The sequence below is a fragment of the Ranitomeya variabilis genome, chromosome 1, assembly GCF_051348905.1.
Source record: "Ranitomeya variabilis isolate aRanVar5 chromosome 1, aRanVar5.hap1, whole genome shotgun sequence".
Classification (NCBI taxonomy): Eukaryota; Metazoa; Chordata; class Amphibia; order Anura; family Dendrobatidae; genus Ranitomeya; species Ranitomeya variabilis.
In genome coordinates, this window is record NC_135232.1 from 70328968 (window position 1) to 70473146 (window position 144179).

The 144179-nt window shown below is 44.3% G+C and overlaps 3 protein-coding genes across 3 annotated transcripts; 1 reads left to right on the forward strand and 2 right to left on the reverse strand.

Annotated features, from left to right (window-relative positions):
- Positions 1-26092: 26092 nt before the first annotated feature.
- Positions 26093-102648, forward strand: CDC20B (cell division cycle 20B). The gene is given in 13 exon segments (XM_077285098.1): positions 26093-26258; positions 26342-26398; positions 46955-47174; positions 66008-66138; positions 73604-73700; positions 88912-89016; positions 95940-96136; positions 99351-99445; positions 99953-100119; positions 100122-100171; positions 100860-101000; positions 101333-101456; positions 102538-102648. Coding segments are annotated over 13 exon segments (1593 nt in total). The 5' UTR covers positions 26093-26153; the 3' UTR covers positions 102642-102648.
- On the reverse strand, positions 35182-41445 carry GPX8 (glutathione peroxidase 8 (putative)). The gene is made up of 3 exons (XM_077285084.1): positions 41184-41445; positions 40637-40898; positions 35182-35658 (listed from the first exon to the last, which is right to left on the reverse strand). Exons 1-3 carry the CDS (start codon positions 41388-41390, stop codon positions 35495-35497), a joined length of 633 nt encoding a protein of 210 aa, XP_077141199.1. The 5' UTR covers positions 41391-41445; the 3' UTR covers positions 35182-35494.
- Positions 102649-104612: 1964 nt separating the features above from the next.
- Positions 104613-125223, reverse strand: LOC143805599 (granzyme A-like). Its single transcript, XM_077285108.1, has 5 exons — positions 125083-125223; positions 119583-119736; positions 108836-108980; positions 107108-107368; positions 104613-106353 (listed from the first exon to the last, which is right to left on the reverse strand). Exons 1-5 carry the CDS (start codon positions 125150-125152, stop codon positions 106195-106197), a joined length of 789 nt encoding a protein of 262 aa, XP_077141223.1. The 5' UTR covers positions 125153-125223; the 3' UTR covers positions 104613-106194.
- Between the last annotated feature and the right edge of the window lie 18956 nt (positions 125224-144179).

Consider the following 144179-nt stretch of genomic DNA (forward strand, 5'->3'; position numbering starts at 1 on the left):
GTATGCATGGCTCTGTTCCCCTCCCAGTCCCATCAGTCCCATCTTGTATGCATGGCTCTGTTCCCCCAAAGTCCCATCTTGTATGTATGGCTCTGCTGTTATGGTTACCCCAATGACCATGGGAAAAAAATACAAAACGGACTAGCTCTCGGGTGATGGAAACTAAGGTCGACCGTGACCTGAACCTGACCCAACACTTACAGTAGCCGGGGGATGTACCTACGATGCCCTAGACACCACGCGCCAGCCGGAGATCTAACTACCCCTATAAGAGGAATATACAGGCCTGCCTTACCTCCAGTGAGGAACCCCAAAAGATGATAGTAGACCCCCACAGATATTGACGGTGAGTTCAGAGGAAATGACATACGTAGGATGAACAGCAGATTTAGCACAGTGAGGTCCGCTTACTAGATAGCAGAAGGACAGGAAAGAGTTACTTCACGGTCGACCTAAAAATCACTATTCAAAAACACCATCCAGAAATTACTTTAAACTCCAGTGACAACTCATGCCACTGGAGTAGTAATTTTCTGTCCACAAGAGCTTCCAGCACTGAAGAGTCACATTGCAGATAGCTGGACAAAAATAGCAAAACAAGAAACAAAATTCAACTTAGCTGAACTGGAACTTGAGGCAGGTGAATGCAACAGAATGCTACTAGCACATTGTTGGCCGGCATGTGACTAACAGCCAAGCAGCCTTAAATAGGAAACTCCCCTAGAGGGTGGCGACAGGTAATCAGAGATGGAGAAAGGCACATAAGAGACACTACCATAACAGACCACCGGGGGAGCCCACAAACCGAATTCACAACAGTACCCCCCCCTTAAGGAGGGGGCACCGAACCCTCACCAGAACCACCAGGGCGACCTGGATGAGCACTATGAAATGCACGAACCAAATCGGGAGCATGAACATCGGATGCTGTCACCCAAGAATTATCCTCCTGGCCATAACCTTTCCACTTAACCAGATACTGAAGTTTCCGTCTGGAAACACGGGAGTCCAAGATCTTTTCCACCACATACTCCAATTCACCCTCAACCAACACAGGAGCAGGTGGATCAGCAGAAGGAACAACCGGTACCTCATACCTCCGCAATAATGACCGATGGAAAACATTATGGATATTAAAAGATGCTGGGAGGTCCAAACGAAAGGACACAGGATTAAGAACCTCCAGAATCCTATAAGGGCCGATAAACCGAGGCTTAAACTTAGGAGACGAGACCTTCATAGGAACAAATCGAGAAGACAGCCACACCAGGTCCCCAACACAAAGACGAGGACCAATACGCCGATGACGATTAGTGAACTGTTGAGTCTTCTCCTGGGACAACTTCAGATTGTCCACAACCTGTCCCCAAATCCGATGCATCCTATCAACCACAGCATCCACTCCAGGACAATCCGAAGACTCCAATTGACTGGACGAAAACCGAGGGTGAAACCCTGAATTACAAAAAAATGGAGAAACCAAAGTGGCAGAACTAGCCCGATTGTTAAGGGCAAACTCTGCCAATGGCAAAAAGTCAAGCCAATCATCCTGATCAGCGGACACAAAACACCTCAAGTAAGTCTCCAAGGTCTGATTAGTACGCTCAGTCTGGCCATTAGTCTGAGGATGGAATGCAGACGAAAAAGACAAATCGATACCCATCCTGGCACAGAACGTCCGCCAAAATCTAGACACAAACTGAGTACCCCTGTCAGACACTATATTCTCAGGAATACCATGCAAACGCACCACATTCTGAAAAAATAGAGGAACCAACTCAGAGGAGGAGGGCAATTTGGGTAAAGGTACCAAATGAACCATCTTGGAAAAACGGTCACAAATCACCCAGATGACAGACATCCTACGAGAAACCGGAAGGTCAGAAATAAAGTCCATAGAGATGTGCGTCCAAGGCCTCTTAGGAATAGGCAAGGGCAACAACAACCCACTGGCCCTAGAACAGCAGGGCTTGGCCCGAGCACAAACATCACAAGACTGCACAAACATGCGCACATCTCGAGACAAAGAAGGCCACCAGAAGGACCTAGACACCAAATCCCTGGTGCCAAAAATTCCAGGATGACCTGTCAACGCGGAAGAATGAACCTCCGAGATAACTCTACTGGTCCAATCATCAGGGACAAACAGTCTACCAGGCGGACAGCGATCAGGCCTATCCACCTGAAACTCCTGCAAAGAACGCCGCAGGTCTGGGGAGACAGCTGACAATATCACCCCATCCTTCAGGATGCCGGTAGGTTCGGAATCACCAGGCGAGTCAGGCTCAAAACTCCTAGAGAGGGCATCCGCCTTCACATTCTTGGACCCAGGCAGATATGACACCACAAAGTTAAATCGGGAGAAAAACAACGACCAGTGCGCCTGTCTAGGATTCAGACGCCTGGCCGACTCAAGATAAATTAGATTCTTGTGGTCAGTGAGGACCACCACCTGGTGTCTAGCACCCTCAAGCCAATGACGCCACTCCTCAAACGCCCACTTCATGGCCAGAAGTTCCCGATTTCCCACATCATAATTTCGCTCAGCGGGCGAAAACTTTCGGGAGAAAAACGCACATGGTCTCATTACTGAGCAGTCAGGATCTTTCTGCGACAAAACTGCACCTGCTCCGATCTCCGAAGCATCCACCTCAACCTGGAACGGAAGTAACACATCAGGTTGGCGCAACACAGGAGCGGAAGAAAAGCGGCGCTTAAGCTCTTGAAAGGCCTCCACAGCCGCAGAGGACCAATTAGCAACATCAGCACCCTTTTTGGTCAAATCAGTCAAAGGTTTAGCAATGGCAGAAAAACCCGCTATAAATCGGCGATAGAAATTAGCAAAACCCAAGAACTTTTGCAGACTCTTCAAAGAAGTAGGTTGCATCCAATCACAAATAGCCTGGACCTTGACAGGGTCCATCTCCATAGATGAAGGGGAAAAAATATATCCCAAAAAGGAAATTCTCTGAACTCCAAAACTACACTTTGAGCCCTTTACAAAAAGAGAATTAGCTCGCAAAACCTGAAAAACTCTCCTGACCTGTTGAACGTGAGATTCCCAGTCCTCCGAAAAAACAAGAATATCATCCAAATACACAATCATAAACTTATCCAGATATTCACGGAAAATATCGTGCATAAAGGACTGAAAAACGGAAGGGGCATTTGCGAGACCGAAAGGCATTACCAAATACTCAAAATGGCCTTCAGGCGTATTAAATGCGGTCTTCCACTCATCCCCCTGCTTAATCCGCACCAAATTATACGCACCACGTAGATCGATCTTAGTGAACCACTTAGCCCCCTTTATACGAGCAAACAGATCAGTCAGTAAAGGTAACGGGTACTGGTATTTAACTGTAATCTTATTCAAAAGTCGATAGTCGATACAAGGTCTCAATGAACCATCCTTTTTACCCACAAAGAAAAACCCTGCCCCTAGTGGAGACAACGAGGGGCGAATATGACCCTTTTCCAAGGATTCTCTGATATACTCCCGCATAGCAGTATGTTCAGGTACAGACAAATTAAACAAGCGACCCTTAGGAAACTTACTACCGGGGATCAATTCAATAGCGCAGTCACACTCTCTGTGGGGAGGGAGAGAATCAACTTTAGGCTCTTGAAAGACATCATAAAAATCTGACAGAAATGCTGGGATCTCAGAGGGAGTAGATGAAGAAATAGGAACCAAAGGTGCATCCCCATGAATACCCCGACATCCCCAGCTCAACACAGACATAGATTTCCAGTCTAAGACGGGATTATGAATCTGTAACCATGGTAATCCAAGCACTAAGACATCATGTAGGTTATATAATACAAGGAAACGAATAATCTCCTGATGGTCTGGGGTAAGACGCATAGTCACTTGTGTCCAATATTGTGGTTTATTGCTAGCCAAAGGTGTAGAATCAATACCCTTCAGGGGAATAGAAACTTCCAACGGCTCCAAATCAAACCCACAACGCTTGGCAAAGGACCAATCCATGAGACTCAGAGCGGCGCCAGAATCCACATAAGCATTCACAGTCACAGATGATAAGGTACAAATCAATGTCACGGACAAAAGAAATTTTGACTGCAAGGTACCTGTAGAAAAAGATTTATCAACCTTTTTATCAACCTTATTTATACGTTTAGAGCATGCTGATATAACATGAGCTGGATCTCCACAGTAGAAGCACAATCCATTTTTGCGCCTGTAATTTTGACGTTCGCCTCTAGACAAAACACGATCGCATTGCATATGCTCTAATGCCTTTTCAGAGGTCACCGCCAAATGGTGCACAGGTCTTTGCTCAGAAGACACCGCCATATGGTGCACAGGTTTTTGCTCAGAAGATACCGCCATATGGTGCACAGATTTTTCCTCAGAAGACCCCGCCATATGGTGCACAGATTTGCGCTCCCGCAAACGCCGATCAATCTGGATAGCCAATTTCATGGCATCATTCAGACCTGTAGGCACAGGGAACCCCACCATGACATCCTTCACGGCATCAGAGAGACCTTCTCTGAAATTAGCTGCTAAAGCGCACTCATTCCATCTAGTAAGCACCGACCATTTACGGAATTTCTGGCAGTATATCTCAGCTTCATCTTGCCCTTGGGAAAGAGCTATCAAGGCTTTCTCAGCCAAAATCTCCAAATTAGGTTCTTCATAAAGCAACCCCAAAGCCTGAAAAAACGCATCTACATTTAACAACGCAGGATCCCCTGGCGATAATGCAAATGCCCAACTTTGTGGGTCGCCGCGCAGTAGAGAGATAACAATTTTAACTTGTTGAGTCTGATCACCAGCAGAGTGAGATCTCAGAGACAAAAACAATTTGCAATTTTCTCTGAAACTCAAAAACCGGGATCTGTCTCCGGTAAAGTATTCAGGCAGAGGAATCTTAGGTTCAGACATTGGAGCACGTATAACAAAATCTTGTAGGTTCTGTACTTTTGGTTTCTCCATTTTTTTGTAATTCAGGGTTTCACCCTCGGTTTTCGTCCGGTCAATTGGAGTCTTCGGATTGTCCTGGAGTGGATGCTGTGGTTGATAGGATGCATCGGATTTGGGGACAGGTTGTGGACAATCTGAAGTTGTCCCAGGAGAAGACTCAACAGTTCACTAATCGTCATCGGCGTATTGGTCCTCGTCTTTGTGTTGGGGACCTGGTGTGGCTGTCTTCTCGATTTGTTCCTATGAAGGTCTCGTCTCCTAAGTTTAAGCCTCGGTTTATCGGCCCTTATAGGATTCTGGAGGTTCTTAATCCTGTGTCCTTTCGTTTGGACCTCCCAGCATCTTTTAATATCCATAATGTTTTCCATCGGTCATTATTGCGGAGGTATGAGGTACCGGTTGTTCCTTCTGCTGATCCACCTGCTCCTGTGTTGGTTGAGGGTGAATTGGAGTATGTGGTGGAAAAGATCTTGGACTCCCGTGTTTCCAGACGGAAACTTCAGTATCTGGTTAAGTGGAAAGGTTATGGCCAGGAGGATAATTCTTGGGTGACAGCATCCGATGTTCATGCTCCCGATTTGGTTCGTGCATTTCATAGTGCTCATCCAGGTCGCCCTGGTGGTTCTGGTGAGGGTTCGGTGCCCCCTCCTTAAGGGGGGGGTACTGTTGTGAATTCGGTTTGTGGGCTCCCCCGGTGGTCTGTTATGGTAGTGTCTCTTATGTGCCTTCCTCCATCTCTGATTACCTGTCGCCACCCTCTAGGGGAGTTTTGAGCCTGACTCGCCTGGTGATTCCGAACCTACCGGCATCCTGAAGGATGGGGTGATATTGTCAGCTGTCTCCCCAGACCTGCGGCGTTCTTTGCAGGAGTTTCAGGTGGATAGGCCTGATCGCTGTCCGCCTGGTAGACTGTTTGTCCCTGATGATTGGACCAGTAGAGTTATCTCGGAGGTTCATTCTTCCGCGTTGACAGGTCATCCTGGAATTTTTGGCACCAGGGATTTGGTGTCTAGGTCCTTCTGGTGGCCTTCTTTGTCTCGAGATGTGCGCATGTTTGTGCAGTCTTGTGATGTTTGTGCTCGGGCCAAGCCCTGCTGTTCTAGGGCCAGTGGGTTGTTGTTGCCCTTGCCTATTCCTAAGAGGCCTTGGACGCACATCTCTATGGAATAGGTCCGGCCAAACTGTTATGGTTACCCCAATGACCATGGGAAAAAAATACAAAACGGACTAGCTCTCGGGTGATGGAAACTAAGGTCGACCGTGACCTGAACCTGACCCAACACTTACAGTAGCCGGGGGATGTACCTACGATGCCCTAGACACCACGCGCCAGCCGGAGATCTAACTACCCCTATAAGAGGAATATACAGGCCTGCCTTACCTCCAGTGAGGAACCCCAAAAGATGATAGTAGACCCCCACAGATATTGACGGTGAGTTCAGAGGAAATGACATACGTAGGATGAACAGCAGATTTAGCACAGTGAGGTCCGCTTACTAGATAGCAGAAGGACAGGAAAGAGTTACTTCACGGTCGACCTAAAAATCACTATTCAAAAACACCATCCAGAAATTACTTTAAACTCCAGTGACAACTCATGCCACTGGAGTAGTAATTTTCTGTCCACAAGAGCTTCCAGCACTGAAGAGTCACATTGCAGATAGCTGGACAAAAATAGCAAAACAAGAAACAAAATTCAACTTAGCTGAACTGGAACTTGAGGCAGGTGAATGCAACAGAATGCTACTAGCACATTGTTGGCCGGCATGTGACTAACAGCCAAGCAGCCTTAAATAGGAAACTCCCCTAGAGGGTGGCGACAGGTAATCAGAGATGGAGGAAGGCACATAAGAGACACTACCATAACAGACCACCGGGGGAGCCCACAAACCGAATTCACAACACTCTGCCCCCCCAGTCCCATCTTGTATGCATGGCTCTGTTCCCCCCCCAGTCCCATCTTGTATGCATGGCTCTGTTCCCCCCAGTCCCATCCTGTATGCATGGCTGTTCCCCCCAATCCCATCTTGTATGCATGGCTCTGTTCCCCCCAGTCCCATCCTGTATGCATGGCTCTGTTCCCCCCAGTCCCATCTTGTATGCATGGCTCTGTTCCCCCCCAGTCCCATCCTGTATGCATGGCTCTGTTCCCCTCCCAGTCCCATCAGTCCCATTTTGTATGCATGGCTCTGTTCCCCCCAGTCCCATCCTGTATGCATGGTTCTGTTCCCCCCAGTCCCATCTTGTATGCATGGCAATGTTCTCCCCCCAGTCCCATCTTGTATGCATGGCTCTGTTCTCCCCCCAGTCCCATCTTGTATGCATGGCTCTGTTTTTCCCCCCAGTCCCATCTTGTATGCATGGCTCAGTTCTCCCCCCCAATCCCATCTTGTATGCATGGCTGATGGCTCTGTTCCCCCCAGCCCCATCCTGTATGCATGGCTCTGTTCCCCTACTCAGTCCCATCTTGTATACATGCCTGATGGCTCTGTTCCCCCCCCCCCTCAAGTCCCATCTTGTATGCATGGCTCTCATGAAGTGAGAAGAAACACAGTAGTAAAATTACAAGAAATACTTTACTGAATAACAAAGATAAAAAATATAGTTAAAAAGACAGGGCAGAGTAAAGCCCCTAAACAAATGGGGAGCAGTAGCAGCAACAAGTAATAAAGTGCACAGTAAAGTAGAATGTAATTTAAAGAGTCCCTATAAAAACAAAAGAAACAAAAAAACAATTAGGCTCACATATAACCTTTTAATCCAAGGAGATGGCAGAAAAAAGGACGGGGAAGGGGAAGGGGGGGGGGGGGAGGATGGTGGAACATGGTTCAGCTTACAAATATTGCCATATAGTGCTGAATACACAAATGCAAGTAAAAGCTGCCTATAAATCAATGGATAGAACAGGAGCCTAAATAGTTAAAGGCAATGAAATGCTGATAATTTGGAGCTATATCTGCTATAGGGGCTAGTTGCTAAATGTCACATACACCAGTGCTCCCGTTGTCCACCATTCCACCTAGCTCCACCACTCAACGTGCACCACGCCGTACTGAGCGGGCAACAGCTGGGATCCCTTCCACTCGTTATGAACAAGATCAGTTTATTTGGCAGCGAATTGTTTGAGAAATGAAGGAGTGTGAACATCTGATGAAAGAACTCTCACCTGTGGAATGACGAGCTAAAAGAGGGGGGGGGGTGTAAGGAGGCAGACCGGGCTGCACTGTACTGTACTGTACTGAGCTGGATCCGGAACTGTCCCATGTAGCCGGGGGGAAGACATAGGGGACCAGACAGGTCCCATGACCCGGGAAGCTGGGGCGTGGTTAGAAGGGAAGCAGAGCTGAAAGCGTGCGAAGCAGCAGTTAGTTTCCCGCTGGCGGAGAGAGTGCAGGAGGGAGAGCAGCGTGCTCTGCACCCCAAGCATCCGCGCCGTGACATATGGTGACCGACCCCCTCTGTACACTCAGGCAGAATGGTGAGATTGGAGAGAACTGTGCGCACGGCTGAAAGTGAGACCAGGCTCACGCAAGGGAACGAGAGACAGCAGCAAGACATTGTGCTGTGATCCCTGCTGCCAGCCAGAGTGCAGCCAACCACGCTTGACACCAGGACTTCGGCAGCTCTCTTTGCTTTAGCTGCAAGGCTTATGGACTAGGGGTTCAGTGGGTAAAACCAGTGACCGCCCACTGCTGTAGACCGAAATAAAGGAATGTCCACTGTATCCGGGATAGTTGGGACTAGAGATGAAAGGAGCAATTCATGTGTCATCATCCTGCCCCAAGTGCCATCATCTGGCCCTAGATGTCATCATCCTGCCTCATGTCCCTTCATCCTGCCCCAGGTGCCATCATCCTGCCCCAGGTGTCTTCCATCCTGCCCCATGTGTCATCATCCTGCCTCATGTGCCATCCTCATGCCCTAGGTGCCATCATCCTGCCCCAGGTATCATTATTCTGCCACAGGTGCCATCATTCTGTCCAAGGTGTCTCCCATCCTGCCCCAGGTGTCATCATCCTGCCCCATATGATGTCCAATCCTGCCCCAAGTGTCTCGCAGCCTGCCCCATATGTCATCATTCTGCCCCAGGTATCATCATCCTGTCCCATGTGTCATCATCCTGCCCCAGGTGTCATCATCCTTCCCCAGGTGCCATCATCCTGTCCCAGGAATCTCCTATCCTGCCCTATGTGCCATCCCTAAGTTTTCAAGAAACGACAGGAAGAAAGCGCAAATAGGATCTTATCCCACAGATTTGATAAAATAATCTCCAAGAAAACTGCTCATCTGATACATGCTCAAAATGTTGGCTGCTGCAGATCCACGGGATGCCATATGATACAATGTACATGAGGTGTGTGGATATCTCCTGTGCTGCCGCAACAATACAATTTCCAAGCTTGATGAGGTAGTAATGGTGGACCATGTTTCTCCCAGCCTGCCCCACGTGTCATCATCCTGCCCCAGGTACCATCATCCTGCCCCAGGTGTCTCCCATCCTGCCCCAAGCATCTCCCATTCTGCCCAAGGTGTCATCAATGTGCCCCATATGATCTCCCATCCTGCCCTAGGTGTGTCCCAGCCTGCCCCATTTGTCATCATCCTGCCCCAGGTGTCTCCCAGCCTGCCCCATTTGTCATCATCCTGCCCCAGGTGTCTCCCAGCCTGCCCCATTTGTCATCATCCTGCCCCAGGTGCCATCATCCAGCCCCAGATGTCATCATCCTGCCCCTGGTGCCATCATCCTGCCCCAGGTGTCATCATCCTATCCCAGGGGTCTCCCATCCTATGCCATATTGCTGATTTCAGTACAAGAAAGTGAAAAAAATAGATATGCCCCATGTGTCTCCCATTCTGCTTCAGGTGTCTCCTCTCCTGCCTCATGTGCCATCACCCTGCCCCAGGTGGCATCATCCTGCCCCAGGTGTCTCCCATCCTGCTCTATGTGTCTCTCATCCTGCCCAAGGTGTCTCCTCTCCTGCCCTAGGTGCCATCCTCCTGCCCCATATGATCTAATCATCCTGTCCCATGTGTCATCATCCTGTCCCATGTGTCATCATCCTGCCCCAAGTGCCATCATCCTATCCCAGGAGTCTCCATTGCTGCCTCAGGTGTCTCCCACCCTGCCCTATGTGCCTCCCAGCCTGCTCCATGTGTCATCATCCTGCTTCCAGGTGTCATCATCCTGCCCCAGGTGCCATCATTCTGCCCCAGGTGCCATCATCCTGCCCCAGGTGCTCTTATACTGCCCCATGAGTCATCATCCTGCCCCAGGTGCCATCATCCTGCTACAGATGCTACCATCCACCCCTGGTGTCTTCATCCTGCCCCAGGTGCTATCATCCCGGCACAGGTGTCATCATCCTGCCCCAAGTGCCATCATCCTGCCCCAGGTGCCATCATTCTGCCCCAGGTGTAATCATCGTACCCCAGGTGTCATCATCCTGCCCCAGGTGCCATCATCCTGCCACAAATGTCATCATCCTACCTCAGGTGCTATCATCCTGCCCCAGGTGTCTACCATCCTGCTCGAGGTGTCTTCCATCCTGCCCCAGGTGTCTTCCATCCTACCCCAGGTACCATCATTCTTCCTCAGATGTCTCCCAGCCTGCCCCATGTGCCACCATCCTGCCCCAGGTGTCATCCTACCCCAGGTGCTATCCTCCTGCCCCAACTGCCATCATCCTACTCCAGGTGTCATCATTCTGCCCCAGGTTCCATTATCCTGCCCCTGGTGTCATCATCCTGCCTCAGGTGTCATCATCTTGCCCCATTTCAGTGTCATAACAGTGACGTCTTACGCCAGCGATGTGCACTCTGACGTCAGCTGCCAACCTCTGATAGGATGGCGGTTGTTAACTGTTGCAGTGCAGGAAGCTAGTGGCTTCCGGTCTAGAGAGGCCAGGAAACAAGCACCAAACGACTACAATATTGTCGATCGCGATCATTTAACGGCCTGAACTCAGCGCATCTAAATGCAACTGAAATGTTAGAGTATGACGGTGTAATACGTGAGCATTCAGAGCCTCATTTTACATTTTTTCCTAGGATCCCACTTTGTTTAAAACCGGCATGGCCACAATGCGTGATCTAGTCTGCCCCAAAAGAGCTAAACTTCTCCTCCTGATACCAATTGTTGATCCACTGGACTAAACATTCAGAAAAGGCCTTTACACACAGATATAAATATTTATGTTATTTTCTTCTAAAAAAGCATCTAAATCTTTTTTTTTTAAACCATCAACAGTTCCCACAGTGACCAGCTTGTGTTGTAGACTATTCCACAGGTTAATAGTTCTATGGTAAAGAGGGATTGACTTCTCTGAAGATTCAACCTTGCTTTTTCGAGAGGGAGGGGTTGTGGGTTTTAAATAAAACAGGTTTTCGCTGCCCCTTTTGTATGGGTCATTTATGCACTAGTACAAGTTAATAATGTCCTGCCTTAGATGTCTCTCCTCAAGACTAAATAGATTTGATTCTTATAATCTTTCCTCATAAGCAAAATCCTCTATGCCCTAAATCAGTTTGGTAGCTCTTCCTTGTACCTTTTCTAACTTCAGGGCATCCTTTTTATGAACTGGTGCACAGAACTGAACTGTATTTTTCAGATGGATCCCACAAGTTAATTCTTCTTTTAATACATGACAATATTCTGCTAGCCGTGGAAGCTACTGATTAACATTGCAAACTGCAATTTAGTCTGTGATCTACCAGTACACCCAGATCCTTCTCTACAAGTGACTCTCCTAGTTTTACTCCCACTAGAATGTATGGCGCTCGCCTTTTATTAGTGCCCAGGTGCATACCTTTGACTTCTCCACTTTAACCTCATCTTCCCACGTGGATTCTCAAACATTGAGTTTGTCCAAGTCAGTTTGTAAATTATATATTTGGTGTCATGCTGACTGACAGCCGTCTCTGCTGCCTAATTGGGAGAAGTCAGCTGTCAATCAGCATAACACCAGTAGTCCCGCCCTGTCAACAGGAAGAGAAATTGCTGCTCTGTTGACAGGGAGTAGCTGAATCTCTAGCAGGAGCGGTCAATGTCCGGCGCCGGGTACAACAGACAGGTAGTTGCCTCTGTTAGCAACTACATGCCTTTTTTTAACATCCCATATACCGTTTGAGGCCGGGATCACACATACGCGAGATACGGCCGAGTCTTGCATGTGAAAACCCAGCTCTGGTGCCGGCACTCCGGAGCGTGCAGCTCCATGTATTGCTGTGCGGCTGCACGCTCCGCTCCGGAGTGCCGGCACCAGAGCTGGGTTTTCACCTGCGAGACTCGGCCGTATCTCGCGTATGTGTGATCCCGGCCTAAGCGTCTGTGTGGGACAGTGTCAAATGCATTTACAAACCCTACAAAGACTACAATCACCTGAAGCCTGTTTTCACCTTCCTGACCAGGCCAATTTTTGCAATTCTGACCACTGTCAATTTATGAAGTCATAACTCTGGAACGCTTCAATAGATCTCACTGATTCTGAGAGTGTTTTCTCATGACATATTGTACTTCATGATAGTGGTAAAATTTCTTTGAAATGACTTGTGTTTATTTGTGAAAAAATGGAAATTTGGCAAAATTTTTGTAAATGTTGCAATTTTCAAACGTTTAATTTTTATGCCCTTAAATCAGAGTCATATTGCACAAAATAATTAATAAGTAACATTTCCCACATGTCTAATTTACATCAGCACAATTTTTGAAACATAGTTTTTTTTTTGTCAGGAAGTTATAAGGGTTAAAATTTGTCCAGCGATTTCTCATTTTTACAACAAAATTTGCAAAAGCATTTTTTTAGGGACCACCTAACATTTGAGGGGCCTATATGACAAACAATAGCCAAAAGTGACACCATTCTAAAAACTGCACCCCTCAAGGTGCTCAAAACCACATTTATAAAGTTTATTAACCCTTCAGGTGCTTCACAGGAATTTTTGGAATTTGGAAAAAATAAACATTTACTCTTCTTTCGTAAAAATGTTCCTTTACACCTCAATTGTTTTTTTTACTTTTGCAAGAGTAACAGGAGAAAATGGACCATACAATTTTCTGTGCAATTTCTCCTGAACATGCCGATACCCCATATGTGGAAAAATCTACTGTTTGAGGGCTGTCCCACACGTCCAGATAATTCCGGTACCGGAATAAATCGGTACCGGAGTTATCCGTGTCCGTGTGCCTGGGAACTCACGGAGGCCATACCTGCGGCACACGTGTGCCGCCCGTATGGCGAGTGGGTACCACACGGAGCGTGTGGTACCCACTCTGCATGGTGCTGAAGCTGCGATTCATATCATCCCTGCAGCAACGTTTGCTGCAGGGAAAATATGAAGAATAGTGTTTAAAATAAAGATCCATGTGTCCGCCGCCCCCCCACCCCCTGTGCGCCCCCCCCGCTGGTCAGAAAATACTCACCCGGATCCCCCGTCGGCAGTCGCTCCTTCCTGGTCTGGCCGCGGCTTACTGTATGCGGTCACGTGGGGCCGCTCATTTACACTCATGAATAGGCGGCTCCGCCCCTATTGGAGGTGGAGCCACATATTCATGAGTGTAATCGGCCGCATACAGTAGAGAAGCCGCGGCCAGACCAGGAAGGAGCGACTGCCGACGGGGGATCCGGGTGAGTATTTGCTGACCAGCGGGGGGGGCGCACAGGGGGTGGGAGGGCGGCGGACACATGGATCTTTATTTTAAACACTATCATTCATATTTTCTCTATAGCAAACGCTGCTACAGGGAAGATATGAATCGCGGCTTCAGCACCATGTGGGGGGGACAGCGCTTACTGTAGCGCTGTCTCCGGCACGCCACACGGACCCCAGACGGAGAATGTCCGTGTGAGGTGCGTGTTTTACGCGGACCCATTGACTCTATTGGGTCCGTGTAAAACGTGCGCTCCCACGAAGGGCTGACCCACACGTCCAGATAATTCCGGTACCAGAATAAATCGGTACCGGAGTTATCCGTGTCCGTGTGCCTGGGAACTCACGGAGGCCATACCTGCGGCACACGTGTGCCGCCCGTATGGCGAGTGGGTACCACACGGAGCGTGTGGTACCCACTCTGCATGGTGCTGAAGCTGCGATTCATATCATCCCTGCAGCAACATTTGCTGCAGGGAAAATATGAAGAATAGTGTTTAAAATAAAGATCCATGTGTCCGCCGCCCCCCCACCCCCTGTGCGCCCCCCCCGCTGGTCAGAAAATACTCACCCGGATCCCCCGTCGGCAGTCGCTCCTTCCTGGTCTGGCCGCGGCTTACTGTATGCGGTCACGTGGGGCCGCTCATTTACACTCATGAATAGGCGGCTCCGCCCCTATTGGAGGTGGAGCCACATATTCATGAGTGTAATCGGCCGCATACAGTAGGAGGCGCGGCCAGACCAGGAAGGAGCGACAGCCGACGGGGGACCCGGATAAGTATTTTCTGACCAGCGGGGGGGGCGCACAGGGGGTGGGGGGGCGGCGGACACATGGATCTTTATTTTAAACACTATCATTCATATTTTCTCTGTAGCAAACGGTGCTACAGGGAAGATATGAATGGCGGCTTCAGCACCATGTGGGGGGGACAGCGCTTACTGTAGCGCTGTCTCCGGCACGCCACACGGACCCCAGACGGAGAATGTCCGTGTGAGGTGCGTGTTTTACACGGACCCATTGACTCTATTGGGTCCGTGTAATCCGTGCGCTCCCACGAACACTGACATGTCTCCGTGTTTGGCACACGGAGACACGGTCCGCACACGGTCCGCACAAAATCAATGACATCTGAACAGATGCATTGATTTTTATGGGTCTACGTGTGTCAGTGTCTCCGGTACGGGAGGAAACTGTCACCTCACGTACCGGAGCCACTGACGTGTGAAACCGGCCGAACACTGACATGTCTCCGTGTTTGGCACACGGAGACACGGTCCGCACACGGTCCGCACAAAATCAATGACATCTGAACAGATGCATTGATTTTTATGGGTCTACGTGTGTCAGTGTCTCCGGTACGGGAGGAAACTGTCACCTCACGTACCGGAGCCACTGACGTGTGAAACCGGCCTGAGTACAGGCAGGGCTCGTAAGGGAAGGAACGCCATTTCACCAAATACTGATTTCTCATTTGTTCATTCACTTTTCATTTTGTTGATAAAAAAATAAAGTATTAATATATATATATATATATATATATATATATATATATATATATATTTCTAAAAGCATTTTTAATTTGTAGCATTTTTACATACCTGCCAAAAGTTTTTGCTCATATAATGTGTGTATATAAATATGTATAATATATGGCATGTATGAGGCAAAAATAAATCAAATGTTATTTTTTTTCATCTGTTATTTATTAACCTTTTTATGCAAAAGGAAGAATTGCATTTCATTCCTCTTGGATTTTTCTCCCTTTATCAGTACATTGCAATTGACAAACTGAATGGTGCAATTCAAAACTGTGCAGCCAAAAATACCCAGCCTTTATATGGCTATGTTGAAAGAAAAATTAAACAGTTATGGCTTTTCGATGAAGGCAAAAAAAAAACAAATGAAAGGGCAAAATTGAACAATCGCCATGGAGTGAAGGAGTTAAAAGTTGCAAAACATGAATATTACCAAAATTTGGTATTGTAGTTTTGGTAAGCAAAATAAAATCACGCCATTTATTATTTTTTTAAAGTGAACATCATAAAACACAGTCTGAAAACAATTTCTAGATATTGTGGGCGCTATTGACCATGTTAGCTAAGGGGTTAAACCACTGCAAAGTTGTCTCTAAACCAAGTGGTTGTAGGCGGGTGTCAGCTGCATGACACAGCTGGAAACTAATGTGTATGGAAAAGATCCGGCTTCTTTCAGTATTCTGCACACTCTCACCCGATATACTGTTTAAGAGGTTAAAAAAAACAACACTTTCCATAAATTATGAATTGAGATTGTTATCAGCATTGAGACCTATACATCACTGCTTACAGCATTGTACTGTTCTGTCTGTTGTGGAAATACAACTGCTGCCCTCTTGTGGATATATGTAAGCTTAAAAATACATCCAGATTAATCAGTTGATAGAAAAACTGTGATAGATAGATAGATGTCCGTCTATATATCTAATATTTATCTATTTATCAAGTTATATTAACTAGTTATCTATCTATCTAACTATATTATCTATCAATATATTATCTATATCTGTCTATTATCTATCTATTCACTTCTCCATCTTTCTATCAATCCATCCATCCATCTATCTATTTACGGCCGGTTTCACACGTCAGTGGCTCCGGTACGTGCGGTGACAGTTTCCTCCCGTACCGGAGCCACTGACACACGTAGACACATTAAAATCAATGCATCTGTGCAGATGTCATTGATTTTTTGCGGACCGTGTCTCCGTGTGCCAAACACGGAGACATGTCAGTGTTCGTGGGAGCGCACGTATACACGGACCCATTAAAGTCAATGGGTCTGTGTAAAACACGTACCACACATGGACGTTTTCCGTGTGCCGTGCAGGAGACAGCGCTCCAGTAAGCGCTGTCCCCCCCACATGGTGCTGAAGCCGCGATTCATATCTTCTGTGCAGCAGCGTTTGCTGTAAAGAAGATATGAATAATCCATTTTTTTAGTGGTATTTTGTGTTTAAAATAAAGCTCCATGTCCCCACCCCCCTGTGCGCCCCCCCGCTGTTCTGAAAATACTCACCCTCCCATAGGGGTGGAGCCGCATATTCATTACTGTAAATGAGCGGCCCCACATGACCGCATACAGGAGAAGCTGCGGCCAGGACAGGACACTGCGAGGGAGCCCCAGGGGGCGGGGACATGGAGCTTTATTTTAAACACGAAATACCACTAAAAAAATGGATTATTCATATCTTCTTTACAGCAAACGCTGCTGCACAGAAGATATGAATCGCGGCTTCAGCACGATGCAGGGGACAGCGCTAAACTTTAGCGCTGTCTCTCCTACACGGTCCGTGTGGTACCCAGGCGGCACACGGCTGCCGCACGTGTGCCACACAGATGGCCTACGTGAGCTCACGGACCCACGGACACGGATAACTCCGGTACCGATTTTTTTCGGTACCGGAATTATATGGACGAGTGAGACTGGCCTAAGAAAGAATGGAACAGCACACTTTCCAAATAAGCGGGTGCACAGGCCTCCCATCAAACAATCCGTATACTTGCCAAATATCTAGAGACAAAAAAATGGGAAGCAGCACTGCAAGAATTAAATAAAGTATAAAGAGGACTTTATCAGGTCCATATGGTGTGGCAAGGTTTAGGCTCTCAAGAGCCTTTATCAAGCCGGCTACACATTGCTGCTCTGCTTTTTTCTTGTTCAGTGAGGCATGACATTTGGTCTGGACAAGAGGTCTTAAAAGGACCAAATTGGTTACGTTGGACAAATTAGAGCCAATGTTGTACATACGATGGTGGGTCACACTGCAATACTACATGACTTCTGTCGTTTCATAGCATAGCACTACTCGATAGCAAGACTAGTGTCAAATTCCCATATTATAGAAAAGGCGAAGTTTGCTTTTACCATAACTCCCCACAGGGCCGGACTGGCCATCTGGCAAATGCCAGATGGGCCTGTCTGGTCGTGGGCTGCCTTGTTTGCTGTGTTGTTAACAGAATCGGTGTTGTCAAGACATCCATACCGTTAAGAGTTGTGACGGAGCACAAAGTCGCTGACTCCGTCACTTAACCCAGCAGCAACGGGTATCTTTAGAAATATTGGTCTTGTAGTAAATCTTGCTTTCCTCCATCCAGGGTAATATTAGTAGTATATCCCCATCTGGTTCTTGGGGACGGGGACAACATGGGCCTGCGTGATTTCAAATGCCAGGGCTGAATTTCATCCCCAGTCCGTACCTGACTCCCCATCACTTATATAGGAGTTATGGAGACAGCGTAATACTGACGTTCTCTGCTGTTTCTTTTTTCCCACCTTCAGGGAATGGACAGATTATTCCCATGTGAGCCATATAGTGGGTGGAAGCCATGGGGGACAAAAGGGATTCCCCCAATAATCGAACCCCTCCAATGTCGCTCTTAATGATTGACAGTGACATCTAAGGGGTTAAACAGCAGCGATCTGAGCTAGCACCGATTGCTGCTGTCCCTTGGCTTCTGACGTGGGCGCAGCTCTTGGGCTTGCAGCTTCCCTGCGCTGTAATAGCACTATAAGGAGTAGGAAAGGGTTAAGAAGGGTTATAATATTTTGGCATGTTTTTGGAGTGTGTGCAGAAAGCAGAGTTCCTTAAGATCACACCTGGGCAAACATGGGGAGGACACACAAGATTTCACATGTCGCCCTTAGTGTTGAAGGACATCTATGACAGAAAATCAGCTCTACTGATCTGAATGCGGCCATTTTGCCAGAAAGGATGTGGATTTTGTGCAAATGAGGATTTATCCTTTGGGTAAGTACAATCATAGTGGAAAAATCCTCTGCTGTGGATGTGGTCATGTGCCACAGATTATATCACAGGTGGATTTGCCGCCACTTCCACCCTGGAAGGTGAAAATGTTTTGCAGTTCTGCAAGGAAATATATGAGACACCCCCCATTATATCCTTACATTTGCTGATTGGCACACACGGTTTATCCCTTTTACTTGGGTTTTACAGCAATTCTGCAACAAAAATCTAACCCGCCAGATGCAGATTTACCAGCGGAGGAAGCGGAAACTAACTGCCTTCTATAAAAGGGGCTGCAAAAACATGGCGGCAGACGCCCTGACTCACGACACATAGTACTGCACCGTCTTCTCTTAAAACTGATTTATTAACAGAGGCAAGTGCCATTGTCAAGTTATAAAAAAAATATATCTGCTGAAATAATAATCGGCCATTTTAGGACTGATATTTTCCACAGTATATTATTATTTTCAATTGGCCCTCAGGTATTCTAAATGACATAACTTTATTAAACTCTTCCAGCTGCACAATTTCTGTCACGACAGAAAGATTCCTGTCAGTCTTCACATCATTTTAAATAAGACGATATATCACGACTCCTGCCTCATGTCTGACAGGAGGAAATGCGCGCAGAACAAACACAACAACACAAGACGAGACGGCCGCACCACGTGACCCCGCCGCACAGCAGGTTAGACTCCGCCCCCTCCCCTCCTCACAGCCCTCGCGCGCGCTTCTTTGCCGCCACCGCAACCAAACACTACCCGGCAGTTGGCGCCTGACAGTTCAACGGCCCACGTGACTGCAGAGTAGTCATGGTGACCAGACGGGGAAGTTGGCGCTGACTTCGTGTCCATGGTAACTAAGAAGATTGGATGCAAAAGTGGAAGAAGTACCACAGTGCGCACAAGTTGCCTAGCAACAATACATGCGGTTATGTCCTGACATTAATATATGTGTGTTTTAGTCTTTACACCTTTATGCACAAATGAGTCTCTTATTTCTGCTTTTTTTTAATTTTTAACACTTTGCAATATGTCCCCAGAAGCTGGATGATGTTTTTTTCAGTGCTTTTATAAGAAAAAAAAAAATTCTTCATTTTCTCTATTGCTTTTATTTTGTGACGTCCGGATCCACAAAAAAACTTTTTTAACACCGTTTGTCGTGTTTTTTAGATTTTGCTGCCGCAGATTTCACTGTTTGCTTCTTTAAAAGGATTCAACAAAAATAATGATGTTGCCATTTTCTGAGACCTGTAACTTTTCGATTATTTTTTTTCTCGGTGGCGCTGTGAGGACGCTTGGGTTTTTTTTCTTGTCATTTTTTTCCCTGTATTAACATTCTGGGTGACGTGTGACGTTCTGATCGTCTTTCATCACTTTTTCTTTAGGGAGTTGAAGAACAATTCTACTTGTTACATTTCTGTTTCTTTTACACGGCTTACATTTTATGTTTTCATGGTACGGGCATTTAAAGGGGTTGTCCAGGCTTGGGCTATGTGACTGCAGACTTGTGAATCCTCGCACCGCGCACTATGCAGATGCTCCAGGAGCGGTCATGTGACTGCAGGCATGTGATTAGCATACGCCCGGTCACATTCCAACTAGACATGGCCAGCCTCACTCCATGTATGTGCATTGAGCGAGGCTGCGCAGATCTAGTCGGCATGTGACCGCATGTATACAAATCATAGACTTGCAGTCACACGCCCGCTTCTCTGGCACCAGGGAGAATCTGCGAGGATTCACAAGTCTGCAGTCACATAGCCCAAGCCTGGACAACCCCTTTAAGGACTCAATGCCCTCTATGTTTTTTTTTTTACTTGGGAACAGTGGGGTGATTTAAAATTTGATAATTTTTAAAACATTTTTCAATTCATTTTCTCTGTGTATTTTTTGTTGGTACCATACATTTTGATACATTCTATGCTTTGATCACATTTTTTAGACGTTGCGAAAAAACAGCAATTCTGGTGTTTCAATTTATATGTATTTTTTTAGAACACTTATCATATGTGTTAAGTAATTTGATGTTTTCATTCACCAGACGTGACAATACTAAATATGACTTTTTTTTTTCTTTTTCATTTTTGCTCTCCTAGAGGACCCATCATATAAAAAATGTTATTAACCTGCAGATATAGAGTTAATCTGCAGGTTAATAGGGTTCTGAACCTGCCCGACATCCGCACTGCCAGGAGGAAATTAACTTTATTCCTCCCTATAGCGTTCGGATTTCAGTCTCTGCTCTGTGTATAGAGAGCGGCAGCTGTAACCACGCTCCTGGTACTGACTGACAGCCGGCTTTAATGCTGGGATGGCTGTCAGTCAGTGCTGGGGACGCCGTCACAGCAATATCTGCAGGTTACAGTTTTACAATATCTGCAGGTTACATGATATATTCCCCTTAAACGTGCAATTGTATGATGGCTTGTACTATATACTGCAACTGTGTCTGTGATTGACACTGAAACATAAGTGAATTAACAGCCATGATCGGAACTAGCTCTAGTCGCTGCTGTTGTAGGCAGATTCCGGCTGCACCCTGACTGTGGCGCACGACCACTTCAGGGTGCGTGTAGGGGTTAATGGATTGATATTATAGTCATATTTACCATACAAAAAATCCAACACACCCAGCAAAAAAATATTTTTTTCATTTTCAATACATTATATAGTAAATTGAATGGTACTACTATGTAACACAACTCGTAGCGCCAAAAAACATGACCTCGTACAGCTAAGTATGGCTGTAAAACCTAGTATGGTTTGTAAATACAAAATATGCCTGAAGGCCAAGGGGATAAAGGAAACACCCAATACATAACAGATCCCAATTGACTTACAACGTGTCTACATGTTTTCGCGTACAGTAGACTTCACTGTTCTGCCCACTGAAGACTGGAGAAACCTGACAGAATGGCTCTATGACTCCTGTGTGAACAGAACCCAACCACAGGAAATCTGCAGCTACTTTGCAGAAACATCAACGTGTAAGGCTACTTTCACACTAGTGTTAACTGCATTCCGTCACAATGCGTCGTTTTGCCGAAAAAACGCATCCTGCAAAAGTGTTTGCAGGATGCGTTTTTTCGCCATTGATTAACATTAAGCGACGCATTGTGACGGATTGCCACACGTCGCACCCGTCGTGCGACGGATGCGTCGTGCAGTGGCGGACCGTCGGGAGCAAAAAACGCTACATGTAACGTTTTTTGCTCACGACGGTCCGCTTTTTCCGACCGCGCATGCGCGGCCGGAACTCCGCCCCCACCTCCCTGCGCTTCCCCGCACCTCACAATGGGGCAGCGGATGCGCTGGAAAAATGCATCCGCTGCCCCCGTTGTGCGGCGGAGACAACGCTAGCGTCGGGAACGTCGGCCCAACGCACAGCGACGGACCGAGCCCGACGCTAGTGTGAAAGAAGCCTTACTTACATGATTTCCTGCAGATTGCATTCTTTGCATTAAATTGAAATCACTATTTACATGAATTGTAACATACTTAGTGCAGATATTTTGTGGATTGGAGAAATTGCGGCATGTGGCCTTTATATCATACTGGGGCTGTATACATGTTTGTAGCCCTATTTACATTTCAGCTTTCAGTGTTGTATGTTCCGCTCCCACTTCACATAAACCCTCTTTTATAAAATATTAGTTTTGGACCTTCCTTTGGACTCTTTCATGTCATATACTGTGCAAATTGCCTCTTCTGAGAAAAAGAGGACTTAACTCTATAGCGCCACCTGTTGGCAGTACCGATCCTACAAGTCACAATCAACCCTCTAACGAGTCGTGCAATATGACTTAGGATAAAAGCCAAATCAGTATCTCAATTCGCAGACACAGTGTTTCGGGCTGTTGGCCCTCGTCAGTGCGAAGCATGAGAACTGATTTGGCTAGGTGAGAGGCTCTGGACTGGGGTCTAAGGGGTAACGTTTTCTCCTTATTGAGATACTGATTTGGCTTTTATCCTAAGCCATATTGCACGACTCGTTAGAGGGTTGATTGTGACTTGTAGGTTCGCTACTTCCAACAGGTGGCGCTATAGAGTTAAGTCCTCTTTTTCTCAGAAGCGGCAATTTGCAGATTTAATTTCCCAGAGGAGCATTGTACGGCAAATAAGCCTCCTTACCTTGACAAGCCAGAGATGGTATGTCACTCTCCATAAGGAGAAACGATACCCCTTAGACCCCATGTCATATACTGGAATTTATATTATATGGGTTTATAGATATTTTACAGCCAGCCCCCTCCTGTAACTGCAGCGATTGGAGCTGGCGCCAATCATTATAGTGTTACACCTTAGATACTGCAGTCCTTTGTGACCACAGAATGTCAATGGTTAGATACAGGGGGTGAGCCCCCTCTGTTACCCCCTCACTAATCATTCCCAGGAGACCGACCTCACGGTGCCAATGGGTAGTCAGGGCATTCAAGGCTTCATAGGAGATTGCAACATTTACAATAAGGCTACAGTCACACTTGCACAAAAAAGAAAAAAAAGAGGGATGGCACTACCTTCTACGTAAAGACCTCCAGCCTCTGTGCACATCTAGTGCTTCCATGCAGGAAAGTAGTCCAAATTCCACCTCAAGCTGCCGGGTGCTCCTCCGGAAAACCACATGAAGATAAACTAGTTGCATAAGAAAAGAAAGAGGGCACTCAACGATCTGTAGCTTGACTTGACTTTATTAAATGTCCATTAAAACCAAAGTACAGACCCGTGGAAGTGCAGTGAGAGCGCGAAACGGCCGCCATCTTCATACTGCTCACATGAGCTCCTTGTTTACTCTCCCAGCCATGACGTTTTAATGGACATTTAATAAAGTCAAGTCAAGCTACAGATTGGTGAGTGCCCTCCTTCTTTTCTTATGCAACGAGCCTACAGTCACACTTGCTTTAGGACATTCTGTTTTGGGGAACAGACAAGTTGAATTAATGTCAAGAATGGATCTCTTACGTTACTGATCCCAAAAAAGCAGAGAGGCCCCATGGATAATTGTGGGGTCTGTGTGGTCCCACTATGTGTCCATTCTTATGTTCCCCATGCTGCATAACGAATCCCAGACAGACCCCACAATAACCAACGAAGCCCCTCTGCTTCCGTTTGTACCAATTATGCAGTGGATCCAATTTGGACATGAATTCTTCAAAATGTAACAGATAATCGGGATGTCCTGACCAAAGTCTTATGAAAAATGTCTAGAATAGGTTTATAAAAAGTAAAAAAAAAAATATATATTTATCTGTAACTATATATACAGCTCTGGCAAAAATTAAGAGACTACTGCAAAATGTTCAGTTTGTCTGATTTTTCTCTTTATAGGTATATTTTTGAGTAAAATGTAAATTGTTTCTTTTATTCTATAACCTTCTGACAACATGTTTCTGAATTTCCAGGCAATAAATCTTGTATTTTTTTTTCTGAACAGGAGAAAAGGTAAAAAAAAACTTGAACAACCAGTGCTTTAAGACCTCAAATAATGCAAAGAAAACAAAATGTCTCTGAATTTCCAAGCAATACATTTTGTATTTAGTGGTCAAAATGAAAAAAACAAAACAAGACAAAACAGTGCTTTCAGACCTCAAATAGTGGAAGGCTATGTTCACACTTTGCGTTTTTTGCTGCGGATCCGCTGCGGATTTGATGCTGCGGATCCGCAGCAGTTTTCCATGCAGGGTACAGTACAATGTTACCCTATGGAAAACAAAATCCGCTGTTCCCACTTTGCAGAAAATCCCTTTAAAAACCGTGCGGAATTGCTGTGGAAAAAAAGAAGGAGCATGTCACTTCTTTCTGCGGATTCCGCAGCGGTTTTCAACATGCACCAATAGGAAAGTGCTGTTGAAAACCCACAGAGGAATCCGCAGAAGAAACCGCAGGAAAATCCGCAGCGAAAACCGCAGCGGTTTTTCAATGCGGTTTTTCCAAATCCGCTGCGGAAAAATCCGCAGCAAAATCTGCAAAGTGTGAACATGCCCTAAAGAAAACAAGTTCATAATCATTTAGAAACAACAATACTGATGCTTTAACTCAGGAAGAGTTCAGAAATCAATATTTTGTGGAATAACCATGATTTTTAATCATAGCTTTCATGCGTCTTGGCATGCTTTCCACCAGTCTTTCACGCTGCTCCTGGCGCAAACATTTAAGCAGTTCTTTGTTTGATGGCTTGTGACTATCCATCATGCTCTTGATTACATTCCAGAGGTTTTCAATGGGGTTCAGGTCTGGAGATTGGGCTGCCCATGACAAGGTTTTGATGTGGTGGTCTCTTAATGTTTGCCAGAGCTGTATATATAAAGGTCATCTTGTTTTTCATAAAAAATGGGGATGAAATGCTACTAAAAAGTCATATACACTCTGACATGGTGCCAGTAACACTGCTTTCACACTGCCTGTTCGTTGGGCCCATTGAGGCTTACGTCCAAGCCCCCTGCAAAACGGGATTTTGGCGTATGCGCCGATGGGGGCATAGACTATAATGGTGCCGACAGAGTGAACATGGGGTCTACAGTGCATCATCTTCGGATGGACACTCGGATGTAGTAGACTGTGTCTGGGTGTCCGCCTCCAGTAGACATATACACTGGAAAATGATAAACGGCAGAGCGCACGCTCGCTTTGTCGGCACCATTATAGTCGTCACAGCCTACATTCGAATCCTGTTTTGCAGGGGGGGAGTTGGACATAAGCGCCAACAGGACCAATGAAAAAGTGCCGAGATCCAGTGTAAAAGCGCCGTAAGATGTACAGCTTGCCCTGCATAGAAGACGAGCCCTAACAACCATCCATGGACAGAAAAAGAAAAAGACTTATAAAAGGCGGGAATGAAAAACGAAAGCAAAAAACCAAACAATAATTGGTCTAATCCTGAAAGGGTTAATGCCATGTTTGTTTTTTTTCAACGCGCAGCGTAAAGACAAAACGGAAAATACAACGTATAAATGGCTTCCCGCGTTTTCTTATCCCGTATTTAGGCGCGATTTATGGTCACGTGAACGACGTCGGTCAGAACTACGACTCGTCCGGCGCAAAGGAGACGTCACGTGTGAAGGGAAAGGTGGAAACGTCAGGGGTCTTGGAAGAATTGTAGGAAAAAGGCGAAAAGGCAAAAATGAACATTGCCCAGGACTTAACGGGGTTAATAATAATAATAATGATAGTAATAATAATAATGCTAATAAATAATAATGTAAAACCTATTGCTTGTCTTCTAGACATATGATAACATTACCGTGAGAGTCAGATATAAATTATGATATCATATAATAATAATATGCACAATAAATAATATAAAAATAGTAATAGCTCTAGTACACAGATACAGCACCGGGCACAGCACTACATGGAATCAGCAGTCGCCTATATCCTTTATTATGTGGCCGATCTCATGGACCCGCGGTAATCCAGTCGCCCCCGGCATGTTTGGGTAACTATGGCACCTGAGCCCGCTCCTTTCGCCGCCTGTCGGTGCCGGTCGGTTATCAGCCGCAGACTGGCGCTCTAGTAGCCGCGGCCGTGACACAGAGCAGCGCCGGCGGCAGCGCTGACAGTAGGGAATCCCTTGCAGTGACGTCATGCAGCTCCACCAATCACATGAATGAAGCTGCGGTTCACACCTCCTCCTAGAACGTTCAGACTAGAGGGATTCCCTCCCGTGACGTCACGTTTCCTCTCCAGGCTCCAAACTCTTCCGCCAATCAGAGAGCAGCACAGGTGATTCCCGCTCCATCCGCCGCCCGGGCTCTGCCTTATAGCAGAATGGTCCCCAGGGGAGCGGCACAGGCTGCAGACACCGAGGAGAAGGATGGAGTGGAAGCTGGAGAGACTGTCATCCCCCAGAATAAGGACGGACGAGCAGGTGATGTGGGTAAGGGTCCTGGAGCCTTGTTATAAGGGGGTCTGCGGGTTGGGGATGAGATACATTCAGGTTGTTTGTGTTTTCTTAGGAAAGTATCATGAAGACTCTTGGGAAAAGCTTCAGAAGGGGCAAGAAAAGAAACCAGGTGAGTGCAGAGGAGGTAAGATAAGGGGGTGTCACACAGTGCCCCATCATTACACAGGGGCGCCCGTCATTTAGTGCTTTTCTTTATATTTAATATATTCATGTTTAATGTATTTGTCTATATTTGCCCCTTATTCACATGGAATAAATAGCGCTATAAAAATGTATAATAATAATAATATTTTTTTTTTTACTGTTCCCATTTCACACCAACTAATGGTGGAATCTTTTACTCCAGGTTATTATTTTTTTCTATTATATGTGTGTATGAAAATTATATATTTTCTTCCTTTTTTTTACATTATTTTATGCATATATACATATATGTTACATATGTTCCATATAGTTTTTTTCCTTTATTGTTCCTTTTTTTTCCACTGTAACTCGGGCGACCATTGCAGCCTCAGTTACAGGGGAAACAGACCCTAAAGTGACACAATAAAAACAAACATTCCGGTTCATCGCGTCCATACATCAATCTGATATACTCTCTGTTCACATCTACATTTGTAATTTTTATTGTCAGTAGAATAACAAAATTGCCATTTCTGGGGAACCTGTCATATGATGAGCAGCAGCCGCACTACACAGACCCTATTGACTATAATATGGCTTTTTTTGTTGCATTGTTCATCAATATACTGCAAAAAATAATGTCCTTCAACAAGTAAATCTGCTGAAATCTGCAATGGAGGAGCCACCAATACAGAAGTGAACTCAGTCTTAGTTGTTTCTTGACCGTACTGTGAATGCAGCTCTGAAGTATCAGCGCAGGATGGGTAATGTGATGGGTGTACAAACTTCTTGAACTTTTAGATGTAAATGATATCTATATATTGGCTGTAAAATAGGCGATCTAGCCATCATGCAACTGACTTTGGCGTTCCCAGAAAAGACAGATAAGGGGCTTAGCCGAAACCTCACCTATAAGGACTAATGGCATATTACTATGCCATGTCAGACCTTTTTTTTTAAAGTGACAGTGTTCCTTTTATTCAATGTATTACTTAATCTGTACAAGCTGTGCTGTGGCTGGGGCTAATGTAGCATGGCATCCATAGTATCTGGGCACAATATTACATTTTAGGTTTGCAGATCATCAGTTCATTTGCTGCCAAGGCCTCATTCATCGTGGCGCTCTAGAATCAATCAGCAGCGCGCCAGCCATCAGCCCATATGATCCGTCCTCCCTTGATGCGTCTGTTTGGATGGGATTATACCCAGACTCCTCCAGTGCTCTGTGCAGTTAGGCGGATGAGACGGCCAGTGAGGCAGTGCATTGCTAGCTGGCTGTTGTGATCTGACCACACAGCTGCTAGATGCCCTCCACACTGTGGTGTCTGACAATCGCCTTTGCAAGGCCAAGTTCGCCATCTTGTGGAATATTTTGTAACTACATGAATACTCTTTTCCCATCCTTGGAGACTATTATGTCACTGATGGAATCAATATCAGTGGGTCCAATCACTATACCTGTTTCGGGTAGGCAGTGTATTTTTAGCTGGCTGCTTGTCATATTATTCTGCAGCCGCTAATGCTCTGCCACCAGCAACAGGGAAAATACGTCTCTTCCATTGCTTAGTGCGTTGGGTGTGTACATTGCGTGTGGATGGAAGGCAGTGTAATGTTAGCTGGTCTGATGCTACATACACCGGTTAACTTGCATCTGCCCCCTTTCTGCATGCCTGCTCGCCTAGAGGACATTAGGGCCGACAATTATCAAATGTGTCCTAATATTGCACCAAATCTTTAGTGCTCTCAGCTCAGCTCTGCCACTAAGTAATAATGAAATGTCACAACTTTATGATAAATTTGGCACAAATTATGTTTCTGCAACTTTTTAAGCATAGCACTCTCTAATGGCAATGTGGAAAATGTCGCATGTTAAAGGGGTTGTCCGCTTCTGAATCTGTATGTTTGCCCTAGTAAAATAATAAGATCTCTACTTACCTCCGGTGTCGGCGCCGCTTCAGCTGTGTCTGCATTGTCTCTCCCAGGGATCACGTGACATTATATCATGCAATCCCTGTGGCCAATCAGCGCTGGCTTCACTCTCCTCTCCTTCGGACAAATCAGACATCTGGGGGAAATAAGCGAGCGGCTGCAGCTCTCACTTCCTCCAGATGTCAATTATGTCTGTAGGAGGGGAACGTGAAGCCAGCGCTGATTGGCCACAGGGATTGCGTGACATAACAATGTCATGTGAGCCCCAGGTGAGCGAGTGCTGACATTGCTAGAATGGCACCAGCCTGAGAGGTGAGTATCAGTGTTATTATTGTACTGGTGGGGGGACATGGGGATTCAGTAGGGGTTGTCTGAGTAGGGAACAATCCCTTTAATGTTACATTTTGCTCAAATTTCAACCTTTTATGCAGGTGAAAAATAGGTATGTTTATTCATACGTTTACTTAAGACAGCTATGACATATCTAGAATCTGCTACTTTTTTGCATCTTTTCTGTAGAAATGTATTCTTGAATATGTCATACTGCTTAAGAGCAAAAACCATGCCTCGTTTTCTCATCATTTTAAATTTTTGTCACAGGTACTAAAATGCTATAATAAATGGGGTAAAACGTTGATGATCTTCATGTAGGCATTTACAGTAAGAAAATGTCACAATTTGCGCAAAAATAAAATTTAAAATCGCAAAGATATATGTTCTCCCCCATGGTATAATAAAACAAGATTAATTCTTTGTGCACGCAAGATGCTCATTTCTGATTAGCGTATACTACGTTAATGTTTTATATATCAGGACAATCGGCTCTGGTTCTCCCTCAATAGGTAACACAAAGAGGCTCCAGCATTTTTTTAAAGGGGTTTTCTGGTTTTGGAAAGCCCCTGTCCTTCTGCTGCAGTTTGTTAAAAAATGCATTACTCATCCTCCCCAGGCCCGGGGCTGAGTGTCCCAGTGTCTGTTATTTTCGGCGTGATGTCTGTTCTGCAGATAAGAGGCCCTAGAGCAGCAGCAGGCACTCAGTGCTGAACCTGGGGAGAGTGAGTAAAGCACAGTCTGTTTTTTAAAAGCAAAACTACCGTCGGGGAAGAGGGGTATTCCAAAACTAGAAAAGCCCTTTAAGTGGTGGATCCTTTTTCTAATAGGGTATGTCCAACCTTGCAGACAGTCCTGGTTAAAAATAGCCTTGCCTTGTGTCTAGGCAGACCTATGGAGCTTCTTGTTGACTCGTGCTTTGTCTGATCCTGCAGTCGCGCTCCTTCCATCTATGATAGAGGCGAGTATGACTGCAGGATCAGACCACATAGGGTTTTCCTTATGGATTATTATCTTTGTTATTATTGGTAATTATAAACTACTGAACCAATAAAGAAGAGTGGAAGTAATATTTGTGCAAGTCCAGAAGCCACATAATAGCCTGCCTATAGTCAAGGGGACAAACTCCAAAATACACTATAAATCCTATTATGAATCCTATAAAAAATGTTACTATTGGACTTTATATTATAAGAATAGTCTTAGAAATGACTCCTTTAGTTTGCGCTTCATGTGTGTTGTGCCTGTGGAAGGTCAGTCCGCAGACAGCCCGGGAAACGCAGAATAAAGAGTGTAAATTGTATGTGTGGTGATTAGGCAGTGTATTGTTAGTTAGCTGTGGTGTGAATATCAGCTACTACGTACGCTACCATATCAGCACATGTCTTTGTCAACGGATGTGTAGATTAAAAGTGAAGATTAAAAATAATTAAAAAAAAAACACGTGGGAACCCCTCTAATTTGATAACCAGCCAAGATATAACTGACAGCTGAGGGCTGCAGCCCACAGCTGTCGGTTTTGCCTGGTCTTGTTAGCAAAAATAAAAGGTGACCCCACACCATTTTTAAATTGTATTTATTGCACAGGCGCCAGCTGATGAATACTCTCATCATCAAACTCCTGTTCTCGCTGCTGAGAGTAGTACTCTCATCAGCTGATGCCTGTGACCGGTGATAACCTTTTTACCGCCGGTCACAGCTGCTGGCTCACACGCTGTCATATGTGTGACAGCGAGGGAACCACAGCGCTCTGACTGACGGTAACAAACTTGCCACCGATCAGAGACGGTGTTTCTCATGCTGTTACACAGAAGAAAGCGTGGGAAACACTGGATGTTCGGGCCCCCCAATGATTTGAATGAGATCTGGGTTTGGGTTCGAGTTCAGGTACCATTCTGGTACTCGAACCAAACTTTTTAAAATGTTTGGCCTAACCCGCCAAAATCGACATCCACGGGTTCACCCATCACTATTTACGCATTATAAAAGAAACGTTCATAAAGTTGTGTACCCGCTATCTACTGTATATAACCCTCCCCAAGTTAATGTTCAGTAAAAAGTTTATTTTGAACTGGTGGTCTCCCTCCTTGTATTATCATGTCTTCAAAGGGAGATTTGTAGTTAAAATTCTGCGCTGCCGCTAAGATGAATTTCAGGAGAGTATAGTTGATTCACAGTGGTTTTATTCAACGCGTTTCTGGGGTCTCATGCCCCCTTCATCAGGAAATACCACCTTTTATCAAACATCTGGTCCTGGCCAACCAGCAACATCAGTTATATGCAGACTGTGCGGGCATAGTGCCTTCACACCACAAGTCCACACACCCAACCAAGACCCCCACCTTCATGTAACGTGCCGGGGCGTAAGAGATGAGTACTTCGCCCATTGCTACCTCGCCACCTTACACATACACCGAATGTACCATACATGAACAGCACACAAACCAATGGCAATGAAAGGGCTTGTTCACATGGATACACTATAAAACTCAATGGGCATAAAGAAAAACAATGCAATATAGACCGCTGACATATAGCATCCATTCCAGTGATCATTTTTTTAATCGGTGATGCATTAAACAGATATTTTTAGTTCAACTCACCTGGTGGTACACGGAGGTAGAAAACAGGAACACTGTCTCTTTAAATCTTCGGTTGGTTTATTATATGGTGGTATAAAGCAACAAGAAGGAGAAAGTAAAACCAGTCCTTAAGGCAAAAACAGGAAGACAACAAAGAAAACAAAATGCTGTAACAGAGTCCATATGTTTGGGGGGTAGCTGCCCGCTCTGCAGCAACAGAGGTTCAGTCTTTTCTCCTCAGGACACAAACCACTGGAGGTCCTCCCTTCAAGTCCTTCTGAACAAAGACTGCCTCTGGAGCCCAGCTATTTAAAGGGACACTGTCACCCCCTCCAGCCGTTATAAACTAAAAGAGCCACCTTGTGCATCAGTAATGCTGCAGTCTAACAAGGTGGCTCTTTTAGTTTTTGTTGCTGTTATTCCCACAATAAATGTATTTAGAATTTAGCTGAAATACCTCTCTTTGTACCTGGAGGTGAGTCTGAAGCCTCCTCTTAGAAGCGCCCATCTGCCGTCAGTCATCTCTTCTGTGTTGATTGTCGCCGCCCCCTCAGCGCTGTTATCGTACGAAATCCTGCGCTCTGCTCTTCTGCCTGGCGCAGGCGCATAGAGCATTGGCCGTCCTAGCGCTGATGCCGGGTTCCGTTCTGCGCCTGTGCGGGCAGTGCGGCCACCCTGTTACTGAATCCCCGCATTGCGCCCCGCAGCGCACTGCGCTTGTCAGACGCTCCCCCAGGTCCCCCGCCTTCCAGTGTTGCCGGAATATACAGGTATCCTTGCCGGCGTTTGGAACAGCCGCACAGAACAACGCTGGAAGGCGGGGGACCTGGGGGAGCATCTGACAAGCGCAGTGCGCTGCGGGGCGCAGTGCGGGGATTCAGTAACAGGGTGGCCGCACTGCCCGCACAGGCGCAAAACGGAACCCGGCATCAGCGCTAGGACGGCCAATGCTCTATGCGCCTGCGCCAGGCAGAAGAGCAGAGCGCAGGTGCAGGATTTCGTACGATAACAGCGCTGAGGGGGCGGCGACAATCAACACAGAAGAGATGACTGACGGCAGTTGGGCGCTTCTAAGAGGAGGCTTCAGACCCGCCTCCAGGTACAAAGAGAGGTATTTCAGCTAAATTATAAATACATTTATTGTGGGAATAACAGCAACAAAAACTAAAAGAGCCACCTTGTTAGACTGCAGCATTACTGATGCACAAGGTGGCTCTTTTAGTTTATAACGGCTGGAGGGGGTGACAGTGTCCCTTTAAGCCCCAGACCATGTGACTCCTCCCCCATGTGACTGATCACATGACTGAAACATCACACATGTCCTGTCAGCACACGGAGGTGTCGACTCTGCAGGTTGGCGATAAGGTGGGCATCCTCCCACCCACTCTATGAATGTCCACATAAAAGCCAGCCCATTTATGCAACTTAGCTGAATCCTCACAACACTTAGTGTGCTGGAGAAAAATACTCTGGGTTTCACATCACTGACGCCATTAAGTGTAGTGACACATATCTCCCCTCCAGTACCTTACCAGTGACTTTATCACACAGAGGTCAATGGGTGTTAAAAAAAGACACCAAGACACACAGAGCACCAAACTGATAATTTTTTTCATGCTTACATGAACCCGACCTTAGGTAGATGACCTTTCACAATGAATTATGTCCTTAAAGGGAACCTGTCAGCAGGATTGTGCACAGTAACCTACACACAGTATCAGGTTGGCGCCATTATACTGAATAAAATGATACCTTGGTTGATGAAATCCGTCTTGTGGTCATTCTTTAATCTTTATTTTCAGTTTTGTGTTAATGATATGCTCGTGTCCTAAGGCGGGGTTCATGTATGTGGTGCTCTGATTAGGTATTCATAATGCAGACTGCTGACAGGTCACTGATCCCTCACAGACCTGCCCCCTAGTTTGCATAATGAATACCAGCGCATGCTGAATGAAAAAAACAAACAAAAACAAAACACTTCTGCAGGCAGGTGCCTGCAGCATAGTCGCATGTTTACAGTGCACTGAATCCCTTTTGCAGATTTACTTGAGTGAGGAAAAAAAAAAAAGTCCTTTTGAAAATGGCGCTCGCGTATAGAGATCCGATAGCTGCTGTTGCGCAGGCTGGAGAAGAATAAAAAATGTCCTCCACCAAGATGGCACCGCCCGCGCATGCGCAGTAGCAGCTGTCGGTGATCTCCTAGAGCTACTATATAATCAGAGCCCCACATAACCAACCGCGCCTTAGGACACAATCGTATCATTAACACAAAACTGAAAATAAAGATTAAATAACAACTACAAGACGGATTTCATCACTAGGTATCAATTTATTCAGTATAACAGGGCCGACCAGACACTGTGTGTAGGTTACCGTGCACAATCCTGCTGACAGGTTCCCTTTGAGCAGATGGTTTTTCATGCCCTCTTCTAAACCCAGCCGGGCAGATGAAAATTGCCTGTTTTTCATCCAAAAAAAATGGACGATTTTAGATTCAGAACAAAATAAATGAATCTTCTTCCGTATGGTGTTCTGTATGACCACTATTTTATACATCACCATTACAAGAAAAGGTAATACATTTTCCTACGCAGTCATCCCAATGGATCCATTTAAATTAGCGCCATACTCATACCCGTTTGGGATCCTTTTTGTACCACTTATTGACCTTATTGAGGTTCATCCAATTGAAAAAGTGGATCAGAATAGTGAATGTTACTTTTTATTTCAGAGGGACGGATGGTAAAAGCATTTACTTGCATTAATGCTGTGTGAGGACCGTGTGTATAGACATCACATCTGTACATGAGGCTTGTAGATAGATGTGGCAGTGGGGAGCTCCCTGCACATATATCTGAGGTTGCTGCATGGTTTTAGAAACTAATGGATGAACAAGTGACCACTGCAGCCAATCACCCTGCTAAGGCAAGTGATTGGCTGCAGCAGTCCATTTGTCAACGCAACATCACGATTGGCAAAGACTGGCAGGAGTAATTGGAAAGCAGGTGCTGGAACGGTGGGGAATTTAACAGATATGTAATACTTTGTTTATTTTATGGCATTTTATCATCTCGGTTTTTTAGTATTGATCATGAATAACCCTTTTAAAGTGGAAATATTCCTGGAATTCTTTTAATTTAACCCAGGTACCCCCCAGGTTTGCCAACTTGACTTTTTTTTTTTTTCTGGACAGCTTATCAAGAAATCATGGACAGACAATATTTTTTAGGGACACATTGGAAAACCATAATATATCAATTATAAATGATTCTTGTCTGCACCTCATAATTCCGATATGAAGACACCAGCTGCATTCATTGCAAGCTGTAAAATGATAATTACAGACAAAATAATCTGTACAAGTTTCTTCAGTTTAAAAAAAAAAATCACATATGCCTTCATTTTTTTTATTGACAGATCAAAAAAGTGCCCTATTTTTGCGGACTGTTCAAATTTTTGGATGGTAGGCAACCCCGGTACCTCCTCCAATGGCTGTTGCTATACTGATTCTGGAAGAATTTTTCTTTTTCTTCTGTGCCCCTCCATTCCAAAGTTATGCTCTCCAGTAATAAAGATGCACATTTTCCCTTTAACCAACCAGGTGTATACCACTGATCTTCTCTGTAGGCGTTGGCTTTTTCTCCTCTGATGCTGGCCAATGAAAACACAGCCGCACCCACAGGGAAGTTCTATAGCACACGCCCAGCTGATTGAAAAAAAAAAATTCTTTATTACTGGAGGGCATAACTTTTTAATGGCGGGGCATAGAAGAAAAAGAAAACCTGTTACAGAATCAATGGAGCACAGGAAATGTGAAGAGGTTCTCAGTTTAAATTAAAAAAAAATCCAGAAAAAGTCCCTTTAAGCCCTCCAGATATATTTTCACATAAAAATGTACAAAAAACCTCATGCCAACATAATCTCATCATAATTTTCTCTTGAAACCAATATTTAATATTTCTGCACAGGCAAAGTCCATATAAGTGGTGTTAAAGATCATCATAGTGCAGTATCAAATCCCACACCCCAAAAGTGGCATATCTCATTTCTTAAAAAAAATAAAAATAACATGGGATGTATTTTTGGACAGGATTTTAAAAATATAAATTGTCTTTTTTTCTAAGGGATGCAAAATATGAAAACCAAAGAATTAAAAAAAAAAAAGAAAAACAAATACCCAAATATCTAAAATTAAGCCCCATTAAGGATTCTTGCTATAACAAGTCCGGTCTGAGGTAGCTTCAAAGATCTTCCTTTTTCTTCTTAATAATTTCTCTTATCATAGAAGCCACATCATCTCTTATATTTTCCACAGGATCCTCCGGTCTCCAGGTTTTCATAACTTGACCTTGAGGGTTGACCAAATATTTCCAAAAGTTCCACCTTGGCTCCTTCTTAGTTGAATCTAAATTGAAATAAATATAATCTATTATTTATAGAATTGTGTTATTTTTGGTTTCATGTGAATCTATTGTAACAATACTTCTGCCCCCCCAAACCTAGATATTGCTGCCTTTGCAGACTCCACACCAATTATCTTTCCATTTTATGCAGTGATACATTACATAACTACACAAGTTCGGTGATCTATTTGGGATAACTATTATGCTTTTATTAGATTTGTCGACAACTTCTAACAATAGTGAAGGATAAAATACCCACAATGGAGTCTGGGTATCCTACTGCTTTGTGATGATCCTTGGGAGGGGGGATCGATTCTGTAAATTGAAGATTGCAAACGGTCAATGAAAAACGTACAGCAATAGGGTGCAACTAGGAAGCCATCAGTGTGTTGTCCGAGTGTTTCACTGGACCCAAACACTTGCATTGAAGAGTTTGATCCTTAGCTCAGATTAAAAACATACATGTCTAAATAACTTTTGTGTGGACGCTCGAGATACAATTCCTTCATGAAAAAAGGACATCTGAATGAAGTCTTACTCCCATAGATTGAAACAGAAACTCAGTAGAGCATGCAAAAGCTGGAAATGAGTGAAATAGGGGAGTCACTGTTCTCCGCAAAGGGGATGGTGGGACACCTAATGGGTATTTTAGGCAATACGAGTCTTAGCTTCCAAAAAGCAAATTCTTACCCATTTCTGTGCATGTATACCATGTCATATACCATTCAATGTCTGAGACTGTCAGACTTTCGGGCAATGAATATTGCCCTCATCTATCTACAGCTCTATATTCTGGATCAGGGAGGTCTCAGCAGTGGGACCCCCAAGTTAACTGCAAGCCCTTTAAAAAAAAACAAATTACAAGCGCGATTGGCTGACATTGACTGTTGACTATGAGAAGAAACTGAGGATTAAATCCTGATGGCCACATAAATGGGGGTTAGTGTGGTAAGGGAATTCCATTTGGTTATGGGTCCTTCCCCCCACAATGCAAACTCCAGCACGGTCATTAATAGGAGTTGTTCTGATTCCTTATGTGCAACCTCAGTTGTCACACATAGGTGGTCAACCTGAACCAAAGAGCAAGCAGAAAAAAAGAGGCCAGAAAGATGTACCAAGAAGTTTAAGTATAATAATTATTAGTGATGATCGGCCACTAAAATGCTCCAGTGCTTGGTACTCGAATCGAGCAGGTCAGACGCTCAGAGGGGCTCAACTCGAGAACCAAGTATAACAAAAGTCAATGGGAAACTCAAGCATTTTTCCAGAAGACCTTAACAGGAGGGCTGGGGGGGCAAGAAAATAGCTGAAATGGATGGAAACAGCGCTCTAATGGAATGGCAACAGCATGGGGAAGACGCCTGAATGCATCTCTGACTCCCAGGTCGCTGCTGAGAACAATATTGTTAAAAGTATTACTACACTTTTAGGGTACGCTCTTATGATCAGTGTTTGTTCAGGCTTTCACGCAGCTGAAATTCCACATAAATCCCTCATCTAAGCTCACTTGCGTTATTCCTTGTGTTTTTGGTATGTTATTAGATATGCATAGATATAGATGATATGGGGTAGATAGATAGCCGTGAGATATATAATTAATGCCATGCTTGTGTTGTTTACTGTACATGGGTTAACCAAATAAATGAAAAAATGAAGTGGGATCCCTCATATTTTTCATAACCAGCCAAGGTAAAGCAGACATCTGTGGGCTTATATTATCAGTCTAGGAAGGTCCAAGGTTATTGGGCCCATCCATCCCAGAAGTAAAGCATCACATTAGATGTGCCAATTCTGGCGCTCTGCCCGGCTCTTCCCGATTGCCCTGGATGGTTCCAATTGGGGTAAAGGTAGTTGGATTTGATGACAGCTGCGATTTTACACAAATCACATCTGGCATTAAGCCCTGGGGTTAGTACTGGAGAGGTGTCTATCGGACACCCCAATTACTAACCAAGTTAAAAACACACACACACACACACATAGGAAAAACACTTTATTTGAATAAAGACTCCTCCACACTATCGCTCGTTCACCAATTTAGTAAAAAAAAATATTTCATGCAGGTCTGAAGTAATCCAACAAATTTTAAGTTGTCCAGAAAAAGATAACTGAAAAACATAAAAAGACAGAAATAAAGAAAATAGACACCCCCCTCGTTCACCAATTTATTACCCAAAATATTTCCACCCTGGTCTGATGTAGTTCACATTCCCTGATTCTATCTCCAGTGTATGTGAATAGCAGTCAAATTCCTGATATTCACAGGTGCCGGGTAGTGACTTCAATGCTCATCATCGTCACTGGGTCTCTCTGAGCGAGGAACTTTACTGCTATTCACAGAGGCTGGACACAGAATCAGGCAAAGTGGAGTACGGCGGACCTGCATGGCAACATTTTGGGCAAAAAATTGTGTACGAGGGACTGTCTATTGTCTTTATTTCTGTTTTTTTTGTCTATCCTTTTCTGGTCTCTTTAGGATTGGTTGGAGTACATCGGACTTGCATGGAATTTATAAATTTTTTTAAAATAAAATGGTGAACGAGGGATAGTACGGGGGAGTCTTTAAATAAAGTGTTATTTTCTGTGTGTGTTTTTATTTTTTATTACCAGGTTAGCAATGGGGGGAGTCTGATATACATCTTTCAATTACAAACCCCAGGGGTTGATGGCAGTTGTGTTTTTTGACAAATCACAGCTGTCATCAACCCCAGCTACCATTACCCCATTTGCCCCCACACCAGGGCAATGTGGAAGAGCAAGGCAAAGCGCCAGAATTGGCAGATCTAATGTGATGCGCCAATTCTGGGGTGGCTGCGGGCTGGTATTTTTTATGCTCTGAAGGGCCCAATAACCAGGGACCTTCCCAGCCTGATAATATCAGCCCCCAGCTGTCTGCTTTACCTTCGCTAGTTATCAAAACTAGGGTGGAACCCAAGTCATTTTTTTTAAATTATTTATTAAAATCAGGCTAAAAACTTACAAAGTGTGTCACTTCTGTACTCAACATCAAGAATACTTTTTAGCATAGTAAAAAAGTAAATGTTGAGGTTTATCTTTGGTAGGCATATGCCAAATCGTGTACTTTTCCCAACTATTTAGAACCATCTACATTTTTTATGACAGATCCATGAAAGGGAACACATAGCTATCACATAAATGCCTTTTTTTTGCTGTGTAGCATTTTAATTTTTATAAATAAATAGCATACACATGTTGTAAACCTGATTTTTCACAGAACCAATAAAGGCAATAGTAAATAATGACACACGCCCCCGGAAGAAGAGTAGGCGAAACGCGCGTCGGGGTGAGACTCTGCAGTATCGGCACACCACACAGGTATTATGATGTGACCCATGCACCTTATTTTAGGTTAATAGAGTAGCATTATGCAAACAGACACTTTATTATATCATGCTCATGGATGGTGACTATTATTAATAGATTGTCAAGCGGTTGAACCATCTAATCTTTACAAATGGTATTTTGACCCATATTAGACTAGATTGATGTGTTTTCTTTTGTGGTCACCACATGATCACCATACTTATGTGAATGAGTGTGTCATTCTGCTATCTGTCTTTGGTTGTTTTTTTTTGAGGCATCCTTTATATTCTTTAACAAAATTTTATGGATATTTATTTGAAATAAACTTTATTACTCTTTTGTATACACTTCATGTGCCTTTATTGGTTCTGTGAAAAATCAGTCATGTAAGGAGTGTGACCTACGATGTTTAGGTTATATTTGTGGACTAAAACCAATATGTAGTAGCTGTAATAAAAATTATTAGCAAATTCCTCCAATTAGAAGTATCGTATAGTTCTCCTAATAACCTGTATAGCTTATCTCTTGTGCAGGGCATTGCAGCAGCTTAGGTATCCATGGTAATGACCACTAACAGCTAACTAACTCTCACTATATAAATAGTAACCATGGATACCTAAGCTACTGCAATGCCCTACATGGGGTAAGCGACGTAGCTAATCAGAAGAACTATACTACATTTCTAATTGGAGGTATTTGCTAATATTATTATTACACCTACTACATATTGGGATAGGATCTTGGAGATGGGAAATCCCCCTTAAGTCTGTAGTCACAGACACATGTGACTTCAGACTTGTAGCCTAAGGTCGGACAACTCCTTTAAATGTAATATGTATGGGAGCCTTTTGTCTAAAGTATTGTGCCGTGGGCTCATGCTCACAGTCATATCACTGAACCATGTCACATGAGCTATAATATTTGTCTCCGAATACTATAACCCTATAGGGTAAGTGCCCACGACCAGGAATTGCTGCGGGTTTGATGCTGCATATTTATGCAGCATCAAACCCACAGCGGCCAGATGTTACAGCATAGTGGATGGGATTTCTAGAAATCTCATGACCACTAAGGGTCCAGAGACGCCCGTGGATCACCCGCGGAGGCTGATATGCGGAACTTCTTTCCAGACCGCAGCATGAAATTTCACCAATAGAATGTATTAAATGCGGTGAATCCTTACGGTTCAGTGAACACATTCGGATTCACCTGCGTTCAATAGAAGGCGGCGCATTGGACGCAGCAAACATACGCTACGTCCTAAGCGCTGCTACTTCCGGACCGTGTGCACATAGCCTTATTGTACGTCCATGTGCCCCTGAAGCTATATGGAATAAGAGAGGTTTCTATGGACTCCACATCACTACATGTCATACTATAGAGATGTTCTCTGCTAAACACATTGATCCTAAATCCTAAAATGTAAACTGCTGCGGAATCTGCTGGCGCTATAGAAATAAAAATTATTATTATCTTATGGGAAATTCCATCCCTAATGGAACACGATTTGATACGGGCTGCATGTTTATAAGAAGGGCTTCCATGTGCCATCATTTCCGTTTTTACGAGCCCTTATTCTCCCCCCATGTCCAAAAGAATAGCAAAGTCCTATGTGGATAAAAGCAAATCCAAAAACCACTGATTCCCCAAACTTACCAACAAGGAACCTGAATGCAGGTTCTGCTTCTGAGCCCAGAATCTTTATTTTGTCGAATATTGGGAACGTCACTCCATAGTTTCCCTTAGCGAAGGCGTCTATCGCTTTGTTCGAATTTGGCTCAGAATCCCCAAATTGATTGCAGGGGAAAGCGAGGACATTAAAATGGGACGGCCCAAACTCCCTCTGTAGTTCCTGTAGCCCTCTGTAGTTTGCATCTGTGTGCTGACAGGCGCTCGCCACGTTTACAACCAGAGACGCCTGCAGGAGAAAAGAGCAAAAAATTCACTGTAATGACCGGATCTGTATACAGACCTCATGCACATAGCCATAGCGGGAGTAGACTATTCTATACATTTTACACAGCCAGCAACCCTCGGACTGACAGGCCATATATACAGATCCAGCTAAGGGTTAACTCTAACCAGAAATGATTACATTATATAGTAAATAAATAACATAGTTTAAAATAATGTCAATGTAACATTGCCTATAAGTGTACACATATAATACAATATCCAGGGGGGTCTGCGAACTGTTACTCACTTTGCCTCTGTATTTGCTCAGCGACACTGTCTTCCCCTTGGAATCATTCACTTCGTAGGAGTAGAAATCTTTCCCTCTGGGTTTGAAGAATTTTAACTGTAAAATAAATAGAGCCACCGTGCACACCACCATAGAGAAGAAGACGAGAAAGACTTTAGCTTTTGGGGACGAACATTTTAAGGGGTAAGGAGGAGGCAGAGTCTCCATTTTGGAGATTTTGAAGGGAAGTTTCAGCAAGTCCCTGGAATGTAGCTTTGGGAGGAGCACAGTCTGTAACTGGAAGCCAGATAATTTCTCAGCCCACTGGAAGATACAGAGGAGGGTCTGAGACTGGGACAGAAATTCACTGGGGGGAGTGCATGTGTCAGTAAGTCACTGGTAAAGCACCTTGGTTTTTGTAGTAGTGAATCGATGTGAATACTTTTCAGCCCAATGATGACAGAAGTATTCTAGGAGTGATACCTTTATTGGCTAACCAGAAAATAATATGTTTGCAAGCTTTCAGAGCACAGTGGCTCCTTCTTCAGGCAAGATTGCAAATAGATTAATAAGAAAAGCACAACATTTAAAGAATACTTCAGCAGGACATTTGTTAGGGGGTGGGAAGTGTGATGAGTCCATAGATAAGCCAAGGTAATCCAATTGGTTTATCTATGGCTTATCTATGGACTCATCACACTTCCCACCCCCTAACAAATGTCCTGCTGAAGTATTCTTTAAATGTTGTGCAGAAAAGTATTCACATCGATTTTTCTGGCTAACACGGTACCACAATACAATTTGTTATTGTACATCATGTAGTAGTGAATGAAAGATAAAGATACCTGTAAGTCGGTCATACAAAACGGTGTTATTTTCTGCGAGTAATTGATCGAATAGATGATGCATTTGTCATAATATAATAATTTGTCACAATATAATGACTAGTTCACATAAGAAAAATTCAAAAATAGAAAACACATTATGCAAGTATTTGATTAAAAAATCATCTAAATAATTAATAAGCAACCATTTCTGAATATTTGGGGATCGCTCACTTTAATACTTCTTGCATCTGAAGATTTGCTATCTATACTACTGTAAAAATATGTCAATTTACTCATTGGTAAAAATGATTCTAAATAAAAACAAATTAACCAAATGGTGCAAGCAGAATAATGAATATGATGGATATTGGTAAACATTCCCTGTCACAGCCACCAAAATTTTGCACCAAACGATACCTTACTTACCGTAGCTAATAATGTTGTACATCTTCTGACTCTTCTTATGGACATAGTTACAGAGAGACTTAAAGAGGTTATACACTGCTATTATGCTTTGAAGACATTTTTAACCCCTTAAGCCCCAAGGGTGGTTTGCACGTTAATGACCGGGCCAATTTTTACAATTCTGACCACTGTCCCTTTATGAGGTTATAACTCTGGAACGCTTCAATGGATCCTGGTGAATCTGATATTGTTTTCTCATGACATATTGGGCTTCATGATGGTGGTAAAATTTCTTTGATATTACCTGCGTTTATTTGTGAAAAAACGGAAATTTGGCGAAAATTTTGAAAATGTTGCAATCTTCCAACTTTGAATTTTTATGCCCTTAAATCACAGAGATATGTCACACAAAATACTTAATAAGTAACATTTCCCTCATGTCTACTTTACATCAGCACAATTTTGGAACCAAAATTTTTTTTGTTAGGGAGTTATAAGGGTTAAAAGTTGACCAGCAATTTCTAATTTTTACAACACAATTTTTTTTTTTAGGGACCACATCACATTTGAAGTCATTTTGAGGGGTCTATATGATAGAAAATAACCAAATGTGACAACATTATAAAAACTGCACCCCTCAAGGTGCTCAAAACCACATTCAATAAGTTTATTAACCCTTAATATGTCTCACAGGAATTTTTGGAATGTTTAAAAAAAAATGAGCATTTAACTTTTTTTCACAAAAAATTTACTTCAGCTCCAATTTGTTTTATTTTACCAAGGGTAACAGGAGAAAATTGGCCCCAAAAGTTGTTGTACAATTTGTCCTGAGTACCCGGATACCCCATATGTGGGGGTAAACCACTGTTTGGGCGCATGGCAGAGCTCAGAAGGAAAGGAGGGCTATTTGACTTTTCAATGCAAAATTGGCTGGAATTGAGATGGGACGCCATGTTGCGTTTGGAGAGTCACTAATGTGCCAATACATTGAAACTCCCCACAAGTGACATTATTTTCGAAAGTAGACCCCCTAAGGATCTTATCTAGATGTGTTGTGAGAGCTTTGAACCCCCAAGTGTTTCACTACAGTTAATAACGCAGAGCCGTGAAAATAAAAAATCCTTTTTTTTCCACAAAAATTATCTTTAACACCCAGTTTTGTATTTTCCCAAGGGTAACAGGAGAAATTGGTCCCCAAAAGTTGTTGTCCAATTTGTACTGAGTACGCTGATATCCCATATGTGGGGGGGGAACCACCATTTGGGCGCATTGCAGAGCTCGGAAGGGAAGGAGCGCCATTTGGAATGCAGACTTAGATGGATTGGTCTGCTGGCGTCACATTGCATTTGCAGAGCCCCTGATGTACCTAAACAGTAGAAACCCCCACAAGTGGCCCCATATTGGAACCTAGACCCCCCAAGGAACTTATCTAGATGTGTTGTGAGAACTTTGAACCCCCAAGTATTTCACTACAGTTTATAACGCAGAGCCGTGAAAATAAAAAATCATTTTTGTCCCACAAAAATGTTTTTTTTAGCCCCCAAAATTTTTATTTTCCCAAGGGTAACAAGACTAATTGGACCCCAGAAGTTGTTGTCCAATTTGTCCTGAGTACGCTGATGCCCCATATGTTGGGGTAAACCCCTGTTTGGGCGCACGGGAGAGCTCGGAAGGGAAGGAGCACTGTTTTACTTTTTCAACGCAGAATTGGCTGGAATTGAGATCGGATGCCATGTCGCGTTTGGAGAGCCCTGATGTGCCTAAACAGTGGAAACCCCAAATTCTAACTGAAACCCTAACCCAAACACACCCCTAATCCCAACCACACCCCTAACCCTAATCCCAACCATAACCCTAACCACACCCCTAACTCTGACACACCCCTAACCCTAATCCCAACTGTAAATGTAATCCAAACCCTAACCCTAGCCCCAACCCTAACCCTAGCCCCAACCCTAACCGTAACCCTAGCCCCAACCATAACCCTAGCCCTAACCCTAACCCTAGCTCTAACCCTAACCCTAGCTCTAACCCTAATTCTAGCCCTAACCCTAGCCCTCACCCTAGCCCTAACCCTAACCCTAGCCCTAACCCTAGCCCTAACCCTAATGGGAAAATGAAAATAAATACATTTTTTTAATTTTATTTTTTTCCCTAACTAAGGGGGTGATGAAGGGGGGTTTGATTTACTTTTATACCGGGTTTTTTAGCGGATTTTTATGATTGGCAGCTGTCACCCACTAAAAGATGCTTTTTATTGCAAAAAATATTTTTTTGTGTTACCACATTTTGAGAGCTATAATTTTTCCATATTTTGGTCCACAGAGTCATGTGAGGTCTTGTTTTTTTGCGGGACGAGTTGTCGTTTTTATTGGTAAAATTTTCGGGCACGTGACATTTTTTGATCAAAATGATGATAAAATGGATAAAGCAGTTTTATTTTTTGGGTCAGTACGATTACAGTGATTCCTCATTTATATCTTTTTTATGTTTTGGCGCTTTTATACGATAAAAACTATTTTATAGAAAAAATAAATATTTTTGCATCGCTTTATTCCGAGGACTATAACTTTTTTTAATTTTTTCACTGATGATGCTGTATGGCGGCTCGTTTTTTGCGGGACAAGATGACATTTTCAGCGGTACCATGGTTATTTATATCTGCCTTTTTGATCGCGTGCTATTCCACTTTTTTGTTCGGCGGTATGATAATAAAGCGTTGTTTTTTGCCTCTTTTTAAAATTTTTTTTTTTAAGGTGTTCACTGAAGGGGTTAACTAGTGGGACAGTTTTATAGGTGGGGTCGTTACGGACGCGGCGATACTAAATATGTGTACTTTTATTGTTTTTTTTCTTTAGATAAAGGAATGTATTTATTGGAACAATATATATATATTTTTATTTATTTAGGATTTTTTTTTATTTTTTATTTTACACATGGAAATATTTTTTTATTTACTTTTTTACTTTGCCCCAGGGCATCACAGTAAAGTGACACATCGCTGATCTGACACTTTGTTGTGCACTTTGTCAGATCAGCGATCTGACGTGCACAGCAGGGAGGCTTCCCGGCGCCTGCTTTGAGCAGGCGCTGTGAAGCCACCTCCCTGCAGGACCCGGATGCAGCCCCGCGGCCATTTTGGATCCGGGGCCTGCAGGAAGAAGAAGGTAGGAGAGCCTCGGAGCAACGCGATCACATCGCGTTGCTCCGAGGGTCTCAGGGAAGCATGCAGGGAGCCGCCTCCCTGCACGATGCTTCCCTATACTGCCAGAACACTGCGATCATGTTTGATCGCAGTGTGGCGGGGGTGGTCCGTGACCGCTCCTGGCACATAGTGCCGGATGTCAGCTGCGATAGTCAGCTGACACCCTGCCGCAATCGGCCCCACTCCCCCCGTGTGTGGCCGCGCTCCCCCCGTGAGCGCGGCCGATAGCTATGACGTACTATCCCGTCGGTGGGCATACGGGCCCACCCCACCTCGACGGGATAGTACGTCTAATGTCAGAAAGGAGTTAAACCTGACAGGGCACACCTGTGAAGTGAAAACCATTCCCGGTGACTACCTCTTGAAGCTCATCAAGAGAATGCCAAGAGTGTGCAAAGCAGTCATCAAAGCAAAAGGTGGCTACTTTAGAGAACCTAGAATATAAGACATATTTTCGGTTGTTTCACACACTTTTTTGTTAAGTATGTAATTCCACATGTGTTAGTTCATAGTTTTGATGCCTTCAGTCATGAAAATACAGAAAAATCTTTAAATGAGAAAGTGTGTCCAAACTTTTGGTCTGTACTGTATATTCTGTGTAGTTAAGAATACGGTAGATTAAAATAACTCATATGGAAAAAGGTACAGACATAAATAAACCAAGCATGTGCTCAAGATATCCAACAATACATAGTAAAACATGATGAGTGTATAAAGTACTAAAATGGTGCAGGTAAATATAGAATGAACAATATAGACAATAGTGAGTACCTATACCTCCATAAGCCACATATATTCCAATGCGTATACCAATTAAGTAAAGATCATATTATAAGCAATAGCCCATACCTCAAGTAGCCAGAAGTCCGAGCATCCACCTTTTTCCATGTGAGTTATTTTAATTATTGACATTGTCATTTATTATTTTTGAACCTTTTATGTATTTTTTGTACCATTTCTTATATGCCTTTATACTAAACATAGAGTGACTGCAGACTGAGCCCCAAGCCTGGACAACCCCTCTAATGTAAGCAAGAAGTAGAACGTTGTAGTTTGTTATAACCAGTACCACAGAACGTCCCATCTGAATCCTTCTGTCCCATACACACCTTCGCTTTAAAGAGATTTTACCCCAAACAACTTGCATGGTGAATCAATGAAAGCCTGTATTTCATGGTCTAATTAAGAGATCCATAGATCACACTTTGAGACATTACTTTTTTAATTAACATGCCGATAAAGTTAATTGTGATAAACCTCTTTTCATTACCTTTTCTATCATTTTCTCCTCTTTTTAATTTTATATCACTTAAGTTTAATACAAATGTGATTTGCTGTCTTTCATCGTACTTTAGATTCCAGACATTGGAAAGATTTCGTATTCAAGATTCAAGAGAAGCATATTAAGAAGACGGGAAAGACAGATTGATATATCTAGCAGTCCAATTACCACAAGATGGCAGCATTGTCAAGGACAACAGCAAGAGCATACCTTTAATAATCCGTCATCTGAACTGTCCCCGAGCTCATCTGATGAATATTGGCGAACTCCAGAAAAGTTGGCACTGTTACCATGTAAGTGTCACTACCTACTTATACTTCCATAAAGGAACATTCCATTAGAGACATGGTCGTTTTTTACCGGCATCACGGATGACAAGGAGCAATACAAGTCTATGGGTCCGTGAAAAACACATACAGCACACGGATGGCGTCTGTGTGTCATCTGTGTGCCTTCCGTGTCTAACATTGTAAAGTATAGGAGAAGCTTTGTAATTTTTTTCTTTATCTATCCATAAAAAACACTGATTACAAGTTGGTAAAACTAACAAATGACACATGATGCACAGCACCGATAACACAGGTATCATTTTTTCACGTACGTGTTTAAACATGGATGTGTGAATGATAACCAAGTGCCTTGTTATAACTGTCAGCATTTTTTCGTGACAGACAGGAAGCCAGAAGACCCCAACGTCTGGTTTATCCTACTCCTGCACTGATTAGAAGCAATTCACGGTCAAATTAAATGGTTTCTTTTAGCAGTGCTGGGGTTAATCTGCTCAGTTGAGCGCTCCTGGAAGCTTTCCTGCATTTAGGTTCTCAGCTGTTCACTGTTAGCCACTCCCATCTCCATATAACCTTGGCCCTGGCAAGCACTCATTGCCAGAGCTAGCTTCATGTTGCATAGTTAGGAGATGGTGGTTTGTTGTAGTTGTTTGAGAAGGCATTTGGTAGATTTATCTGAGACTGTTGTGAGGTTTTGGGTGTGTGCTAATCCCTTTCTGCTCCTACTTTGTTTTTTCCCCATCCCCATCCTCCGTTCCCTGGTGTTTACCTCTGTTGTTTGTGTTAGTATATTTGTATGATTGGTATTTTCCTTAATCCCTGTTTGTATTACCTTGTTAGTCTGGTTGGTGTATTACGGTACACTACTACTCCCCTCTTCCCTGGGTGCGGGAAAGGTACAGTCTGAGGGTGGATTCAGAAGATAAGGCAAGGTACGTGGCCCTGGCATCTTCACCTGTTGTGAAATTGGATTTTGGGCTCCCCCGGTGGCCACTGGTGGAATTGAACTGGTGTGCATCATCCTCTCTGTTCACCTGTTTCCATCAGGATGTGGGAGTCGCTATTTAGCCTTGCTCCTCTGTCACTTCCATGCCGGTCATCATTGTAATCAGAAGCCTTTCTGTGCATGTTCCTGCTGCTAGACAACTCCCAGCTAAGTTGGACTTAGTCCTTGTTTGTTTTTGCATTTTGTTCCAGTTCACAGCTGTAGTTTCGTTTCTGTGTCTGGAAAGCTCTTGTGATCTGAAATTGCCACTCTGATGTTATGAGTTAATACTAGAGTCTTAAAGTAATTTCAGGATGGTATTTTGATAGGGTTTTCAGCTGACCATGAAAGTGCCCTTTCTGTCTTCCTGCTATCTAGTAAGCGGACCTCAATTTTGCTAAACCTATTTTCATACTACGTTTGTCATTTCATCTAAAATCACCACCAATATTTGTGGGGGCCTCTGTCTGCCTTTCGGGGAAATTTCTCTAGAGGTGAGCCAGGACTATATTTTCCTCTGCCAGGATTAGTTAGTCCTCCGGCCGGCGCTGGGCGTCTAGGGATAAAACGCAGGCTACGCTACCCGGCTACTGTTAGTTGTGCGGCAGGTTTAGTTCATGGTCAGTTTAGTTTCCATCCTTCCAAGAGCTAGTTCGTATGTTTGCTGGGCTATGTTCTCTTGCCATTGAGAACCATAACAGTTTGACCGGCCTAAAAGGGTTAAATTAATTGACAGAGAAAGGAGAGTAAAGAGAAGTCTGCTGAAGATTTTTTTTTTTTTCCCTCAGTTCTGAGTGTGCTTGTAATTGAATCTCTTGCAAGTCTGCCTATATTGCAGCCTTTCTCTCTCTCTCTCCTTCTAATCCTGGAATGGCTCTGTGTTCACCTGTTTAAAATGGATATTCAGAGTTTAGCTGCAGGTTTGAATAATCTCACCACGAAAGTTCAAAACTTACAAGATTTTGTTGTTCATGTTCCTATATCTGAACCTAGAATTCCTTTGCCTGAATTTTTCTCGGGGGATAGATCTTGCTTTCAAAATTTCAAAAATAATTGCAAGTTGTTTTTGTCCCTGAAATCTCGCTCTGCTGGAGATCCTGCTCAGCAGGTCAGGATTGTGATTTCTTTGCTCCGGGGCGACCCTCAGGATTGGGCTTTTGCATTGGCTCCAGGGGATCCTGCGTTGCTCAATGTGGATGCGTTTTTTCTGGCCTTGGGGTTGCTTTATGAGGAACCTCAGTTAGAACTTCAGGCGGAAAAGGCCTTGATGTCCCTATCTCAGGGGCAAGACGAAGCTGAAATATACTGCCAGAAATTCCGTAAATGGGCTGTGCTTACTCAGTGGAATGAGTGCGCTCTGGCGGCGAATTTCAGAGAGGGTCTCTCTGATGCCATTAAGGATGTTATGGTGGGGTTCCCTGTGCCTGCGGGTCTGAATGAGTCCATGACAATGGCTATCCAGATCGATAGGCGTCTGCGGGAGCGCAAACCTGTGCACCATTTGGCGGTGTCTACTGAGAAGACGCCAGAGAATATGCAATGTGATAGAATTCTGTCCAGAAGTGAACGGCAGAATTTTAGACGAAAAAATGGGTTGTGCTTCTATTGCGGTGATTCAACTCATGTTATATCAGCATGCTCTAAGCGTACTAAGAAGCTTGATAAGTCTGTTTCAATTGGCACTTTACAGTCTAAGTTTATTCTTTCTGTGACCCTGATTTGTTCTTTATCATCTATTACAGCGGATGCCTATGTCGACTCTGGCGCCGCTTTGAGTCTTATGGATTGGTCCTTTGCCAAACGCTGTGGGTATGATTTGGAGCCTCTTGAAACTCCTATACCCCTGAAGGGGATTGACTCCACCCCATTGGCTAGCAATAAACCACAATACTGGACACAAGTAACTATGCGGATTAATCCGGATCACCAGGAGATTATTCGCTTTCTTGTGCTGTATAACCTACATGATGTGTTGGTGCTTGGATTGCCATGGCTGCAATCTCATAACCCAGTCCTTGACTGGAAAGCTATGTCTGTGTTAAGCTGGGGATGTAAGGGGACGCATGGGGACGTACCTGTGGTTTCCATTTCATCATCTATTCCCTCTGAGATTCCTGAATTCTTGACTGAATATCGTGACGTTTTTGAAGAACCTAAGCTTGGTTCATTACCTCCGCACCGGGAGTGCGATTGTGCCATAGATTTGATTCCGGGTAGTAAATACCCTAAGGGTCGTTTATTTAATCTGTCTGTGCCTGAACATGCTGCTATGCGAGAATATATAAAGGAGTCCTTGGAAAAGGGACATATTCGTCCTTCGTCATCTCCCTTAGGAGCCGGTTTTTTCTTTGTGGCTAAGAAAGATGGCTCTTTGAGGCCGTGCATTGATTATCGGCTTTTGAATAAAATCACGGTTAAATATCAATATCCGTTGCCACTGCTGACTGATTTGTTTGCTCGCATAAAGGGGGCCAAGTGGTTCTCTAAGATAGATCTTCGTGGGGCGTATAATTTGGTGCGAATTAAGCAGGGGGATGAGTGGAAAACCGCATTTAATACGCCCGAGGGCCACTTTGAGTATTTGGTGATGCCTTTTGGTCTTTCAAATGCCCCTTCAGTCTTTCAGTCCTTTATGCATGACATTTTCCGTGATTATTTGGATAAATTTATGATTGTGTATCTGGATGATATTTTGATTTTTTCGGATGACTGGGACTCTCATGTCCAGCAGGTCAGGAGGGTTTTTCAGGTTTTGCGGTCTAATTCCTTGTGTGTGAAGGGTTCTAAGTGCGTTTTTGGGGTTCAAAAGATTTCCTTTTTGGGATATATTTTTTCCCCCTCTTCCATCGAGATGGATCCTGTCAAGGTTCAGGCTATTTGTGATTGGACGCAACCCTCTTCTCTTAAGAGTCTTCAGAAATTTTTGGGCTTTGCTAACTTTTATCGTCGATTTATTGCTGGTTTTTCTGATGTTGTTAAACCATTGACTGATTTGACTAAGAAGGGTGCTGATGTTGCTGATTGGTCCCCTGCTGCTGTGGAGGCCTTTCGGGAGCTTAAGCGCCGCTTTTCTTCCGCCCCTGTGTTGCGTCAGCCTGATGTTGCTCTTCCTTTTCAGGTTGAGGTCGACGCTTCTGAAATCGGAGCTGGGGCGGTTTTGTCGCAGAGAAGTTCCGATTGCTCCGTGATGAGACCTTGTGCCTTTTTCTCGCGTAAATTTTCGCCCGCCGAGCGGAATTATGATGTTGGGAATCGGGAGCTTTTGGCCATGAAGTGGGCTTTTGAGGAGTGGCGTCATTGGCTTGAGGGGGCTAGACATCAGGTGGTGGTATTGACTGACCACAAAAATCTAATTTATCTTGAGTCCGCCAGACGCCTGAATCCTAGACAGGCGCGCTGGTCGTTGTTTTTCTCTCGGTTTAATTTTGTGGTGTCCTACCTGCCGGGTTCTAAGAATGTTAAGGCGGATGCCCTTTCTAGGAGTTTTGAGCCTGACTCCCCTGGTAATTCTGAACCTACAGGTATCCTTAAGGATGGAGTGATATTGTCTGCCGTTTCTCCAGACCTGCGGCGGGCCTTGCAGGAGTTTCAGGCGGATAGACCTGATCGTTGCCCACCTGGTAGACTGTTTGTTCCTGATGATTGGACCAGTAAAGTCATTTCTGAGGTTCATTCTTCTGCGTTGGCAGGTCATCCTGGAATCTTTGGTACCAGGGATTTGGTGGCAAGGTCCTTCTGGTGGCCTTCCCTGTCTCGAGATGTGCGAGGCTTCGTGCAGTCTTGTGACGTTTGTGCTCGGGCCAAGCCTTGTTGTTCTCGGGCTAGTGGATTGTTGTTGCCCTTGCCTATCCCGAAGAGGCCCTGGACGCACATCTCGATGGATTTTATTTCGGATCTTCCTGTTTCTCAGAAGATGTCTGTCATCTGGGTGGTGTGTGATCGTTTCTCTAAGATGGTCCATTTGGTTCCCCTGCCTAAGTTGCCTTCTTCTTCCGAGTTGGTTCCTCTGTTTTTTCAAAATGTGGTCCGTTTGCATGGTATTCCGGAGAATATCGTTTCTGACAGAGGTACCCAATTCGTGTCTAGATTTTGGCGAGCATTCTGTGCTAGGATGGGCATAGATTTGTCTTTCTCGTCTGCTTTCCATCCTCAGACTAATGGCCAGACCGAGCGGACGAATCAGACCTTGGAGACATATTTGAGGTGTTTTGTCTCTGCAGATCAGGATGATTGGGTTGCTTTTTTGCCTTTAGCGGAGTTTGCCCTCAATAATCGGGCCAGTTCTGCCACCTTGGTGTCTCCCTTTTTCTGTAATTCGGGGTTTCATCCTCGATTTTCTTCTGGTCAGGTGGAATCTTCGGATTGTCCTGGAGTGGATGCTGTGGTGGAGAGGTTGCATCAGATTTGGGGGCAGGTAGTGGACAATTTGAAGTTGTCCCAGGAGAAGACTCAGCTTTTTACCAACCGCCGGCGTCGGGTTGGTCCTCGGCTTTGTGTTGGGGACTTGGTGTGGTTGTCTTCTCGTTTTGTCCCTATGAGGGTTTCTTCTCCCAAGTTTAAGCCTCGGTTCATCGGCCCGTACAAGATATTGGAGATTCTTAACCCTGTGTCCTTCCGTTTGGACCTCCCTGCATCTTTTTCTATTCATAATGTTTTTCATCGGTCATTATTGCGCAGGTATGAGGTACCGGTTGTGCCTTCCGTTGAGCCTCCTGCTCCGGTGTTGGTTGAGGGCGAGTTGGAGTACGTTGTGGAAAAAATCTTGGACTCCCGTGTTTCCAGACGGAAACTCCAGTATCTGGTCAAATGGAAGGGATACGGTCAGGAGGATAATTCTTGGGTGACTGCCTCTGATGTTCATGCCTCCGATTTGGTCCGTGCCTTTCATAGGGCTCATCCTGATCGCCCTGGTGGTTCTGGTGAGGGTTCGGTGCCCCCTCCTTGAGGGGGGGGTACTGTTGTGAAATTGGATTTTGGGCTCCCCCGGTGGCCACTGGTGGAATTGAACTGGTGTGCATCATCCTCTCTGTTCACCTGTTTCCATCAGGATGTGGGAGTCGCTATTTAGCCTTGCTCCTCTGTCACTTCCATGCCGGTCATCATTGTAATCAGAAGCCTTTCTGTGCATGTTCCTGCTGCTAGACAACTCCCAGCTAAGTTGGACTTAGTCCTTGTTTGTTTTTGCATTTTGTTCCAGTTCACAGCTGTAGTTTCGTTTCTGTGTCTGGAAAGCTCTTGTGATCTGAAATTGCCACTCTGATGTTATGAGTTAATACTAGAGTCTTAAAGTAATTTCAGGATGGTATTTTGATAGGGTTTTCAGCTGACCATGAAAGTGCCCTTTCTGTCTTCCTGCTATCTAGTAAGCGGACCTCAATTTTGCTAAACCTATTTTCATACTACGTTTGTCATTTCATCTAAAATCACCGCCAATATTTGTGGGGGCCTCTGTCTGCCTTTCGGGGAAATTTCTCTAGAGGTGAGCCAGGACTATATTTTCCTCTGCCAGGATTAGTTAGTCCTCCGGCCGGCGCTGGGCGTCTAGGGATAAAACGCAGGCTACGCTACCCGGCTACTGTTAGTTGTGCGGCAGGTTTAGTTCATGGTCAGTTTAGTTTCCATCCTTCCAAGAGCTAGTTCGTATGTTTGCTGGGCTATGTTCTCTTGCCATTGAGAACCATAACAGTTTGACCGGCCTAAAAGGGTTAAATTAATTGACAGAGAAAGGAGAGTAAAGAGAAGTCTGCTGAAGATTTTTTTTTTTTTCCCTCAGTTCTGAGTGTGCTTGTAATTGAATCTCTTGCAAGTCTGCCTATATTGCAGCCTTTCTCTCTCTCTCTCCTTCTAATCCTGGAATGGCTCTGTGTTCACCTGTTTAAAATGGATATTCAGAGTTTAGCTGCAGGTTTGAATAATCTCACCACGAAAGTTCAAAACTTACAAGATTTTGTTGTTCATGTTCCTATATCTGAACCTAGAATTCCTTTGCCTGAATTTTTCTCGGGGGATAGATCTTGCTTTCAAAATTTCAAAAATAATTGCAAGTTGTTTTTGTCCCTGAAATCTCGCTCTGCTGGAGATCCTGCTCAGCAGGTCAGGATTGTGATTTCTTTGCTCCGGGGCGACCCTCAGGATTGGGCTTTTGCATTGGCTCCAGGGGATCCTGCGTTGCTCAATGTGGATGCGTTTTTTCTGGCCTTGGGGTTGCTTTATGAGGAACCTCAGTTAGAACTTCAGGCGGAAAAGGCCTTGATGTCCCTATCTCAGGGGCAAGACGAAGCTGAAATATACTGCCAGAAATTCCGTAAATGGGCTGTGCTTACTCAGTGGAATGAGTGCGCTCTGGCGGCGAATTTCAGAGAGGGTCTCTCTGATGCCATTAAGGATGTTATGGTGGGGTTCCCTGTGCCTGCGGGTCTGAATGAGTCCATGACAATGGCTATCCAGATCGATAGGCGTCTGCGGGAGCGCAAACCTGTGCACCATTTGGCGGTGTCTACTGAGAAGACGCCAGAGAATATGCAATGTGATAGAATTCTGTCCAGAAGTGAACGGCAGAATTTTAGACGAAAAAATGGGTTGTGCTTCTATTGCGGTGATTCAACTCATGTTATATCAGCATGCTCTAAGCGTACTAAGAAGCTTGATAAGTCTGTTTCAATTGGCACTTTACAGTCTAAGTTTATTCTTTCTGTGACCCTGATTTGTTCTTTATCATCTATTACCGCGGATGCCTATGTCGACTCTGGCGCCGCTTTGAGTCTTATGGATTGGTCCTTTGCCAAACGCTGTGGGTATGATTTGGAGCCTCTTGAAACTCCTATACCCCTGAAGGGGATTGACTCCACCCCATTGGCTAGCAATAAACCACAATACTGGACACAAGTAACTATGCGGATTAATCCGGATCACCAGGAGATTATTCGCTTTCTTGTGCTGTATAACCTACATGATGTGTTGGTGCTTGGATTGCCATGGCTGCAATCTCATAACCCAGTCCTTGACTGGAAAGCTATGTCTGTGTTAAGCTGGGGATGTAAGGGGACGCATGGGGACGTACCTGTGGTTTCCATTTCATCATCTATTCCCTCTGAGATTCCTGAATTCTTGACTGAATATCGTGACGTTTTTGAAGAACCTAAGCTTGGTTCATTACCTCCGCACCGGGAGTGCGATTGTGCCATAGATTTGATTCCGGGTAGTAAATACCCTAAGGGTCGTTTATTTAATCTGTCTGTGCCTGAACATGCTGCTATGCGAGAATATATAAAGGAGTCCTTGGAAAAGGGACATATTCGTCCTTCGTCATCTCCCTTAGGAGCCGGTTTTTTCTTTGTGGCTAAGAAAGATGGCTCTTTGAGGCCGTGCATTGATTATCGGCTTTTGAATAAAATCACGGTTAAATATCAATATCCGTTGCCACTGCTGACTGATTTGTTTGCTCGCATAAAGGGGGCCAAGTGGTTCTCTAAGATAGATCTTCGTGGGGCGTATAATTTGGTGCGAATTAAGCAGGGGGATGAGTGGAAAACCGCATTTAATACGCCCGAGGGCCACTTTGAGTATTTGGTGATGCCTTTTGGTCTTTCAAATGCCCCTTCAGTCTTTCAGTCCTTTATGCATGACATTTTCCGTGATTATTTGGATAAATTTATGATTGTGTATCTGGATGATATTTTGATTTTTTCGGATGACTGGGACTCTCATGTCCAGCAGGTCAGGAGGGTTTTTCAGGTTTTGCGGTCTAATTCCTTGTGTGTGAAGGGTTCTAAGTGCGTTTTTGGGGTTCAAAAGATTTCCTTTTTGGGATATATTTTTTCCCCCTCTTCCATCGAGATGGATCCTGTCAAGGTTCAGGCTATTTGTGATTGGACGCAACCCTCTTCTCTTAAGAGTCTTCAGAAATTTTTGGGCTTTGCTAACTTTTATCGTCGATTTATTGCTGGTTTTTCTGATGTTGTTAAACCATTGACTGATTTGACTAAGAAGGGTGCTGATGTTGCTGATTGGTCCCCTGCTGCTGTTGAGGCCTTTCGGGAGCTTAAGCGCCGCTTTTCTTCCGCCCCTGTGTTGCGTCAGCCTGATGTTGCTCTTCCTTTTCAGGTTGAGGTCGACGCTTCTGAAATCGGAGCTGGGGCGGTTTTGTCGCAGAGAAGTTCCGATTGCTCCGTGATGAGACCTTGTGCCTTTTTCTCGCGTAAATTTTCGCCCGCCGAGCGGAATTATGATGTTGGGAATCGGGAGCTTTTGGCCATGAAGTGGGCTTTTGAGGAGTGGCGTCATTGGCTTGAGGGGGCTAGACATCAGGTGGTGGTATTGACTGACCACAAAAATCTAATTTATCTTGAGTCCGCCAGACGCCTGAATCCTAGACAGGCGCGCTGGTCGTTGTTTTTCTCTCGGTTTAATTTTGTGGTGTCCTACCTGCCGGGTTCTAAGAATGTTAAGGCGGATGCCCTTTCTAGGAGTTTTGAGCCTGACTCCCCTGGTAATTCTGAACCTACAGGTATCCTTAAGGATGGAGTGATATTGTCTGCCGTTTCTCCAGACCTGCGGCGGGCCTTGCAGGAGTTTCAGGCGGATAGACCTGATCGTTGCCCACCTGGTAGACTGTTTGTTCCTGATGATTGGACCAGTAAAGTCATTTCTGAGGTTCATTCTTCTGCGTTGGCAGGTCATCCTGGAATCTTTGGTACCAGGGATTTGGTGGCAAGGTCCTTCTGGTGGCCTTCCCTGTCTCGAGATGTGCGAGGCTTCGTGCAGTCTTGTGACGTTTGTGCTCGGGCCAAGCCTTGTTGTTCTCGGGCTAGTGGATTGTTGTTGCCCTTGCCTATCCCGAAGAGGCCCTGGACGCACATCTCGATGGATTTTATTTCGGATCTTCCTGTTTCTCAGAAGATGTCTGTCATCTGGGTGGTGTGTGATCGTTTCTCTAAGATGGTCCATTTGGTTCCCCTGCCTAAGTTGCCTTCTTCTTCCGAGTTGGTTCCTCTGTTTTTTCAAAATGTGGTCCGTTTGCATGGTATTCCGGAGAATATCGTTTCTGACAGAGGTACCCAATTCGTGTCTAGATTTTGGCGAGCATTCTGTGCTAGGATGGGCATAGATTTGTCTTTCTCGTCTGCTTTCCATCCTCAGACTAATGGCCAGACCGAGCGGACGAATCAGACCTTGGAGACATATTTGAGGTGTTTTGTCTCTGCAGATCAGGATGATTGGGTTGCTTTTTTGCCTTTAGCGGAGTTTGCCCTCAATAATCGGGCCAGTTCTGCCACCTTGGTGTCTCCCTTTTTCTGTAATTCGGGGTTTCATCCTCGATTTTCTTCTGGTCAGGTGGAATCTTCGGATTGTCCTGGAGTGGATGCTGTGGTGGAGAGGTTGCATCAGATTTGGGGGCAGGTAGTGGACAATTTGAAGTTGTCCCAGGAGAAGACTCAGCTTTTTACCAACCGCCGGCGTCGGGTTGGTCCTCGGCTTTGTGTTGGGGACTTGGTGTGGTTGTCTTCTCGTTTTGTCCCTATGAGGGTTTCTTCTCCCAAGTTTAAGCCTCGGTTCATCGGCCCGTACAAGATATTGGAGATTCTTAACCCTGTGTCCTTCCGTTTGGACCTCCCTGCATCTTTTTCTATTCATAATGTTTTTCATCGGTCATTATTGCGCAGGTATGAGGTACCGGTTGTGCCTTCCGTTGAGCCTCCTGCTCCGGTGTTGGTTGAGGGCGAGTTGGAGTACGTTGTGGAAAAAATCTTGGACTCCCGTGTTTCCAGACGGAAACTCCAGTATCTGGTCAAATGGAAGGGATACGGTCAGGAGGATAATTCTTGGGTGACTGCCTCTGATGTTCATGCCTCCGATTTGGTCCGTGCCTTTCATAGGGCTCATCCTGATCGCCCTGGTGGTTCTGGTGAGGGTTCGGTGCCCCCTCCTTGAGGGGGGGGTACTGTTGTGAAATTGGATTTTGGGCTCCCCCGGTGGCCACTGGTGGAATTGAACTGGTGTGCATCATCCTCTCTGTTCACCTGTTTCCATCAGGATGTGGGAGTCGCTATTTAGCCTTGCTCCTCTGTCACTTCCATGCCGGTCATCATTGTAATCAGAAGCCTTTCTGTGCATGTTCCTGCTGCTAGACAACTCCCAGCTAAGTTGGACTTAGTCCTTGTTTGTTTTTGCATTTTGTTCCAGTTCACAGCTGTAGTTTCGTTTCTGTGTCTGGAAAGCTCTTGTGATCTGAAATTGCCACTCTGATGTTATGAGTTAATACTAGAGTCTTAAAGTAATTTCAGGATGGTATTTTGATAGGGTTTTCAGCTGACCATGAAAGTGCCCTTTCTGTCTTCCTGCTATCTAGTAAGCGGACCTCAATTTTGCTAAACCTATTTTCATACTACGTTTGTCATTTCATCTAAAATCACCGCCAATATTTGTGGGGGCCTCTGTCTGCCTTTCGGGGAAATTTCTCTAGAGGTGAGCCAGGACTATATTTTCCTCTGCCAGGATTAGTTAGTCCTCCGGCCGGCGCTGGGCGTCTAGGGATAAAACGCAGGCTACGCTACCCGGCTACTGTTAGTTGTGCGGCAGGTTTAGTTCATGGTCAGTTTAGTTTCCATCCTTCCAAGAGCTAGTTCGTATGTTTGCTGGGCTATGTTCTCTTGCCATTGAGAACCATAACATTCACCATCAGAAGTAATCCAGTGAACAGGGCAAGCTAGGGTGCCCCTAGCGTTATAGACAGGGAAGGAGCCCCTGGTCCCGGGATACCCAACAACAGAGTCGCTACAATAAATCTTTGCTAGCCTATGAATGATATAATGTTAAAAGTGGAAAACCTTTTAAGTAACTTTGTGTCCACTTTGTTTTAGCTCTGTTGCACTATTTTTCAATTCTATGAACATAAAAACTCATTCATGGTGTTTACCGCAGAATTCTAGTGTAAAATGAGTCGCCCGCCAGGGCAGTGGGGGTACTCGGTACCGGGTCCAGTACTTACAGGGGGATGTCATGGTGGCGGCGACCCAGTCAGTGGCCCTGGGTGCCCATGTTAAAGAGAATGTCCTTAAAGGGGTTTTGAGAATAAAGTTTGTTCGTGACGCCACCTGTGGTATTCGGTCAGTAAGGACCGACGCTGCTTAAAGGGGTCCTCTGGGGTGATGTTAAGGCAGCTGAGATGGTATAATATATGTCCCCAGGGCTCCCGGTGTGTAGGTGAAGATTGTGAGTGGTGCAGTAAAGAATGAGGGCACTGGTTTGCAGTCTCTTTACCTGGTTTACTGGAGACTTCAATTATCCACAGTCCAGGGCACCAGATCACAGATACTGGCAGGGTCTGGCCGGCTTGGAAGCAAGATCAGAGTCCCCTTTACCAGGTGGAGTTAGAAGCCTTCCTACCAGCGCTTTGATCTAGTCCCTTGCTGCCTGTGGCTTTAATCAAGGTCCTCAAAGTTCTCTCTGTTCTCCATAAAGGTGGTACACAAACCCGTATGACAGGTGGCTCAAGCCTTTTTATAGGGTCTCTATCACGACCCGGGCTTTATGCACCACTGTGTCTCCTGGGTATTAGGGCAGACAGGTGATGTGTAATCAAGCTGTCCTGCCGGTTTCTGCTGTGCCTCCTAGAGTCTGACACAACCTCGGTCTTCTGGCTACCGGTATCTGCGCTTCGCAGGGAGATAGCTCAATCGCTGCTGTCCTCCCCTAGTGTCACTCGCCTGTGCTTCGCTCTCCTGCATGCTCACTATACACTGTTCTTCCTTCTCTGTTTCTCTTCCAGGAGCTGCAGCACCTCTGCCCCTCAGTCCTTCAAACTGCTCTCTTCTTTCCGTCTGCCTTCCGCCAGGAGCTGCAGACCCCCACGTCTGCTCAACTATTCTCCTCATACCAGCTCCGTCTCAGCTGAAGTTCCGCGACTAGCTCCTCTCTGGCCTTCCCCAACTCTCCTTTCAGCCTCAGACTGCTCCAGTCTGCTGTCTGGCCTTCTGCTCACTCACTCTGCTCTATCCCTCTGACAGATTTTGGTATGTAATCTTAGAGCAGCATGATGTAGGTGCAGCGCCCCAGAGTCCTGGTCGTTGCAGTACTGTGGCTCCGCCGCTAAGGGGAGCTATGGTACGTCTGATGGCACTGAAGGAGTTCATCTGACCAGGTATCACAGACACCAATACATTTCACAGTCGGGCCTCCAGGGGGAGCTAAGGGTTCTATTCATTAGGCCACTCCTCACATATTGGTAAGACTGGGGGTCAGGCAGGAAGTTAGAGAGAAAGCTGACTGGATGGGAACCAGGCAACACCTTGTGGCAGAGGGTGTTGCAGGGGAAGATTCGGTAGGGCCTCTGTCAGGTTTGGGACCCTGATGGAGACCTGGCTCCAAGGAAGAAGGTCACGGGACCGTGCCTGCACAGAATAGCGGCGGTGCCCAAAGAAAGGATAGGAAGCGAAATAGATTGTGCTGAGTGAGAAACGAGATCGAAGCAAGTAGGAGAATACCAGTAGGAGTCGTGCTGTAAGACCGAGGCAACATCCTACTGAGGCGTGCAACCGGTGGCCGGAACGCCGAGGAAGTATATATACATCTAGCTTCAAGCAATACTTCAAACCAACGGCAGGACAGTCAGTCATAGGCGGGCTGTCTCACACCAAATCACCTAAGAAGACATAGGGGGCAACCTGTGGAGAGGGGCGACTCTAGGGTCCCGGAAGAGCTCCGAGCCTACCCGTCATACGGGTGCCGTCCTAACCAGAACATCGGGAGGGACGGAGGATTAGCAGAACATCATCTAATCGAGTTGTGAGGGAACATCAGAAACAGACACAACAGTTGTGGGGTACTTTCCGTAAGCACTGCAGGGAAGGACTACAACACATAGCGCTAGAAGGAAGGCACTGATTTCCACCTGCAAAGAGAACTCTGGAGGTGCCATTGGACCGGCCGGACTTGCGCAGCCTGGTTATCTGGATTCCGGACTGAGGACCCAGAGATCTTCAGTAAAGAGGTAAAGAGACTGCAACCTGGTGTCCTCGTTATTTACCGCGACCTGCACCCCACAACTGCACCACTATCAATATTCACTACTCTTTCACTGGACGACGTCTCCCACTGCCCAGCAGGGTCACGGACCGGGTCTAGCCACCGTGACAATCCCAGAACAGAGACTCAGAGGCCCGGTACCGGGTACCCCTCGGCCCTGCGGCAGTGGGGGGCACTCCAACTTGGCGTCACGAACAGGATCTACTTAAGCCTGAAGAATCAGGTCATGTGTGCCTTGGAACTGTGATTTACTGTGCTTGGACTGTGCATTGCCATTACTACAAGGATTACCGCCAAAACCGCCACCATTGCAGCGCTGAGGAGAGCGCAGGAGAAGAAGAGGGGCGTGGAGTGAGCGTAGGCAAGCTGGAGAGCGCGAACGACAATGGCCGCCCAGTCTAAATATTTCTGCACTGTGAGGACGTGTCCGTCAGCAGCAGAGATCCGCCTCCTGATCCTCAATGGAGGGCGGAGACAGAGAAAACGAAACCGCCCACGAAGGAGAGAACGGGAAAAGAACCAGGAAACGACCCACGTGGAGAACGCCATATCCAGCAGCTCCGAGACCGAAAGTGGGGTTGAAGCGGACGTCTCCCCCGACTACCCGGATGAGCGCAGCAGCCAGTTCTCCGTGGACAGCACCGAATTCCTGCGGGCTGAGATGGAGGACTTAATCGATCAGCTCCTCCAGCTGAATGTGAAGGCCCGGGCTCCACACCAGGTGGTGCCGAAAGAGAGTCTCCTGACATCGGATCCACTGCTGCCGGAGTTGCGACCGGAGTTCTCGCCGACGGAGCCAGCGGAACCCGTCGCGGAGGAGGAGCCTACGCCGGCTGGTGAGTCCGCCGACCCTGTCCCGCCGGAGGAGGATTTGTTAGTGGGCCCCGTTGCAGCACCCCCTCTCCCTGGGACCCATAAACTCCAACGCCTGTTACCCTGGGAGGAGGCCACGGGCATGGAACACCGCATAAAGGCCCCGATCGCGCCAACCACCCTGTCATGTGAGACCCGTGCGGAGCGCACGGTATACCGCTGGGTGAACCCAGGATCCGACCTCATGGGATTCCCCGGGGTGAAGACACGAGAAGGGGAGATGGTGCAGGCCCTGAGCTGGGAGGAATACCAGACCCAGCTGGAACAGCAGTGGAAGGAGGAGGAAAAGACGTACCAGGCCGGGCTGGAGGCCTACCATCAGAAAGACCTGGCGGTCAAGGACCGGGCCCGCAAGGACCCCACCGCTCACCAGGCCCCGCGCAGGCAGGGCATCATCACCACCTTCAAGCTCCGCGGAGGCTGGGGCTTCATTAAAGAGCCGGGCCTGTATGCGGAGGTGTTCGTAAACCGGAGGGATGTCGAGTCGCACCTCAACGAGGGCCACCCAGGCCGGGATCTCTACCCGGGGGACGGGGTTAGTTACACCAGGCACTTTGGGGAAAAGGGGTGGTTTGCCCTGAACCTCCATAAGAGGCAGAATCCTGTGGCGTCCCCGATTAAGGTGCCAGTGAAGCTGACCCCTGTAGCAAAGGTACCCCCATGTGGCCAGCCCATGATCACCACCAAGACCACAACGTGCAGCATCGTCACTTCAACCACCATCGCGGCCAAGGAGGCGCCTCCTCAGGTGGGTGGTGCTACTGATGCTCCAGCACTGAAGACAGTGGGTACACAAACCCCCAGATGGGACAGTACTCCACCTTACGCAGTACCAGGCGGCGGGCAATATCCAAAGGGGTTGCCTCCGCCGGTGCTGCCCCCTGACTGGTTTAAGTAAATATCTGAACGCTTTGCCATTGTAAATAAGTTAATTGTTTTCTTTGTTTTTCTCTGCTATTTTGCTAAACCCGTCCAGGGTTAACTTTTAAAGGGATTCCTTTGTTGACCCGGGATCCCTATTGTTTTGTTTGCTTTTTCTACTTTTTCCCTTGTTATCAAGAACTGCCGCAATCATGAACAGTGCATGATACAAACTCTTTGTAAATAGTTTGCACCTTCTTAAAGGTGCTTCCTACTGGTTTTACTTAGAAAGAGACTCTTTGCGAAGATACCGCACCGGAGCCTTTGCTGAGTATGGACTGGTAGCTTGAGAAGATATGCTACCTCATGAAGACTTGGTCCCCTTTTAAAGGGGATGTCCACCTGTTGTACTTAAAGGGTGATATTGCCTTAAGACAGATAGTAATAATGTCTTGACAGAAGAAAATGATGATGTTTACATGTAAAAGTTATATGTATCTAACTAGTTAATTGTGAAAAATGTTTTATAATGTTGATGAAAGAACGAGGACAGAAAGTGCACCCGTATGGGGTTAGTTAGTGAGTCCTCCTAAGAGCCATATAGAGATGGCCCGTTGGTTCTCAACAGAAGGAAAAATGATATGTTCTATACTGTGTATAGTGGTGGAAGGGCAGTAGGCCTGGGCTGAAAGGGGCGGTCCTGTATAGAAAGGAGAGGCAGAAGGTCTGGTGCCGTTAGGACAGGCGGTCCTGCAGACTTAAAGAAGGAGAATGAAAAGTTAAATTGCCTTATAATGTGATTATAAGAAGGTCTTTAGTGGATTTAGAGTGTATGTCCTTAAAGGCAACGTTAAATTATTGTTCAAAGAATTGCACTAAGTAGAATACCCGGTTGGGTAAGGAAAGTTGTTAATAGCATGTTGCTATGATGTTTAACCATGTTTGTAACGTTCAAGTGTCCTCACCTCCCATAAAGGGAAGCTCTGTTCAAGTATGCTTATTGTTATTGCACTCAACAAAATTGTATGCCTTTTTGCTAACCTGTATTGTTGCTTTCTTCCCAGTCCCGGAGTACTGGATTTAACCGGGGGGGGGGGAGTGCAGCGCCCCAGAGTCCTGGTCGTTGCAGTACTGTGGCTCCGCCGCTAAGGGGAGCTATGGTACGTCTGATGGCACTGAAGGAGTTCATCTGACCAGGTATCACAGACACCAATACATTTCACAGTCGGGCCTCCAGGGGGAGCTAAGGGTTCTATTCATTAGGCCACTCCTCACATACTGGTAAGACTGGGGGTCAGGCAGGAAGTTAGAGAGAAAGCTGACTGGATGGGAACCAGGCAACACCTTGTGGCAGAGGGTGTTGCAGGGGAAGATTCGGTAGGGCCTCTGTCAGGTTTGGGACCCTGATGGAGACCTGGCTCCAAGGAAGAAGGTCACGGGACCGTGCCTGCACAGAATAGCGGCGGTGCCCAAAGAAAGGATAGGAAGCGAAATAGATTGTGCTGAGTGAGAAACGAGATCGAAGCAAGTAGGAGAATACCAGTAGGAGTCGTGCTGTAAGACCGAGGCAACATCCTACTGAGGCGTGCAACCGGTGGCCGGAACGCCGAGGAAGTATATATACATCTAGCTTCAAGCAATACTTCAAACCAACGGCAGGACAGTCAGTCATAGGCGGACTGTCTCACACCAAATCACCTAAGAAGACATAGGGGGCAACCTGTGGAGAGGGGCGACTCTAGGGTCCCGGAAGAGCTCCGAGCCTACCCGTCATACGGGTGCCGTCCTAACCAGAACATCGGGAGGGACGGAGGATTAGCAGAACATCATCTAATCGAGTTGTGAGGGAACATCAGAAACAGACACAACAGTTGTGGGGTACTTTCCGTAAGCACTGCAGGGAAGGACTACAACACATAGCGCTAGAAGGAAGGTACTGATTTCCACCTGCAAAGAGAACTCTGGAGGTGCCATTGGACCGGCCGGACTTGCGCAGCCTGGTTATCTGGATTCCGGACTGAGGACCCAGAGATCTTCAGTAAAGAGGTAAAGAGACTGCAACCTGGTGTCCTCGTTATTTACCGCGACCTGCACCCCACAACTGCACCACTATCATTATTCACTACTCTTTCACTGGACAACGTCTCCCACTGCCCAGCAGGGTCACGGACCGGGTCTAGCCACCGTGACAATCCCAGAACAGAGACTCAGAGGCCCAGTACCGGGTACCCCTCGGCCCTGCGGCAGTGGGGGCACTCCATAGGGGCTGAGACCCTGAATCCAGTCATGTGTGACATACTAGGCTGTATTTTGCTGTTTCAATAAAATCACTGTCTTATCAGCAGGAGATTATCACTAGAGGATTAGGTATGTTGTACCTCCATGACCCTAGGACTGCTTAGCAGCTTTCTGTTAATATACAATGTTCACAGAAAGCTTCCAGCCAGTGGTGTGGTCGGGGTTATACACAGCTCAGCATTCAGAGAACTGCTAAATCTGCTGCAAAAAAACTGTGATTGTATCACAATTGATCCACTCAGTAAGTAACACATTGCTGGAATCAAGGTCTCAGTCCCTACTTCATGCTGCTCTCAGATTAAATGGGTTATCTTCTGCTAGATTTTTAGAGTCCCTTTTTTTTCAGATCCAGACAAGTCCTAGTACCCTAGTTGGCTTGTCCGACCCGTGTCACAGGGATTACATGTGATCTTTGGCCATGCAAGATAAACTTTGCAAGCCCAGAGTCAATCGGAGCTGTCTTTCATTCCTATAGCATGTACTTGTCAACAGTTGCGATTTTAGCAGCTTTATATATAAACATAAAGTAATTACATAGAATGCAGAGATACGTAGATACCGAATACACCAAAATCATGAATCAGTTTAGTAAATGGCACACATAGAATAAAAACTAAGTAACATTTTGTTTTGCATTTTCCTTATATTATAAATTAATATAAATGTAATACTCTTGTACAACTAACAAAGCACAACTTATCTTGCAAAAAAAATTATTTGGGCTCTGTAAGGCCATAACCGATTGGGTCCTTTAGGTCAATCAGTACAGATATGTTAACACTCTACCGCTATTTTATAGACCTGACAGATGTATCCAATATTCCTGACTCGACTCTCAAACCATCAGAAGACAATGTTCTACAGAGTATCTCTAGGAAATCCATCAGAAGGTGTTTGAATCAGAAAAAAATATCATTCCTCCAACCTCAAGTAAGTTGTCAGAATAATTTCTTAACTAGTAGAGTTGAACTAAAAGGTTGGCAGGACCCTGGTTCTTTGGTCAAGTCGGTAGTCCATGGCCACCACTGTAAGCCTTGCATGATCTGCTGGCAACCCCAAATCTTCTTCTGATTAGTAGGTGACATGACATAATCCATGACTTCTCCATCATGTAATGATGTAGTGACGCCTACCAAGCAGTGGTAAATCCAGCAGGTTATAAGAGGTTTCGTAAGGATCTGTTATGGCAGCCATGAACTACCCACGTTGCCTGTAGATGAGACTCCTGCAAATCTTTCTGCTTAACTTCAATACTTAAGATTCACTGATTATTTTGTATGAAACAATATATTATAGTGACAAATGCCAAACTGGGTTTTCCAAGCATTTAAAGTAGGAGGTCACAACTCCAGTCCTCAAGGACCACCAACACCGCATGTTTTAAGGATTTCCATAGCATTGCAGAAGGTGTTGGAATCATCACATGTTGCAGGTGATTAAATTATCGCCTGTGCAATACTAAGGAAATCCTGAAAACATGCACTGTTGGTGGCTCTTGAGGACTGGAGTTGTGCACCCTTGATTTAAAGAGAAGTTCTGTGGACAGGAAAAGTGTTACTACTGGCTGTTGAAAAGTGAGGAAGATGCCACTTTTTATGTTCCCACATGCCACTTTCCACATTAGAAAAGTAATATAACATTAAATACGAAGTTTGATATATTTCCATGTACTACTGTTTCTTACTACCTATGTATATGTTTTAAAACTGCTCATGCACAGATGTAGCAAACTTTATGTTAGGACTGGCAGAATGCACCAAATACACTCACCGGCCACTTTATTAGGTACACCATGCTAGTAACGGGTTGGACCCCCTTTTGCCTTCAGAACTGCCTCAATTCTTCGTGGCATAGATTCAACAAGGTGCTGGAAGCATTCCTCAGAGATTTTGGTCCATATTGACATGATGGCATCACACAGTTGCCGCAGATTTGTCGGCTGCACATCCCAAAGATGCTCCATACAAGGCAGGATGGATCCATGCTTTCATGTTGTTTACGCCAAATTCTGACCCTACCATCCGAATGTCGCAGCAGAAATCGAGACTCATCAGACCAAGCAATGTTTTTCCAATCTTCTACTGTCCAATTTCGATGAGCTTGTACAAATTGTAGCCTCAGTTTCCTGTTCTTAGCTGAAAGGAGTGGTACCCGGTGTGGTCTTCTGCTGCTGTAGCCCATCTGCCTCAAAGTTCGACGCACTGTGCGTTCAGAGATGCTCTTAGGCCTACCTTGGTTGTAACGGGTGGCGATTTGAGTCACTGTTGCCTTTCTATCAGCTCGAACCAGTCTGCCCATTCTCCTCTGACCTCTGGCATCAACAAGGCATTTCCGCCCACAGAACTGCCGCTCACTGGATTTTTTTTCTTTTTCGGACCATTCTCTGTAAACCCTAGAGATGGTTGTGCGTGAAAATCCCAGTAGATCAGCAGTTTCTGAAATACTCAGACCAGCCCTTCTGGCACCAACAACCATGCCATGTTCAAAGGCACTCAACTCACCTTTCTTCCCCATACTGATGCTCGGTTTGAACTGCAGGAGATTGTCTTGACCATGTCTACATGCCTAAATGCACTGAGTTGCCGCCATGTGATTGGCTGATTAGAAATTAAGTGTTAACAAGAAGTTGGACAGGTGTACCTAATAAAGTGGCCGGTGAGTGTAAATATAAGTACGGAAATAAGGTGCGTTCGCAGCCCGGGTTCCACCGTGCAGAGATGGTACCTGCTGCTAAGTAATGGCGGCACTCATGGCGGTATTACACCAAAGTACACACGGGATAACATCACCCGGTGTGAACAGACACGAACCCTGTTGCTTCACAGAGTCGCAGTGCACAATAGAACGCTGGACCCTGTTATCTGTCACAGGGCGCAGCAAAGTAGGAGCTATTGGGATCCCTAGCACTCACCCCCACTGCACTGGTGGTTGAACCCGCTCTGTCACTCGGTGGCTTTTGAGCCTGCACCTGAGGACGCCGGAGACAGATGCTGGGTTCAAGCGGGAATTCCCACTCTACTCTGACAAAGGAATTGTGCTCAAATAATTAATGCGGACGTAACTGCAAACCGTTAAAGGAAAGCAATAGCGTATAGATGTACCCTTCCAGGACCTTCCCAGTGGTCCAATCGGAACTGCTACAGGACCTGAGCATGTGACCTCCGACCTCCAATGAAAGGTCATCCCATGGGCATGCTCAGTAGACGAAAAGCAGGACTTAGTCCCTGGAACGTCTGCTCGCCGATGATCAATGCTGGTTACAAAGGCTGAACTTGGGACGGCAGCTGTAACCAGATGCACAGTATCAGCTTGAGCCAGTCCTGGGACCAACATCTCTGCTGAGCAGACTCCACTGTGGCTGGGGAAGAGTGGGAGATCACAGAGGATCAGGGGTGGATTAAGGGTAGCCAGGGCCCCGGGCTGTTCAGACACTGTGGGCCCCCTCCGGTCATGTGATGGGGGTCATGTGACGGGGGTCATGTTATACCCAAACCAGATTATTCCAGAAAAATGGCCGGGCTCTACTCTACTGTAACCTATTAAATATTTGTTAAAATCTGCAATACAATTTAGGTATATTTTGACCAATAATATCACATACAAGGAACAAATACCACCGCGCCATGACCAGACCACAAATTACAACCACAGTGATCGAATAATATCACATACAAGGAACAAATACCACCGCACCATGTCAAGACCACATACTACCACCACTTGGTGACCAAATAGCACATTCAAGGGACAAATACCACAACACCATTTCCAGACCACATATTACCACCACATAGTGACTGAATACTACAATACTGATCAATAATAAAAAAAAAACCACAATACTATCACCATCAGTGCCATTATACACAGGAGATCTGTACTTAGTATGCAGTGTCTGTGTAGAGGTAATACAGTGATCACTGGTGACATTGTACACAGGACCTCTGTATATAGTATACAGTGTATAGTGTCAGTGTATAGGTAACACTGACTCACCAGTGACGTCTCTAGGTGAAGTCCTTCATCTTTCATCCAGCACAGACCGCCATCACTTCATCCAGCCAGGACTCATTTCTGCAGGAAATAACACAGTTATCTTGAGCTCTGCTTGCAGAACACATTACTTAATTTTTCACAACTTCTACATTACACCACATGGAGCACATGGAGAAAAAAAGGCGATATAGTGTCACTCTGCACAGTAACAGGACTGCCCCCCCATTTAAAACAGTATACTCAAAAAATAAAATAAATACATCACTGCAGTAATAATATCCCTTAATTAGCCCCTATGGTAATAATATTCCCACACCCTGGCCCCGTGTGTCTCATTCCTGGCTCCAGCCATATGTTCTCCCATCCTGCACTCATGAGTATCCATTCTACCCCATGTGATCTCCCCATCCTGCCCCATCTGTCTCCATCGTATCCATCCTGCCCCATCTGTCTCCATCGTATCCATCCTGCCCAATGATCCAATCCTGCCCCATGTCTTTCATTCTGCCCCGTGTCTCCAATCATGCCCCGTGTCTACATTCTGCCCATGCCTCCAGTCCTGCTCCCAGTGTGTCCAGCAATCTGCCCCAGTGTGTCCAGCATATTGCCCCCAGTGTGTCCAGCATTGCCCCCAGTGTGTCCAGCAATCTGCCCCAGTGTCTCCAGCATTGCTCCAGTGTCTCCAGCATTGCCCCAGTGTCTCCAGCAATCATCTGCCCCAGTGTGTCTAGCAGTCTGCCCCAGTGTGTCCTCCAGCATTGCCCCAGTGTGTCCAGCAGTCTGCCCCAGTGTCTCCAGCATTGCCCCAGTGTCTCCAGCATTGCCCCAGTGTCTCCAGCAATCTGCCCCAGTGTGTCCTCCAGCATTGCCCCAGTGTTTCCAGCAATCTGCCCCAGTGTCTCCAGCAATCTGCCCCAGTGTCACCAGCATTGCCCCAGTGTGTCCAGCAATCTGCCACAGTGTCTCCAGCATTGCCCCCAGTGTGTCCAGCAATCTGCCCCAGTGTCTCCAGCATTGCCCCAGTGTCTCCAGCAATCTGCCCCAGTGTCTCCAGTATTGCCTCAGTGTCTCCAGCAATCTGCCCCCTGTCCCCAGCATTGCCCCAGTGTCTCCAGCAATCTGCCCCAGTGTCTCCAGCAATCTGCCCAGTGTCTCCAGCATTGCCCCCAGTGTGTCCAGCAATCATCTGCCCCAGTGTGTCCAGCAGTCTGCCCCAGTGTGTCCTCCAGCATTGCCCCCAGTGTCTCCAGCAATCATCTGCCCCAGTGTGTCCAGCATTGCCCCCAGTGTGTCCAGCATTGCCCCCAGTGTGTCCAGCATTGCCCCCCAGTGTCTCCAGCATTGCCCCCAGTGTCTCCAGCATTGCCCCCAGTGTCTACAGCATTGCCCCCAGTGTGTCCAGCATTGCCCCCAGTGTGTCCAGCAATCTGCCCCAGTGTGTCCTCCAGCATTGCCCCCAGTGTGTCCAGCAATCTGCCCCAGTGTCTCCAGCATTACCCCAGGCCCCCCGGATTGCCGTTCGCAAAAATCAAAAAAAAAAAAAAACGAGTTCTCCTCACCTGACCTGTGCGCTCCAGCGGCGAGCTCCCTCCAGCAGCGCACACTCGCCGGTGACTGAAAATGATGACGTCAGACGCCGGCGACGTGTGCGCTGCTGCCGACTTCAGCTGCCAGCCTCCAATTGGCTGGCGGCTGTTGTTAACTATTGACGTGCGGGCGCGCGCCCGCATGTCAATAGGAAACCGCCGCAGCGCCGGAAGGGGACCGGTGACCAGATGAGATGGGGCCCGATGCGGGCCCCCTCTCTCTGCCCACCGGGTCCGGGGGCACATGAATGCTGGCGGGCATTCACAGTACTCGGGCGGATTATCAGAGGGTCAATCTGTGCGGTAGCCCAGGCCCCCCCCCACACCACTGGGCCCTGGGCTACCGCCCATATTGACCCTCTGATAATCCGCCCCTGCAGAGGATATGGTTTGAGATTCCCCCTGTGCAGCGGTCGGAACTCGACACCAAACACTTTAAGCAAACATTTTGTGAGTCGGTAACATTAGTTTCGTCGTGCTGATTGTTTGTTTTGTAGCACAGATGCTTCAGTACAAATGAATGTCCAGCTATGCTAGGACAACAACTTGCCGAGCAAGTCCTTTAAATAGGTTTCAAGTCTACAGATAGTCTATGTTACTGCAAATATGAGAATCCTCACAGCACACACAGTGCATACTGTCAGGATTCTCTGGTGCCAGAGCAGTTGGCAGTTGATGTGACTGCAGGTATACAATTTGCATACTTCCTGCTAGATTCCAACTAGATGTGTCCGGCATCCCTCAATTAACTTTTATTAGGCGACGCCCAAAAATTCTAGTTGACCACATGTATGCAAATGGCATATTTGCAGTCATGTGCCAGCCTGCTCCTGGCACTGGAGAATCCTAACTGTGCGCATTGGGCGCGCTGTGAGGATTTTCAAGTATGCAGTCACATAGAGTGACAAACCTGGACAACCCCTTTGAGGCCTCAATTTATCAGTCGTTTTTTGCCAGAATGATGATGTAAAACTACTTGAAATGTCACATAATGTTTGTGAAACTCATAGTTGCGCAAAAATTCTTTAACTACTAGCGGCCGATTAATTGAGATTGACATCCAGTTCATTAAGAGGCGCTCGGCACTTAATGGAATGGTCATATTTAATTATTGGTGGGTGCCTCTGTCAGAAATGTGCTACAGTGGAGTACTACTGGATTAAGTTATGTCACTATAGTGGCTATAGTGGCGTAACTTTCATGAATTTTACAGTCAGGTATAGCCACACCCTGTCCTCCCATGTTGCGCGCATTTTGGCTTATGTGTTCAAGAGTTACACAATAACATTGCATCTTATTAAGGTGATTTACACTGTAATTAATCGGCACCTTGTGTCCACAGCTAATTGACATCTTTGGATTAAGGTTGTGTCTAGAGTTTTTCTTTAATACAACAATCAGTACATGTCAAATCATATACAGGATTAATGGCATTAATGCTCTCCATCACAGTTCCAGCCATAACGGAACTTATAGACAGTTGTGACGCTAGTCACTATGCACGGACAACCTGAGAGGCTGGGTAATCAAAATGTCAGAGGTCAGAAGCAAGGAGGGTAGGTCAAAGACAGAGTGGGATATATAATAATAGTCAGGTCACGGTCCAGGGGTCTAAATACCAGGACACATTGGATCAAGGAAAGGGTCCAAGCAAATGGATGGTCAGAATGAGATCCAAGGTCAGGCAGCAGTAGATCAGAGCACAGAGCAACAAGGCAAACATACACTAGTGAGCAAGAAGCTACAATTGGCACTAGTCTGGGACAGAGGGCTGGCTAAATAGTTCAAGCAACACCTAACCTCAAATTGGATGGCTAAACTGTCAATCAAGACAATGACAGCTAAGCACGCCCCAGCATCTGATTGGACATCTGAGCTGTCCATCAAATACTGACAGCTCAGCATGCTCCAGCTCTACATTGGATGACAGACAGTAATTCACTGCATCCAGACACAGAAAAGTGGAATTGTTACATCAGTGAGGTCTGTCGAGAACTTCCGGTGTCTGGCATGTAAAGAATCTGGCACTGCCATTAATATTTGTAGTAGTAATTTCTGCAAATATCCCATTTATCAGATGTGGGGGTTCACACTTTTGGGTAGCAGCTTGGATACACATAGCACAGGGTTTTATTAAAAAGATCATGTAGTTTATTGTCCATCAAAAACTTTACAGTTCCAAAATAAAAACAGCCTTTCTTCAGTATCAATGGATAGCATAAACAGTCATTTTTTCAGGCAGAATGAAACAACATAAATGTAGAAGTCTCACCAACCTCTGTATTCTCAGCAGCAGCTCACACTTGTATTAAATGTGTTCACCAACCAAACACCTCTCTTTATGGCTCCAGCACACCTCTCTTTGCAGAGCAGACTAACCAGAAGCTCCACCTTTCTCCACTCTCACTCTATCCCAGCTGCTGTTAATAGCTATTATCTCGAAACTGAATCATAGGATGGACTTTTCTCAGCCAGGTTCTTTTGAAAACCTGGCCCCAAAAACCAGTCACGTTAAACCCCCTCAGTAACCTAGTGTTACTGATATGGCTTACATGACCGACACATATCTACTCTACATCTTACCTTCTGCAACACTGAATCTTATTCAGACATAATGCATGAATATTTGTTTGCAGAAATATTTGCAAAAAATTTTCCGCATGCGACCATACCTTCATACTACTCTTGATTGGGTCAAAAACTGCACTGTGCAAACTAGAAAAAGGGGCCTACTCGGGTTCAATGAATCACCCAGGCCAATGTACTCACAATGTCTACCAAGTCTAATTCTATTTTCTCTGGATAATTTGCAGATATTTCTTACCTCAGGGGAAGAGCATAAGACTGGGACATCGAAGCAACACAACACTACAATGCAGATATGTGAGAAAGACTCATGTACATTTACAGGTATGAAAAATATAGAATATGGAGCTTATTCTACTTTCTTGGAAAGTTGCAGGATATTTACTTTTATACAACAAAATATGCAGTGATTCTCCTTGTTAGCGATGAGGGAATTTATTTGGAGGACCATGGTCCAGCGGCCACATCTGTATTCCATGGCAGCCCTGTGTACTGCCTCTGTGACCTGCAGGCATCCCCGAATCCTCTTTTGATTAGCTATGTCATTATTGTAGTGAGATACACATATGACATTGCATCAAGCTGGATAATCAAAAGAGAACCTCGGGATCCCGGCAGGTAGGAGGCTGTACACAGGGCTCTCGTTTGGCAGCCATGGAATACTGATGGAGCCGCTGGACCGGGGTACTGCAAATCGGTTCATTCATTTCTATACCTTATTGATTGATTCATTCATTTCACAGGCACTTCCCTTTGACACACCTTTACCTTGTACCCTGTTAGGACTTATGGGGACAATAAAGAGGAGGTTCCCATTCCCCAATCCTACTATCTGTCTTAACTTGTTACATTCTTTTCAACTGTATATTAAAAATGTTTCCTGAGAAGCAAGTTAAAAAGAGTCTATCAGCAGAAAATGACTGCTCAAACCAAGCATTGGCGCTCAGTGCAGTCTTGACATGGCCAACGAATTCAGTGCACTTTCCCATCTACTTGGTTTACATCTACCTCTGCCTTCTCTTCCTTCATTGACAACTGTACCTTTATACAGTAGAAGCCAGATGAGGGCAGAGATAGATGGAAAACAAGTAGGTAGAAAGGTGCACTGAGATTCTCAGTCATGCCAACGGTGCATGAAGCGACTGTGCTTTGTCTGAACAGTCATTTTGTGCTGAAAGACTCTCTAAACACATATGATATCCTTTTTAAGGGGTTGGACCCAACTGTTTTGAAGAGCTGTTATGCTTTGTATCGAATGTGAGTACCGTATATCATGGTTTAATGCTACCTAGCTTGTCAATATATTGTAGAACTTCATCAGCTGTAGACATTCAATGCACAGTTGAAGGATCTGCCATAGCTGTCTGATTACATAGTTACATAGTTACATAGTTACATAGTTATTAAGGTTGAAGGAAGACTGTAAGTCCATCTAGTTCAACCCATAGCCTAACCTAACATGCCCTAACATGTTGATCCAGAGGAAGGCAAAAAAAACCCATGTGGCAAAGAGTAACTCCACCATGGGGAAAAAAATTCCTTCCCGACTCCACATACGGCAATCAGACTAGTTCCCTGGATCCATGCCTTATCAAGGAATCTAGTGTATATACCCTGTAACATTATACTTTTCCAGAAAGGTATCCAGTCCCCTCTTAAATTTAATTAATGAATCACTCATTACAACATCATACGGCAGAGAGTTCCATAGTCTCACTGCTCTTACAGTAAAGAATCCGTTAATCCATAATCTGTTATTATGCTTAAACCTTCTTTCCTCCAGACGTAGAGGATGCCCCCTTGTCCCTGTCTCAGGTCTATGATTAAAAAGATCATCAGAAAGGTTTTTGTACTGTCCCCTCATGTATTTATACATTAAAATAAGATCACCCCTTAGTCTTCGTTTTTCCAAACTAAATAGCCCCAAGTGTAATAACCTATCTTGGTATTGCAGACCCCCCAGTCCTCTAATAACCTTGGTCGCTCTTCTCTGCACCCGCTCCAGTTCAGCTATGTCTTTCTTATACACCAGAGACCAGAACTGTACACAGTATTCTAAGTGTGGTCGAACTAGTGACTTGTATAGAGGTAAAATTATGTTTTCCTCATGAGCATCTATGCCTCTTTTAATACATCCCATTATTTTATTTGCCTTTGTAGCAGCTGCCTGACACTGGCCACTGAATATGAGTTTGTCATCCACCCATACACCCAGGTCTTTTTCATTGACAGTTTTGCCCAGAGTTTTAGAATTAAGCACATAGTTATACATCTTATTACTTCTACCCAAGTGCATGACCTTACATTTATCCCCATTAAAGCTCATTTGCCATTTATAAGCCCAAGCTTCTAGTTTACATAAATCATCCTGTAATATAAAATTGTCCTCCCCTGTATTGATTACCCTGCAGAGTTTAGTGTCATCTGCAAATATTGAAATTCTACTCTGAATGCCCCCTACAAGGTCATTAATAAATATGTTAAAAAGAAGAGGGCCCAATACTGACCCCTGTGGTACCCCACTGCTAACCGCGACCCAGTCCGAGTGTGCTCCATTAATAACCACCCTTTGTTTCCTATCCCTGAGCCAGCTCTCAACCCACTTACACATATTTTCCCCTATCCACATTACTCTCATTTTATGTAACAACCTTTTGTGTGGCACCGTATCAAAAGCTTTGGAAAAGTCCATATACACTATGTCCACTGGGTTCCCTTGGTCCAGTCCGGAACTTACCTCTTCATAGAAGATGATCAAATTAGTCTGACATGAACGGTCCCTAGTAAACCCGTGCTGATACTGGGTCATAAGGTTATTCCTCTTCAGATACTCCAGTATAGTATAGTATTGGTAAAGATTCCTACCGATTCATAGGAGCAGGGGTAATTTGCTCTCCATTCTACAAGGCTCGGCATTGGCAATGTTGCTTAGCCTTCTCCATAACTCACAAAACTTAATTGGAGGGAGCTGCAGAAATGCATGTCCCTCTTTTCATTCAGTCTCCACCTGTCCTTGGCCATTTTGGCTTGTGGAACGCCTGCCTGGGCCTTGGGGCACTCGGTACCGGGTCCGGTCGCTCTTAAGGGGGATTGTTGTGAATTCTGCTCTTGGGCTCCCTCCGGTGGTTGTTAGTGGTAGTGCAGTTGTCTCTGGGTTGTAGTCCAGGGCAGGTGTTTCTGCTGATTGCAGCTCTATTAGGTATTTAGGTGTGCAGGATCCATGAGTCCCTGCCAGTTGTCCATTGTTCTTGGAGGGATTGCATCTCTGTCTGGCTCCTCATGCCCTGCTGTCAATTCAGCTAAGATAAGTGTCTGTTTTTTTGTCTCTGTAGCACACATGCAGTGTGCTTTACAGTTCAGTGCAATTTATTGTGTTTTTGTCCAGCTTTGACTTTGTTTGGATTTTTCAGTCATGCTGGATTCTCTGGAGATGCAGATGTACATTATATGTCTTTAGTTAGATGTAGAATATTTGTATTATCTGCTGTGGATATTTTTAGGGTTTTAATGCTGACCGCTTAGAATTCTGTCCTATCCTTTTCTATTTAGCTAGAAGTGCCTCTTTTGCTAAATCGAAGATGTATGAAATAGCAGCGCTAGTGCAGATGGATATGAACAGCTGCGGGTAATGTTCTGTACCACACACGGAAAGGAGTAATACTAAAATAATATATATATATATATATTTTACCTGCGCTATAAATTAAAACACATACAGTGCAGTGCGTATTTACCTGTTTTTAGGTGAGGGACGTATATTGTTCAGTGAGAGGTACGTGACATTCAAAGATCAGTTCGGGTAAAATTAGATACTATGGTTAAGAGAGAAAGAAAAAAAGAGAGAGATCTCAATAAATGCTTTCTTTTACCCTAAAGTATGACTAGGATACTACTGTGACGCTTCTATGTGCTCCGTAAAGTGCCACAACGCTACCGATTAATAAACCATATGAAGATTATTTAAAAAATACCTGTACCTGTAATGCGCACAAATGCTTAACTAGTCCATGGTCTTTTTGGCTCCCACTGCGATCCGTAGTATCTTCAGGGGCACCACGTGACTTACGATCACGTGACCCGAACGTCACCGCAGGTCCTGCACAGCATCGTATTAGGATTTTCAAGCTCAGGCCGCGCGAGCGCCTGTCACCGGCCGGGACGGTGCTCGCACAAGCTGCCTGGAAGACACCGGCAACAACCGCCTAAAGCTAAGTAACCTGCAACATTTCTGCCTACGAACTATGGACTAGTTAAGCATTTGTGCGCATTACAGGTACTCAGCTGGAATTACATAGTGAATCAATCTTCTTTGCACCCAAATATACTTGTCCCACTAGGGCCTGGCTTGCTTAGCCTACTGACGTCCTATTAGTAGAAACCCATCACAGGGTGCTAGTACCATATATATATTTTAATATAGATTTTTTAAATAATCTTCATATGGTTTATTAATCGGTAGCGTTGTGGCACTTTACGGAGCACATAGAAGCGTCACAGTAGTATCCTAGTCATACTTTAGGGTAAAAGAAAGCATTTATTGAGATCTCTCTCTTTTTTTCTTTCTCTCTTAACCATAGTATCTAATTTTACCCGAACTGATCTTTGAATGTCACGTACCTCTCACTGAACAATATACGTCCCTCACCTAAAAACAGGTAAATACGCACTGCACTGTATTTGATCAATGTGTTTTAATTTATAGCGCAGGTAAAATATATATATATATATATATATATATATATATATATATATATATATTATTTTAGTCTTTTGCTAAATCCTGTTTTCTGCCTGCGTGCGTCTTTCCTCTTATACTCACAGTCAATATTTGTGGGGGGCTGCCTATCCTTTGGGGCTCTACTCTGAGGCAAGATAGAATTCCCATTTCCAACTATAGGGGTATTTAGTCCTCCGGCTGTGTCGAGGTGTCTAGGCCGTGTTAGGTACACCCCACGGCTACTTCTAGTTGCGGTGTCAGTTTAGGGTTTGCGGTCAGTACAGGTACCACCTACTCCAGAGATAGTCTCATGCGGCTTCAGAGTCACCGGATCATAACAGGGGATGTCACGGTGGCTGCGACCCGGTCCGTTGCCCTGGGTGCCCAATTAAAGGGGAAAGGTCTTTTAAGGGATATTGTGAATAAAGTCTATTGACCATGATGCCACCTGTGGTTCTCGGTCAGTAGGGACCGACGCCGCATAAAGGGATCCTCTGGGGTGATGGTAGGGCGGCTAGATGGTGACGCTTCCCACAAGTGAAACGGGGTCCCCAGGGCTTCCCAAGTCTATGGCACCGATGATGTGGATGATATAGAAAAGAACAAGGACACAGGTTTGCAGTCTTTACCTGGTTTACTGATAAAAGCAGTCCTCAGTCCAGGGTACCAAGTGCAGGGAAGCTGCGGTCTGGCCGGCTTGGAGGCAATAGGAGATCCCTCTCCCAGGTGAGGTCCATAAGCCTTTCCTACTTGCGCTAAGATGGCGAGGTCCCTGCCACTTGAAGCTTAGTTACAAAGTCCCCTCTCTCCTTTCCTAAGACAGATGTCTTTACGATAGGCAGTGCAAGCCTGTTTATAGGATCTCTATTATGACCCGGGCTCTAAAGTTACTGCTTCACCTCAGATTTGGTGCAGGCAATTGACATACTGTCCTATGCCCTCCAGTTTTGTTGCACGTCCTGGAGAACAACACGACCTCGGGCTCCCATTACCCGGCTTCTGCGCTCTAGCTCCCAGGGTGTCCTTCCACTGTTCCCCTGCTGACCCTCTTCCTCCTCTGTGCTTCTTCCCTCTAAGCTCCTCCACTATTCAACTCCTTCAAGTTTTCCCTCTTTCCAGGGGTTGCAGCTCCCTCGCGGCTGCTCGGCCTGTTATGACCCCAATGGCAGAGGGTCTCAGAAGTTATTACCAAGTCTGCAAACACAAAAAACCAGCTCATAGGGCAGTGGTAACTAGGCTGACCGTATACCTGATCCTAGCACCACAAATAGCAGCAGCCGGGGAACGTACCTACGTTGGTTCTAGACGTCTCGCGCCAGCCGGAGAGCTAACTAACCCTAGAAGGGAAAAGATAGACCTTTCTTGCCTCCAGAGAAAAGACCCCAAAAGTTGGATACAAGCCCCCAACAAATAATAACGGTGAGGTAAGAAGAAAAGACAAACGTAAGAATGAACTAGGTTTTTAGCAAAGAGAGGCCCACTGACTAATAGCAGAATATAGTAAGATGACTTATACGGTCAGCAAAAACCCTATCAAAATTTCCACTCTGAATATTCAAGAACCCCCGAACCGTCTAACGGCCCGGGGGGAGAATATCAGCCCCCTAGAGCTTCCAGCAAAATCAGAATCACATTTAGTGCAAGCTGGACAAAAAATAAGAGCAATGCAAATAACCAAAAAACAAGGAAGCAGGACTTAGCTTATTTTGCAAGAACCAGGACCAGCAGACAGGAGCAAACAGAAAGGAACTGATTACAACGATGCCAGGCACCAGACTGAAAATCCAGGAAGCTTAAATAGCAACACCCCTGGACTAACGAGCCAGGTGGGTACCAAGCTGGGGAAAGAACTCAAAGTGTCATGTCGCTAGTGACCACAAGAGGGAGCCAAATAATCCAATTCACAACAGTACCCCCCTTAAGGAGGGGTCACCGAACCCTCACCAAGACCACCAGGACGATCAGGATGAGCAGCGTGAAAGGCACGAACCAAATCGGCTGCATGAACATCAGAGGCGACCACCCAGGAATTATCCTCCTGACCATAGCCCTTCCACTTGACCAGATACTGAAGCCTCCGTCTGGAGAGACGAGAATCCAAGATCTTCTCCACCACGTACTCCAACTCGCCCTCAACCAACACCGGAGCAGGAGGCTCAACAGAAGGAACCACAGGCACAACGTAGCGCCGCAACAAAGACCTATGGAACACGTTGTGAATGGCAAACGACACTGGAAGATCCAAGCGAAAGGACACTGGATTAAGGATTTCCAAAATCTTATAAGGACCGATGAAGCGAGGCTTAAATTTAGGAGAGGAGACCTTCATAGGAACAAATCGAGAAGACAGCCACACCAAATCCCCAACACGAAGTCGGGGACCCACACCGCGGCGGCGGTTGGCAAAACGCTGAGCCTTCTCCTGTGACAACTTTAAGTTGTCCACCACATGATTCCAGATCCGCTGCAACCTATCCACCACAGAATCCACCCCAGGACAGTCAGAGGGCTCAACATGTCCCGAGGAAAAACGAGGATGAAAACCAGAGTTGCAGAAAAATGGCGAAACCAAAGTAGCGGAACTAGCCCGATTATTAAGGGCAAACTCAGCCAATAGCAAGAAGGTCACCCAATCATCCTGATCTGCAGAAACAAAACACCTCAAATAAGCCTCCAGAGTCTGATTTGTTCGCTCCGTTTGGCCATTAGTCTGAGGATGAAAGGCAGACGAAAACGACAAATCAATGCCCATCTTAGCACAAAAGGATCGCCAGAACCTGGAAACAAACTGGGATCCTCTGTCAGACACGATATTCTCAGGAATGCCGTGCAAACGAACCACATTCTGAAAGAACAAAGGAACCAGATCGGAAGAGGAAGGCAGCTTAGGCAAAGACACCAAATGGACCATCTTGGAAAAGCGATCACATACCACCCAGATGACAGACATGCCCTGAGACACCGGAAGATCTGAAATGAAATCCATGGAAATGTGTGTCCAAGGCCTCTTCGGGACAGGCAAGGGCAAGAGCAACCCGCTGGCATGAGAACAGCAAGGCTTAGCTCGAGCACAAGTCCCACAGGACTGCACAAATGACCGCACATCCCGTGACAAGGAAGGCCACCAAAAGGACCTAGCCACCAAATCTCTGGTGCCAAAAATCCCCGGATGCCCTGCCAACACCGAGGAATGAACCTCGGAAATGACTCTGCTGGTCCATATATCAGGAACAAACAGTCTGTCAGGTGGACAAGAGTCAGGTCTACCAGCCTGAAATCTCTGCAACACACGTCGCAAATCCGGAGAAATGGCTGACAAGATTACTCCCTCTTTAAGAATACCAGCTGGCTCTGAGACTCCAGGAGAGTCAGGCACAAAGCTCCTTGAAAGAGCATCAGCCTTCACATTCTTTGAACCTGGTAAATACGAGACCACAAAGTCAAAACGGGAGAAAAACAATGACCAACGGGCCTGTCTAGGATTCAGGCGTTTAGCAGACTCGAGATACATCAGATTTTTGTGATCAGTCAAGACCACCACACGATGCTTAGCACCCTCGAGCCAATGACGCCACTCCTCAAATGCCCACTTCATGGCCAACAACTCCCGATTGCCAACATCATAATTCCGCTCAGCAGGCGAAAACTTCCTAGAAAAATAAGCACATGGTCTCATTACAGAGCAACCAGGGCCTCTCTGCGACAAAACGGCCCCTGCCCCGATCTCAGAAGCATCCACTTCAACCTGAAAGGGAAGTGAGACATCAGGCTGGCACAAAACAGGCGCCGAAGTAAACCGGCGCTTCAGCTCTTGGAAAGCTTCCACGGCTGCAGGAGCCCAGTTAGCAACATCAGAACCTTTCTTGGTCATATCCGTCAAAGGTTTAACAACGCTAGAAAAGTTAGCGATAAAATGACGGTAGAAGTTAGCAAAACCCAAGAACTTCTGAAGACTCTTAACTGACGTGGGTTGAGTCCAATCATGAATAGCTCGGACCTTGACTGGGTCCATCTCCACCGCAGAAGGGGAAAAAATAAAACCCAAAAAGGGAACCTTCTGTACTCCAAAGAGACACTTTGAGCCCTTAACAAATAAAGCATTCTCACGCAAAACCTGAAACACCATCCTGACCTGTTTTACATGGGAGTCCCAATCATCAGAAAAAACCAGAATATCATCCAGATAAACAATCATAAATTTATCCAGATACTTCCGGAAGATATCATGCATAAAGGACTGAAACACTGAAGGAGCATTAGAGAGCCCAAAAGGCATCACCAAGTACTCAAAATGACCTTCGGGCGTATTAAATGCAGTTTTCCATTCATCTCCTTGCTTAATGCGCACAAGGTTGTACGCACCACGAAGATCTATCTTGGTGAACCACTTGGCACCCTTAATCCGGGCAAACAAGTCCGACAACAGAGGCAAAGGATACTGAAATTTAACAGTGATTTTATTCAGAAGCCGATAGTCTATACAAGGTCTCAAAGATCCGTCCTTCTTGGCCACAAAAAAGAATCCCGCACCAAGAGGGGAAGAGGATGGACGGATATGCCCCTTCTCCAGAGACTCCTTGATATACGAACGCATTGCGGTATGCTCAGGTACAGACAGATTAAATAATCTTCCCTTAGGAAATTTACTACCTGGAATCAAATCTATAGCGCAGTCACAGTCCCTATGAGGAGGAAGGGCACTGGACCTGGACTCGCTGAATACATCCTGATAATCAGACAAATACTCAGGAACTTCCGAAGGAGTAGAGGAAGCAAAAGACACCGGCGGGGAATCACCATGAATTCCCTGACAGCCCCAACTTGACACAGACATAGCCTTCCAATCCAAGACTGGATTATGGGTCTGTAACCATGGCAGACCCAAAACGACCAAATCATGCATTTTATGCAGAACAAGAAAACGAATCACCTCCCGATGTTCAGGAGTCATGCACATGGTTACCTGTGTCCAAAACTGCGGCTTATTTTCCGCCAATGGCGTAGCATCAATACCTCTAAGAGGGATAGGATTTACCAATGGCTCAAGAACAAAACCACAGCGCTTGGCAAATGACAGATCCATAAGACTCAGGGCAGCACCTGAATCCACAAACGCCATAACAGGGTAGGAAGACAATGAGCAAATTAAAGTCACAGACAAAATAAATTTAGGTTGCAAATTACCAATGGCGACAGGACTAACAACCCTTGTTAGGCGTTTAGAGCATGCTGATATAACATGTGTAGAATCACCACAGTAAAAACACAACCCATTCTGACGTCTATGATTTTTCCGTTCATTTCTAGTCTGAATTCTACCATATGGCATTAAATCAGGTGTTTGTTCAGACAACACCACCAGAGGATTAGCGGCTTTGCGCTCCCGCAAACGCCGGTCAATTTGAATAGCCAGCGCCATGGAATCATTCAGACTTGTAGGAATGGAGAAACCCACCATCACATTCTTAATGGCTTCAGAAAGGCCATTTCTGAAATTTGCGGCCAGAGCACACTCATTCCACTGAGTAAGCACGGACCATTTCCGAAATTTTTGGCAATACACTTCAGCTTCATCCTGGCCCTGAGAGATAGCCAGCAAGGCTTTTTCTGCCTGAATTTCAAGATTGGGTTCCTCGTAAAGCAACCCGAGCGCCAGAAAAAACGCATCAATATTTGCCAATGCCGGATCTCCTGGCGCTAACGAGAAGGCCCAATCCTGAGGGTCGCCCCGCAAGAAAGAGATAACAATTTTAACTTGCTGAGCTGAGTCTCCAGACGAACGGGGTTTCAGAGATAGAAACAATTTACAATTATTCCTGAAATTCCTAAACTTAAATCGGTCTCCAGAGAACAGTTCAGGAATAGGTATTTTAGGTTCAGACATAGGACTACTGGTAACAAAATCTTGAATGCCCTGCACACGAGCAGCAAGCTGATCCACACTAGTAATCAAAGTCTGGACATTCATGTCTGCAGCAAGCTCAAGCCACTCAGAGGTAAAGGGGAGGAAGAAAGAGAAAAAAAAAACAACTCAGAATTTCCTTTCTTATTATCCCACTTCTGCAATGCATTAAACATTCACCTTCGGCCTGGCATACTGTTATGACCCCAATGGCAGAGGGTCTCAGAAGTTATTACCAAGTCTGCAAACACAAAAAACCAGCTCATAGGGCAGTGGTAACTAGGCTGACTGTATACCTGATCCTAGCACCACAAATAGCAGCAGCCGGGGAACGTACCTACGTTGGTTCTAGACGTCTCGCGCCAGCCGGAGAACTAACTAACCCTAGAAGGGAAAAGATAGACCTTTCTTGCCTCCAGAGAAAAGACCCCAAAAGTTGGATACAAGCCCCCAACAAATAATAACGGTGAGGTAAGAAGAAAAGACAAACGTAAGAATGAACTAGATTTTTAGCAAAGAGAGGCCCACTGACTAATAGCAGAATATAGGAAGATGACTTATACGGTCAGCAAAAACCCTATCAAAATTTCCACGCTGGATATTCAAGAACCCCCGAACCGTCTAACGGCCCGGGGGGAGAATATCAGCCCCCTAGAGCTTCCAGCAAAATCAGGAATCACATTTAGTACAAGCTGGACAAAAAATAAGAGCAATGCAAATAACCAAAAAATAAGGAAGCAGGACTTAGCTTATTTTGCAAGAACCAGGACCAGCAGACAGGAGCAAACAGAAAGGAACTGATTACAACGATGCCAGGCACCAGACTGAAAATCCAGGAAGCTTAAATAGCAACACCCCTGGACTAATGATCCAGGTGGGTACCAAGCTGGGGAAAGAACTCAAAGTGTCATGTCGCTAGTGACCACAAGAGGGAGCCAAATAATCCAATTCACAACATCGGCCCCTCCGTCTGTTCCAGACGTCCTTCTTCTATCTCTCCCTCCTGGAGACTGACTGTCTCCCTCCACTGTCTCTCTCAGACTGGATGACTCCTCTTCCAGACCAGGATACATAAAACATAAAGTCTAAGGAAGTTCCCCTGAATGTGGGTCCTGAGCTCCCCTTCCTGGCCTAGATTCAGATGTGTTGAATGTTAGTGCCTTACCTGATAGAGAGAACTCCATTGCCTCCAAGCGTGACATCACCCTCCCCGAAAGGAAGGCAACATCACTGCAACAACCGGTTACCTGGGTTGTTGCACTTGCATGGTGGCCCAGAGTTGAGACCCTGGAGAACATTGATAGTATATCCTGTATATACGACACAAAGGTCTCACGCGGCAAACCCCTTTAATATCAGGGTTGTGCTGTGTTGGTAACAGCCTGATATCAATGTTAAAATGCAGAAAATATGAAGTGCGTTTCCGCTGTTAATCAGATCTGTCCTTATCTTCTATGTCTTCTTAAGGCTTGTTATTTCTTCCTTTGCTGCATATTACAAATGCATTTTTGTTTACTCTACACTTTACAAAACTGGTATAAGAGATGGATTCATCATTGGACCCTGGACCCTCTCGAATCAGGCGGCATAAAACAATAGTTGTTTTAACCATGAGAAATTTGCTTTAAAGGGACTGTCTTATGCACTCAACCTTTGTCATTGGTCTTAGTACAACATGTAGATGCTATAGAGGAAAGTTCCCATGCCCAGGACCTCTCTATGAATGGAGATGAGCCTATGTTCCCTCCTAATTGAGCTGTCCTTGTCTTACATTATCCGCCATTAATCTGAATGGCTGCCATGTAATAAAAAATTTCAGTGGCATGTAAGGTGCACAAGACAATAGTCATGGCGAGGGGCTGCTGTGTTCCCACACCCTGGCACCCTACAAATAAACAGTGTCCCATTTCCCTTGTGCTGTGGATGTACCGTATAACACTCACGGTTTGGACGGATGCCGTAGCTTCCTCTCGATTCTGGATCCAGGAACACACATTCAATAGGAGACACTTTGTTCATTTCAAACAGTTTAACTTTACTGAGGAGTCCAAGTTCAATTGTTGCTACAGCGCAATATGTTATCGTAGTTATGGTTCCTTCAGCCTGAGCTATCCCTTTCCTCTCTGGCATCTCTGACCCTGGGATACTCCATAAGGCTTTGCAGCTTCCCCAAGTCCCGTCCTGACTTCTATAAGTGATTTCCCGCTTGGCTTTCCCTTGTGGAAAGAGATTAATGCAAGTTTCTCCATGCCTAGTTTGGGACATACGCCCCAGACGTCCCAGGAAGATCCTCTGAAGTTTGGCGCAGCTGCTCTCGTGCTGCCTGTACTCTCTAGCCGCTTGTGCCCAACAGCCCACTGGCCTTGAACTTCTGCTATCACAACTAATCACAACTAATCTCTAAGGGTGCGTGCCCACGATCAGAAATAGTTTTTGGATGCAGCTGACCTGCACACCATCCAAAACACTGAGTTCTACGTTAGAAGCACAGTGGATTGGATTTATAGAAATCCTATGCCAACTGTTCTTCTATTTACTGTTGCGTAGCCTCACCCATGATATGGGTTTATGAGCCACAGCATGGCAATTTCTGGTGCAGAGATGCTAATCTCCACAACAGAAATAATAATAATAATAATCTTTATTTTTATATAGCACTAACATATTCCGCAGCGCTTTACACACATTATCATCGCTGTCCCTGTTGGAGCTCACAATCTAAATTCCCTAACAGTATGTCTTTTTTTTGTCCACAATACAATGTATTGGATGCGGTAAATCCGCATTGTTCAATGAACACTTGCAAATTTACCTGCTTGATTAGAATCCATTGTTTTGGATGCTTTGATAATACGCTGCTTCCAATGCGCTGCTGCTTCCTGATCATGGGCACGTACCATAACACTATCTGATCTTAATCAAGAAATTCTCCCCTATAACCTTGCCCCTTCCCATTGGCTGGTCTGGTCCTAATCCTTTAACTGTTCCCAAAGCTGTGCAACTTACTTCCTGAATCTAATGTGCACACAACTACACTCTCCTTAGCTTTTATCTGATACTAACTGTATATCCTATACTATACTGGCCCTTTTAGCCCACAAAAACATTGACTACCCATGAGTCCATGGGTACAGTCCCTTTTCACCCGACACACACATCAGGTCATCCGTCTGCCACACGAGTCCGCCTGACCCTGGTCCCTCTACCATGGGGACCCCTACAAAGTGTGTCCATTTAAAAAAAAAAACACAACAGCCCATTGGCCAAATTACAACAGCTCCGACAGTCCAGGAGCTCAGTCCATGCAGTCCTGACCTGGTTCTATCTTTGGGTTTGCCCCCTTCCTCCTATCCTGGGGAAAAGTTCAAGGTAAAGCAAAGTTCATGGGGACAATGGGACTGAGTGCCCAGGGCTTTGCACACAGTCCTTTTAGTCATAAAAGGTGGTTGACCCTTTAAGGGTCTCAGTCCTGTAATGCAGTAATGCAGTAGGAGGGTGTGCAAATGTGCGCAAAACTTGGAGGGGAGAAAATCAATCACACTTCAAGCAAAACTTCGACTGGATTGGCCAGTACCTGTAGCTTTATTTAGTGCAACCAGCACAACAGCTGGGTTTGGGCCGCCAATTTAAATCGCCTGGCCCCACTCCTGAGTGTCTTTATGTTCGTGACCAACATAACCCTGCAGCTCCGTGGCCCTGCACATAGATAAAAGTGTTGCCGGAGGATGACCCATTAGAGGAGGATTCCTGGTTCTCCCTCCGAACTCTGTCTCCAGAGGATGACGGGCTTTGCCGCTTTGGAATAGCGCCATCTTGAGACCCGCGTATTGCTTCCGATGATTCAGGTCTCAGGGTTGTAGAGGCCTCCGGCCTAGTGATCGTCGGCTGGATTGCAGCTGCCGTCTGCAACGGTTCACTATTAGAACACGCACCCACCTCTCGGTTGTCCTCTGGGAGGATTAGGAAAAACAAAATCGTGTAATATCCCCTGGGCACAGCCTCCTTGATATAAGCTACCTAATCCCACTCCTGTAATGGCCTCTGGAACTGGACCGCACCGGCGTTGATGCAGACCTCATCACCGGTCGCGGCCTCCCGAATGAAGGCGTGCTCCCTGTCCGGGTTAAAATGATGGATTAGGATGCGCATCATCTGGCCGACCATGGCTCTTCCCCCTGGGTGCCGTAATTCTGCCCATGCCTCTCGTTCCAACCATTTCTTCTCCTCTACTATCCCCACTATCCACTTTGCCTGCTCAAAAGTAGGGAGAAGGGCCTCCTCGTATGCACCAGGCAGGGAGCAGAGAGAAGCCGCATGGGACAGGGGTTTCTCCGGGGGGTGTAAGAGGCTGAGTTGAACTCACAACTCTGGTTACAAAAAGCATTTTCAAGCTCTGATACTTGGAAAAGGGGGTGCTACCAGGAACTGGCCATGCAGGGTGCCCAAACTTTTGCATTGGTCCATTTTCCTTTTTGTAATTTTTAAAATGTAAAACATTACAATACATATATTTTCTGTGCCTAAAATACAAAGGAAATGTGTGATTTTTACCTTTATTCCTTTTTAGAGATCATTTCATCTTCAACTTGCTTAACTGTTCAAAATAACTGTAATTTGCTGCAGAATATTGGTAATTATGTGCCGTTTCCTACTCAGTCCGAATCATTGGACATTTAATAAGGTCAGTCGTGTCCTCTAATTCTTCCTGGACAATGAGGATCACACTGAGATTTAGTTTGGAGAAGACAATACTTTACTCATCAGATTCATAACATTACTCATATCAGATTGAGGTCAAGGCACAAAGGGAGTTTTTAGTCAAAAATGGATTATTGCTAAGGATTCATGTAATAAATGCAGAACTGACCCCTTTGTGTTCTTTTTGAATAAACCTGTAGTGTAATGTGTGTCTGTAGGTTGTCACCAAAGCAAGACTAATGTCTCGCATGAAAAATCCTCTAATGTTAGCTCATTACAACGTGAAGTGAAAATCCATGTGCCCGGACTTCGGAATGATTACTGTAAGTTCCTGTAAGTCAAACTTTATTACTACATTTTTATTATCATTGTTACATATTGATCAGCACTTGTAAAGTCACTGGAACGTAAGGATGTAGAAAAACGATAATGATTTATGATGCATTAAAATGGTCACGGGGCATTTCATATTAGAGACGCACACTTTCGTCCTTTATACACAGTGCCGTAAGCTTCCATTGTATTAGGTGATTCAGCACATATGAATAGAACAAAATCTATGTTTATTCCAAAATCGATAAAAACATCTTCATTAATGTATATTCCATAAAAAGATTAGGCAAAAGGTCTACAATATGGGAGTTATTACATGTTTCAAACCCTTGAGCTCTATGGTTCTTAGTCAACAACATAATAACGCCGTGTTTTAAAGACCTTTTGCCTAATCTTTTTATGGGATATACACTGGTGATGATGTTTTTAATAATTTTGAAATAAACATTGATTTTATCTATTCATGTGTGTTGGATCCCTTGGGATCTTCTGTGTGTGATTGATTCTCCCAAGTGCTCCTGTGCACCGTGTTTTCTGTGATTACTGGCTGATAGGAGGGTGAGCTTAATAATTTTTCTCCACAGTGCCATGGGGTGAATGTACTATATATACAGTACAGACCAAAAGTTTGGACACACCTTCTCATTTAAAGATTTTTCTGTATTTTCATGACTTTGAAAATTGTACATTCACACTGAAGGCATCAAAACTATGAATTAACACATGTATAATTATATACTTAACAAAAAAGTGTGAAACAACTGAAAATATGTCTTATATTCTAGGTTCTTCAAAGTAGCCACCTTTTGCTTTGATGACTGCTTTGCACACTCTTGGCATTCTCTTGATGAACTTCAAGAGGTAGTCACCAGGAATGGTTTTCACTTCACAGGTGTGCCCTGTCAGGTTTAGTAAGTGGGATTTCTTGCCTTATAAATGGGGTTGGGACCATCAGTTGTGTTGTGCAGAAGTCTGGTGGATACACAGCTGATAGTCCTACTGAATAGACTGTTAGAATTTGTATTATGGCAAGAAAAAAGCAGCTAAGTAAAGAAAAACGAGTGGCCATCATTACCATATATATAAATAAATATATATATATATATATATATATATATATATATATATAATTCCACAATTCATAGTTTTGATGGCTTCAGTGTGAATGTACAATTTTCATAGTCCTGAAAATACAGAAAAATCTTTAAATGAGATATGTCCAAACTTTTGGTCTGTACTGTATACTACTATTAATGAGAGTTAATTAAAAAGAAAAGTCTCAATAGAGTACTATAGTTAATTAATTCAACATAAGTCTCCTCTGATCCCAGGGCACTTCACAGCAATATCACAGCTAATCTCACATAATTATACGCGAGAAGAAGAAGAGATCCCAAATAACAATTAAAACCAATATTTATTAATAATAATTTAAAAATATCATAAAAAAGCAAAGAATACCGTAGGGGACACCTCCGTACAAGGATTTATGTATTTATACACTTTATACAATATATAGTTGGTACTAAAGAATAGCTTCACTGCATTAAGAAAAGTGCCCACAAACAATCAACAGATCAATCAGGACCTAGTTCCAAACAGTAATGTCCACAACAAGGCGGTTTTGCATCAATTGGTCACATGATATAGCCAGCATACAATGCCCAAACAATGCTATAATAACCTATAAGAAGGTAATATTACACAGTGCGGTAGCCTATGTTTACTCTGGCAAAAAATGCTGATAAACAACTCTGTGACCCCAATAGCCACCGCAAGTGGACCGGTGTGAAAGCAAAATACCATACAATGCAGTAAGAGATATATTACCTTGTGCTTATGGTGTCCCCTCACCCTGACGAGTGTTTCACCTCCTGCTTCTTCACGCCCCCGGAAGAAGCAGGCGGCAAAACGCGCATCGGGGTGAGGGGACGCCAGGACCATCCACACCACTGGTAACTATTGACCCTTCATATTCTACCATATTCCTTTATATTATATTATTATCATGACTAAGTACGAGGTAAAGCAATTGGCGTGTGCATTCTATGGGGACTATGTAATTATCCGCAGAGATACGTCCCCCACGTCTCTGGTTGTTTAGATTGATATTTGGATATAGGGTTGCTAATAGATTTTCTGTTGGCACTTTGAGCTGGATCATATGGTTGGAAACTATCTATTTGTGAATACAGAGAATTGTTTGTATATTTTTTCATATTTTTTCTGATTTATTTTGCAGGGTACAATTTTCATTAAGGTCTGTTATATGCATAATTATGTAATTCTAACTAATATTACATACCATCTATTAGTGGACATAAGGAATTGTTTGTATTTTTTGATGATTCCTGTGGGGAATAACGGCATTTTGCTTTTTTAATTTTTTTTTATGGTTGTGTATTGTCTTTATGGCTTGATTAATAAAAATTTGAATTTGATTTATATATGATTGAGATCTCTTCTTTGTCCCATACATGGATTGATGTGGGATATGTGGTTACATATTGTATAAAGTGTATAAATACACATATCCTTGTACGGAGGTGTCCCCTACGGTATTCTTTGATTTTTATGATATTTTTAAATAATTATTAATAAATATTGGTTTTAATTGTTATTTGGGATCTCTTCTTCTTCTCGCGTATAATTATGTGAGATTAGTTGTGAGAGTACTATAGTTCCCAACATGAAATCTCCGGAGTGCTTCAGAACCAGAAATAAGTTTAAAGGTATTTTCAGATCATAAATGGGTAAAATGTCAAAGTGTTTGTAAAAACAAGCATCTTAATAATTTACTTATTATTAAAGGGAACCTGTCAGCAAATATTTGGGCCCCAAAGTAACGTCATTCTAGGAAAGTACCTGTACCAAGTTCTCAAATCAATGGGAGATTTCAACTATCCAGACATTTGTTGGGAATCTCTCTCAGGCAAAAGTAAAAGTTCCCCAAATTCTTATCCTTTCTTGCTGACAATTTTATCTTCCAAAAGGTAGAGGAGAAAACAAGGTGGATCTTCTACCTTGGATCTAATCCTTCTAAATAGAGAGGAAATGATTGAGGAGGTAAAGGCCCCGTCTCACATAGCGATTTACCAACGATCACGACCAGCGATACGACCTGGCCGTGATCGTTGGTAAGTCGTTGTGTGGTCGCTGGGGAGCTGTCACACAGACAGCTCTCTCCAGCGACCAACGATCAGGGGAACGACTTCGGCATCGTTGAAACTGTCTTCAACGATGCCGAAGTCCCCCTGCAGCACCCGGGTAACCAGGGTAAACATCGGGTTACTAAGCGCAGGGCCGCGCTTAGTAACCCGATGTTTACCCTGGTTACCAGCGTAAATGTAAAAAAAACCAAACAGTACATACTCACCATCTGATGTCCGTCAGGTCCCTTGCCGTCTGCTTCCTGCTCTGACTGAGTGCCTCCGTACAGTGAGAGCAGATCACAGCGGTGACGTCACTGCTCTGCTCTCACTGTACGGCCGGATCTCAGTCAGAGCAGGAAGCAGACGGCAAGGGACCTGACGGACATCAGATGGTGAGTATGTACTGTTTGTTTTTTTTACATTTACGCTGGTAACCAGGGTAAACATCGGGTTACTAAGCGCGGCCCTGCGCTTAGTAACCCGATGTTTACCCTAGTTACCAGTGAAGACATCGCTGGATCGGTGTCACACACACCGATTCAGCGATGTCAGCGGGACCTCAACGACCAAAAAAAGGTCCAGGCCATTCCGACACGACCAGCGATCTCACAGCAGGGGCCTGATCGCTGGTACGTGTCACACATAGCGAGATCGCTACTGAGGTCGCTGTTGCGTCACAAAACTTGTGACTCAGCAGCGATCTCGCTAGCGATCTCGCTATGTGAGACGGGGCCTTAAGAGTGGCTGGGTCCCTAGGATGCAGCTATCATAGAATTTTAGATAACTAGAGGACTCAGGAAGAGGATAGGAGGGATCCATTGGCTGAATGTCCTTAAGGACAGAAATGTCCAGGAAAAATGGGAAATTTTGAAAAATTAGATTCTCAAAGTACAATCGTTAGCAATCTCGAAAAGAGGGAGGAAGAATAGGAAGCATTTAAAGAAACCAGGATGGATGAACACAGAACTTAATCACGTGCTAAAAAAGAAGAAAGAAATGTTTATCAAATGGAAAGAGGGAGGCATATCTAAAGAAGATTATAATGCAGTCTGCAGAACCTGCAGAGCATGAATCAGATTATCTAAAGCTGATAATGAATTAATGCTTGCAAGAGACATCAAAAGGATTTTGGGGGTATGTCAAAAGAAAAAGAAAAGTCAGAGATGCTACAGGATTTTTACAGGATGAAAATGGTGAAGTGGTAAAAATGATGTTGAGAAGACCAAACTTTTAAATTCCTACTTTGCATCTGTTTTCTTTGAGAAAGTAAATGTACTATCAACTGATCTTCACTGTACTATTGAAGGAATAGAAGAATCCACACTATTTATAAACAGTGAGATAGTGAGGAAACACTAAGCTAACATAAATGAATTCAAGTCTCCACATCCAGATAAATTACATCCTAAGGTACTGAAGGAGACAGCAGAGGAAATTATTGAACCACTCTCCATAATCTGTGAAAATTTCTGGAGAACAGGAAAAGTCCCAGAAGATTGGAGAAGAGCATGTATTTTCAAAAAGGGGAAGAGGGGGACCCAGGCAACTATAGGCCTGTGATCCTGACTTCTATACCAGGAAAGATCTTTGAACAAATTATTAAACAACATGTATGCAAGTACCTGAACGAGAATTAAGTGATTAACCAGAGCCAGCATGGTTTCGTAATTAATAAGTCAAGTCAGACTAACTTACATTTCCCTCTATGACAAAATCACTGACTCGGTGGCTCAGGGAAACGTGATAGATATAGTTTAGCTTGACTTCGGCAAAGTATTTGACAAAGTATCTCACACCATCCTTATTGAAAAAATGACCAAGTATGGAATGGACAAAGCAACTATTAGATGAATTCATAACTGGCTTAGTGATCGGACCCAAAGAGTGGTCATAAATGACTGCACATCCAGTTGGAAAAGTGAACCAAGTGGGGTACCACAGGGCTCTCTCCTGGCCCCAGTGTTGTTCAACATCTTTGTCAATGATTAAGATGAAGGAATTGAGGGTAAATTGATTAAATTTGCTGATGACACAAAGCTAGGAGGGATAGCTAATACTAGAAGAGAGAGAGAGAGAGGATTCAAAAATATATAGACAAACTGGAACTGTGAGCAGCAACTAACTGAATGGTTATTAATAGGGAGAAATGCAAACCTCTACATCTCAGCAAGAAAAATGAAAACAGCAAATACTGAATGGGAATAGGACTAAGCAACAGAACATGTGAAAAACACAATTCTGGGTTGCATTAACAGAAGCATACGTTCTAGATCACATGAAGTAATTATCTCTCTCAATGTCCTATGAAGAACGGTTAAAGGATTTAGGAATGTTTAGCTTGCAATCGAGAACACTGAGAGGAGACTTAACAGCTGTATACAAATATCTCAATGGCTCTTACACTGTAGAGGGATCAGCTTTGTTCTCATTTGCACAAGGAAAGACTAGAAGCAATGGGATGAAACTGAATGGGAGGAGACACAGATTAGATATTAGAAAAAACCTTTTGACAGTGTTGACAGTGCCGGTGATCAATGAGTGGCACAGGCTGCCACAACAGGTGGTGAGTTCTCCTTCAATGGAAGTCTTTAGAGGCTGGACAGACATCTGTCTTGGATGATTTAGTGAATCCTGCATTGAGCAAGGGGTTGGACCAGATGACCCAGGAGGTCCCTTCCAACTATACCATTCTATGATTCTATTATTCTATGATGATTTCTTCCATACCTTTATGTTATTGGTCCTTGTCTCTGTTGTATTGTAGTCCATCAGAGTGCCTGGCCAGCACATACAGCTCTACGAGCTTTCCACCACTTTCTACTCCTGGTGCCGGCCTCTTGCCAATGATTAACAAGTCACTATTTTTTTCTGTGACTTGCTTGCCCAGCCTAGAGCTTGCGCAGGTGGGTCATTCCCAGGAGGAATGAGTAGCACCCTAATGAAGTCGCGAGAACCAGACTATCCTTTTGCGCATGTTCCACCCCAGGGAATGACAATGTCTGTGCAAGATTTCGACTGGGAGAGCAGGTCACAGATAATAGTGACCTGTCAATCACTGGCAGGAGGCTGAGGCTGGGAGGAGAAAGAGTGCCAGACAGCTGTAAGTGCAGTGCCAAGGCCCCTGAACTTGCAAGCTTATCTGCATCAGAATTTGTCAATGGATTATGAGACAACTGAGACACGGACCTACTGTATACCTGAGCTTTGGATCTCTGGAGCTCCTCCAGAGAGACCATTAGCCTCCTGGCTGCTTCTCTAATTAATGCTCTTGCTTGAGATGTTAGTTTAGGCGGACGGCCATGTCTTTGTAGGTTTGTAGTTGTGCCATTCTTGTTTCATTTGTGAATGATAGATTGAACAGTGCTCCATGAGATGTACAGAGCTTGGCCTATTTTTTTATAACTTTACCCTGCTTTACTCTTCTCAAACAAACCTCTGAGGCCTTCTCAGAACAGCTGTAGTTATGCTGAGAATAAATTACACACTGGTGGACTCAAGTTACTAATTATGTGACTTCTGGAGGCAATTGGTCACTCAGGATTTTATTTAGGGGTATCAGACTACAGGTGGCTGAATACAAATACAAGTCACAATTTTTAGATTTATATTTTTATAATAATCAGAAAACCATGTTGGTATATCAGATAAAATCCCAATAAAACACATTTAAGTTTGTGGGCCTAATGTAATGTACTTTTTCAAGGCACTGTATACTGTAATGTGACCCCATTAACATTCAGTATATCTTTTTTTGCTTTCAGATCTAAACCTGTTGGACTGGAATTCAGAAAATCTTGTTGCTTTAGGTCTTAAATCAGCTGTGTATATTTGGAATTCGGAAAACAATAAATTAGCTCAAACAATTCCTCTACATTCCCAATCTACATATGTTTCATCGGTATCGTGGATAAGTACCGGATCATGTTTGGCAGTTGGCACAAGCAATGGAGAAGTCCAGGTATCTTTTATTCCTTAACAGGAGTTTGGGCATGAATGTAAAAGTTTAAGTCATTTTCTAATTCCCTGGAGCTTTCATTGTAAATCTAAGTGTCCTCCTGACATCTAATGGTCCAATAATATGGAAAATTTCCATAAGCCATTCATAGATTTATTTTATTTGGATGAGCTTAAGCATATATCATGTATATGGCTCTGTTACGACGCCATGCCTGTGTAAGTTTAAAACCATGGATTGGATCAGATTTCATTCTAGGTACGTACAGAAGTCTTTCTGATCTCAAAGGTCAGTACCTGACCTAAATCTGCAGAATGTGTGGTCTCTGGAAGCTTTTTTTCTTTTGGTGGCCCCATGTTTAATCCATGGTAGTGATGCGGATGCTTGGAAATAGATGAGTGGAGCCCACAGGACATAAAAATGGCACAAAGGTTTTGCACCTTATCTAGCAATCATTTGGCTCACAGTGGTTCTATCATTGTTAGGTGGAATATCCTAGTGACAGGTGTAGATTTATGGAGCATTTGCAGGAGCTGAGCTAGGTTCCTGCATGACAGGTGCTGGACGTTTTATGTTTTGTTTCAGGCAGTATAAAACAGAAGTGATCAGAGTTAGCTCTGATTGCTGATATTTAATCACTTAAATGCTGTTGTCAATCTCAGACAGCAGCATTTAAGTGGAATGATTGTGTTAGGCCATGTGCACACGTTCAGTATTTTTCACGTTTTTTTTTGCGTTTTTTCGCTATAAAAACGTGATAAAAACGCGAAAAAAAGCTAACATGTGCCTCCCATTATTTTCAGTGTATTCCGCATTTTTTGTGCAAATGTAGCCTTTTTTTCCGCGAAAAAATCGCATTGCGGAAAAAAAAGCAACATGTTCATTAAAATGCGGAATTGCAGGGGATTCCGCACACCTAGGAGTGCATTGATCTGCTTACTTCCCGCACGGGGCTGTGCACACCATGCGGGAAGTAAGCAGATTATGTGCGGTTGGTACCCAGAGACTCTCCTCCACGGACTGGGCACCATATAATTGGTAAAAAAAAATAATTAAAATAAAAATAAAAAATAGTCCTATACTCACCTTCGATGTCTTCCTGCCTCTCACCGCTGCATGCTGCCGCTTCAGTTTCTATAGCTGGTGTGCGGTGAAGGACCTGCGATGACGTCACTGTCTTGTGATTGGTCGAGACCGGTCATGTGACCGCTCACGTGACCGCGACGTCATGGAAGGTCCTGAACCACAACGGCATCTATAGGAACGGACGCCTGCAGGTGAGTATAACCATTTTTTTTTTTTTTAATTATTTTTAAACATTCTATCTTTTACTATAGATGCTGCATAGGCAGCATCTATAGTAAAAAGATGGTCACACTTGTCAAACGCTATGTTTGACAAGTGTGACCAACCTGTCAGTCAGTTTTCCAAGCGATGCTACAGATCGCTTGGAAAACTTTAGCATTCTGCAAGCTAATTACGCTTTCAGAATGCTAAAAAACGCGAAAAAAACGGAAAAAAAACGCAAAAAAAAAATGCGGATATTTTGCAGAAAATTTCCGGTTTTCTTCAGGAAATTTCTGCAAGAAATCCGGACGTGTGCACATACCCTAACTGTTCGTTGTTGTGCCCATAGACCCCCAACGTCACCATCTGTTTGTACTCACATAGAAGGTAGCCATTTCTTCCATATACTACAATACTGTAGCTGACTAAGTGGATGAACTAAAAATGAAGAAAAAAAAATATTTTTAATAAATAAAAAAAATAAAAATATATACAAAAGTTTAAATCCCTCCTTTTTATGGTTTAAAAATAATAATAAAAAAATAAAATAAAACATATTTGCTATTGCCAAGTCCATAAACATACAATCTGTTAAAATATAAAATTAATTAATCTGAGGACACAAACTGAAAGATTTTGTTTACAAAATTCAGAATTTTTTTATTCGCTACTATATATAAAAACTGTACGAGTTTGATATTGACGTAATTGTACTGACCTATAGAATCACATTACCTGATAATTTTTACTTCACAATGAACGCCATTAAAACAAAAACCAGAAAGCACACCCTTTTACAACTTTTAACCCCATCTGGACTTTTTTCACTGTATTATCAATACTTTATATGGTAAAGTGAATTGTATCACTAAACTACAGCTCAGCTTGCAAAAAAAACAACATTTGGCTATGTTCATTAAAGAGTAAAAAAGTTATGGCTCTTGGAAGAAGGGGAGACAAAAAATGAAAGATCAAAAAGGAACGACTCCCAGTCATGAAGGGTTAATATTCAGATGATGCAGGGAACCATGTGCATCCTCCATTAAGGGTACAGTCATACGGACACATTAATCGGACATAGATTGGAATGCAATACATGGACTGGCCAATGACTCTTCCGAGTGTAACAGCTCAATGTATTTCTATACAGCTTTCACACTATGGTGGGTAGAGCCAATGGCCAGTCCGAGCGCTGCGTTTTAGTCTACGTTATTGATATTTTGCAAACTATTGTGCAATGGCGGGGTCTCATAAGTCTTCACTTATGCAATGAAGAAAAAAATGCATGGATTTAAAGGGAATCTGACAGCTTCCCATGTGCCCTAAACTGCCTTTATGTCTTTATTCCACCATATATAGATTGAAACAAGCTCATTTTGGTAACTTCTTGCTTAGTAAATCTCCCTAAACTTGTTTTTTTTATTTGGCCAGGTATATGCTAATCAGTGTATGAGTGCTCGTGAGGACTTTCTGCTCCCCCATATTAATTGTAACACTAATCATGTTATCACCCTCCTATACAAGACTGGCGTCACCACCAACTCTTTTTAGTATCTATGCCTCCCTGACAATGCGCAGTAAGTCTGATGTACGCTCCCTAGGCCCAAGGTTTGGCCTTTTTACCCTTTTATTTAGTGCTACTTTTTATTGTGTTTACCAAGGGGGTGTTGCTCATAAAAATTAGCATTAACTAAAAAGGCAAGTGCCTCTGGAACTGTATGGTGCATTTAAAAAAAGAAACACAATAAAAAATCAATAAAAAATAACAATAAATATATTGCAATACTATGGGGAGCAAAGACTGGCATCTTTTTACCTGGTGGCAGGTTCTTTTTAAATTGTGAAACAACTAGACCAAATTTATGGTTAAATATTAAAAATAATTATAATCTGGGCGAACAATGAAATAACAGATTTCTTATCTTTTTAGCTCTGGGACATTGAAACACAGAAGAGACTCAGGAACATGCTGGGACACATGTCTGTGGTGGGAGCTATAAGTTGGAATCAACACATTGTAAGTAGGTAAGAAGAGGAACACAATTCACTGTACAAGAAAGGGGTCTTAGAAAGAAACTTCTGGTTTTCTTAAATAACATTTTATAAATATCCACAGAAAAGGAGTGTAATGTAAGCAATGGGTATGTGCATGATAAAGCATAGAAGGACCTCTGGTGTGCTATAGCTATTTGATAAAATATGGTCCCCTCTTTGTGCCAACTTTCCACTCTCTTCACATCTACTTCTAGGTGATTTAGCAGTAGTGTGACATTCTTCCATGGAAGGTTTGCTGTTGACTCCATGTTTCTGACCTCGAGGATCAAGGGCTGTTGCATAGTCAACTCAGTCCAAGACCACATTAACCTAAAGATTCCCCATAAGCTATAATTAATAGCATACTGTAAATGCTATTAAATCCTCACTTGTAAAGCGCCATGGAATAAATGGCGCTATAACAATAAATAATAATAATAATATAACAATAAATAATAATGCTACAATAAAAACCTAATGATAATTCATATTGTCCAGTGGGTCCAGGCTTGGTCATATACACCATCATGATGTCCGCATGGAAGAACACCACACTGGAACTTTACTTCACAAGCAAGGCATTTGTAGTCTCAAGTGGTCACCGTCAGAAAAGCACTTGGCTAGTGGATCAAGTGATGGGCTGCTTAATATCTGGCCATAGGATCCTCCAAGATTAGCACACCGCTACAGAGCATGATTCACCCCACCGCGGTCAAGGTGAGACATTTCAGTATGAAGTAATACTAGGATTCTGTTATGTTTTACAAACAGTTCTGCGCTCCATTTTTAAAACTGGACAGCAAAAAGAGAAAGCGAAAGAGCGAGGTGTTACCTACTCATCTGCTGATGCTCCGGTACTCTCCACTACTATACTCTCCGCTAGTTCCCTATATATCACTTGAATCTTTGAATTAGTATTCACAGGCTAGTCCTCTGATTTTCAATCTGCTTCGGCACTGAAGTAGTACACCACAACCAGGTTAGGCCTATCTCTGTCCGTATGTGGAATGAGCTGTATGCTCTGACCTCCTATCCTTACACTGTACAAGCATAAAATGGCATTCCTTGGTCACCTCCATCTTTTATACTGGCAGTGATACCCCCGATTGGCTTCCCTAGATCATAATGCGATAGCTGTAGGGAATAATGGGTAAACCCAAATGGCCAAGCCTGACGTCATTAGCTCACTCTCTGAGTCTTTCACCATTGTATGAAATGTCGGCGGGGTTTTTTTTCCAGGAGCAATGCACGCAAATTGTATCACAAAGTGTTCAAATTCACAGGGACCATCAAGTTTTAGGAAATCTGACTCAAATGTATTGATCTGCTCACCTGTACTAGTAGTCAATATCTAAGATTTATTATGCCATATTGTTACACGTTGTTTTGGTTTATCTTCTTCCAGGCAATGAACTGGTGTCCATGGCTTTCAGACACTCTTGCTGTAGGAGGTGGAATGAGCGATGGTCACATACGTATTTGGGATACGACTAATGGAAAAATTAGAAACTCTACAAACACAAACCCACGAGTAAATAAGTCACACGTAAGAGTTGTATGCCCTTACCTGAAAAGAAGATCCATAAGTTGTTTCTTTAGAGTGTACAGTACCTGTCATTTCTTGCTTATGCCTTAATTTATTATACGGTGGAATATGCACTGTGCAGAAAGCTAAGAAGTTCTTGTGCAGCCCAAAAAAAAGTTTCACCAGCACCCATCTAACTTATTTTTATTGAACATTAATAAGTGATGGCCACTGAAGTATATATCTAGTATGAAAACAGGTACTGTATGTGAAGAACCCATTCCGTTCTTAAAATTTAGGGATTCTTTATTATACTTAATTCTATTCTTTTTGCATTGTTCAACATTTTTCAGGATCAGATCTGTTCAATCCTTTGGCTACCAGATACGAGAGAACTTATCACTGGTCATGGATCTTTGAGAAATCAAATGACTGTTTGGCAATACCCATCTTTGCTGAAAGATAATGATGTTTATGGTGAGTAAAACATATGGTAAGCACTTTTATTAAACCTAGGACAAGCCTTTTTACGAGAGATAACGCTGAGCTAACATCACTTTCTGCTAACTACATAATAAGCATGCATATTTTCCCAAGTGGGCATGTAGATTTTGATGGGGATACGACAATAGGCTGCTGCCAGACAAACTATAAGTGGGAGGACAGTTGAAATCCAGCAAGACTAATCCCTTTATTCCCATCAATATTTGCCATAATGAACAGTCAGGAGGCCTCAATAACTCATAAGATCATCAGCCAAGCCTGAACAATTGGTAGGTTTGTATGACTTTCATCTCAAATGTATGGCTACCTAAAATATACTCTACATTTGGTTGACTTTAAAACTCATGATATACAGTAGCCTGGTTTTAGGAGTGGTGATGAGAAGGTTGTACTCGACTCAGTATCTTGGCCAACCTAATGAGTCAGATCAAACAGTTGCTTTAATTAGGTGTCGCTTATTCATACTTATCAAATTTCAAGGATTGGTATCCACTAAAATATTGGTTATGCTCCTTGATTATTACACTCAAAAATCTTTCCTTGTGACTACTCACCCCATGTTCCAGATCACGGTCCCTCTATGTCTCCCTCACCAACAGCATCATGTGCCAATAACCTTATGAAAGTGTTTTTTCCTAGAGGAGTTGTCAACTCTTCCTCGAGTCCACAAAGTCTACACTATTTCCAAGAACCTCCCAGACATTGTAGACGAGATGACAAGTATAGGTTTATTCACATAGAGCTTCCAGCCTGGTTACGATAGGCAATGCCAGCGAGTGGGAGTTGAGTTCTGATATGAAGAAATATACTTTGGGATGGCAGGCAAGAGAAGATAATTCTGTTTCGTTAGTAGCCAGATGGCCTACGGCTTATTTTTTAGATGTTTTTCTGATTCCCTTATGCATGTAAGAAGACAGTAAAGCTGGAAGAAGCAAGTTTAAAATAAAATGCTTTCTTCAAATGTCTGCCTGAAAATAATATACAGTATGGTTTGTAAATGATATTGGGTGTATTTATGGTTCTGACATGATGGATGGTAGTTGTATATTTACAGGGCATGGAGGAAGAGTCCTGCATCTTGCATTAAGTCGAGATCAAAAGAGAATGTTTTCAGCATCAGCAAATGAAACATCTTTTATATGGAAATATAACAAGTAACAAGTAAAGACTAAAAATAACATAACAATAACTTTACTAGAGCAATCTACATTTTAGCTCATACTCTATATAATGCAAAAATATATGTGAGGTGTGTCAAGGAACTTATTGTATGTCTCTTAACCGAAACACCCCAATACTGGACTGGCATCAGAACGCATCGTTAGCCAATGTCAACCCCTTGCCTACCATAAGAAATGATTCTGAGGACCCAATGAGGATAGCCAAAGGTCTCTTACTTAACGGAGAGTGCATAAAAAAATTTGATGTGTGAGTGATTTTTATTTTAAGTTGAAAGAACTTTTTGTAAATCATTGTAATTGTAATTAGCTTGATACCGTAATTACATTTCACTAATTTTAAATTTTTTAATTAGAACCCCCAACTATAGACATATTTATATTAATTATAATGTTTATTACTCATTGTTACGTGTTTCACGTGTCTGATTTTTGGATATGTTGTCTAGAGAAAAAAGGCAAAAATTAGTATGACCCCCCCCTTGCATGCTCACTTCAAATGGAACCTGTCAGCTGATTCCTGATGCTCAAACTATGGGCAGTATAAATCAGTTACCGGTGACACAATTGCAGGTATATGTTTTCTGAAATGTTCCATAGAGAAAATATACTTTAAAGATCCTACCTGACTAGTCTTTCTCCTATCTGGCTTTTTCAAGTGATGCAGTAATTGATTGATAGGTAGCCTCTTCTCCAGCTATTGTCCCTGGCCAGAACCTTAAAGGGAGTCTGCCACCAGGTTTTTGCTATGTAATCTAAGAGCACCAAGCTGTAGTGGCAACAAATCTGATTTCAGTGATGTGTCCCTTACTGGGCTGTATTATTTTTTTTTAGTAAAATCCGTGTTTTGTCAGCAGGTGATTATCACTACAAGACAAACTGCTTTGTGTCTTCTAGTCAAACCACATGGTCGGGGTTATACAGCGCTCAGCATTTAGACCACTGCTAGATCTGCAGCAGAGAAAACTGCGATTCTATCACAACTGCTGCACAGAATAAGCCGAGTGGTACAGTGGCTTGCGAAATTATTCACCCTCTTGGCTTTTTAACTATTTTTTTACATTACAATCTGAGTTTAAATATTTTTATAAACCGATTTGTGTGATGCATCAGCGCTAAATAGTCTAAGTTGGGGTTGCATTGACAATCCAACACAATGGGCAGCACTTTGAACACATTTTATAAGTGGTCATAAACTTGTAAAATACCTGAAAGAATAAAGTTACGTTAACACCAAGCACACCATTGTTTTTCTTGAGAAATTCTCAATAAGTTTGATGTGTCACATGACCCTCTTCCCTTTGGAAAAAATAAAGATGGATCCAAAATGGCCGACTTCAAAATGGCCGCCATGGTCACCACCCATCATGAAAAGTTTTCCCCCTCCCATATACTAATGTGCCACAAACAGGAAGTCGATATCACCAACCACTCCCATTTTATTTAGGTGTATCCATATAAATGACCCACCCTGTATATTAATATGGATAGGAATCAGTATCAGAGGAGCAAAAGTGACAAGATAGACCAAATCATTATGATAGCTATTGTCTTCTGCTTGTATATTCACCCATTTTGCCATACTCTATAAAATGATGCTCATGTTTAGCTACATAACAAGGTAGAGGTGTAATTGTACACCTACCTTAGAAAAAGCTGATACTGAGGAATGATAGACAGACTAATATAACAGTTTTAAAGTCTTCCAGAGTTTCCTCTCCCAAAAAAACTAAACAAAACAGTAAGAAAAAAAGGGACAGTTGTAAGATAAAACTGTAATATATGCACTTATCCTGGGTTCACATATCTAGCCAAACTTATGCAGTAAAAATTACTGATAGCTATTGCAAGACTTTGATGCATAAAGTTTACTGAAAAATGATTGATAATTTATTTTATGTTATTTATTAGTGCCTGTTATTTATTTCTATTTTTCACTTGATTTTGTAATTTGCTAATATGCTAAAAAAAACTGTATTAAGGTTCATGATTATTTTTATTCTTTTTAAAAACTGATGTTTTTTAATTACTGTATATGTGAATGATGATTGTGCGCACAAAATGTTTTAAATATTGTAACATCTGTAAATAATAACAGTAGTTCATGTCCAGCACTAAATCTCGAAACTAAAAATATATTAACTTTATTATTCCATTAAAAGGATGATGCATCAAAAAACATACAAGTTTAAAAACAGAACATCCTGAAAAACCTACACATTTTGAACCTGAAATGATAACTTGTTCGTAATCATGGAACCATAATTAAGAACCGGGTATCTTTTCAGGTTCTAAGTGCGTAGGTTTTTCACAATGTCCTGGTATTAAACTTGTGTTTTTTGATACATCATCCTTTTATTGGAATAATAAGGTTAATATATTTTTATTTAGAGATTTAGTGCTATACAGAAATTATTGTTTTTCTACATATATAATCTTCATTATCGCCAACCAGGATCCGATGTCTGTGCACTTCTTGAGAGTCTGTGAATGTGCATGAGGTGAGCTGAACAATTCCCATCATTTTATTTTTTGTAAATAATGTAAAAAAAGGCTGATTTATGATGTCAAGCCATGGCATACACATGAGATGACGGCTCCCGTACTCCGAAAATATGTCTGGTTAACATCACCGAACTTCAAATCATTTGGGGAAGAAGGATTTTGTGATTTTTTACTCCCATAATTCTTAGGTTGATTATCTGTGTTCTAGAATGATAATATTGTAAATCCTGGATTCATATGCTGTGCTCTCAATAAAATAAGGTGAAGGCAACCAACCTGGACTCATTTTGGTGTGATGTACTGGAAAATAAGTCAAATCCAGGAGACCGTACCTTGCAATTTACAGGACTTAAAAGAACAGCTACTTCTAACATCTTGGAGCCAGAAATCACAAGACCCCTTCAGAGGTCCTGTGGAGTTCTTACCTTGGTGGGTCGCAGCTGTTTTGGTGGCAAAAGGGAGACCAACACAATATATGACTGACTCATCAATAGTCATTAGACATAACAATATGACATAGATATTATAAAAGTATGTAAAAAATAAATCTTAGATAAGTTTTTTTGGCTAGATTTGAATAAAAAAGCATTTTCAGGGTAATGGTCCACCGTCCACCTCAATAGTCCATGGCTTCCTGTGAAACTTAGTAGGTTCAAATGAACATTAACTAATCAGGGTTGTCAGAATGCCACAGGTAGGAGGAGGTTCGCAGGGTTCCGGACTACTGCCATGGACCTCTGAATCATTTTGCTAAGCCCTACTTTTCTCCAGCCATGTGACTATTCTTTTCATCGCTTTTTATTGCTCAAGAAATAAAAATGTAGAAGACTCGAAGTCTTCCCATGTAAAAGTTACAACAATATAGAAAATACTACATGATATAAAATACATAGGATTGTTTTCAGGGTAGGATGATTTGCTCCTATTCACTGCATTGTATTCTGTTTTAGAAAATCAAACTTTTCGTGAATTAATGATCAGAACAAAATATAATCTATGCCAATCATTTTCTTTATCTCCATGAAGCTCTAGGAATACTTGAGGATCGTGCTGTTTATCCAACTAACATATTCCTCAGTCAGGCGGGTGAAGATGGATGCATCGTTTTGTCGTCCACACACATTTTGCCCAAAAGAAGTGACTCCTCTAAAAAAACCATTGCAAATTAAAGGACCACCTGAGTCTCCCTGTAAAAAAAGGAGTCGAAATAATTACATTTTGTGTAGTAAATTCACTGGAATATTTTATGTCTGAATGTGTAAAATATCTGGATAATAGGATGTCTAGGACACGAGGACAGTTGAAGGAGTAGGTGGAAAAGACATTCAGTGGCTCAAGGCACGTTTTTGGTCAGATTCTCAGGAGATCTAGGGCTAAAAGCTTTACAGTAACCAGTGTTCTGCCTTATGGTCATGGACATATCTCAGATTCAGACTACATGGATATGAGCCCATGTACTGCCTTTAAGTGCTTTTAGCATAGAGGTACACAAATTTACTTCCCATGTTATGGAAGTATTCTCTCAGAGAAGCATTGCCAGAGGAAATTGTGGAGTAAATTGGAGTTCAGTGATATAGACCCCATTGGCACTCCTTTTGCTGCATACAGGGTCTTTTTACTTGACATTGCTGTGTGCATGAGCGCTAATTGTAAGATACAAGACCAGGACTTAGAACTAATCACAGAAGATTAAAAAATGGCTGGTTAACATCACCGCACCGTAAATCACAACACATGCATACTTAGCCAAGCTGGGCATTCATGTATTTGGAGAATTGGGCGATATAGCTGCACACCACTGTCTGATCTGCATGGTCAGATTTAGCACCAAGGTCACATGTGTGTAGGGACTTGAGTCTAATCTGAGCATGTGGAAATTATAACAACGATACTATGAACGAATACAGAACAAAGAGTAATATAAACAGAGCTGACACTTACTGTACAGGTGTCTTGTCCCTTTGGTCCCACAACGGTGCATATTAAATTGTTGGTGATATTAGCTTTTTTTCCCCAACGTCCCTGACATGTCTTTCTGTCCAGAACATTGATATTCACTTCCCTCAGAAACTCAGCATTATCTTTTCTTTCAGTCCATCCCCATCCTGCTGTTTCGCAAACTGTTCCTGCTGCCGTGTCCTCAAATGTATTTGGCAATTGGAGCAGCTGAACAGTTTTTCCAAGTTTCGCCGAATCATTTAACTAGAAAAGAATTACATAACATAACACATTGTATGAAACATATCAAGTATATAGAACTTTTATGAAGGATTGTATGACTCTAAGTGAAAACCGTATTTTTCAACTCTCCAGGATTCTGGCATCGCCAAGTAAACTGGGCGACTTTATGGACTCCCAAGAGTTGGTGAATCTCCCGAGCACCATAAAAGCCTTCAGGAACCTTCCTGAAAGTTTCCAGTGCATGCTATCAGGAGGCTTCATCATTTTAAAGAGCCTTGGTGTTCAAATATGCATTCAGGGGGTGGGAAATACCACGAAAATAGAAGGAGTATATCTCGTATAAGGGTGTGGGTATAAAAAAAGGTGTGCATTTTACTTTGCCAACACACCCACATCACTTTTTGACATTATAATGGTGAAAATATAATCTTCTCAAGCCAATTGTGACCTGTGATCATGAAGGTATTCGCTGTCTCTTGTAGGTTCCTGAATAATCAAACATCAAGTCTTGGCTGGTACATAGCAACAATCCAAGAATGCAGTAGACAACAAATCTAAATTTGCTTGTATCTGTGTTTTTCACAAAATTTTCTTCAGTTTGCTGCTTGTTAAAGGCTATAGTCAACCAATCTCTCTCTTTCCCTCCCTTCAGTAGGCTGTAGTATGTACACTACCTGTGACACATTGCATGCTGCCGCACAGTGCAATGTCTGCAGCCTTTATCTTTGATGCTTTTCCTGTGCCTTTGACTCAACAAAACCCTAGTTTCTAAAGATTTGGAGACAACTCCCAGTATGATATCTTAGCAAAGTATAAGAAATCAATTTGAGGATTTTATCTATCTAGCTTAGTTTCTCCTACAGGTATTACCAGGCTTAGAATAAAAAATCGGAATAAAACAATGGGTACAAATTAATAAAAAGATGAATACTTATTCCCTATAACCCAGTGGCTCCAGCACAGTCCACTTTGGTGGTCTCTGGCAGGAAAAGAAGCAAAGAGGTCCTGTTTTTGGTCACCTGACAGCTGAGACCTGTGATTGTCGCTGTAAAAGTTCAAGAGACTGAAATGGTATTTCAGCACGTGTCTACTTTGTTTCTATACAGTAGCTGTAGAGTTATGTATCATTAAAAATATTTCCAGATCTCATCTCACGGAAGTCAGTGTGTTGGGGAGGGACAGAGCAGACTGCCCTGTGAAATGAGATCCGTAAGTGTTTGTAATGATACACAACTCTACAGCTATTGTATTGAGATAATGCAGAGCTGAGCTATTGTATGTATTATTACAAACACAGATCTTTGCAAGCTAATATCTATGCAATGGAGTGGAGAAATTAAAATATGAAAACTGAATTTTACTCAGCTCTATAGCCATTGATATGCTGAAACTTGTGAAAGGTCCTTTTGATTTGGTTATATATGGTGTAGTGCTCTATATGTTAATCACATGGCTAATATATTACATACAAGGCTGAATATTTCTTACTTTCATAAGTCGAATGTCATTTTTCAAATTTTGTCTGTTATATTTTGGATGTGGGAAAGATTTTTTAATGCTAAACTTCTGAACCCCAGCTTCATTTCCTTCCAATGAATGAGCCCCAAGACTAACAGTTGTCTGACTCCACCACCTAGAAATAGATAAGATTACTCATTATTATTATTATTACTTAGTATTATTATATCGTATTATATATAGTGTTATTGGTATAGTATAATATAGCATATATACAGCTCTGGCAAAAATTAAGAGGCCACTGCAAACTTTTCAGTTTGATTTTTCTCTTTATAGGTATATTTTTGAGTAAAATGTAAATTGCTATTTTATTCTATAAACTACTGACAACATGTCTTCGAATTTCCAAGCAATACATTTTGTATTTATTTTCAGAAATTGAGAAAAGATCAAAATAACAAAAAAAATGCAGTGCTTGCAGACCTCAAGTAATGCTAAGAAAACAAGTTCATAATCATTTAGAAACAACAATACTAATGTTTTAACTCAGGAAGAGTTCAGAAATCAATATTTTGTGGAATAACCATGATTTTTAATCACAGCTTTCATGCGTCTTGGCATGCTTTCCACCAGTCTTTCACACTACTTTTGGGTGACCTTATGCCACTCCTGGTACAAAAATTTAAGCAGTTCTTCTTTGTTTGATGGCATGTGACTATCCATCTTCCTCTTGATTACACTCCAGAGGTTTTCAATGGGGTTCAGGTCTGGAGATTGGGCTGGCAATGACAGGAATATGATGTGGTGGTCCTTCATCCACACATTGATTGACTTTGCTGTGGGGCATGGCGCTCAGAGTTGGGGAACATTGCCTGAGCAGAAGCAATCAACTGTTTTTCCAGGATAACCTTGTATGCGGCTTGATTTATATGTCCTTCACAAAGTTTAACCTGTCCAATTCCAGCCTTGCAGAAGCATCCCCAGATAATCACCGATCCTCCACCAAATTTCACAGTGGGTGCAAGACACTGTGGCTTGTACGCCTCTCCAGGTTTCCGTCTAACCATTAGATGACCAGGTGTTGGGCAAAGCTGAAAATAGACTCATCAGAGAAGATTACCTTACTCCAGTCCTCTACGGTCCAATCCTTATGGTCTTTGGCAAACTTCAGCCTGGCTCTCCTTTGCTTCTCTTTGCTGAAAGGCTTTTTTCTAGCTTTACATGACTTGAGCCCTGCCTCTAGGAGCCTGTTGCGATCTGTTCTTGCCGTGCACTTCACCCTAGCTGCCATTTGCCATTCCTTTTGTAGGTCACTTAATGTCATCCTGCATTTGCTGAGTGACATTCGAATAAGATGAAGGTCATCCTGGTCCGTGGCTAGTCGTTTTCACCCTCTGCCGGTCTGTAGCTTCGTTGTCCCCAATGTCTGCTGCTTGACCTTGTTGTAATGGACTGCTGTCTTAGAAATTTTAAGGATGAAGGCAACGTAATACTCACTGTATCCCTCTGCTAGTAAAGCCATAATTGAGCCCTTCTTTTCCTCACTCAAGACTTGTCAACTCCTTTGGCATGGTTAACAGTTCTTTTTTCATTCCTATTACTTTTGGGATATTACTAGCACTTGTTTTGCCATCGAGCTTGTCCTATTGCAAGATGATTGTGAACACCATGGCAGTTTTTTTATACTTTTTGCCCAGAGGACAGAACCTGGGAGCTTGTGGAGCACATTCGACCACCGCTGCTCATTGCAGCTTTTGAACGTAGCGAGGCCCAGGGAGGGGGGCCCTAGGAGGGGGGTAATGTTAGGTGTCGAGTTCCCGCCTCCACACAGGGGGAATCTCGAACCATGTCTGCTGCGGTCTCCCATTCTTCACCAGCCGCAGCGGAGCCTACTCAGTGGAGACGTCAGTCCCAGCATCTGGCTCAAGCTGATACTGTGCAACTGGTTACTGCTGCCTTTCCAGGCTCTGCCTTTGTAGCCAGCACTGATCAGCAGCGAGCAGGTCTTTCTGGGTCCTGCTTTTCCCATACTGAGCATGCCCATGGGACGACCTCCCATTGGAGTCGGGGGTCACATGCTGAGGTCCTGTTGCACCTCCTATTGGACCATCTGGAAGGTCCCGTAGCACTACTGCTATAAAAGGTTCGCATGGCCGCTCAGCCATGCACTAGTGTATACTTGAAAACGTGTGTGTGTAGATGTGTGAAAGTCGCTCTTTAATCATCCCCCTTCCTAGTGTTGTTGTTTGCTAACGTATGGTGGATGTTTGCTATCTAGCGCCCGACAGTGCCATCTGCACACTAAGCACACATTACAGTGCCTTTGCAGTGCCTGCTTATACGGCACCGTGGGCAATCAGTGCGCCTTCCTGACAGCTTGTCAGTGTAGGGTGGGAATTCCCGCTTGGACTCAGCATCTGACTCGGGGCGTCCTCAGGCGCGGGCTCAAAAGCCACTGAGGGTCAGAGCGAGTCCAATCACCAGCTTAGTTGTGGAGATTCATAAGGATCCCACTAATGTCTTTCAGCTGCACCCTGTGACTGCTAACGGGGCGCAGCATATTTGTGGTGACTCTGTGAAGCAACAGAGTTTGCTTCTATTCACACTGGGTGAGGTGTAACCCATGTGTGAGCAAGAGTCCATCCGCCATTACTCAGCAGCAGGTGTCATCTCTGCACGGTGGACCCCGGACTGCGAACGCACCTCATATTCCCTATTACTATTATTTGGTGCATTCCGCCAGTCCTAACAGTGGGGACCCTGTTGTGAATTCTGTTTGTGGGCTCCCTCTGGTGGCTACTGGTGGTACTGGCTGACTTCTGTCCCTTATTTCCAGTTCACCTGTTCCCATCAGGAAATGGGAGTTTCCTATATAGTCTGGCTTTTCAGTCATTCTAGTGCCGGCTATCAATGTTACCAGAGTTCCTCTGTGCTTGCTACCTGCTCCAAGTCTGCTAATTCAGCTAAGTTGGATCATTTGTATTTTTGTATGTTTTTGTCCAGCGTGCATCTATATGAACCTTGCTGCTGGAAGCTCTAGTGAACTGAAATGACCACTCCGGTATCATGAGTTGATATCGGAGTAAAAGTAATTTCAGGATGGTATTTTGCAGGGTTTTTGAGTTGACCGCGAAGTCCTCTTTTGTATTTTCTGCTATCTAGTTAGTGGACCTCTCTTTGCTGAACCTGTATTCATACTACGTACGTGCTTTCCTCTCAACTAACCGTCATTATATGTTGGGGGCTGCTATCACTTTGGGGTTTCCCTGGAGGCAAGCCAGGTCTGTGTTTTCCTCTATTAGGGGTAGCTAGATCTCCGGCTGGTGCGAGACATCTAGGGATAAAACGTAGGTATGTTCCCCGGCTATTGTTAGTTGTGCGTTAGGTTTAGCATCGTGGTCAGCTTAGATTCCATCTTCCTAGAGCTAGTCCTGTTTTTGACTATGTCCCTGCCATTGGGAATCATGACAGTATAGCCGGCCACAATATATTGGCTGAAGAAAGAGAGAAAAGAAGTTTCCTGACCCTTTTTTTTTTTTTTGTGTGTTCTGAAGTTCTGTCTAGCCATAATTGCAGCCTGCTGCTTTTTTCTCCTCTTAATCCCTGAATGGCTCAGGTCTCAGCTGTTGAAAGATGGATATCCAGAGTTTAGTTTCAAATCTGGATAATCTTGCTTCTAAGGTGCAAAATATACAAGACTTTGTCATACATGCTTCTATGCCTGAACCTAAGATTCCTATGCCAGAGTTTTTTTCTGGAGATAGATCTCGTTTTTTGAATTTCAAGTACAATTGTAAATTGTATCTGTCTCTGAGACCTCACTCCGCTGGAAACCCTGCTCAGCAGGTTAAGATTGTTATTTCCTTGTTGCGGGGTGACCCCCAGAATTGGGCATTTGCATTGGCGCCAGGGGATCCTGCGCTGCTCAGTGTTGATGCGTTTTTTCTGGCGCTGGGGTTGCTCTATGAGGAACCTAATTTGGAGATTCAGGCAGAGAAAGCCTTGATGGCCCTCTCTCAGGGGCATGATGAAGCTGAAATATATTGTCAAAAATTTCGAAAATGGTCTGTGCTTACTCAGTGGAATGAGTGCGCCCTGGCGGCGAATTTCAGAGAGGGTCTCTCAGACGCCGTTAAGGATGTCATGGTGGGGTTTCCTACGCCCACAGGTCTGAATGAGTCCATGACAATGGCTATTCAGATTGACCGGCGTTTGCGGGAGCGCAAACCTGTGCACCATTTGGCAGTGTCCTCTGAGCGGGCTCCGGAGAATATGCAATGTGATAGAATTCTGTCCAGAAGCGAACGGCAGAATTACAGGCGTAAAAAAGGGTTGTGCTTCTATTGTGGCGATTCTGCTCATGTTATATCAGCATGCTCTAAACGCACAAAAAAGGTTGATAAATCTTTTGCAATGGGCACTTTGCAGTCTAAGTTTATTTTGTCTGTGACTTTGATTTGTTCGTTATCTTCTATTACCGTGGATGCCTTTGTGGATTCAGGCGCCTCCCTGAGTCTTATGGATTGGTCCTTTGCCAGGCGTTGTGGGTTTAGTCTAGAACCTTTGGAAGTCCCTATTCCTTTAAAGGGTATCGACTCTACACCACTGGCTAGGAATAAACCACAATACTGGACACAAGTGACTATGTGTATGACTCCTGACCATCGGGAGGTGATTCGCTTGCTTGTATTGTATAACTTGCATGATGTCTTAGTGCTTGGATTGCCATGGTTACAAACTCATAACCCAGTCCTTGACTGGAAAACAGTGTCTGTGGTAAGCTGGGGATGTCAGGGGGCTCATGGGGAGGTACCTTTGGTTTCCATTGCTTCATCTACTCCCTCTGAGGTTCCGGCATTTTTGTCTGACTACTGTGATGTTTTTGAGGAGCCTAAAATTAGTTCTCTTCCTCCTCACAGGGATTGCGATTGTGCTATAGATTTGATTCCTGGCAGCAAATTTCCTAAAGGTCGCTTGTTCAATCTGTCAGTTCCGGAACATGCTGCTATGCGAGAGTATATTAAAGAGTCCTTGGAAAAGGGACATATTCGTCCTTCCTCATCCCCTTTAGGAGCAGGTTTTTTTTTCGTGGGTAAAAAGGATGGCTCCCTGAGGCCTTGTATTGATTATCGGCTGTTGAATAAGATCACAGTTAAATACCAGTATCCTTTGCCACTATTGACTGATTTGTTTGCCCGTATTAAGGGGGCAAGGTGGTTCTCTAAGATTGATCTTCGGGGTGCGTATAATTTGGTGCGAATTAAACAGGGAGACGAGTGGAAAACTGCATTTAATACGCCCGAGGGCCATTTTGAGTATTTGGTAATGCCTTTTGGTCTTTCTAATGCCCCTTCAGTCTTTCAGTCCTTTATGCACAATATTTTCCGTGAATATCTGGATAAATTTATGATTGTGTATTTGGATGATATTTTGATTTTTTCGGATGACTGGGAGTCGCATGTTCAACAGGTTAGGAAGGTTTTTCAGGTTTTACGGGCCAATTCTTTGTTTGTAAAGGGTTCAAAGTGTATTTTTGGGGTTCAGAAGATATCTTTTTTGGGGTATATTTTTTCCCCTTCTTCTATTGAGATGGATCCTGTCAAGGTTCGGACTATTTGTGATTGGACGCAGCCTACTTCTCTGAAGAGTCTTCAGAAATTCTTGGGCTTTGCTAATTTCTATCGTCGATTCATAACTGGTTTTTCTAGTGTTGTTAAGCCTCTGACTGATTTGACTAAGAAGGGTGCTGATGTTGCCAATTGGTCCTCTGCGGCTGTGGAGGCCTTTCGGGAGCTTAAGCGCCGCTTTTCTTCTGCCCCTGTGTTGCGCCAGCCTGATGCTTCACTCCCTTTTCAGGTCGAGGTTGATGCTTCCGAGATTGGAGCTGGGGCGGTTTTGTCGCAGAGAAGTTCCGATTGCTCAGTGATGAGACCATGTGCGTTCTTCTCTCGAAAATTTTCGCCCGCTGAGCGAAATTATGATGTTGGTAATCGGGAGCTCTTGGCCATGAAGTGGGCATTTGAGGAGTGGCGTCATTGGCTTGAGGGTGCCAGACATCAGGTGGTGGTCTTGACTGACCACAAGAATCTGATTTACCTTGAGTCTGCCAGGCGTCTGAATCCTAGACAAGCGCGCTGGTCGTTGTTTTTCTCTCGGTTTAATTTTGTGGTCTCGTATCTGCCAGGTTCAAAGAATGTGAAGGCAGATGCCCTTTCTAGGAGTTTTGAGCCTGACTCTCCTGGTGATTCTGAGCCTATGGGGATCCTTAAGGATGGAGTAATATTGTCTGCTGTCTCTCCAGACTTGCGACGTGCTTTGCAGGAGTTTCAGGTGGATAGGCCTGACCGTTGTCCGCCTGGGAGACTGTTTGTTCCAGATGAGTGGACCAGTCGAGTCATTTCGGAGGTGCATTCTTCTGCGTTGGCAGGTCACCCTGGAATCTTTGGTACCAGGGATTTGGTGGCCAGGTCCTTCTGGTGGCCTTCCCTGTCTCGGGATGTGCGTACTTTTGTGCAGTCTTGTGATGTTTGTGCTCGGGCCAAGCCTTGCTGTTCTCGGGCCAGTGGATTGTTGTTGTCTTTGCCTATTCCGAAGAGGCCTTGGACACACACCTCTATGGACTTTATTTCGGATGTCCCGGTTTCTCAGAAAATATCCGTCATTTGGGTGGTGTGTGACCGTTTTTCTAAGATGGTTCATTTGGTACCCTTGCCCAAGTTGCCGTCTTCATCGGAGTTGGTTCCTTTATTTTTTCAGAATGTGGTCCGTCTACATGGTATCCCGGAAAACATCGTTTCCGATAGGGGATCCCAATTTGTGTCTAGATTCTGGCGGGCGTTCTGTGCCAGGATGGGCATTGATTTGTCTTTTTCGTCTGCATTCCATCCTCAGACTAATGGCCAGACGGAGCGAACTAATCAGACCTTGGAGACTTATTTGAGGTGTTTTGTGTCTGCTGATCAGGATGATTGGGTCGCCTTTTTGCCATTGGCAGAGTTTGCCCTCAATAATCGGGCCAGTTCTGCCACTCTGGTTTCTCCGTTCTTTTGCAATTCAGGGTTTCACCCTCGTTTTTCATCTGGCCAGGTGGAATCTTCGGATTGTCCTGGAGTGGACACTATGGTGGATGGATTGCATCGGATTTGGAGTCGTGTGGTGGACAATTTGAAGTTGTCTCAGGAGAAGACTCAGCAGTTTGCTAATCGTCGTCGTCGTTTGGGTCATCGTCTTCGTGTTGGGGACTTGGTGTGGTTATCTTCTCGCTTCGTCCCTATGAAGGTCTCTTCTCCTAAGTTTAAACCTCGGTTTATAGGTCCTTATAAGATTTTGGAGATTCTTAATCCTGTGTCTTTTTGTTTGGACCTACCAGCTTCTTTCACTATTCATAATGTCTTCCATCGGTCGTTGTTGCGGAGGTACGAAGTACCGGTTGTTCCTTCTGTTGAGCCTCCTGCTCCTGTGCTCGTGGAGGGGGAATTGGAGTATGTTCTGGAGAAGATTTTGGACTCTCGCGTTTCCAGACGGCGACTTCAATATTTGGTTAAATGGAAGGGATACGGTCAGGAAGATAATTCTTGGGTGACTGCCTCTGATGTTCATGCCTCTGATTTGGTTCGCGCCTTTCATAGGGCTCATCCAGATCGCCCTGGTGGTTCTCATGAGGGTTCCGTGCCCCCTCCTCAAGGGGGGGTACTGTTGTGAATTCTGTTTGTGGGCTCCCTCTGGTGGCTACTGGTGGTACTGGCTGACTTCTGTCCCTTATTTCCAGTTCACCTGTTCCCATCAGGAAATGGGAGTTTCCTATATAGTCTGGCTTTTCAGTCATTCTAGTGCCGGCTATCAATGTTACCAGAGTTCCTCTGTGCTTGCTACCTGCTCCAAGTCTGCTAATTCAGCTAAGTTGGATCATTTGTATTTTTGTATGTTTTTGTCCAGCGTGCATCTATATGAACCTTGCTGCTGGAAGCTCTAGTGAACTGAAATGACCACTCCGGTATCATGAGTTGATATCGGAGTAAAAGTAATTTCAGGATGGTATTTTGCAGGGTTTTTGAGTTGACCGCGAAGTCCTCTTTTGTATTTTCTGCTATCTAGTTAGTGGGCCTCTCTTTGCTGAACCTGTATTCATACTACGTACGTGCTTTCCTCTCAACTAACCGTCATTATATGTTGGGGGCTGCTATCACTTTGGGGTTTCCCTGGAGGCAAGCCAGGTCTGTCTTTTCCTCTATTAGGGGTAGCTAGATCTCCGGCTGGTGCGAGACATCTAGGGATAAAACGTAGGTATGTTCCCCGGCTATTGTTAGTTGTGCGTTAGGTTTAGCATCGCGGTCAGCTTAGATTCCATCTTCCTAATAATAATAATAATAATAATCTTTATTTATATAGCGCCAACATATTCCGCAGCGCTTTACAGTTTAACAGTTTCAAACACAACAGTCATAGGTAACAATGTTAACAATACTAGAGCTAGTCCTGTTTTTTACTATGTCCCTGCCATTGGGAATCATGACAGGACCCTCTATTCTTGATAACTAGCCTTGCTGAAGCTGACAGCTGAGGGTTGCAGCCCCCAGCTGTGAATTTTGCCTAGCTGGTTAAGAAAAATACAGGGGAACCCAAGCCCTTTTTTTTAAAATTATTTATTTACAGCACAGTGGCTGATGAATACTCCTGCTCTCACTGTTATTAGAAGCATCAGGTGTCAGATGTTGGGAGCAGATGTCCCATCAGCTGACATTTTCCTTGGGGGTGTGCTGATTCCCATTGCCAAATCACCAATGCACTTCTAGGGTAATTTGCATGTGTCTTTAAAGCTTGATTTCTCAGAACTGGCAAATCAGATTACGACAAGACAAGTGCCATTTTTATTCTTGTACTAGGACCTACAGTACAGACCAAAAGTTTGGACACACCTTCTCATTTAAAGATTTTTCTGTATTTTCATGACTATGAAAATTGTAAATTCACACTGACGGCTTCAAAACTATGAATTAACACATGTGGAATTATATACTTAACAAAAAAGTGTGAAACAACTGAAAATATGTCTTATATTCTAGGTTCTTCAAAGTAGCCACCTTTTGCTTTGATGACTGCTTTGCACACTCTTGCATTCTCTTGATGAGCTTCAAGAGGTAGTCACCGGAAATGGTCTTCCAACAATCTTGAAGGAGTTCCCAGAGATGCTTAGCACTTGTTGGCCCTTTTGCCTTTACTCTGCGGTCCTGCTCACCCCAAACCATCTTGATTGGGTTCAGGTCTGGCATAGCACCCCATCACTCTCCTTCTTGGTCAAATAGCCCTTACACAGCCTGGAGGTGTGTTTGGGGTCATTGTCCTGTTGAAAAATAAATGATGGTCCAACTAAACGCAAACCGGATGGAATAGCATTCCGCTGCAAGATGCTGTGGTAGCCATGCTGGTTCAGTATGCCTTCAATTTTGAATAAATCCCCAACAGTGTCACCAGCAAAGCACCCCCACACCATCACACCTCCTCCTCCATGCTTCACGGTGGGAACCAGGCATGTAGAGTCCATCTGTTCACCTTTTTCTGTGTCGCACAAAGACACGGTAGTTGGAACCAAAGATCTCAAATTTGGACTCATCAGATCAAAGCACAGATTTCCACTGGCCTAATGTCCATTCCTTGTGTTCTTTAGCCCAAACAAGTCTCTTCTGCTTGTTGCCTATCCTTAGCAGTGGTTTCCTAGTAGCTATTTTACCATGAAGGCCTGCTGAACAAAGTCTCCTCTTAACAGTTGTTGAAGAGATGTGTCTGCTGCTAGAACTCTGTGTGGCATTGGCCTGGTCTCTAATCTGAGCTGCTATTAACCTGCAATTTCTGAGGCTGGTGACTCGGATAAACTTATTCTCAGAAGCAGAGGTGACTCTTGGTCTTCCTTTCCTGGGGCGGTCGTCATGTGAGCCAGTTTCTTTGTAGTGCTTGATGGTTTTTGCCACTGCACTTGGGGACACTTTCAAAGTTTTCCCAATTTTTCGGACTGACTGACCTTCATTTCTTAAAGTAATGGACACTCATTTTTCTTTACTTAGCTGCTTTTTTCTTGCCATAATACAAATTCTAACAGTCTATTCAGTAGGACTATCAGCTGTGTATCCACCAGACTTCTGCACAGCACAACTGATGGTCCCAACCCCATTTATAAGGCAAGACATCTCACTTATTAAACCTGACAGGGCTCACCTGTGAAGTGAAAACCATTCCCGGTGACTACCTCTTGAAGCTCATCAAGAGAATGCCAAGAGTGTGCAAAGCAGTCATCAAAGCAAAAGGTGGACACTTTTAAGAAACTAGAATATAAGACATAATTTCAGTTGTTTCACACTTTTTTGTTAAGTATATAATTGCATATGTGTTAATTCATAGTTTTGATGCCTTCAGTGTGAATGTACAATTTTCATAGTCATGAAAATACAGAAAAATCTTTAAATGAGATGGTGTGTCCAAACTTTTGGTCTGTACTGTACACAGCCATATAATTAGTTTTATTTGCAAAATAGTCTGGATAGTTTCTCTAAAAGGTTACTTCTTGCCTTTTCTTGAGATCAGGCTCCCCTCATTTTTGTGATTGTTGAGGGTTTGAAGAGCTGGACCTCCATTGTTCACACTTTTATTGCATATAAAATAGAAAGGACATAACAGTGAAATACAATAGTCATCTGGAGAAGTTCTGTGACATAATTGTACTTTGAACATGGCATGACTTTGTGCAGTGTAAAAAATGGGGGACATTGAATATACCCGTACTTACTTGTGGCAATGCCCTGCAGTCAATACCCAGTTTGGTCTTATTAAACTTCCTCCACAAATCATTTCTTCTGTCTCTGTCTCAAAATATATCAGCGCCATATAAGGTCGAGAGTGAGGAATAGCTTCATTTCCATTGATGATTTTCCATCTTTTACCTAAGAATTAGGGAAAAATAATTTTAAGTCACAAAAATAGAAATATTCATTACAGATATATGCAGATGCAGGAAAGATGAGATTAATTTGTGCCACATATCTTTAACCCATTTACTCCCGAAGGTGGTTTGCACGTTAATGACTGGACCAATTTTTACAATTATGACCACTGTCACTTTATGAGAGTGAGACTTTATAAGGATCCTAGTGATTCTGAGACTGTTTCTTCGTGACATATTCTAGTTCATGATAGTGGTAACATTTCTTCAATATGATTTGTTTTTATTTGTGAAAAAAACTAATTTGACAATAAAATTAAAAATTTTGCAATTTTCAAACTTTGAATTTTCATTCCCTTAAATCACAGAGATATGTCTCACAAAAGAGTTAATAAACAACATTTCCCACATGTCTAATTTACATCAGCACAATTTTGGAACCCAACTTTTTTTTGTTAGGGAGTTATAAGGGCTTAACGTTGACCAGCGATTTTTCATTTTTCCAACAAAATTTACGAAACAATTTTTTTAGGGATGACCTCTCATTTGAAGTCACTTTGAGAGGTCTATATGATAGAAAATTCCCCAAAGTGGCACCATTCTAAAAACTGCACCTCAAGATGCTCAACCCACATTCAAGAAGTTTATTAACCCTTCATTTGCTTCACAGGAATTTTTAGAATGTGGAGAAAAAAATCAACATTTAATTTTTTTTCACAAAACAATTACTTCTGATGCAATTTTTTTTTATTTTGGCAAGGGTAACAGATAAAAATGGACCCCAAAATTTGTTGTGTAATTTCTCCTGAGCAAGCCGATACTCCATATGAGTAAGAAAACGACTGTTTGTGAGAACAGCAGAACTAAGAAGAGGAGGAGCGCCATATGACTTTTTGAATGCAAAATTTGCTGGAACAATTGTTGTACGCCATATCGCGTTTGGAGAACCTCTGATGTGCCGAAACACTGAAAATTCCCCACAGGTGACACCATTTTGGACCCCTCAGGGAGCTGATCTAGATGTGTGGTGAGAACATTGACCTTCAGGTGCTTCACAGAAGTTTATAATGTTGAGTGTGAAAATAAAAAAAAATCACATTTTCCCCACAAATACCACATATACTCGAGTATAAGCCGAGATTTTCAGCCCATTTTTTGGGGCTGAAAGTGCTCCTTTCGGCTTATACTCAAGTCATTGTCCCAGGGGGTCAGCGGGGGAGGGGGAGTGGCAGGAGTGGCGGCTGTCACATCATACTCACCTCCTCCTGGCGCGGTCTCTGCAAGTCCCTGCTTCTCAGATGGTCTCCGGCGCCCGCAGCTCTTCCTGTGTTCAGCGGTCACGTGGTACCGCTCATTAAAATAATGAATATGGACGCGACTCCACTCCCATAGGCGTGGAGCGCAAATTCATTACTTTAATGAGCGGTACCATGTGACCGCTGAACACAGGAACAAGCTGCCGGCGCGCGCCGGAGACCATCAGAGAAGCAGGGAAGTGCAGACCGCGCCAGGAGGGGGTGAGTATAACGGGGGAGGGTGAGCCATGCGATATTCACCTGTCCCCGTTCTGTCTTCCGTGTCCTCTGGCTGTGACTTTCAGGTCAGAGGACCCGATGACGTGTTTAGTGCGTGCGCCGCCCTCTGCTTGAATAGTCACTGCAGAGACCCAGAAGACAGAGCGGCACGTGGCGGTGGAACGGGGAGAGGTGAATATCGCAAGTGCCGGGGGCCTGAGCCAGTGACAACATCGGAACCTGGCCCCCATAGTGCACCGGTGTCCCTGCCTGCTCAGGACACTGCCACCTCTCCCCCAGTGACGAGAGGTGAGTATGTCATTTTTTTTAATTGCATCAGCATCAGGGCATATTATTCTATGGAGCATCTTATGGGGCCCATCATGAACTATATGGAGCAGCTTATGGGGCGAATTTTGTATGGAGCATCTTATGGGGCATTTTTTTGTATGGAGCATTATATGGGGCGTATTTTGTATGGAGCATCTAATGGGGCCCATCATAAACTGTATGGAGCATTATATGGGGCTCTTGATTCAATATGGATATTCAAAAACACTTAACTTACTGATGTCTCAATTAATTTTACTTTTATTGGTATCTATTTTTATTTTTGACATTTACCAGTAGCTGCTGCATTTCCCACCCTAGGCTTATACTTGAGTCATTAAGTTTTCGCAATTTTTTTGTGGCAAAATGAGGGCTCTCGGCTTATACTCGGGTCGGCTTATACTCGAGTATATACGGTATGTTTTTAGAACCACATGTTGCATTTTCATAAGGGTAACAGGAGAAATTGCACCATACAATTTGTAGTGCAATTTCCCCTAAGTACACCGATATCCCAGATGATGGAGAAAACTACTGTTTGGGCACACGGCAGGGCTCAGAAGGGAAGAAACGTCATTTGACTTTTTGAATGTAAAATTTCCTGGAATCATTAGCGGACGTCATGTCCCATTTGGAGAGCCCCTGATGTGCCTAAACAGTGGAAACCCCCCACAAGTGACCCCATTTTGGAAACTAGACCCCTCAAGGAATGTATTTAGATGTGTGGTGAGCACCTTGACCTCCAGGTGCTTTACAGAAGTTTATAATGTTGAGCCGTGAAAATAAAAAAAATCTATTTTCCCCTACAAAAATGTTATTCTGGCACCAAATTTTGCATTTTCGTATGGGTAACAGAAGAAATTGCACCATACAATTTGTTGTGCAATGTTTCCTTAGTACACCTATACTCCATATGTGGGGGAATACTACTTTTGAGGCACAGTGCAAAGCTCAGAAGGGAAGGGGCGCCATATTGAAGCTCAGATTTCACTGGAATGGTTTGAGGGTGCCATGTCACATTGGCAGAGCCCCTGATGTACCAGAAGAACAGAAACTACCTATAAGTGAACTCATTTTACAAACTACACTCCCCAATGAATTCAAATAGGGTTGCAGTGATCATATTAATACCACATGTGCCTCACAGAATTTTATACAATTGAGCTGTGAAAAAAGAATAAATTACATTTTTACCACTAAAATGTTGTTTTAGCCTCAAGTTTTTAATTTTTCTAAGGGCTAATAAGAATTTTTTCTACAACAAACTGAGGTCCATTTTTTCCTGAGTGCGCCAATACCCTACTCGCAATCGGGAAATATTTTTCAGGCACAGGGCAAAGTTCAGAAGGCAAGGAGCACCAGATTTTACTGTTATGGTTTGCAGATGCCATGACCAACTGGGAGAACACATTAGGTTCCAGAACTGCAGAACCCCCCATAAGTGACCCCATTTTACAAACTACACCTTTCAATGAATTCGTCTACAGGTGCAGTGATCATATTCACACCACGGGGGTGTCACAGAATTTTATACCATTGGGCAGTCAAGAAAAAATAACTACATTTTTATCATCAAAATTTAGTTTTAGCCCCAGATTTTACATTTTCACACAAGAAGTGGGTAAAAATGGCACCATAATTATTCTCACAATTTCTACTGAACGTGGCAATATCCCATATGTGGCTGTACAGTACTACTTAGCCATACAGACAGACTTAGGAGGAACGGAGCGCTACTTGCCTCCTGGAGCGCAGATTTTCCTAGAACAGAGCGCCAAATTGCTAGAAGAACAGAATCCCCCCTCAAGGGACCTCATTTTGGAAATTATACTCCTTTGGGAATTTATCTACAAGTGTAGTGATGATTATGACTTCATGGGTGTTTTCCAGAAACATGCAGCAATGAATGTTGTGGAGTGAAAACTGCAAACTGCCATTGTAGTGACCAGTACGCTGTAGTGACCAGTACGTTGCAGTCACCAGTATGTTATGCCCAGCTTGTGATTCTGGAGAATGTGCTTCTGAACCTGTAAGTTAGGCGGGCTCTCATCGCTTCAGAAATGCCAAACATGTGGACACTATATGTGGTTTAGTGTGAGGCTCAGAAGGGAAGGGGCATTTGGATTTTGGTACATAGACCCTTAGCTGCTTATCACAGGAGGGGACATTGATTGACCAGGAGGCTCCTGCTCCTGAGTGACAGCAATGATAAGCTCCTGGTGCTAAAATAATCATTTGAAGCTGAAATCTGTGTTTCAACCCCTACCAAGTGTGTTCAGAAACGCCCGATCTATCAAAATATAAAAAGAAGTAATCCGATCAATAAATGGCGTAGCAAGAAAACATTTTGAAAAGCCAGAGTTATGTTTTTTTGGTCGCTGCAACTTTGCAATAAAATACAATAACAAGTGATCAAAAGATCGTATCTACCATTATATGGTATGTATAAATTTGTCAGCTTGGCGAGCAAAAAATAAGCCCTCATCCACCCCCTGATCCCAAAAATTGGAGATGCTATGGGTCTCGGAAAATGGTGCCAATTTTTTTAACAAGCTTAAATAAAAAAAGAACATATACATGTTTGGTATCTGCACACTTGTAATGACCTGGGGAATCATATTCAGGACAGTTTTAGTATTTAGTGAACGTGGTAAAAAAAATCAAACAATTGTGGAATTGCACTTTTTTTGCAGTTTCACCATACTTGGATTTTTTTTCCTGTTTTCCAGTACATTATATGGTAAAATCAATGGTGTTGTTCAAAAGTACAAATCATCCAGCAAAAAAAACAAGCCCTCACACGGCCATATTGAAAAATAAAAAAGTTAGAAAAAACCAAAAATATCCTATGGATGAAGGGGTTAAAACATAGGTTATACTGAATCTTTTTTCACAAAACTATATATTAATCTGTGCAGCTCCTCTTGCTCTATAACAGAGTGCCTGCAGACTGGACTGGACTGCATTCATGGTGGCAAGTTTCCTTTAAGAGACCGAAGTGTTAAATTCTTTCTCCTGGACTAAAGATTTTGTTTGTGCCCTTGTACTGCATTTAAAAATCCAAAGTGAATTATTAACACCTGCTACTAGAGAGGATTTGGATGGATTTGCAGGACCTGGTCCAGTGTCCACGTTATTATGTGGCTACCGGATTGGAGCCTGGCAATCCGCCTCTTCCTCGCCAGCATACATGGACTTACTTTTCATTAGCTGGCTTGGTGTGATGTCATATATGCGTCACACACAAATTATTAAATAGCACAAGGCCAGCTAATCAAAAGAAGCAGTGATGCTGTCAGGTCAGAGGACATTTGATGGACACCCGTCTGGCGGCCATGGAATAATGATGGACCCATGGTGCTGCAAGTCAACTTGAACCATCTCTATCCTCTGCTTGTAGCAACAGTCACCGGACACGTACGCCATCATGTCACTTCATTAACAGTGAAGAACGGTTGAAATTGAAGAACTAGAGGAAATTGAGTAAAGTTATTGAACCCTACCTTCAGAGACCAGCAGACTTGCTGCAGAGAGAAGAAGGATGAGGAAATGCTTCATGGCTGACGAACTCATTATTTTGATCCGCTGGTCTTTATATAACACATGTGATAGCTACAGTTTAATCTTATCTTCTTAATGTATCATTTCCCATCCTTACTTATGATTTCTATCATACAGGGTAGAGTATATCAGTGTTACTCAACGGGAAATATTGTGCATATCTGATGGTTGATGTATGTGCTATTTCACAATTAGGAGGATATTGCATGGTGCTCACTGTTACTGGATGATCAGTGAAAATTCTCATGGAAAGAAATATTAAAAGTATACTTTAATCATCATAAATTAACACAACAAAAAAGGCAACAGTATTTACCTGCCCAGGTCTCAGAACTAATCTAGTAAACCCATAACATAAAGATGGCGGCAACACAGTTGCAAAATACTGGTGAGACAGCCACTTACAACCTACCAATTCATGGGGGATGATTGCTTAGCATTAAAATTACACAAATGTATAGGGTGCTGATCACACACAGGTAATGCAAAGTATCTGGCTTGCAGCCTATTAGTGACATCCACACTATTAGAATAGGCGGGCTGCCCATCCCATGAGGACAGACACCCTAGTTTACAAGCCCAACATCGATGGGTTTGGCTGCATCTTAAATAAAAAATTGCATGCAAAATATATATAATAAATCTGAAATATTGATCGATATAATTCAATCATTCAGACTAGGGATGAGCGAGTACTAAAATGCTCATGTGCTTGTTGTTAGAACCGAACAATTCCTAATACTCGCATGCTTGTTCTGAGCTTTTTTTCCGGCAGACCCTACAAAGAAGTCTGGGGGGGCAGTGAAAATGTACAAATGGATGGGAAAAATATTTTATAAGTGTAGTTGATGAACTTATACAGTCATAAAGGCTTTGCAAGATGTGCAAAGCCAAACAGAAAATATGATCATGGTCATCCATAGACCCCTGAAAGGCAACAACTGGTGGGGCTCATTAAAATATTGAATATTACAAACGCATTATGAGCTGCTGTCATTTGGTGGTGGGGAAATGTGTTCTAATCCAGGCTTTGTTCATTTTTATGAGGGTGATCCTGTCTGCTTTCTCTGTTGACAGGCAAAAGCACCTGTCTGTTATGACACCCCCAGTAGCACTAAAAACCAGCTCAGGCAAGATGCTTGTGGCTGGGCAACTCAACACCTCCACGGCATAAAGGTATAGCTCATGCCAGGTGTCCAGATTTGTGACCCAATACTTGAAAGTCGCAGCGGAATTAGGGAGTATGCTGGATTTGTTGGCCAGGTATTGCTTGACTATCTTTCAAAAATTTTCACTCCTTGTCAAAAATACCCGGTCATCAGTCCCTGTGCTGGTGTCATGAAATTGGCCCATGCCTTCGATAATGTACCCCTGTCTCTGATGTGTGGCATCTGGCTTCTCCTCCTTGGTTGGGCAAAGAAGCTTGCCCCTGCCGCTAGAGTTGTCTGATGGGAATTTTTTTTACATATTTTCTTCAATGGCCTTCTGGTATAGCACCACTTTAGAAGACTTCTCCACCTCAGGAAGAAGAGATGCAAAGTTCTTCTGTAGCAGGGGTCTAGAAGAGTGAACAACCAGTACTCTTTTTTTGCCAAGATGAATGTAACACGAGGGTCACAGGAATGGCAGCTGTTAATAAAGTTAGCCGTATGTGTCAATCTCCATACAGCCAACACTCCCCTGTCCTCACCATGATGACAACTCTCCATCTCCTCCTTTTTCCCTTCCTCCTCATTCCCATCCTCAGCTTATCCACATAGGAGAGACAGGCCAAAAATTTTCTGGCTGCTAGCCTCTGTTGCACTAGGCACCAGCTCCTGTTCCTCCTCTTCCTCAGCGTTCACCTCCTCATTGTTACCCAATCCACGCTGAACAGATGAGATGAGGCTGGGATGGCACCAATCTCTCTGTGCTATGCCTTTCTCCATCCCCACCTGGTCCATACACAAAGCTTCATGTTTAATTGTGAGCAGTAACTGTTTAAGTAGGCACAGAATCGGGATAGTTGCGCTGTCTATGGTGTTATCACCGCTCACCATCTTTGTGGAGTCCTCAAAGTCTTGGAGAACAAAACAAATGTCAAACATCCATTCCCACTTTTCAGCTGTCATGTGTGGAGGCTGACCAGAATAGTGACGGGCGTGTTGGAGCTAGTGCTCAGCCACTAGCCTCTTCTGCTCATAAAGACTTGCCAGCATAGGCAGCATGTAGCTCCAGTGCGTGGTGACATCGCACACCAGTCGATGAGCTGGCACTTGCATGCGCTGCTGCAGTACTGCCATAGCATCAGCAGCTGTAGCCAACTTGAGGAAATGGGCGCTGACATGGCGTACTTTGACCAGAAGCTCTGGCAAATTTGAGTATGTTTCCAAAAACTACTGAACTACCAGGTTGATTACATGTGCCAAGCACGGTACATGTGTGAGCTTTCCAAGCTTCACAGCTGCCACCAGGTTACGCTCATTATCACACAAGATCATGCCTGGTTGGAGGTTCAGTAGCAAAAATCTGTCTAGTCTGTTATTCCTTTAGCAACTCTGTTGCAGTGTGCGTTTTGTCTCCTACACAAATTCTCTTCAACAGAGATTGTTGCTGCCTTGCTGAGGCAGTGCTGCAGAGCTTCCATCTTACAGCTGATGTGGATGATGTGTAAGGGGTGTACTGGGGCTGGCTTGTGCCCTGCATTCTTTTGCATACTTTCCTAGTAAAGTGGGTACGGCTTACCTTTTATGTCATGCGTCTTGTGGTATTGTTCTATTGTGCATTACCATGTCAAACTGTGTGCTTATGTTCATATACTGTGTAAATTATATATGTCTTCATGAGCTAGGGATAGAGGAAGGTTCAGTAGTAGTATGGCGCACTGTAGATTAGGAGGTTAGATTGAGTTAGGATAAGGAATAGTTAAAGAAGTTGTCCACTACTATAACTTTTTTTTTTTTTTCATAAATCTTGCTATTATGTGCCACTGAAAACATCTACTGTGTTTATTTTAGCAATATTACCTTTTATCATGCTGTAGCAGCACATCTTTAGTGCTGTATCCAGCTCTCATGGGGTTAATCAACAACTTCCTTTCTCCTGACTTACTGTGCTCTAATACTACAGGTTCCATGATGCATTGCACTCACCTGTAACTCTGCACCTGGCACACCCACTCCAAAACACACACCAACCCCTCCCTCCTCTCCCCCCTCTAGCTTCAAAAAGATTTGTGATGTCATTTCTGTCCAACCTCCTCTTTTACATTTGTCCAACCCACACTCCATTACACACAGATAGATGGATAGATAGATAGATAGATAGATAGATAGATAGATAGATACAGATATATCTATGTCTATTTCCATAGATATGTCCATATCCATGTTTCTAAACCCCTTCACCCCTGGAGCTTTTTTGTCTTCGTTTATCGCTCCCCTTCTATCCAGAGCCATAATTTTTCCGTCAATATGGCCATGTGGGGGCTTATCTTTTGCGGGACAAGTTCTACTTTTGAACAACACCATTGGTTTTACCATGTCGTGTAACAGAAAATGTGAAAAAAATTCAAAGTGCAATGAAATTGCAAAAAAAGTGCAATCCCACACTTGCTTTTTGCTTGGCTTTTTTGCTAGGTTCACTAAATGCTAAGGCTGTGTGCACACGTTGCAGATTTGATTGCAGATCCGCAGCGTTTTTTGCCGCACAGAATTGCATCAAATCCGCAGTGTAGTGCACAACCAATGTAAGTCTATGGGAGCCGCAGACTTGTTGTGCACATGCTGCGGAAAAAGCCGCACCAAAACGCAGCTTTTATTTCTCGCAGCATGTCACTTATTTAGTGCGGAACTGCAGCGTTTCTGCACCTTTAGACTTTCATTGAGTTGGGCACATCCGCAGCAAAACCGCAGATGTAAAAAAGATCTGCAGTTTTGCTGCGGATGTGGGTCCGAGAAACGCTGCAGCTCGGGAGGATGGAAGTGTGTGGGCGGAATGTGGGCAGTGACGGTGTGCGTGTATGTGTGTGCTGGGTCTGCGGGCTGTTCGGATGTGTGCGGCGCTGTGCGGGACTGTTCAGGTGTGTGCGGGGTCTGCGGGCTGTTCGGATGTGTGCGGGACTGTTCAGGTGTGTGCGGGGTCTGCGGGCTGTTTGGATGTGTGCGGGACTGTTCAGATGTGTACATCCCTGTGCGGGACTATTCGTGTGTGTGTGGGGCTGTTCGGGTGTGTGCGGGACTGTTCAGGTGTGTGCGGGGCTGTGCAGGGGGTCTTTTGGGGTGTGTGTGCAGGCATCATCCGATGGGACTACAAGTACGCAGCATCCAATCTGCAGCTCATTCGGATGTAATCCGGACAGTGGACACACACCCTACGCTATCCATACATCTATCAATAGATATACCGTATATACTCGACTATAAGCCGAGATTTTCAGCCCAAATTTTTGGGCTGAAAGTGCCCCTCTCGGCTTATACTCGAGTCACGGTCGGCGGTGGGGTCGGCGGGTGAGGGGGAGAGGGCGCTGAGGCATACTCACCTAGTCCCGGCGATCCTGGAGCTCCCCCTGCCTGTCACACGGTCTTCGGTGCCGCAGCTCTTCCCCTGTTCAGCGGTCACGTGGGACCGCTCATTAGAGAAATGAATATGGACTCCACTCCCATAGGGGTCCCATTTCTCTAATCAGTGGTGCCGGTGACCGCTGATAGAGGAAGAGGCTGCGGCACCCGAAGACAGTGTGACAGGCTGGGGGAGCGCCAGGAGCGCCGGGACTAGGTGAGTATTTTATATTCACCTGTCCACGTTCCACCCGCCGGGCGCCGCTCTGTCTTCGCGTCCTCTTGTTCTGACTGTTCAGGTCAGAGGGCGCGATGACGCATATAGTGTGCGCGCCGCCCTCTGCCTGATCAGTCAGTGCAGAGAGACGCCGGGACGGGACGCTGAGGAGCTGCAAGCAAGAAAGGTGAGTATGTGTTTTTTTTTTTAATTGCAGCAGCAGCGTTATATATGGCACAGATTTATGTGGAGTATCTATGGGGCAACGGTGCAGAGCACTATATGGCACAGATTTATATGGCACATCTATGGGGCAACGGTGCAGAGCACTATATATGGCACAGATTTATATGGCACATCTATGGGGCAACGGTGCAGAGCATTATATATGGCACAGATTTATATGGCACATCTATGGGGCAACGGTGCAGAGCACTATATATGGCACAGATTTATATGGCACATCTATGGGGCAATGGTGCAGAGCACTATATATGGCATAGATTTATATGGCACATCTATGGGGCAATAATGAACAGTGCAGAGCATATATGGCACAGCTTTATAAGGAGCATCTATGGGGCCATAATGAACAGTGCACAGCATATATGGCACTGCTTTATAAGGAGCATCTATGGGGCCATAATGAACAGTGCAGAGCATATATGGCACAGCTTTATATGGAGCATCTATGGGGCCATAATGAACGGTGCAGAGCATTGTATATGGGGCATCTATGGGGCCATAATGAATGGTGCAGAGCATTATATATGGCACAGCTTTATAAGGAGCATCTATGGGGCCATAATGAACGGTGCAGAGCATTCTATATGGCACAGCTACATATGGAGCATCTATGGGGCAATAATCAACGGTATGGAGCATTATATATGGCACAGCTTTATATGGAACCTCCTTTGGGGCAATAATGAACGGTATGGAGCATCTATTTTTATTTTTGAAATTCACCGGCAGCTGCTGTATTTTCCACCCTAGGCTTATACTCGAGTCAATAAGTTTTCCCAGTTTTTTGTGGCAAAATTAGGGGGGTCGGCTTATACTCGGGTCGGCTTATACTCGAGTATATACGGTATCTATCCAGACACATCTACAGATAGATATATGAATAGATAGATGTATGCATCTATAGATCTATATGTAGATCTGTCTATCCATTTCATCTATCATCTATCTGTGTGTTTAATGGAGTGTGGGTTGGACAAATGTAAAAGAGGAGGTTGGACAATAATGACATCACAAATCTTTTTTTTTTGTTCAATAATACATCTTTATTTAGCTTTCAAAAACGCACCAAAACGCCTAAAAACCGCACCAAAAGCGAATTAAAAAATGCATCAAAACCGTGCAAAAAACTGCATAAAAAGCGCATCAAAACTGAAAAAAACGCATCAAAACTACATCAAAACCGCACCAAAATTGCATCAACACTGCACCAAAACCGCACCAAAAACTGCATCAAAACTGCGCAAAAACCGCACCAAGAACTGCATCAAAACTGCACCAAAAACTGCATCAAAACCGCACCAAAACTGCACCAGGTTTTGATGCAGTTTTTGGTGCAGTTTTGATGCAGTTTTTGGTGCAGTTTTGATGCTTTTTTTTGGTGCGGTTTATGCGCGGTTTTAATGCCGTTTTTAGAAATAAGTAAATAAACAGAAAATGTGCATGATTTGAATGGAAACATGCATGAAAAAATGGATTCCAAGGCCGGATTCATCATTTCACAGCTCAGTTTCATACTTTTTTTGCTGGATCCGTCGCTGTGTTTTTTCGCCGGACAGAAAAAACGTTCCTCTGTATGTGTTTTCCATTCGGCGGAAACAGCTTTTTTGACGGATCCGGCAAAAAACGGATGAAACGTGTGGCCATCAGGCGCAATCCGGCGCTAATACAACTCTATGAGAAAAAAACGGATCCGGCGGAAAAAAATGGATACGTTTTTTTCAAAACTCGCCGGATTGTGCCTCACGGCAAAAACCTGATGTGTGAAAGCAGCCAAATATATGGATAGATACATCTATGTATCTATAGATATATCTATCTATAAATATATGTATGGATAGATATATCCATAGATATATAATAGAAAGGCCGATGTTTCTAAGGCCTCTTTCACACTAGCGTCGTGCACTGCACGTCGCAATGCGTCGTTGTGGAGAAAAAACGCGTCCTGCAAAGTTGTCTGCAGGATGCGTTTTTTCTCCATAGACTTTTATTAGCGACGCAGCGCGACGGCCCCTTACCGACGCTAGTGTGAAAGCAGCCTAAGGCTACTTTCACACTTGCGTTTTTAGCAATCCGTCTTTTTGGGAAAAAACCGGATCCTGCAAATGTGCTCGCAGGATGCGTTTTTTACCCATAGACGTGTATTAGTGACGGATCGCGACGGATGGCCACACGTCGCATCCGTCATGCAACGGATGCGTCGTGTTTTGGCGGACCGTTGGCACGAAGAAAATGTTCAAGTGAACGTTTTTTTGTCCATCGCGTCCGCCATTTTCTACCGCGCATGTGCGGCCAAAACTCCACCACCTCCTCCCCGGACTTCAGAATGGGCAGCGGATGCATTGAAAAACTGCATCCACTGCCCACGACGTGCACAAATTTCACAACGTGCGTCAGTACGTAGGCCCGATGCATAGCGATGGACCCGTATCGACGCAAGTGTGAAAGAGGCCTTAATGAGCGTTTAATTTAATAAAAAAACTGAAAAAACGGCATGGGCTCCCGCGCAATTGTCTGCGCCAAAGGGGGAAAGCCGACGGCCGGGGGCCAATATTTGTAGCCTGCTATGAATATCAGCCCGCAGCTGTCTGCGTAGCCTTTACTGGCTATTAAAATAGGGGGACCCCTGTCATGAATCCCAATGGCTAGGGATAGCACAGGACAAGCAAAGTACAAATATATTACGGACGAGCTCTAGGGTGATGGAACCTGGGCTGACCGCTGCCCTACGCCTGACAAACGCAACTAGAGATAGCCAGGGAGCGTGCCTACGTTGGTTCTAGACGCCACGCACCAGCCTAAGAGCTAACTAGCACTGCAGAGAAAATAAAGACCTCACTTGCCTCCAGCGAAATGAACCCCAAAAGATATAGTTGCCCCCCACATGTATTGATGGTGAAATGAGAGGAAGGCACACACATAGAGATATATATAGTTTTAGCAAATTGAGGCCCGCTGTAAACTAGAAAGCAGAACGATACAAAAGGGGACTGAGCGGTCAGCAAAAAACCCTAATCAAAAAAACCATCCTGAGATTACAAGAACCCATGTGCCAACTCATGGCACATGGGGAGAACCTCAGTCCACTAGAGCTACCAGCTAGCATAGAGACATAATAAGCAAGCTGGACAAAAAACCAAACAACTGAAAATCAGCACTTAGCTTATCCTGAAAGATCTGGGAGCAGGTAGGCAGGAACCAAACAGAGCACATCTGAATACATTGATAGCCGGCAAGGGAAATGACAGAAAGGCCAGGTAAAATAGGAAACACCCAGCCACTGATGGACAGGTGGAAACCAAAGGCCGCAACCCACCAAAGTCACCCAGTACCAGCAGTAACCACCAGAGGGAGCCCACAAACAGAATCCACAACAGTACCCCCCCCTTGAGGAGGGGTCACCGAACCCTCACGAGAACCCCCAGGGCGATCAGGGTGAGCTCTATGGAAGGCGCGGACCAAATCAGTCGCATGAACATCGGAGGCGACCACCCAGGAATTATCCTCCTGACCATAACCCTTCCACTTAACCAAATACTGGAGTTTGCGTCTGGAAACACGAGAATCCAAGATCTTCTCAACAACATACTCCAATTCTCCCTCCACCAGCACCGGAGCAGGAGGCTCAACCGAAGGAACAACGGGCACCTCATACCTCCGCAACAACGACCGATGGAACACATTATGAATAGCAAACGATGCTGGGAGATCCAAACGAAAAGATACAGGGTTAAGAATCTCCGAGATCCTATAAGGACCGATGAACCGAGGCTTGAACTTAGGAGAAGAGACCTTCATAGGGACAAAACGAGAAGACAACCACACCAAATCCCCAACAAGAAGTCGGGGACCCACGCGGCGACGGCGATTAGCAAACTGCTGAGTCTTCTCCTGAGATAACTTCAAATTGTCCACCACCTGATTCCAAATCTGATGTAGCCTGTCCACCACCACGTCCACTCCAGGACAATCCGAAGGCTCCACCTGACCAGAGGAAAAACGAGGATGAAACCCCGAATTACAAAAAAAAGGAGAGACCAACGTGGCCGAACTAGCCCGATTATTAAGAGCAAATTCGGCCAGTGGCAAAAAAGCAACCCAGTCATCTTGATCAGCAGAAACAAAACACCTCAAATAAGTTTCCAAGGTCTGATTAGTTCGCTCCGTCTGGCCATTCGTCTGAGGATGGAATGCAGACGAGAAAGACAAATCAATGCCCATCTTGGCACAAAACGTCCACCAAAATCTAGACACAAACTGGGATCCCCTGTCAGAAACGATATTCTCCGGAATCCCATGCAAACGAACCACGTTCTGAAAAAATAAAGGGACCAACTCAGAGGAGGAAGGCAACTTAGGCAAGGGCACCAAATGAACCATCTTAGAAAAGCGGTCACACACAACCCAGATAACGGACATTTTCTGTGAAACCGGGAGATCAGAAATAAAATCCATGGAAATGTGCGTCCAAGGCCTCTTCGGGATGGGCAAGGATAACAACAACCCACTGGCCCGAGAACAGCAAGGCTTAGCTCGAGCACACACTTCACAAGACTGCACAAAGGTACGCACATCCCTAGACAAGGAAGGCCACCAAAAAGACCTGGCCACCAAGTCTCTAGTACCAAATATTCCAGGATGACCAGCCAACACAGAAGAATGGACCTCGGAGATGACTCTACTGGTCCAATCATCCGGAACAAACAGTCTTTCTGGTGGACAACGATCCGGTTTATCCACCTGAAACTCCTGCAATGCACGTCGCAAGTCTGGGGATACGGCGGACAATATTACCCCATCCCTAAGGATACCAGTAGGCCCAGAGTCTCCAGGAGAGTCAGGCACAAAACTCCTGGAAAGAGCATCTGCCTTCACATTCTTTGAACCTGGCAGGTATGAAACCACGAAATTGAAACGAGAAAAAAAACAACGACCAACGAGCCTGTCTAGGATTCAAACGCCTGGCAGACTCAAGGTAAATGAGATTCTTGTGATCAGTCAAGACCACCACACGATGTTTAGCACCCTCAAGCCAATGACGCCACTCCTCAAATGCCCACTTCATGGCCAAAAGCTCCCGATTACCCACATCATAATTGCGCTCGGCGGGCGAGAATTTTCTAGAGAAGAATGCATATGGCTTCATCACCGAGCCATTAGAACTTCTCTGTGATAAAACCGCCCCCGCTCCAATCTCAGAAGCATCAACCTCAACCTGAAAAGGAAGTGAAACATCTGGTTGACACAACACAGGAGCAGAAGAAAACCGGCGCTTAAGTTCCTGAAAGGCCTCCACGGCCGCAGGAGACCAATCAGCAACATCAGCACCCTTTTTAGTCAAATCAGTCAAAGGTTTAACAATACTGGAAAAATTAGCAATGAACCAACGATAAAAATTAGCAAACCCCAAGAACTTCTGAAGGCTCTTAACAGATGTAGGTTGTGTCCAGTCACAAATCGCCTGAACCTTGACGGGATCCATCTCAATAGTAGAAGGAGAAAAAATGTACCCCAAAAAAGAAATCTTCTGGACTCCGAAGAGACACTTTGAGCCCTTCACAAACAGAGAATTGGCCCGCAGAACCTGAAACACCTTCCTGACCTGTAGAACATGAGACTCCCAGTCATCAGAAAACACCAAAATATCATCCAAATACACAATCATAAACTTATCCAGATATTCACGGAAAATATTGTGCATAAAGGACTGAAAGACTGACGGAGCATTGGAGAGTCCAAAAGGCATTACCAAATACTCAAAATGGCCCTCAGGCGTATTAAATGCGGTTTTCCACTCATCACCCTGTTTTATCCGCACCAGATTATACGCACCGCGAAGATCTATCTTAGTGAACCACCTAGCCCCCTTAATGCGAGCAAACAAATCAGTCAATAATGGCAATGGATACTGATACTTGACTGTAATCTTATTCAGAAGGCGATAATCTATACAAGGCCTCAGGGAACCATCTTTTTTTGCCACAAAAAAAAAACCTGCTCCCAGAGGGGACGAAGATGGACGAATATGTCCCTTTTCCAAGGACTCCTTAATATAATTCCGCATAGCAGTATGCTCTGGCAGTGACAGATTAAATAAACGACCCTTAGGGAACTTACTGCCAGGAATCAATTCTATAGCACAGTCACAATCTCTATGCGGAGGGAGCGAATTGAGCTTAGGCTCCTCAAAAACATCCCTATAGTCAGACAAAAACGCAGGGATCTCAGAAGGAGTAGATGAAGCGATTGAAATCGGAGGTGCATCATCATGAACCCCCTGACATCCCCAGCTTAACACAGACATTGTTTTCCAGTCCAGGACAGGATTATGAGTTTGTAACCATGGCAGACCAAGCACTAGTACATCATGTAAATTATAAAGTACAAGGAAGCGAATCACCTCCTGATGAACGGGAGTCATGCGCATGGTCACTTGTGTCCAATACTGCGGTTTATTCATAGCCAATGGTGTAGAGTCAATTCCCTTCAGAGGAATAGGAACTTCCAGAGGTTCCAGACTAAAACCGCAGCGTTTAGCAAATGACCAATCCATAAGACTCAGGGCAGCGCCCGAATCCACATAGGCATCGACGGAAATGGAAGTGTTGTGAATTTGGATTCTGGGCTCCCCCGGTGGCTACTGGTGGAATTGAACTGGTGTCTTCATCTTCTCTGTTCACCTGTTCCCATCAAGATGTGGGAGTCGCTATATAACCTTGCTGCTCTGTTAGTTGCTTGCCGGTCAACAATGTTATCAGAAGCCTCTCTGTGCTTGTTCCTGCTCCTAGACAACTACTAGATAAGTTGGACTCTTGTCCATGTTTGTTTTTGCATTTTGTTCCAGTTCACAGCTGTAGTTTCGTTACTGTGTCTGGAAAGCTCTTGTGAACGGGAATTGCCACTCTGGTGTTATGAGTTAATGCCAGAGTTTTAAAGTAATTTCTGGATGGTGTTTTTTGATAGGGTTTTCAGCTGACCATGAAAGTGTCCTTTCTGTCTTCTGCTATGTAGTAAGTGGACCTCAAATTTGCTAAACCTATTTTCATACTACGTTTGTTATTTCATCTCAACTCACCGCCAATACATGTGGGGGGCCTCTGTCTCCTTTCGGGGTATTTCTCTAGAGGTGAGCTAGGACTAATATTTTCCTCTGCTAGCTTTATTTAGTCCTCCGGCTGGGCTGGGCATCTAGAATCAACGTAGGCATGCTACCCGGCCACTGCTAGTTGTGCGTTAGGTTTAGTTCATGGTCAGCTCAGTTCCCATCTTCCAAGAGCTAGTTCCTATATATGCTTATGCTATGTTCTCTTGCCATTGAGATCATGACAGTTTGACCGGCCCGCAAAGTGTTAATTGTTTGGGCTGAAGCAGGAGAAAAAGAAGTGTTGAAGGGAAATTTTTTTTTTTTTCCCCCTCAGAGTTCTGCTGCCTAGCCCTTAATTGCTGTCTAGCTGCTTCTTACCTCCTCTTAACCCTTGAATGGCTTTGTGTCCACCTGTTTGTAATGGATCTTCAGAGTGTAACTGCAGGTTTGAATAAACTCGCCACGAAGGTACAAAATTTGCAAGATTTTGTTTGTCATGCACCTGTATCTGAGCCGAGAATTCCTTTGCCGGAATTTTTCTCGGGGAATAGATCCGGGTTTCAGAATTTTCGAAATAATTGCAAATTATTTTTGTCTCTGAAATCTCGCTCTGCCGGAGACCCTGCACAGCAGGTCAGGATTGTGATTTCCTTGCTCCGGGGCGACCCTCAAGACTGGGCTTTTTCATTGACACCAGGAGATCCTGCGTTGCTCAATGTGGATGCGTTTTTTCTGGCCTTGGGGTTGCTTTATGACGAACCTCATTTGGAGCTTCAGGCAGAAAAAACTTTGATGTCCCTATCTCAGGGGCAAGATGAAGCAGAAATTTACTGCCAAAGATTCCGTAAATGGTCTGTGCTTACTCAGTGGAATGAGTGCGCCCTGGCGGCGACTTTCAGAGAGGGTCTCTCTGATGCCATTAAGGATGTTATGGTGGGGTTCCCTGTGCCTGCGGGTCTGAATGAGTCCATGACAATGGCTATTCAGATCGATAGGCGTTTGCGGGAGCGCAAACCAGTGCACCATCTGGCGGTGTCCACTGAGAAGTCGCCAGAGAGTATGCAGTGTGATAGAATTCTGTCCCGAAGCGAGCGGCAGAATTTTAGACGGAAAAATGGGTTGTGTTTCTATTGTGGTGATTCTACTCATGTTATATCAGCATGCTCTAAGCGCACTAAAAAGCTTGGTAAATCTGTTTCCATTTGCACCTTACCGTCTAAATTTATTCTATCTGTGACCCTGATTTGCTCTTTGTCATCTATTACCACGGACGCCTATGTCGACTCTGGCGCCGCTTTGAGTCTTATGGATTGGTCCTTTGCCAAACGCTGTGGGTATGATTTAGAGCCTTTGGAGACTCCTATTCCTCTGAAGGGGATTGACTCCACCCCATTGGCTAATAATAAACCACAATACTGGACACAAGTAACTATGCGTATTAATCCGGATCACCAGGAGATTATTCGCTTTCTGGTGCTGTATAATCTACATGATGATTTGGTGCTAGGATTGCCTTGGCTGCAATCTCACAACCCAGTCCTCGACTGGAGAGCTATGTCTGTGTTGAGCTGGGGATGTAAGGGGGCTCATGGGGATGTACCTGTGGTTTCCATTTCATCATCCATTCCCTCTGAAATTCCTGAGTTCCTGTCTGACTATCGTGACGTCTTTGAAGAATCCAAGCTTGGTTCGTTACCTCCGCACCGAGAGTGCGATTGTGCCATAGATTTAATCCCGGGTAGTAAATACCCAAAGGGTCGTTTATTTAATCTGTCTGTGCCTGAACATGCTGCTATGCGAGAATATATAAAGGAGTCCTTGGAAAAGGGACATATTCGTCCATCGTCATCTCCCTTAGGAGCCGGTTTTTTCTTTGTGTCAAAAAAAGACGGCTCTTTGAGACCATGTATTGATTATCGGCTTTTGAATAAAATCACTGTTAAATATCAATACCCATTGCCGTTGCTGACTGATTTGTTTGCTCGCATAAAGGGGGCCAAGTGGTTCTCTAAGATTGACCTTCGTGGGGCGTATAATTTGGTGCGAATCAGGCAGGGGGATGAGTGGAAAACCGCATTTAATACGCCCGAGGGCCACTTTGAGTATTTAGTGATGCCTTTTGGTCTTTCTAATGCTCCGTCAGTTTTCCAGTCCTTTATGCATGATATTTTTCGCGATTATTTGGATAAATTTATGATTGTGTATCTGGATGATATTCTGATTTTTTCGGATGACTGGGACTCTCATGTCCAGCAAGTCAGGAGGGTTTTTCAGGTTTTGCGGTCTAATTCTTTGTGTGTGAAGGGTTCTAAGTGTGTTTTTGGGGTACAGAGGATTTCCTTTTTGGGATATATTTTTTCCCCCTCTTCCATTGAAATGGATCCTGTCAAGGTTCAAGCTATTTGTGATTGGACGCAGCCCTCTTCTCTTAAGAGTCTTCAGAAATTTTTGGGCTTTGCTAACTTTTATCGTCGATTTATTGCTGGTTTTTCGGATATTGCTAAGCCATTGACCGATTTGACTAAGAAGGGTGCTGATGTTGCTGATTGGTCCCCTGATGCTGTGGAGGCCTTTCGGGAGCTTAAGCGCCGTTTTTCCTCTGCCCCTGTGTTGCGTCAGCCTGATGTTGCTCTACCTTTTCAGGTTGAGGTCGACGCTTCTGAGATCGGAGCTGGGGCAGTGTTGTCGCAGAAAAGTTCTGACTGCTCCGTGATGAGGCCTTGTGCCTTCTTTTCCCGTAAATTTTCGCCCGCTGAGCGGAATTATGATGTTGGGAATCGGGAGCTTTTGGCTATGAAGTGGGCTTTTGAGGAGTGGCGCCATTGGCTTGAGGGGGCCAGACATCAGGTGGTGGTATTGACTGACCACAAAAATTTGATTTATCTTGAGACCGCCAGGCGCCTGAATCCGAGACAGGCGCGCTGGTCATTATTTTTCTCTCGGTTTAATTTTGTGGTGTCATACCTACCGGGTTCTAAGAATATTAAGGCGGATGCCCTTTCTAGGAGTTTTGAGCCTGACTCGCCTGGTAACTCTGAGCCCACAGGTATCCTTAAGGATGGAGTGGTATTGTCAGCCGTTTCTCCAGACCTGCGGCGGGCCTTGCAGGAGTTTCAGGCGGAGAGACCTGATCGTTGCCCACCTGATAAACTGTTTGTTCCTGATGATTGGACCAGTAGAGTCATCTCTGAGGTTCATTCTTCTGCGTTGGCAGGTCATCCTGGCATTTTTGGTACCAGGGATTTGGTGGCAAGGTCCTTCTGGTGGCCTTCCCTGTCACGAGATGTGCGAGGCTTTGTGCAGTCTTGTGACGTTTGTGCTTGGGCCAAGCCTTGTTGTTCTCGGGCTAGTGGATTATTGTTGCCCTTGCCTATTCCTAAGAGGCCTTGGACGCACATCTCGATGGATTTTATTTCAGATCTGCCTGTTTCTCAGAAGATGTCTGTCATCTGGGTGGTGTGTGACCGTTTTTCTAAGATGGTCCATTTGGTTCCTCTGCCCAAGTTACCTTCTTCTTCCGAGTTGGTTCCTCTGTTTTTTCAAAATGTTGTTCGTTTGCATGGTATTCCTGAGAATATCGTTTCTGACAGAGGGACCCAATTCGTGTCTAGATTTTGGCGGGCATTCTGTGCTAGGATGGGCATAGATTTATCTTTTTCGTCCGCTTTCCATCCTCAGACGAATGGCCAGACCGAGCGGATTAATCAGACCCTGGAGACATATCTGAGGTGTTTTGTGTCTGCTGACCAGGATGATTGGGTTGCTTTTTTGCCATTGGCGGAGTTCGCTCTCAATAATCGGGCCAGCTCTGCCACTTTGGTGTCCCCGTTTTTCTGTAATTCGGGGTTTCATCCTCGATTTTCCTCTGGTCAGGTGGAATCTTCGGATTGTCCTGGAGTGGATGCTGTGGTGGAGAGATTGCATCAGATCTGGGGGCAGGTGGTGGACAATTTGAGGTTGTCCCAGGAGAAGACTCAGCTTTTTGCCAACCGCCACCGTCGTGTTGGTCCTCGGCTTTCTGTTGGGGATTTGGTGTGGTTGTCTTCTCGTTTTGTCCCTATGAGGGTCTCTTCTCCTAAGTTTAAGCCTCGGTTTATCGGCCCGTATAAGATATTGGAGATTCTTAACCCTGTTTCCTTCCGTTTGGACCTCCCTGCATCCTTTTCTATTCATAACGTTTTTCATCGGTCATTATTGCGCAGGTATGAGGTACCGGTTGTGCCTTCCGTTGAGCCTCCTGCTCCGGTGTTGGTTGAGGGTGAGTTGGAGTACGTTGTGGAGAAAATCTTGGACTCTCGTGTTTCCAGACGGAGACTCCAGTATCTGGTCAAGTGGAAGGGATACGGCCAGGAGGATAATTCTTGGGTGAATGCATCTGATGTTCATGCCTCCGATCTGGTTCGTGCCTTTCATAGGGCCCATCCTGATCGCCCTGGTGGTTCTGGTGAGGGTTCGGTGCCCCCTCCTTGAGGGGGGGGTACTGTTGTGAATTTGGATTCTGGGCTCCCCCGGTGGCTACTGGTGGAATTGAACTGGTGTCTTCATCTTCTCTGTTCACCTGTTCCCATCAAGATGTGGGAGTCGCTATATAACCTTGCTGCTCTGTTAGTTGCTTGCCGGTCAACAATGTTATCAGAAGCCTCTCTGTGCTTGTTCCTGCTCCTAGACAACTACTAGATAAGTTGGACTCTTGTCCATGTTTGTTTTTGCATTTTGTTCCAGTTCACAGCTGTAGTTTCGTTACTGTGTCTGGAAAGCTCTTGTGAACGGGAATTGCCACTCTGGTGTTATGAGTTAATGCCAGAGTTTTAAAGTAATTTCTGGATGGTGTTTTTTGATAGGGTTTTCAGCTGACCATGAAAGTGTCCTTTCTGTCTTCTGCTATGTAGTAAGTGGACCTCAAATTTGCTAAACCTATTTTCATACTACGTTTGTTATTTCATCTCAACTCACCGCCAATACATGTGGGGGGCCTCTGTCTCCTTTCGGGGTATTTCTCTAGAGGTGAGCTAGGACTAATATTTTCCTCTGCTAGCTTTATTTAGTCCTCCGGCTGGGCTGGGCATCTAGAATCAACGTAGGCATGCTACCCGGCCACTGCTAGTTGTGCGTTAGGTTTAGTTCATGGTCAGCTCAGTTCCCATCTTCCAAGAGCTAGTTCCTATATATGCTTATGCTATGTTCTCTTGCCATTGAGATCATGACAGGAAGACAGTGAAAAAATCAGAGTCACAGACAAAATGAACTTAGGCTGCAGAGTACCAATGGCAAAAGATTTATCAACCCTTTTTGTGCGTTTAGAGCATGCTGATATAACATGAGCTGAATCACCACAATAGAAACACAATCCATTTTTCCGCCTATAATTTTGCCGTTCACTTCTGGACTGAATTCTATCACATTGCATAGTCTCAGGTGCCTGTTCAGAAGACACCGCCAACTGGTGCACGGGTTTGCGCTCCCGTAAACGCCGATCAATCTGAATGGCCATAGCCATCGACTCATTCAGACCTGTAGGCGTAGGGAACCCCACCATAATATCCTTAATGGCCTCAGAAAGACCATTTCTGAAGTTTGCAGCCAGGGCGCACTCATTCCACTGAGTAAGCACCGACCATTTCCGAAACTTCTGACAATATATCTCCGCTTCATCATGCCCCTGAGAGAGGGCTAATAAAGCCTTTTCAGCCTGAATCTCCAGGTTAGGTTCCTCATAGAGCAATCCCAATGCCAGAAAAAACGCATCCACACTGAGCAATGCAGGATCCCCTGGTGCCAATGCAAATGCCCAATTCTGAGGGTCGCCCCGCAGGAAAGATATTACAATCTTGACCTGTTGAGCAGGGTCTCCAGAGGAGCGAGATTTTAAAGAAAGAAACAATTTACAATTGTTCCTGAAATTCAGGAAGGTAGATCTATCTCCAGAAAAGAACTCTGGAATAGGAATTCTAGGTTCAGACATGGGAGTGTGAACAACAAAATCCTGTATGTTTTGAACTTTTGCCACGAGATTACTCAGGCTGGAAGCCAAACTCTGGACATCCATGTTAAACAGCTAAGATCAGAGCCATTCAAGGGTTAAGAGGAGGTAAGAAGCAGCTAGACAGCAATTAAGGGCTAGGCAGCAAAACTCTGAAGGGAAAAAAAAAAAAAATTTTCCCTTAAACACTTCTCTTTCTCCTGCTTCAGCCCAAACAATTAACACTTTGTGGGCCGGCTATACTGTCATGAATCCCAATGGCTAGGGATAGCACAGGACAAGCAAAGTACAAATATATTACGGACGAGCTCTAGGGTGATGGAACCTGGGCTGACCGCTGCCCTACGCCTGACAAACGCAACTAGAGATAGCCAGGGAGCGTGCCTACGTTGGTTCTAGATGCCACGCACCAGCCTAAGAGCTAACTAGCACTGCAGAGAAAATAAAGACCTCACTTGCCTCCAGCGGAATGAACCCCAAAAGATATAGTTGCCCCCCACATGTATTGACGGTGAAATGAGAGGAAGGCACACACATAGAGATGATATATATAGTTTTAGCAAATTGAGGCCCGCTGTAAACTAGAAAGCAGAACGATACAAAAGGGGACTGAGCGGTCAGCAAAAAACCCTAATCAAAAAAACCATCCTGAGATTACAAGAACCCATGTGCCAACTCATGGCACATGGGGAGAACCTCAGTCCACTAGAGCTACCAGCTAGCATAGAGACATAATAAGCAAGCTGGACAAAAAACCAAACAACTGAAAATAAGCACTTAGCTTATCCTGAAAGATCTGGGAGCAGGTAGGCAGGAACCAAACAGAGCACATCTGAATACATTGATAGCCGGCAAGGGAAATGACAGAAAGGCCAGGTAAAATAGGAAACACCCAGCCACTGATGGACAGGTGGAAACCAAAGGCCGCAACCCACCAAAGTCACCCAGTACCAGCAGTAACCACCAGAGGGAGC

Coding starts and splice junctions, on each gene's coding strand:
- GPX8 (XM_077285084.1), bottom strand. CDS start 41,390: ATGGAGACTCTGCCTCCTCCTTACCCCTTAAAATGTTCGTCCCCAAAA. Junction 40,899..41,183: donor TGAGCAAATACAGAGGCAAA/GTGAGTAACAGT, acceptor TTTCTCCTGCAG/GCGTCTCTGGTTGTAAACGT. Junction 35,659..40,636: donor TGCATTCAGGTTCCTTGTTG/GTAAGTTTGGGG, acceptor ATTTCAATTTAG/ATTCAACTAAGAAGGAGCCA.
- LOC143805599 (XM_077285108.1), bottom strand. CDS start 125,152: ATGAGTTCGTCAGCCATGAAGCATTTCCTCATCCTTCTTCTCTCTGCA. Junction 119,737..125,082: donor AAGTCTGCTGGTCTCTGAAG/GTAGGGTTCAAT, acceptor CCTAATTCTTAG/GTAAAAGATGGAAAATCATC. Junction 108,981..119,582: donor ACTGCAGGGCATTGCCACAA/GTAAGTACGGGT, acceptor ATCTATTTCTAG/GTGGTGGAGTCAGACAACTG.